The 143,106-nt window shown below is 46.4% G+C and overlaps 2 protein-coding genes and 1 long non-coding RNA gene across 3 annotated transcripts; 1 reads left to right on the top strand and 2 right to left on the bottom strand.

Annotated features, from left to right (window-relative positions):
• The first annotated feature begins 11,958 nt into the window (after window positions 1–11,958).
• Window positions 11,959–24,856, top strand: LOC137458186 (zinc finger protein 850-like). Its single transcript, XM_068169871.1, has 3 exons — window positions 11,959–12,088; window positions 12,176–13,094; window positions 23,646–24,856. The coding sequence occupies exons 1-3, from the start codon at window positions 11,959–11,961 to the stop codon at window positions 24,757–24,759; spliced, it is 2,163 nt and encodes a 720-aa protein (XP_068025972.1). The 3' UTR covers window positions 24,760–24,856.
• A 12,428-nt stretch (window positions 24,857–37,284) lies between these two features.
• On the bottom strand, window positions 37,285–77,317 carry LOC137458185 (spermatogenesis-associated protein 16-like). Its single transcript, XM_068169870.1, has 10 exons — window positions 77,244–77,317; window positions 68,083–68,172; window positions 64,123–64,161; window positions 60,460–60,544; window positions 58,116–58,263; window positions 54,746–54,892; window positions 54,147–54,259; window positions 45,346–45,510; window positions 40,590–40,670; window positions 37,285–38,141 (listed from the first exon to the last, which is right to left on the bottom strand). The coding sequence occupies exons 1-10, from the start codon at window positions 77,294–77,296 to the stop codon at window positions 38,019–38,021; spliced, it is 1,044 nt and encodes a 347-aa protein (XP_068025971.1). The 5' UTR covers window positions 77,297–77,317; the 3' UTR covers window positions 37,285–38,018.
• Window positions 77,318–103,348: 26,031 nt separating this feature from the next.
• LOC137458183 (uncharacterized) lies at window positions 103,349–108,214 on the bottom strand. The gene is made up of 3 exons (XR_010991596.1): window positions 108,025–108,214; window positions 107,704–107,774; window positions 103,349–103,458 (listed from the first exon to the last, which is right to left on the bottom strand). It is a non-coding gene; the product is annotated as an uncharacterized lncRNA (long non-coding RNA).
• Between the last annotated feature and the right edge of the window lie 34,892 nt (window positions 108,215–143,106).

Here is a 143,106-nt window from a genome sequence, read left to right on the forward strand (position 1 = left end):
GCTGGTGAGGAGCCCGTGGGGCTGTGTGGGTTTGGGGGGTAGGAGTTGTTGGTGGTGGGGGAGGCTGTGTGTGGGTGTGGTGTGGGTCGGGGTGGTGAGGCTTGGAGTGGGGAGTGGTGGGGTGGTGCGAGGGGGTGGGTGCGGTTGTGTGGAGCTGTGTGTGGGTCTGGGTCGGGGGTGTGTGGTGTTTGGGGGTTCTTTGTGGTGCTGCCTCCCCCTGGTGGGGCCAGCTGCAGGCCCCCTTTGGCTGCTGCTGTGTTGCAGGCGGAGCCATTGGTGGGCTGCAGGGGCTGTCCCTGGCCCTGTGTCCCTGTGCTGGGGGCTGGGCTGGCAGCAGAGCTGAGGTGGCAGCGGCGCTGTGGGGGCTGCTGTGTGCAGGAGAGGTGGTGGTGAGCGTGGGGTGTGGCTTGCAGCAGAGGCTGCTGTGGGGGTGTGTGGGGGAGCCCTGGGGGTTTGGAGGCTTTGTGGTGGCAGGTGCCGGGCGGCTGCTGCGCTGAAGGGCAGCGGCTGGGCTGAGGGCCAGGCGCGGGGGGGAGCTGTGGGCAGGCTGTGTGCTGGGTGCCGTGGGGGTGTCAGGCGTGGGTGCTGTGCTGAGCCTGAGCTTGGGAGCGCCTGGGGCTGGTGTCAGCTGTGGGGCGGTTTGGCTGTGCTGGGGGTGGTGGCATCCAAGGCCTCTGTGCCCCCCAGCCCCTTCCTGTGGGACTCTGCTGTGCCCTTGTGCCAGGGGTGCCTCTGCCTGCCCTCGGGCACAGGGCTGTGTCCATCTCTCTGCAGGCCTCTCTATGACCCCAGCTGGGCTCTGCCTTTTGTCCCTGCCCTCAGGAAGCTAAGCCTCTGTGCCCAGTGTGCCCAGCTTGCCCCTTTGGCTACTTGCAGCTGGCAGTGGTGCCCTGCCCCCAGCTAAGCCCGGTGGGTGCCCAGCAGCACCTTGGCAGCCTGGATGGGAGCCTGGGGTGGTGCTGAGCTCTCTGCTGGTCATTCTCTGCCCTCTCTTTGCCTTCTCCCCTCTCCCCTCAGCTGCTCTCATCCCTGCACAAGCTGCAGGACACCTCTTTGAGCGCTGCCCTTGCTGGGGGGGTCCAAGGAAGAGTCCAGGGGGGTCCAGCAGTGGCTTGGTGCTGGACTCAGCTTAGCTTGGCCATAGAGCACCTCAGAGCCTGGCCTGGCCTTGTCTGTGAGCCCAGGGCTTGGGGCTGGGGTGGCCTCCTGGGCAGGAGCCCCCATTTGGAGAGAGGCTACTGGTGAGAGGAGGCCAGGAGGTGGGGGGGGTACCCCCAGGGCAATGGGGTCCCCAACTTGGGTGGCACTGGAGGAGTGCCCAGCTGGAGTGGGGAGGGAAGAACAGGAGGGTCCCCAAATGTTGCTGCCCCCCAAGTCTTCTTGCCCCCAGGTCAGGCAGGGTCCCAAATGGCACTGCCATGGGCCCAGCCCCCCAGAATCCCTCTACAGTCCCCCCCAGTGCTGGGTCACTTGGGGGTGGGGGAGTCCTTTCCTGCTGCCTGGGTGTTGGGGACCATTGTTGGTTCCTTTGGGATAGCTTTGGGGTGCAGGGAGGTAACTGAGGGTGCCAGGGAGGCATTTTGAGCTCTCAGGCTGCTGTTGTGGTTTCCCTGGGGGCATTTTGGGCTCCTCCTGCTTGTGGCAGGGTGCAGCATGGGCTGCCTGGGGTGGCACAGGGAGCTGGGGGAGGCTGTTTGGGGGGTTCAGGGCTTTATCCCCCCCTAGACTGCCAGTGCCTGCAGCTGGCTGTGCTGGGTCAGCTGCCAGGGGTGTTCCTGCCTCAGCCCTTGGGCTGGCAGCAAAATGCCTGCCCCTGATGCTGGGCCTTCTGCAGAGCTGGGCAGAGAGGTTAAGGAGGTGTCAGAATCACCCCAAACCCACAGCCCCCCTGCCCAGAACACCCCTCCAAGGCCTCTGTGCTCTGCAATCTCCTGAGGCACAAAGATTCCCTGGGGGGTTGCAGAGTGATTCTCAGTTTCTCTGCAGGCCTCCTGAGCACAGAAAGGCTCAGGGCAGGAGGAGCTTTTGCTGTGTGGCTGCAGGCTGAGAGCTGTGCAGAGCTTTTGTCAGCTGTGCTGGCAGGAAGCATGGTCAGAACCAGATGGCTGTGTTTCAGCTGCTCTGCCCCTGGGGAAATGCTTGCTGGCAGGCAGCCAAATGAGGCTGAGCTGTTGAGTGTCTGCTTGTGGCTGAGGAAGTGCATTGACTTGGACTGAAAGGTTTGGCTTGGGCTGCGGGCAGCCTGTTGTTGATGGTTTTGGTGGTTAGAAGTCCTGCAGCTTCCTTGGAGGAGCTTCAGCAGCAGACAAAGCAATTCCCTTGCTGCTGTTTGCTGTGCAATGAGCTGGGGAGGGAAGGAAATGATTGCTGCAAGTGAGCAAAGCAGTTGCAGTGCTCTGCAAGTCTCAGCAGTGCTGTGTCCAGCAGGGCCAGGGCAGGGATTGTCCTCCTGTCCTGGGCCCTGGGGAGGCCACCCCTGGAATGCTGGGGTGAGTTTTGGGCCCCAGACTCCAAGAAGGACTTTGAGGGTCTGGAGCAGGTGCAGAGAAGGGCAAGAAAGGTGTGGAAGGGTCTGGAGAGCAGGGCTGGTGAGGACCAGGTGAGGGAGCTGTGAGTGTTTAGTGTGGAGGAGGCTGAGGGGAGACCTCTTGGCCTCTGGAGCTCCCTGCAAGGAGGCTGCAGTGAGGTGGGGGTTGGGCTCTTCTGCCTAGTCTCAGGTGGTAGGAGAGGAAGTGGCCTGAAATTGTGGCAGGGGAGGCTTAGGTTGAATAGAATATAAAAGAATTGAATAAACCAGGTTGGAAGAGACCTTCAGGATCATCATGTCCAACCTATCATCCAGCACCACCTAATCAACTAACCCATGTAACCAAACACCCCATCAAGTCTCCTCCTGAACACCTCCAATGACGGTGACTCCACCACCTCCCTAGGCAGCCCATCCCAATGGGCAATCACTCTCTCTGTATAGAACTTCCTCCTAACCTCCAGCCTAAACCTCCCCTGGTGCAGCCTGAGACTGTGTCCTCTTGCTCTGGTGCTGGCTGCCTGGGAGAAGAGACCAACCTCTGCCTGTCTACAACCTCCCTTCAGGTAGTTGTAGACAGCAATAAGGTCACCCCTGAGTCACCTCTTCTTCAGGCTAAGCAACCCCAGCTCCCTCAGCCTCTCCTCACAGGACTGTGTTCCAAACCCCTCACCAACTTCATTGCCCTTCTCTGGACACCTTCCAGCAAGTCAACCTCCTTCCTAAACTGAGGGGCCCAGAACTGGATACAGGACTCGAGGTGTGGCCTAACCAGTGCAGTGTACAGGGGCAGAATGACCTCCCTGCTTCTGCTGGCCACACTGTTCTTAATGCAGGCCAGGATGCCATTGGCCCTCTTGGCTGCCTGGGCACACTGCAGGCTCATGTTCAGCCTCCCATCGACCAGCACCCCCAGGTCTTTCTCTGCCTGGCTGCTCTCCAGCCACTCTGACCCCAGCCTGTAGCTCTGCCTGGGGTTGTTGTGGCCAATGTGCAGAACCCGGCGCTTGGATGTGTTCAATCTCCTGCCCTTGGATTCTGCCCATCTGTCCAGCCTGTCAAGGTCCCTCTGCAGAGCCTCTCTACCCTCCAGCAGATCAACTTCTGACCCCAGCTTGGTGTCGTCAGCAAATTTACTGATGATGGACTCAATGCCCTCATCCAGATCATCAATAAAGATGTTGGAGAGGAGGAGGAATGAGTTTGGTGCCAGAGTGGTCAGGGCCTGGCAGAGGCTGCCCAGAGAGGCAGTGGAGTGGCCATGGCTGCAGGTGTTGCAGCAAGGTGTGGCCATGGGGCCATGGTTTGGTGTCCCTGGTGGTGTTGGGGCTGGCAGTTGGCCTGAGTGCTGAGAGAGGTCTTTTGCAGGCCAGGCAATTGTGTGGCTGTGTGAGGAAGCTGCCCCAGAGCAAATGCCTCTTAGGTGCTGGAGGTGCTGGGAAGAATGGGAAATGGGAGAGAGTCCTGTGGAGAGGGGAAAGGTTTGGGTTTTGCCTCTGGGCTCATAGTCTGCCCTTGGAAGTGCCTGGGATTCTTGCAAGCAGTGCTGTCAGCTGGAGCCTTTTGGGGTTAGTTGGTGGTGTGCTGAGAGGGCCCAAGGGAGGTGAGGCTTGGGAAGAGAAGTGGTGAGCAGGAAGCTTGTTGGGTTGTGGGTGGCCAAGGGGTGTGGGTGTGGCTGAGAGGTGTGGAGTGCAGGAGAGCCTTCAAGGCCTTGTGGTGTTGCTGGAGCTGTGGGCTGAGGAAGTGGTGCTGCCAGGCAAGGGCTTGAAGGAGGTTGAAAGTCAAGTGGTGTGGATGGCTTGGTGTGGGGAAGTGTTTGGCTTCTTGTGGGCAAGTCAAGCTTTCCTTGTGCAGGAGGAGAGTGAGAGCCTGGGCTTTGCAATCCGTGGGGCCCTGGAGCCCTTCTGGAGTGGTTTTCTTCTGCAGAGCTTTGCAGCCCAGCTGCAGGTCTGCTGTTGCTGGAAGCTGTTGCTGGTTGTTTTGTGCAGCCTTGGATGTTGGATCAGTGTCTTGGCTGAGTTTGGTCCTTTCTCTTGTGGCCAAGTTGAGGTCCCTTTGGTTTTGGCAGCTGAGCACAGGTTGAGGCTTTTGCTGCAATGGTTTTTGTGCTGGCAGCATTGTGTGCTGCCAGCTGGAGTGCTGTGTGCAGCTGTGGTGCCCCCAGGAGGGGCAGGAGGTTGAGCTGTTGGAGGGGGTGTGCAGGAGGCCCTGGGGGTGGTGGGAGGGCTGTGGCATCTCCCCTGTGTGGGTTGGCTGTGAGAGTTGTGTCTGTGGAGGGTGGAGAGGAGAAGGCTGTGGGGAGAGGTTGGAGCAGCCTTGTGGTAGCTGCTGGGGGCCTGCAGGAGAGCGGTGGAGGGACTTTTGTGAGGGGCTGGGAGTGATGGGCTGAGGGGGAGTGGATTGAAGGTTGAGGAGGGCAGATTTGGAGTGGAGCTTGGGAGGAAATAGTTTGGAGTGGGGGTGGTGAGAGCCTGGAGCAGGTTGGCCAGGGAGGTGCTGGCTGCCCCCTCCCTGGAGGTGCTGAGGGTGAGGTTGGATGAGGGCTTGAGCAGCCTGGTGTGGTGGAAGGTGAGTGTGGGCATGGCAGGGGGTTGGAGCTGTCTGATCTTTGGGGTCCCTACCAGCCCAAAGCATTCTCTGAATGCTTGAATTTGGACACTTAGCAGAAGTGCAATGAAGGGAACTTGAAATAAGCAAAATTGTGAAACTGGCTCTGAGCCTGGGGGCTGGGTGTGAGCTTGGAAAGGGGTTCTGACCTTAGTTGCTGGCTCTGGGCTTGGGGTGTGGTTCTTGACCTCAGGGCCTGTCTCTGAGGTCAGGGGTTTGTTCTTGAGCTTGGGAAGTGGTGCTGACCTTGCTTGCTTGCTCTTGAGCTTGTGGGGGCTGGCTCTGGAGCTTGCTTCTGACCTTTGTTGTTGGTAATGGAGCTTGGGGGCTGGTTCCTGAGGTTGGAAAGTGGTTCTGACCTTAATTGCTGGCTTGGGAGCTGTTTCTTGAGCTTGCAGAGTCCCCTTTTGCAGAGGGACCTCGACAGACTGGACAGATGGGCAGAGTCCAATGGGATGGCATTCAACAAGTCCAAGTGCCGAGTGCTGCACTTTGGTTACGGCAATCCCATGCAGAGCTACAGGCTGGGGTTGGAGTGGCTGAGAGCTCCCAAAGAGAGAGGGACCTGGGTGTGCTGGTCGATAGCCACCTGAATATGAGCCAGCAGTGTGCCCAGGTGGCCAAGAGGGCCAATAGCATCCTGGCCTGCATTAGGAATAGTGTGGCCAGCAGGAGCAGGGAAGTCATTGTGCCCCTGTACTCTGCTTTGGTTAGGCCACACCTTGAGTCCTGTGTCCAGTTCTGGGCCCCTCAGTTTAAGAAGGACATTGAGACACTTGAACATGTCCAGAGAAGGGCAACAAGGCTGGGGAGAGGCCTTGAACACAAGCCCTATGAGGAGAGGCTGAGGGAGCTGGGAGTGTTTAGCCTGGAGAAGAGGAGGCTCAGGGGTGACCTCATTGCCCTCTACAACTACCTGAAAGGTGGTTGTGGCCGGGAAGGGGTTGGTCTCTTCTCCCAGGCAAGCAGCACCAGAACAAGGGGACACAGTCTCAAGCTGTGCCAGAGGAGGTTTAGACTCGAGGTGAGGAGGAAGTTCTTCACCGAGCGAGTCATTCATCATTGGAAAGTGCTGCCCAGGGAGGTGGTTGAGTCACCGTCCCTGGAGGCGTTCAAGGGGAGATTGGACGTGGCACTTGGTGCCGTGGTCTAGTCATGGGGTCTGTGTTGATAGGTTGGACTCGATGATCCTCGAGGTCCTTTCCAACCTAAGTTCTACTGTGATACTGTGATTGGGGTCTGGGTGTGAGCTTAGGAAGTGGTTCTGATGTTAGTTGCTGGTTCTGGAGCTTGGGGGTTGGTTCTTGAACCTGGGGGCTGGCTGTGAGCTTGGGAAGTGTTCTGACCTTAGTTGCTGGCTCTTGAGCTTGGGAAGTGGTGCTGATTTTATTTTCTGGCTCTTGAGCTTGGGGTCTGGTTGTGAGCTTGGAAAGGGGTTGTGAGCTTAGTTGTTGGCTCTGGGCTTGGGGTGTGGTTCTTGACCTCAGGGCCTGTCTCTGAGGTCAGGGACTGGTTCTTGAGCTTGGGGGCTGGTTGTGAGCTTAGGGGCTGGCTCTGAGCTTGGGAAGTGGTTCTGATCTTAGCTGCTGCTTCTTGAGCTTGGAAAGTGGTTCTGACCTTACTGGCTGACTCTTGAGCTTGTGGGGGCTGGCTCTGGAGCTTGGCTCTGACTTTTGTTGCTGGTACTGGAGCTTGGGGGCTAGTTCCTGAGGTTGGAAAGTGGTTCTGACCTTAATTGCTGGCTTGGGAGCTGTTTCTTGAGCTTGGGGTCTGGGTGTGAGCTTGGAAAGGGGTTCTGACCTTAGTTGCTGGCTCTGGGCTTGGGGTGTGGTTCCTGACCTCAGGGCCTGTCTCTGAGGTCAGGGACTGGTTCTTGAGCTTGGTAAGTGATTCTGACCTTAGTTGCTGGCTTGGGAGTCGAGTCTGCACTTTTGATCTAGGTTCTGGACCTTAGTGGCTGTCTCTTGAGCTTGGGGGCTGGCTCTTGAGCTTGGAATGTGGTTCTGTCCTTATTTGCTTATTATTGTGGTTATTATTGTGGTTCTGACCTTATTTGGAGACTTGATGAGGTACTTGGTGCCATGGGTTAGTTGTTTGGGTGGGTTGGATTGGTTGATGGGTTGGACGTGATGATCTTGAATGTCTCTTCCAACCTGGTTTGGTTTGGTTTGCTGGCTTGTGAGCTTGGGGCCTGGGTGTGAGCTCTGGAGGTGGCTCTCAGCTTGGGAAGTGGTTCTGATCTTAGCTGCTGGTTCTTGAGCTTGGGGCCTGGATGTGAACTTAGGAGCTGGCTCTGAGCCTGGGGGCTGGTTTTGCATTTCTGATCTGGATTGTTGTGCTTGGGAGCTGACTCTGACCTTAGTTGCTGGTTCTTGAGCTTAGGGGCTGGGTGTGAGCTTGGCCCCTGCCTTGAATTTAAAATGTGAGAGTTCAGCCAGTTGGAAGTTGAAGCTGAGCTGCTTTGCACTGCAGTGCTGCAGAGTTTGTGGTGCTCCAAAGGCAGATCTCAAAGAGCTGCTGCAAGAGTTGAGCTGAAGTGGCACAGTGCCCTGCAGAGGCAAAAGCTTTTCCCTGCCAGTCAGCCATTGGAATCCTCTCCCCAGGGCAGTGGTGGATTCCCCTGCAGGGCAGAGTTGGAAGGCTCAGCTTGGCAGGGGGCTGGGCCAGCTCCTTTCCAGTCCAGTGTCAGCTGGCAAGGTTGGAGCAGCTGAGCCTTGGGGTCCCTTGCAGCCTGGCATTGTGTGGCAGCAGAGCTGTGCTGCTGGTTTTGAGGGCACTTGGAAAGCTTCTGGAGCATTTGTGCAGAGTGTGCAAGACATCCCTGAGCCTAGCAACTCCCTCAGCTCTCTTCAGAATGAACTCTGCAGAGCTGGAAGAGCTTTCCAGGAATTTGGCAGAGGTTTGGAGGAGTTGGGAAGGGATTTTGGTTCTCCTCCTCCTTGTCCTCTTCCTTGTCCTCCTCTGCCTCATCTTTTTCCTCCTCTCCCTGGAGGCTGCCCTTAGCCTCCTAGAATCCTAGAGTGGTTTGGGTTGGCAGGGAGCAGCAAAGGTGCTGCAGTCCAAGCCCCTCTGCAGTCATCAGGGACATCCTGCACTAGCTCAGGTTGCCCAGAGCCCTGTCCAGCCTCACCTTGAACCTCTGCAGGGCTGGGACCTCAAGCCCCTCCCTGGGCAACCTGTTGCAGTGTTCCAGCAGGCTCCTGGTGCAGAACTTGTTCCTCACCTCCAATCTCAATCTGCTCTGCTCTAGTTTGCAAAGCCTGCAGGGACAGGACCAGAGGCAATGGCTTCAAAGAGTCCCTCTGCAGCCTTCTTGTAGTCCCCTTCAGGTACCCGAAGGTCACTCTTAGGTCTCCATAGAGTATTCTCCTCTCCAGGCTGATCACCCCCAGCTCCCTCAGCCTGTCCTGGTAGCAGAGCTGCTCCAAGCCCCTGATCATTTTTGTGTCCCTCCTCTGGACCCTCTCCATCAGGTCCATGTCCTTCCCGTGTTGAGGGCTCCAGAGCTGGCTGCAGTGCTGCAGGTGAAGTCTCAGCAGATGAGAGCCAAGTGCCAGGATGGCCTCTGTCCATCTGTGGCCCTGCTGCTTTTGGTGCAGCCCAGGCTGCCCTTGGCCTTGTGGGCTGCAGGCTCCCCCTGTCTGTTCCTGTCCAGCTTCTTGTCCAGCAGCACCCCCCAGTGGTTTTCTGCAGGGCTGCTTCCTATCCCCTCCTCCCCCAGCCTGTCCTGATTGTGAGGATTGTGCCAGGCCAGGGGCAGGACCCTGCCCTTGCTCTTGTTGAAGCTCAGGAGGTTGCCCTGGGCCCCCTCTGCAGCTTGTCCCCTTGAGCTCCTCCAACTTGTTCTGCAGGGTATTGCCTTAGGTTTCAGGAGCCAGAGAGACTCTCTCTGAGCCTTGTGAAAGGAGTTGATGCCAAGCTGTGGCCAGAGGGTTGGATAGAATTGGGCAGTTTCCATGGCTGTGCTGTTCAGAGCTGCATCCTACAGTGCAAAGCATCAAATCCCCAACAATCCATAGTGCGCCTGGGCCACGGGACCCAAGCAACCTCCCTAGGCCAAAGCTTCCTCCAGAGCTCCACCAAAGCAGGCCAGAACCCCAGGCCCCAAATGCCTTCCCCCTCCCCCATGCCTCTCTGCCCCTCCTCCCCCATACCCAAGTGCTGCAGTTACAGCTTCTGGTAGGCAGCTCCCAGGTGAGCCAGGCCTCTGCAGGCCGCAGTTGGCAGCATTGCCAAGGCCTCAAAGCTCCTCTGCAGAGAGAGATGCCAGAAGATGTTCCTGGGAGCAGAGAGGAAGGGCAAAGGAGGTTGGAGATCCTGTGCTCTTCCTTTGTAGAGAGTGGGTGCAGGCCTTGTGGGGATGAAATGAGATAGATGACACTTTGTGGTGTCCCTCTGGACTCTGCTGTCCCTTCTGGCGGTCTCTACTGTCTGGTGTAAGACATCCCAGTGCCTTCCACCCACCACAGGTATTCTCCTCCATGTTCTCATCCAGGGACTTCTGTTGGAACCTACTGGCTGTAAAGATCAGCCCTGGTGATGTTGTGGGACCCTTGGGACTCTGAGGGGGCACCAAGTGAGTGGAGCTGGAGCACTGGATGGAGAGATGGAGGGTGAAGGCTGCAGGGGGTGGGAGGGCTTAGTTCAGCAGCTGTGTGGCTCTGCCTGGCTCCTACCTCCAATGGTGCTGGCAGCAGCTGACCCCAGAAGCTGAAAGGCCCTAACCCTTCCTGGCTGAGGACAGTCCCCTGACCCCTCCTGACATCCAGCACAGCCCAAGCAGGCACTCAGGGCTCCTAGCCACACAGCCCAGCCATAGCCCATGGCAGGAGTCACCTGAGGTCTCACTCCCTCTCTGTCCCCCTTGCTCTCCTCACATCCTGCCTGAGGTGTCTGCAGGGTCCCTCCCCAGGCCTCATCTGTAACCCCCCCTTGGCTTGGTGCTGTTCTTTCAGCCCTCCAGCTGATCCCAGGCTTTAGTCTCAGGCCCCTTCCATTCTTGTGCTGCTGCTTCCAGCCCAGTTCCTTAGATTCTTCCTCAGCCACAGCATTTCCCACTCCACCCTTCCAGCTGCAGTGGCAGTGGAGGTGGGGGACACTGGGCCATGGGACAGCCAAGGCAGTAGGGACATGGATGGGCAGGGAATGAGGGAAGGGCCTGGGTGTGTTCAGGCAGGAATTAGGCCTTGTCCCCCCAAAAGGAGGAGAGGATCCAGGGCCCAGGTGGCAAATGTGTGTGCAGGAAATGGCAGAATCTGGCAGCATTTGAGGAGGTGAAAGGAGTGAATTGTGCTGCAGCTCTGCCTGTGTCAGCTGGGAGATGAACAGCAGCCCATGGGCACTGTGCCCTCCCATCAAACCTCATTTTCTCTTGGGGATGTGGAGTGGCAGCTCCAGGAGAACTGCAAAGAGCAAGCTGAGAGAAATGGTCAGGGAGAGAAGGAAGCCGAACCCTTTCCAGTGAGTCTCTTTGGGCTGCAGGTGTGTGAAGGGTGCTGGAGGTGTGAGGTTTGGGCAGGAGCCAGAGACTCTTCCAGCATCCCAGTGAGGGCTGAAGAGGTTTAGCAAGAAGCTGCCCAAGTCCCTTCCCCCTTTGATGCACCTCCAGAAAACATGAAGCTCCCTTTGTGTGTGTCCTGAGGGCTGCTGTGATCTTTTCTTGGGGAGTGACCAGCAGAGAGGCATGTGCAGGGCAGAGCTGGGCATAGAGTGAGTGTGGTGGGGGCAGAGCCAGGGAGGAGAGCTGGGTCCAGAGCAAGATCTGCTGTCAAAGGCAGCTGCAGGCAGCAGAGGTCTGGGCAGGCAGTGGGAGGAAGCTGCAGGGAAGGCCTGGGAGAGGCTGTGTGGAGGCAGCTGTGTTGTGGTGCTGGCCTGCAGCTGTGTGCTGGGCAAGGAGCTGAGTCTGCACTTGTTGAGGCCTCCCATCTTGAGCAGCCCTGGCTGTGTGCTGTGGCTGTGCTGCTGGTCTTGGGAGCTGCCCCCAGCAAGGCTGAGCTGTGCTGCCTGGTCCTGGGCAGTGCTGAGCCATCCATTGCAGGTCAGTCCTCTCTGAGACCTTTGCTTCTCTGTGGCAGGAGTTGTGTCCCTCTCTCTCCATCATCCCTGCCTCTGTGTGGTGTGGAAAAGCAGAGTTTGCAGATCTGCCCCTTGGAGCAGCCCTGCAGATAAGAAACCCAGAGTGGGGCAACAGCAGGACCCCAGCCCCCAGAATCCTAGAGTCCCGGGGCACCTCCCAGCCTCTTCCGCCTCCTCCTGTCCACCACATTTCACCCCTCCAGGGGTTCTGAGGCACATCAGGTGTTGGAATTTGGAAACTCCCCAGGCTTGTGGGGGTCAGTTGTGTGGCAGGAGGTGATGGGGGTTCGGATGTGGTGGGTGGTGGGAGAAGGTTGAAGGTGGTTTGGTCTTCATTGGTCAATGCTGCTGCCTCCATTGCCTGAGCCAGGAGAGATTGGGCCAGGATCCCCCCTGCCAATGCCACCAGGCTCGAGGAGAGTGGGACCACTTGTAAGCCCCAGGGAACCTCAGGGCACTGATCACAGGAACCTGGGGTCTCAGTACAGGTATTAAAGGTCTGAACCCACACTGTGGCAGAAACTGAAGGTTTGAGGTCCCCTCTGCATTCTCTTCTCCAGCTGGGTGTTGGGAGTCAGGGAGTGTCATGACCCAGGCAGGATCTGAGGGTTTGAGGTCCTGGGCTCAGGTGCTTCCATCTTCCCTATTGCAGAGCTGTGACCCCTTCCTGCCACAGCATGGCCTCACAGAAGGACCCAGACAAGAGCTGGGAGGAGAAGCAGCACCCAGAGATCAAGTTAGAGAAGCCAATGTGCAGTCCCAAGGTAGAGGAGGATGAGGAGGAAAAAGAGGACAAGATGGAGGATGATGCTGAGAATGACAGCTATAAAGAGGAGGATAATGAGGATGATGAAGGTGACCAGGATGAGGGGGAGGAATGTATGGAGGAGGATGAAGCCAGAGCAGGTCCCTCAGTGTCACCCAAAGAGCTGAATCAGTGCCCTGAGTGTGGGCAGAGCTTCCCAGGTGGCTCAGAGCTAGTGAAGCACCACTGCCCGCAGCCTGGCACCCGGCCCTTCATTTGTGGTGACTGTGGCAAGAGGTTCCGCTGGAACTCCGAGCTCATCCAGCACCGCCGCACCCACAGTGGAGAGAAACCTTTCACCTGTGCTGACTGCGGACAGAGCTTCACCCAGCGCGGCAATCTCACTCGGCACCGCCGCACCCACACTGGAGAGAAACCGTTCGTCTGTGTGGCCTGTGGTCAGAGCTTCACCCAGAGCAGTCATCTCACCCATCACCGCCACACCCACACTGGAGAGAAACCGTTCACCTGTGCTGACTGCGGTCAGCGCTTCACCCAGCGCTATAGTCTCACCCAGCACTGCCTCACCCACACTGGAGAGAAGCCCTTCTCTTGTGACGACTGTGGCAAGCGCTTCAGGCAGATCTCTCATCTTATGCAACACTACCTCACCCACAGCAGTGAGAAGGCCTTTACCTGCAGGGACTGTGGCAAGAACTTCAAACGCAGCTCCACTCTCACCATCCATCGCCGCATCCACACTGGAGAGCATCTCTTCCCCTGTGCTGAGTGCAGCAAGAGCTTTACCACGAGTACTGCATTAATCCAGCACCAACTCATCCATAATGGTGAGAAACCTTACAGCTGTACCGACTGCGGCAAGAGCTTCACCCAGAACGTACACCTCACAGAGCACCGTCGTGTGCACGCTGGCGAAAAGTCTTTCAGCTGTGCTGAGTGCGGCCAGGCCTTCAGCCGTAGGAGCTATCTCATTTACCACCACCGCACCCACACTGGTGAGAAACCTTTCACCTGTGCTGACTGTGGCAAAAGCTTCAGCGAGAAGCGATCCCTCAGCAAGCACCGCTGCACCCACACCAGAGAGCAGCCTGCACTGGAGGGGAGGCATAAATCCACCTAGAATCTGTTGGGTAATTGCGGCCCCTCTGAGAGGGCCTGTCGAGCACCAAAATCATCCCTTTTTCTTTTGCATTTCTCAGGGACTGGGGACACCAGCAGCAACAAACACCTCCTGCCCTTCGGAACACCAATTATTGCTAAAGAGAACAATTACAGTGCTGAGTCAGCACAGCTGGAGCTCCAGTGGAGGTGGGCAGGGCTTTGCCCGGGTCTGTCTGGTTCTTCCCCAATGCTTTGTGTCTCCCTGGGGTAAAAAATCCTATGTCCATTGACCAATTGTCTCAATAAAACCCCAAAGTTACCCAAATCCTGTCTGTTTGCTTTTATTTCAGATATCCCTGCCTCAATGCCTGAATATTGGGGGCATTTGCTCCCAAGGGATGGGGTGGAGCTGTGTGCCCAGTTCAGGGAGGGGACAATGAGGCTCTCAGAGGAGTCTTGAGGGGCATCTCAGAGACATTCTTCAGGGGTTTTCAGGTGATCTTAGGTGTTTGGGATTTGGATGGTCCTAGGAGTGACTTTTGGAATCTTTGGAAGGTGTGGGGGAAGCTGATGGAGATCTTTGGAAGAACTCAGAAAGCTTCTGTTGGCTTTCCACTCTGGGGCTGGAACAGGTTGAAGAGCTGAGAAGAGGTTAAGCTGTCTGTTCCCTCCCAAAACAGAAGTGAGGGAAAAATACACACATGAATCAAAAAACCCTCTGGGCTGGGATAAGGACTTGTGATAAGCTCAAAAGAGTTGAATCCAAATGAGATCCCATAATGCACACTGACCTGAGGCTGTTTGCAGAAAGAAGCACAGCAGTCAGCAGCAGTAGCCAGGAGTTAAACCCCTTCAGCCCTCCCCCTCAGCAAAGAGCCAGCACCTGAGAGCCAGAACCCAACAGCAGCAACCAGAACAGGAAGCCTCCCATGTTGCCATCTGAACTTCAAGCCCTGTAGTACTTTGCTCCAGCCAGCACTGTCCCTGTGAAGGTGGCATGAGGCAGGATGGTGTGGAGTAATGGCAGCAAATTTTCAACTTAACCTTTGACATTCCCAAGCCCTCATTCTGTGCCACCTGCACCATGCCCAGCAGCAATCAGCAGCACACCTCAGGCACTGTCCATTCTCACTCCACAGGAGGTCTCTTTGCAGTACCCAAAGGGCTGCTCACTGCAGGTGCTTTGCAGCTCCACTCTGTTCCAGCACAGTCTGGATCAGTCCATGCCCAGTCCAAAGGCTGCAAATGCTGGGGCTGTGTTTCCACCTCTGGGGCAATCGAGTCCAGTGACTCCTTCAATGCCTCCAAGTGAAAGCAAACTGTGGCTTGCATCCCAGTACTCAGCTTCCAACACATCCAGGTGTGGGGATCCTCCTGCCACACCAGAAACACAGGAGGGTTCCACCCCTTGTGGTTTGATGGTGTCAGAGCACTCTGGGCACCTGTATCTACTAAAGCTTTATCCTCTCATGGCTTCAACTTGCCAGGCCATTGGTTCTGTGTGATCCAACAAACCAATTTGTCTCTCCCCTCCATGTGGTTGGAGGCAGAGCCCCTATAAGTGCTGGGTGCTGCTCTTTGGCCACAACAACCCCATGCAGTGCTACAGGCTGTGGTCAGAGTGGCTGGAGATCAGCCAGACAGAAAGCTACCTTGATGGTACTGGTTGATAGTAGGCTGAACATGAGCCAGCAGTGTGCCCACGTGGCCAAGCAGGCAAATGGCATCTTGGCCTATATCAGGAACAGTGTGGCCAGCAGGAGCAGGGAGGTCATTCTGCTCCAGTACACATGTTAAAATATAGTTTTGTTATTTTGACCTCTTCTTTGCCTTAATGACAGGCATGCCAGTAGAGAATGACCAGTTGAGATGTGACACATGTGCCTGCTGATAGACTGGAGAACTTTACTGCACTTTGGCCACAGCAACCCCATGCAGAGCTACAGGCTGGGGTCAGAGTGGCTGGAGAGCTCCAAAACAGAGAGGGACCTGAGGGTGCTGATTGACAGCTGCCTGAACATGAGCCAGCAGTGTGCCCAGGTGGCCAGGAGGGCCAATGGCATCCTGGCCTGCATCGGGAATAGTGTGGCCAGCAGGAGCAGGGAAGTCATTGTGCCCTTGTACTCAGCACTGGTTAGGCCACACCGTGAGTCCTGTGTCCAGTTCTGGGCCCCTCAGTTTAAGAAAGATGTTGATATGCTGGAAGGTGTCCAGAGAAGGGCAACAAAGCTGGGGAGGGATTTGGAGTACAAGCCCTATGAGGAGAGGCTGAGGGAGCTGGGATTGCTTAGCCTGGAGAAGACGAGGCTCAGGGGAGACCTCATTGCTGTCTACAACTTCCAGAAGGGAGGTGGTAGATAGGTGGGGGCTGGTCTCTTCTCCCAGGCAACCAGAACCAGAACAAGAGGACACAGTCTCAAGCTGCACCAGGGGAGCTTTAGACTGGATGTTAGGAAGAAGTTCTTCATAGAGAGATGCAGAGTTATCCAAACAGTCCTACATGACTGCCTTGGTGGTCTGTTTTGGTTTGTTCTGTTTTGGAATGGCCTCCTTGGGGGATGTCTGTTCCTCACAGATGAAACTTGTATCCACCTGGGGGAAGAATTGGAATTATCTCTCTGTGCCAATTGGGATATGGAATCCTTCAGATCCTTCATGCAACTCTCAGTTTTTCCAGAGTCTCAATGGCTGAAACCAAAGAACCACGTGTCATGCTCTCCTCCAGTTGTCTCATTTGATCACTGAATTGGCCAACCGTAGGAGAAGCTCCACCATAACTTCTTGACACAATTCTGCTTGCCAGAATGTTTGCATAATTAGAAGGAGCAAGCTTGGTGAGCTTTTTAGCAAGACCAGTACCCACAGGAATGTCATCAGGATTCAGAGTTTCATGTTCACCATAGAGTAGCTCTCTAACAGCAAATTCTCTCAGACACTTAATTCCCTCATCTATAGTAGTCCAGGGTTTAGGATTCCATGGGAGATCATCTCGGGAAGGGTATCTCAGGGCAACTGCCATTAAAAGGTGTATCCACAGATTAACCTTACCAAGAGCCTTGCCCAGATGTCTATCTATGCCATTATCCCTCGAGAGAGTTCCTAGCTGAACTGCTGATTTTTTGGGGGTAAAAAGAGCCAATTTGGTGCCAAAATGGCCTCAAGTTGGTCTTTATTGTCCAAAAAAGGACAATTTGTGGCTAAAAAGGGACAATAAAGGCCAGCTTGCGGCCAGAAAAGACCAATTTTGGTCAAAAAAGGACGAATAAGGGCAAATTTGGGTCCCAAAGGGGCCAATTTATGGCCAAAAAGAGCCAACAGGGGGCTAAAAAGGGACAATAAAGGCCAATTTGGGACCAAAAAAGGGCAATAAAGGCCAACTTGGGGCCAAAAAGAGCCAATTTGGGGCCCAAAAGGGACAATAAAGGCCACAATAAAGGGACACTTTTGGGGGCCTAGGGGACACTCTGGGGCCTGTTAGAGGTGGATGAGAGCCACTGGAGGTGTTTGGGGCATGGGGAAGGCCAACTCGGGTGGTCGCCCTCTGGTGGCCACTCCTGGTGGTGGCCATGAAGGAGGGGTTGGGGATGGGGAGGCAGAAGTGAGGGGGGGCAGAGGTGGAGGGGAGGCGGGGGGCGGGGCAGCAGATGTGGGAGGGGCTGAAGTGCGGGGGGCATAGGTGAGGGGGGAGAGAGGTTAGGAGGGGGGGCAAAGGTGGGGGGGCAGAGGTGAGGAGGGGGAAAGGTGAAGGGGGAGGGCAGAGGTGACAGGAGAGATGGGGAAGGTAGGGGGTGGGGTGGGGGCTCGGGAGGGCTGAGGGCACACACCTGCAGGGGGTGTTGGGGTTGCTGGGGTCCCAGGCCCTGCTCTGGGCTGGGGTTCTGCTGCCGTTGTGCAGCAGAGTCTGGGAGTCTGGGAGCTGCAGTGCAGAGTATGGCTGCCTGTGAACACACACCATGGGCACCTCATGGGCACCTCAGGGGCAGCCAAGGGGCATCCAAGGGCTACCAACCCCCCCCCCGAGATCCACCAAAGCCCTGAGATGTCTCCAAGCCCCTTTAGAGACCTCCAGCCCCCCCTGAGATGCCACCAACCCCCCCAAGATGGCTCCAGCCCCCCCCCAACACTTGTCCAAGCCTCAAGAGAAGCCTCCAGAGGACCAAGTCTGGACTCCCAACCCCCCCAGCCCCGCAGGGCCGCACCGAGTGGGGGCTGTCGATGACCTTGTTGATGCTCTGGACATGGATGTTGTTCTGCACCAAGTCGAGGGCCATGGCAAAGCAGTTGTCCTTCTTCCTGCTCACAGCCTGGTGTCTCACTGCCACCACCTTCCCATACATGTTCAGCACCTGCAGGGGGCGCCACAGCCCCTGCTGAGTGCCAGGATCATGATCCTGGGGGGAGCAGGGAGGGGGAAGGGAGAGGGTTGGTGACAGCCAAAAGGGTTGGGGGGAGGAGGAGGAAGAGGTTGGGGGGAGGAGGAGAAAGAGGTTGGGGGGAGGAGGAGAAAGAGGTTGGGGGGAGGAGGAGGAAGAGGTTGGGGACATGGGGAAGGCCAACTCGGGTGGTAGGACCCCATGGAGACGTCGCCTTGAGGGGCTCTGGGGCCACCCCTGACTTGATCTGCAGGGCCTGGGGGGGCAGGAGGGGACCTTGGGGACCCTTGGAGACCTCCTGACCGTGTCAGTGAACTGGTAGCTGATGGACTTCCGCATCAGGGCAATGGCTGTGGCTCGCTCCTCCCCCACCTGGGGACACAGAGGGACAGGGTGGGGACAGGAAGGGGACAGGAAGGGACCTTGGGGGACAGAAATGGCAATTTATGGCCAAAAAGAGGCAATTTGGGGGTAGGAAGGGGCAAGGAAGGGACATTTGGGGAGAGAAATGGCAATTTAGAGTCCAAAACCGGTGATCTGGGGTCAAAAGGGACAAATTTGCTGCCAAAAAAGGCCAATTTGGGGCCAGAAAGGGCCAATAAAAAGCAAATTGGGGCCAAAAAGGGACAACAAAAGCCAATTTGGGGGCAGAAAAGACAAATTTGGGGCAAAAAAGGGACAATAAAGGCATATTTCAGGCCCAAAAGAGCCAATTTGGGGTAAAACAAGAGCCAATAAAGGCCAATGTGGGGCCAAAAAGAGCAAACTGGGGGCTCCAAAGGGAAAATAAAGGCCAGCTTGGGGCCAGAAAAGACCAATAAGGGCAAATTTGGGTCCCAAAGGGGCCAATTTAGGGCCAAAAGGAGCCAACAGGAGGCTAAAAAGGGACAATAAAGGCCAATTTGGGGCCAAAAAGGGACAATAAAGGCCAATTTGGGCCAGAAAAGGCCAATTTGGGGCCAAAAACGGACAATAAAGGCCAATTTGGGGCCAGAAAAGGCCAATTTATGGCCAAAAAGAGGCAATTTGGGGCCAAAAAGGGATTGTATTTTCGGGCTCTTGAGCTTGGGGTCTAGATGTGGGCTTGGAAAGGGGTTCTGACCTTAGTTGCTCACTCTGGGCTTGGGGTCTGGTTCTTGATCTCAGGGCCTGTCTGTGAGGTCAGGGGCTGGTTCTTGAGCTTGGGAAGTGATTCTGACTTAAGTTGCTGGCTTGGGAGCTGAGTCTGCACTTTTGATCTAGGTTCTGGACCTTAGTGGCTGGCTCTTGAGCTTGGAATGTGTTTCTGATCTTATTTACTGGCTTGTGAGCTTGGGGCCTGGGTGTGAGCTCTGGAGGTGGCTCTGAGCTTGGGAAGTGTTCTGACCTTAATTGATGGTTCTTGAGCTCGGGGGCTGGCTCTGAGCTTGGGAAGTGGTTCTGATCTTAGCTGCTGGTGCTGGGCTTGGGGCCTGGATGTGAACTTAGGAGCTGGCTCTGAGCCTGGGGGCTGGCTCTGCATTTCTGATCTGGATTCTTGTGCTTGGGAGCTGACTCTGACCTTAGTTGCTGGTTCTTGAGCTTGGGGGCTGGGTGTGAGCTTGGCCCCTGTCTTGAATTTAAAATGAGAGAGTTCAGGCAGTTGGAAGTTGAAGCTGAGCTGCTTTGCACTGCAGTGCTTCAGAGTTTGTGGTGCTCCAAAGGCAGATCTCAAAGAGCTGCTGCAAGAGTTGAGCTGAAGTGGCACAGTGCCCTGAAGAGGCAAAAGCTTTTCCCTGCCAGTCAGCCTTTGGAATCATCTCCCCAGGGCAGTGGTGGATTGCCCTGCAGGGCAGAGTTGGAAGGCTCAGCTTGGCAGGGGGCTGGGCCAGCTCCTTTCCAGTCCAGTGTCAGCTGGCAAGGTTGGAGCAGCTGAGCCTTGGGGTCCCTTGCAGCCTGGCATTGTGTGGCAGCAGAGCTGTGCTGCTGGTTTTGAGGGCACTTGGAAAGCTTCTGGAGCATTTGTGCAGAGTGTGCAAGACATCCCTGAGCCTAGCAACTCCCTCAGCTCTCTTCAGAATGAACTCTGCAGAGCTGGAAGAGCTTTCCAGGAATTTGGCAGAGGTTTGGAGGAATTTGGAAGGGATTTTGGTTCTCCTCCTCCTTGTCCTCTTCCTTGTCCTCCTCTGCCTCATCTTCTTCCTGCTCTCCCTGGATGCTGCACTTAGACTCCTAGAATCCTAGAGTGGTTTGGGTTGGGAGGGAGCTGCAAAGGTGCTGCAGTCCAAGCCCCTCTGCAGTCAGCAGGGACATCCTGCACTAGCTCAGGTTGCCCAGAGCCCTGTCCAGCCTGACCTCGAACCTCTGCAGGACTGGGACCTCAAGCCCCTCCCAGGGCAACCTGTTGCAGTGTTCCAGCAGGCTCCTGATGCAGAACTTGTTCCTCGCATCCAGTCTCAATCTGCTCTGCTCTAGTTTGAAGCCATTGCCTCTGGTGCTGTCCCTGCAGGCTTTGCAAAGAGTCCCTCTGCAGCCTTCTTGTAGTCCCCTTCAGGTACCAGAAGTTCACTCTTAGGTCTCCCCAGAGTCTTCTTTTCTCCTCTCCAGGCTGATCACCTCCAGCTCCCTCAGCCTGTCCTGGTAGCAGAGCTGCTCCAAGCCCCTGATCATTTTTGTGTCCCTCCTCTGGACCCTCTCCATCAGGTCCATGTCCTTCCTGTGTTGAGGGCTCCAGAGCTGGCTGCAGTACTACAGGTTAAGTCTCAGCAGATCAGAGCCAAGTGCCAGGATGGCCTCTGGCCATCTCTGGCCATGCTGCTTTTGGTGCAGCCCAGGCTGCCCTTGGCCTTGTGGGCTGCAGGCTCCCCCTATCTGTTCCTGTCCAGCTTCTTGTCCAGCAGCATCCCCCAGTGGTTTTCTGCAGGGCTGCTTCCTATCCCCTCCTCCCCCAGCCTGTCCTGATTGTGAGGATTGTGCCAGGCCAGGGGCAGGACCCTGCCCTTGCTCTTGTTGAAGCTCAGGAGGTTGCCCTGGGCCCCCTCTGCAGCTTGTCCCCTTGAGCTCCTCCAACTTGTTCTGCAGGGTATTGCCTTAGGTTTCAGGAGCCAGAGAGGCTCTCTTTGAGCCTTGTGAAAGGAGTTGATGCCAAGCTGTGGCCAGAGGGTTGGATAGAATTGGGCAGTTTCCATGGCTGTGCTGTTCAGAGCTGCATCCTACAGTGCAAAGCATCCAATCCACAACAATCCATAGTGCGCCTGGGCCACGGGACTCAAGCAACCTCCCTAGGCCAAAGCTTCCTCCAGAGCTCCACCAAAGCAGGCCAGAACCCCAGGCCCCAAATACCTTCCCCCTCCCCCATACCTCTCTGCCCCTCCTCCCCCATACGCAAGAGCTGCAGTTACAGATTCTGGTAGGCAGCTCCCAGGTGAGCCAGGCCGCTGCAGGCCGCAGTTGGCAGCACTGCCAAGGCCTCAAAGCTCCTCTGCAGAGAGAGATGCCAGAAGATGTTCCTGGGAGCAGAGAGGAAGGGCAAAGGAGGTTGGAGATCCTGTGCTGTTCCTTTGTAGAGAGTGGGTGCAGGCCTTGTGGGGATGAAATGAGATAGATGACACTTTGTGGTGTCCCTCTGGACTCTGCTGTCCCTGCTGGAGGTCTCTGATCTCTGGTGTAAGACATCCCAGTGCCTTCCACCCACCACAGGTATTCTCCTCCATGTTCTCATCCAGGGACTTCTGTTGGAACCTACTGGCTGTAAAGATCAGCCCTGGTGATGTTGTGGGACCCTTGGGACTCTGAGGGGGCACCAAGTGAGTGGAGCTGGAGCACTGGATGGAGAGATGGAGGGTGAAGGCTGCAGGGGGTGGGAGGGCTTAGTTCAGCAGCTGTGTGGCTCTGCCTGGCTCCTACCTCCAATGGTGCTGGCAGCAGCTGACCCCAGAAGCTCAAAGCCCCAAATCCTGCCTGGCTCAGGACAGTCCCCTGTCCCCTCCTGACATCCAGCACAGCCTAAGGAGGCACTCAGGGCTCCTAGCCACACAGCCCAGCCATCCCCCATGGCAGGAGTCACCTGAGGTCTCACTCCCTCTCTGTCCCCCTTGCTCTCATCAGCTGCTGCCTGAGGTGTCTGCAGGGTCCCTCCCCAGGCCTCATCTGTAACCCCCCCTTGGCTAGGTGCTGTTCTTTCAGCCCTCCAGCTGATCCCAGCCTTTAGTTTCAGGCCACTTCCATTATTGTGCTGCTGCATCCAGCCCAGTTCCTTAGATGCTTCCTCAGCCACAGCATTTCCCACTCCACCCTTCCAGCTGCAGTGGCAGTGGAGGTGGGGGATACAGGACCATGGTACAGCCAAGGCAGTAGGGCCATGGATGTGCTGGGAATGAGGGAAAGGTCTGAGAATGGTCAGGCAGGAATTAGGCCTTGTCCCCCCAAAAAGGGGAGAGGATCCAGGGCCCAGGTGGCAAATGTGTGTGCAGGAAATGGCAGAATCTGGCAGCATTTTAGGAGGTGAAAGGAGTGAATTGTGCTGCAGCTCTGCCTGTGTCATCTGGGAGATGAACAGCAGCCCATGGGCACTGTGCCCTCCCATCCAACCTCATTTTTCTCTTGGGGATGTGGAGTGGCAGCTCCAGGGAACTGCAAAGAGCAAGCTGAGAGAAATGGTCAGGGAGAGAAGGAAGCCAAACCCTTTCCAGTGAGTCTCTTTGGGCTGCAGGTGTGTGAAGGGTGCTGGAGGTGTGAGGTTTGGGCAGGAGCCAGAGACTCCTCCAGCATCCCAGTGAGGGCTGAAGATGTTTAGCAAGAAGCTGCCCAAGTCCCTTCCCCCTTTGCTGCATCTGCAGAGATCATGAAGCTCCCTTTGTGTGTGTCCTGAGGGCTGCTGTGATCTTCTGTTGGGGAGTGGGCAGCAGAGAGGTGTGTGCAGGTCAAGGGTAAGCACAGAGTGTGTGGGGTGGGGGCAGGGCCAGGGAGGAGTGCTGTGGCTAGAGCTCTCCCTGCTGGCAAAGGCAGGTGCAGGCAGCAGAGGCCTGGGCAGGCAGTGGGAGGAAACTTTAGGCAAGGGCTGGGAGAGGCTGTGTGGAGGCAGCTGTGTTATGGTGCTGGCCTGCAGCTGCGTGCTGGGGGCTGTGTGCCGGGCAAGGAGCTGAGTCCGCAGTTAGTCTCATAGTATCATAGTATCAGTCAGGGTTGGAAGGGTCAACAAGGATCATCTAGCTCCAACCCCCTGCCATGGGCAGGGACACCCCACACTAGATCAGCCTGGCCAGAGCCTCATCCAGCCTGGGCTTAAACACCTCCAGGAACGGGGCCTCAACCACCTCCCTGGACAACTCATTCCAGGGCTTCACCACTCTCATGGTGAAGAACTTCCTCCTCACATCCGGCCTCAACCTTGTTGAGGTCTCCCATCTTGATCAGCCCTGGGAGTGTGCTGTGGCTGTGCTGCTGGGCTTGGGAGCTGCCCCCAGTAAGGCTGAGCTGTGCTGCCTGGTCCTGGGCAGTGCTGAGTCATCCCTTGCAGATCAGCGCTCTTCTCTGAGCCCTTTAATTCTCTCTGCCAGGGGCTGAGTCCTCTCTCCATCATCCCTGCCCCTGTGTGCTGGGGAAGAGCAGAGTTTGCAGATCTGTCCCTTGGAGCAGCCCAACAGGTAAGAAACCCAGAGTGGGGAAACAGCAGGACCCCAGCCCCCAGGGCAGCTCCCAACCTCCTCCACCTCCTCCTGCCCAGCATATTTCACCTCTCCAGGAGCTTGAGGCACATCAGGTGTTGTGGGAGTTGAGGAATGCTCCAGGCTCCTGGGGTGAGTTGTGAGCAGGAGGTGATGTTTGGGGGTTGGGATTTGGAAGGTGGTGGGAGAAGGTTGGAGGTGGTTTGGTGTTCCTTGTTCAGTGCTGCTGCCTCCATTGTCTGAGCCAGGGGAGATCAAAGGACAGGGCTGGGCCAGGAACCACCCTGCCAATGCCACCAGGCTCGAGGAGAGTGGGACAAGACCACTTGTAAGCCCCAGGGTACCTCAGGGCACTGATCACAGGAACCTGGGGTCTCAGCAGAGGTATTGGAGGTCTGTGCCCATACTGTGGCAAAAACTGAAGGTTTGAGGTCCCCTCTGCCTTCTCTTCTCCAGCTGGGTGTTGGGAGTCAGGGAGTGTCATGACCCAGGCAGGATCTGAGGGTTTGAGGTCCTGGGCTCAGGTGCTTCCATCTTCCCTATTGCAGAGCTGTGACCCCTCCCTCCCGCAGTATGGCCTCACAGAAGGACCCAGGCAAGAAGCAACACCCAGAGATCAAGTTAGAGAAGCCAATGTGCAGTCCCAAGGTAGAGGAGGATGAGGAGGAAAAAGAGGACAAGATGGAGGATGATGCTGAGAATGACAACTATGATGAGGAGGATTATGATGATGATGAAGGTGACCAGGATGAGAGGGAGGAATGTATGGAGGAGGATGAATCCAGAGCAGGTCCCTCAGTGTCACCCAAAGAGCTGAATCAGTGCCCTGAGTGTGGGCAGAGCTTCCCAGATAGCTCAGAGCTTGTGAAGCACCTCTGCCTACAACCTGGCACTTGTCCCTTCATTTGTGGTGACTGTGGCAAGAGGTTCCGCTGGAACTCTCATCTCACCCAGCACCGCCGCACCCACACTGGAGAGAGGTCCTTCCCTTGTGACAGCTGTGGCAAACGGTTCAGGCAGATCTCTACTCTTAGGCGACACCACATCATCCACACCAGGGAGAAGGCCTTCACCTGCTGGGACTGTGGCAAGAACTTCAAACGCATCTCCACTCTTACCATCCATCGCCGCATCCACACCGGAGAGCATCTGTTCCCCTGTGCTGAGTGCGGCAAATGCTTTACCACGAGTACTAAATACATCCGGCACCAACTCATCCACAGCGGGGAGCAACCGTATAGCTGCGCCGACTGCGGTAAGGGCTTCACTAAGAAGGGAGACCTCACAGAGCACCGTGGTGTGCACACTGGCGAGAAGTCTTTCAGCTGTGCTCAGTGTGGCCAGGCCTTCAGACATAGGAGCACTCTCATTGCACACCACCGCACCCACACCGGTGAGGAACCTTACACTTGTGCTGACTGTGGCAAGAGCTTCGGCCACAGGAAGACTGTCATTGCTCACCGCCGCACCCACACTGGTGAGATGCCCTACACTTGTGCTGCCTGTGGGAAGAGCTTCAGCCAGAGGCAACATCTCAGTCGCCACCGCCGCACTCACACTGGTGAGAAGGCTTTCACCTGTGCTGATTGTGGTAAGAGCTTCACCCGGATGGAGTACTTCAACAAGCACCGCTACATCCACACCAGAGAGCAGCCTGTACTGGAGGGGAGGCATAAATCCACCTAGAATCTGTGGGGTAATCATGACCCTTCTGAGAGGGCCTTTCCAGCACCAAAATCATCCCTTTTTACTTTGCAGTTCTCAGGGACTGGGGACACCAGCATCAACAAACACCTCCTGCCCATCTGAACACCAATTATTGCTGATGAGAACAATTACAGTGCTGAGTTGGCACAGCTGGAGCTCCCAGTGGAGCTAGGCAGGGCTTTGCCAGGGTCTGTCTGGTTCTTCCCCAGTGCTTTGTGTCTCCCTGGGGTAAGAAATCCTCTGTCCATTGACCAATAAAACCCAAATAATAAAACCCCAAAGTTACCCAAATCCTGTCTGTTTGCTTTTATTTCAGATATCCCTGCCTCAATGCCCGAATTTTGGGGGCATTTGCTCCCAAGGGATGGGGTGGAGCTGTGTGCCCAGTTCAAGGAGGGGAAAATGAGGCTCTCAGAGGAGTCTTGAGGGGCATCTCAGAGGCATTCTTCAGGGGCTTTCAGGTGATCTTAGGTGTTTGGCATTTGGATGGTCCTAGGACTGACTTTTGGGATCTTTGGAGAGTGTAGGGGGAAGCTGATGGAGATCTTTGGAAGAACTCAGAAAGCTTCTGTTGGCTTTTCACTCTGGGGCTGGAACAGGTTGAAGAGCTGAGAAGAGGTTAAGCTGCCTGTCTCCCCAAAACAGAAGTGAGGGAAAAATAACACACAGAGGAACCAAAAAACCCTCTGGGTTGAGATAAGGACTTGAGATAAGAACAAAAGAGTTGAATCCAAAGGAGATCCCATAATGCACACTGACCTGAGGCTGTTTGCAGAAAGAAGCACAGCAGTCAGCAGCAGCAGCCAGGAGTTAAACCCCTGCAGCCCCCCCCCCCCTCAGCAAAGAGCCAGCACCTGAGAGCCAGAACCCAACAGCAGCAACCAGAACAGGAAGCCTCCCATGTTGCCATCTGAACTTCAAGCCCTGTAGTACTTTGCTCCAGCCAGCACTGTCCCTGTGAAGGTGGCATGAGGCAGGATGGTGTGGAGTAATGGCAGCAAACTTTGAACTTAACCTTTGACATTCCCAAGCCCTCATTCTGTGCCACCTGCACCATGCCCAGCAGCAATCAGCAGCACACCCCAGGCACTGTCCATTCTCACTCCACAGGAGGTTGCTTTGCAGTACCCAGAGGGCTGCTCACTGCAGGTGCTCTGCAGCTCCACTCTGTTCCAGCACAGTCTGGATCAGTCCATGCCCAGTCCAAATGCTGCAAATGCTGGGGCTGTGTTTCCACCCCTGGGGCAATCGAGTCCAGTGACTCCTTCAATGCCTCCAAGTGAAAGCAAACTGTGGCTTGCATCCCAATACTCAGCTTCCAACACATCCAGGTGTGGGGATCCTCCTGCCACACCAGAAACACAGGAGGGTTCCACCCCTTGTGGTTTGATGGTGTCAGAGCACTCTGGGCACCTGTATCTACTAAAGCTTTATCCTCTCATGGCTTCAACTTGCCAGGCCATTGGTTCTGTGTGGTCCAACAAACCAATTTGTCTCTCCCTTCCATCTGGTTGGAGGCAGAGCCCCTCTAATTCTGTCTTGGTTCCCTTGCATCTCGTGAAGATGCTTTGGGAGTCCCTTCAGGAGGACCAGAAGCAGTTTCAGCTTCCCTGCTCTTCTTCGGCCATTTCCCAGTGGACACTGAGGCAGCATCTCTGGGGGGACAATTCCCCTGTAAGTCACAGACTCCTGCAGCCAGGACTGGATTGGATTTTCCTTTCCACTTCCTCATGTCCTCCCCATGGTCACACAAGTAAAGCAGAGGGTGTGCTGTGCTGTGTGCCTCCCTAATTCTCTCCCTTGGACAGGGGAGCAGCTGCTTCTCATGGCTGAAACACAGGACTGTACAGGTGGGGAATAAAAGCTTCTTCTGGAGCTGATGGAACTCCTGGGACAGTTCCTTCACAGCTGAGACACAGGCCTGGACAGAGAAGCAGAGATTTCCTTTGCCTTGCTGGGGCCTGCTGCTTGTTTCATCCACTGTTTGTCCTTGGCCATCTTCCAAAGCCAGAGATAAGAACCAAGCCAGCAGCCCAGGCTCTTTCTCTTGTTCCCATGGGAACCCTGATCCCTCCTGGTCCTTTGCAGGATCAGCTGCTTTCCTTGTAGGCTTCTTTTTCCCTACAGGAGTGTTGTAGATGTGCACTTGGGAATGAGCAGCAAGGATATCAATTAATAGATATATTGGTAGTCTACTGATATGCAAACTATGCAGCAGGGGATTTAGTTTCTATTCACAGGCAGCAGTATTGGGTTGGTGGAACCACCTCTGCAGAACGTTTGTGCCTGGGCACTTCAGATGAACCAAATGAGTTATAGAATTTAGAGTTGAAACTGATTGGAAAAGCAGTGGGGGAGGGGTTTGTCAGTGACCAGCAAACCCTCAACCCAGGACAGTTTCAGCACTACCTGAACCCAAATTCTATAAAGCAAAGGTTTGGCTTCCTCACGAGCTGAGAACCTCATGAAATCTTTCCTTGGTGATGTGTTTAGAGTCCTGACAGCGCAGCACAGCTGTGCCCTCATGAGGAACTAGAGAACGGCGCCGACCGTGTGGCTGTGCCGCGGGGTTGCTGCTTCTCCCAGAGCACAAAGGTCCTGGAGCCTCCCAGGGGAAGCTTCAGAGGCTTTTGCCGCTGGCTCCACGAAGCGCAGCACCTGGCAAAGGTTCCCCGCTCTGGGGGCTGTAGCGCTTCAGGACCGGTGGTGCACAGGGGCTGCCATGGTTTCCTCCCGTGGTGATGGCTCATGCGGCAGTTGACCCCACGCTCCATGGCACTGCCCCCAGCTGGGCAACAGTGGCCATGTGCAGCGAGGCCTTCTGGAGATGCTTCAAGTCCCGGGTGAGGCAGACCGTAGCGGCACAGAGACGCACGCAGGCATAGGCACGGGCACCAGCGTGGGGGGCACTTGTTTACCAAACAACTCCTATTTACCATTTGCCCCAAAGAATACTGCTCCAGTCAGCATCCACTGCTAACACAATAATTAACCAATCAACCGATACTTTGCCAAATGAGCATAAGTACACGCTGTAAACAGGGCAAACAAACATGTAGCCTGGGCCTTGTTTGCCACAGAGGTGGAAACATGCCCAGGCAGATTGTTGACCTGGACTCAGTGGGGCCAAGGTCCACCCCCACTAACTCTAGAAGGGAGGGGGGACCAAGGGGGTCTGAGTCACACACACAGAAGCATGTTCTGGTAATATTTGGGGCACAATCCTGGTCATAAGCACCATTCACTACGAGGGGCAGCTGATCCTGTCACAGGCTGATTCTGACACAGCTGCCATGCCTGTGGCACTGTCTGTAGGTCCAGAGACCTTCTCTTGCCCCTGAGCCCTCTGCACAGAGATGAGAATGCATCGAGAAGCATGGGCCAGGCATTGAGAAGCATGGGCTAGGCCCAAGCACATTGCAGTGATTTCTGTCTCTCAGGAACTCCCAGGCTGACAACAGACTTTTCCCAAACCTTTCCCCAGCTGGGGAGGATTTTGCACTTGCTCAGGGGTGAAATTCCAAAGCACCAGAGGTGACCAGCAGCCTAAGAATTTGCCCCTTCTCTCCCCCCAACCCCTGCCACTCCTCAGTATCCAGCATCTGGGCAGATCTCACAGTGGTTTCCTTGGGAGTGTCCGGTATTGCACTGGATGAAATCAGAGTAAGCTGCCCGGCAGTGGGGAGCACATCTCTGAGTCATTGCCCTAAGCTAACACTGAGCACCATCAGCAGCACAAACAGGACTACAGCTCGTCAGACCCCGAAAGCCAATCCATCAACATAGTGAACACACTACAGGTAAGAAAACTTCTGTCAAACTCTGTTGACAAGCCTCAAGCCTTAACTGAATCATCTTCTTATCTCTTTTTGTTACCACAATCCTTTTGTCTCCTGCCAAAATCTGTCCTCATTAAGGCAGCTGCTTTCCTGCCACACATTGGGCTCCAGAAAAGGAATGTACTGGGTTCAGCTGAACCAGCAGCCTAACCTCTCTGCCTCCCCCAACACAGAACTGAGGGGAAAAGAACACCACACAAAACCTCTTTGTGTGGATACAGAAACAAATGAGAGAAGAGTTTCCTGAGCAAATCAGATCAGCAGAATACAAAAGTACAGTGACCTCAGCCTGTGTGCAGAAAAGGCACAGTGGAAAGCAGCAGCAAGCAGCAGCAAGCAAGGCAAAAGCCCAAACCAGGGAGCTGCTCCCCTACCCCTCCCTGTCCCACTGCCATCCCAGCAGAGCAGCCAACACCCAAAAAATCCCAGAACCCAGAAGCAGCAACTGGAACAGGGAGCTTCCCATGCTGCAACCTGAACTTCAAGCCCCACAATCCTTTGCTCCAGCCAGCACTTTCATTTCTGAGGCTGGCATGGCTGCAGCATGGTCTGGATAACAGCAGCAGAGTCAACTCAACCCATGACAATCAGGAGCCCCTCTAAGTGAAACGGAAAGAGCCTCTCAGCTTCTGTGAACAACTTACACTGCTTTGAAGGCAGCTGGACTTGCCCCATGGATGCATTAGCTGAGAACCCAGAAGAGCCCAAAGGGGCAGTGGAAGGTGACTTCAGAAGGATCCTTGAAGATGAAGCTCAAACAGACTTCATGATTTGTAGCTGGAACCTTGGTATTTCCTACTGGGATCTCGTTTGGATTCAGAGACCTGTGACAATTCACAGAGTCACAGGTGACAGGATGTTAGGGGTTGGGAGGGACCTCTGGAGATCTCTGAGTCCCTCTGCCAGAGCAGGACCATAGAATCCAGTGCAGGTCTCACAGGAACACATCCAGACAGGGCTGGCAAGTCTCCAGAGAAGGAGACACCACAGCCTCTGTGGGCAGCCTGTTCCTGGGCTCTGTCACCCTTACAGTCAAGAAGTTCTTCCTCCTGTTGAAGTGGAACTTCCTGTGCTGCAGTTTCCATTCATTGCCCCTTGTCCTATCCCAGGGCACAAGTGAGCAGAGGCTGTCCCTGCCTCTTGCTTCCTGACCCCCAGCCCTCAGATATTGATAGACATTGATCAGATGCCCTCTCAGCCTTTTCCTCTCCAGACCAAACAGCCCCAGGCCTCTCAGCCTCTCCTCATCAGGCAGTGCTGCAGTCCCTTCAGCATCCTCACAGCCTCTGTAGCAGAACCCTGTCCCTCTTGAACTGGGGAGCCCAGAGCTGGATGCAATATTCCAGGTGGGGCCTCCCCAGGGCAGAGTAGAGGGAGAGGAGAACCTCCTTGGATCTGCTGGCCACACTCTTCCAAATGCATCCCAGGATCCCATTGGCCTTCTTGGCCACCAGGGCACATTGCTGTCCCATGCAAAACTTGCTGTCCACCAGAACTCCCAGGTCCTCCATGGGGCTGCTCTCTAACTATTTGTTCCCTTGAGTGCTGTAGGGTTCACATTTCTCTGGACATTGCATGGTGCAGATCACCTCCAGTGAATCTGAGGCTCCCCAGAAATTGCCAGTGGGTTCCTCTTAATCACATGGATCCTGTCCCAGCAGGCACTAGTGCCGGAGCCGGAACAGCAGACTGAAGAGAAGGAGAAAGGGAACTGAAAATCTCATCACCTCAATCTAGAAAGAAAGCCCTTGGTAGCAAATGTCAATTCTGGATTGATACAGAACACAACACAGAGAGCTGATGACAGCAACGGCTGGGGGTGCCCTGAGAACCCTAAGGAAGGGCTGGAGGGGGGAGGGCATTCACTGGAATTCCAATACCTGACAATACCTCTGGACATACTGAGAATCACAGAATTGTCAGGGTTGGAAGGGACCTCAAGGATCATCCAGCTCCAAGCCCCCTGCCATGGGCAGGGACACCTCACACCAGAGCAGGTTGCTCACAGCAATATCCAGCCTGGCCTTCAAAGCCTCCAGGGATGAGACTTCCACCACCTCCCTGAGCAACCTGTTCCAGAGTCTCTCCACCCTCATGGGGAAGAATTTCTTCCTAACATCCAATCTGAATCTCCCCACTTCTAGTTTTGCTCCATTCTCCCCCAGTCCTATCCCTACCCAACACCCTAAAAAGTCCCTCCCCAGTTTTCTTGTAGCGTCCTTCAGATATTGGAAGGCCACAAGAAGGATTCCTTGGAGCTTTCTCTTCTCCAGACTGAACAACCCCAACTCTCTCAGTCTGTCCATTAGCAGAGCAGCTCCAGCCCTATGCTTATCCTCATGGCCCTTCTCTGAACACCTTCCAGCACTTCCAGATCCTTCTTGTAATAGATGTCCAGAACTGGACACAGAGCTCCAGGTGGGGAGTGGGAGAATCACCTCCCTGGCCCTGCTGGCCACATTTCTCTTGTTACAGCCCAGGATACAATTGGCTCTCTGGGCTGCAAGTGCACACTGGTGGCTCCTGTTGAGCTTGTGGATGAACACTTCCCTGAAGGATAATCCAGAATTAGAAACACAGGATGGGGATGGAAGAGACTCCTGATCCAAAGAAGAGATATTCCAAATGTGTCCAGAGATGCAACCTAACTGATTAGCAAACGTTGACTGCCTGAAGTCAAGGCACCTCTGTGGGAAAAACACTCAGGCTGTGCATCCATCCAGGCTGTCGCCATCCCGTAATAAGGAACAAACACACAGGGTGGGCAGCACCAGGAGGAAAGGGAAAGTATTGGAGATGTGGCAGTAAAGGCAGGAAAAGATTACCCCTCAGCTGGTCAGGAATCTGTGTCCCTGGGGCAGTGCTCCCAAATACAACTGTGACTGATCAGTGAGAGGCTCAAAGTTGGGTCCAAGGAGATGTGAAATCACAGTATCACAGTATCACAGTATCACTTAGGTTGGAAAGGACCTCGAGGATCATCGAGTCCAACCTGACACCGCAGACCCCATGACTAGACCATGGCACCAAGTGCCACGTCCAATCTCCCCTTGAACGCCTCCAGGGTCGATGACTCAACCACCTCCCTGGGCAACCCATTCCAATGCCGAATGACTCGCTCAGTGAAGAACTTCCTCCTCACCTCGAGTCTGAACCTCCCCTGGCGCAGCTTGAGACTGTGTCCCCTTGTTCTGGTGCTGGTTGCCTGGGAGAAGAGGCCAACTCCCTCCTGGCTACAACCACCCCTCAGGTAGTTGTAGAGGGCAATGAGGTCACCCCTGAGCCTCCTCTTCTCCAGGCTAAACAATCCCAGCTCCCTCAGCCTCTCCTCATAGGGCTTGTGTTCAAGGCCTCTCACCAGCCTTGTTGCCCTTCTCTGGACACGCTCAAGTGTCTCAATGTCCTTCTTAAACTGAGGAGCCCAGAACTGGACACAGTACTCAAGGTGCAGCCTAACCAGAGCAGAGTACAGGGGCACTATGACCTCCCTGCTCCTGCTGGCCACACTATTCCTAATGCAGGCCAGAATGCTATTGGCCCTCCTGGCCACCTGAGCACACTGCTGGCTCATATTCAGGTGGCTGTCGATCAGCACACCCAGGTCCCTCTCTGTCTGGGAGCTCTCCAGCCACTCCGACCCCAGCCTATAGCTCTGCATGGGATTGCCGTAGCCAAAGTGCAGCACTCGGCACTTGGACTTGTTGAATGCCATCCCATTGGACTCTGCCCATCTGACCAGTCGGTTGAGGTCCCTCTGCAGAGCCTTTCTACCCTCTAACTGACTAACATCTGCCCCTAACTTGGTGTCATCTGCAAACTTGCTGATGACTGACTCTACCCCTTCATCCAGATCATCGATGAATATGTTGAAGAGGACAGGGCCCAGCACTGATCCCTGGGGGACACCACTAGTGACTGGCTGCCAGCTGGATGTGGCACCGCTCACTACCACTCTCTGGGCCCGGCCCTCCAGCCAGTTCCTAACCCAGCACAGAGTGTAATGGTCCAATTCACGGGCTGACAGCTTGGCCAGCAGTTTGCTGTGGGGGACGGTGTCAAAGACCTTGCTGAAGTCCAGGTAGACCACATCCACAGGCCTCTCCACATCCACCAGACGGGTCACCTGATCATAGAAAGAGATCAGATTGGAGAGGCAGGATCTGCCCTTCCTGAATCCATGTTGGCTGGACCTGAGCCCTTGGCCATCCTTCAGGTGCGCAGTTATTGCCGCCAGGATAATCTGCTCCATCACTTTCCCTGGCACTGAGGTCAGGCTGACCGGCCTGGAGTTTCCAGGTTCCTCCATCTGACCCTTCTTGTGGATGGGGACCACGTTGGCCAGTTTCCAGTCATCTGGGACCTCACCTGTGAGCCAGGACTGGAGGAAAATGATGGAGAGTGGCCTAGCTAGCACATCCGCCAGCTCTCTCAGCACCCTAGGATGGATCTCATCCGGTCCCATGGACTTGTGAATATCCAAGTGGCTCAGCAGGTCCCAAACCAATTCCTCATGGATTTCCGGGGCATTACACTGCTCCCCGACCCCATCGCCCAGCTCCGGAGGCCACTCGTCCTGAACTCCTGCCTTGCTGTTAAACATTGAGGCAAAGAAGGTGTTCAGGACCTCAGCCTTCTCCTCGTCTTCAGTCACCGTGTTCCCCTCCAGGTCCACTAGGGAGTTCAGTTCTTCCTGCCCTTCTTCTTATTGTTAATATATTAATAAAAATGCTTTTTATTGTCTTTGACTGAGGTGGCCAGCTTCAGTTCCAGCTGGGCCTTTGCCTCCCTAATTTTATTCCTACATAATCTAACAGCTTCCTTGAACATACCTCGAGAAGCCTTCCCCTCCTTCCAAAGGTGATACAGCCTCTTCTTCCCCCTTAAATCCTCCAGGAGCTGCTTGCTCATCCAGGCCGGTCGCCTTCCCTGCCGCCTTGCCTTCCGGCACGTGGGAACCGCCAGTTCCTGTGCCTTCAAGAGCTGCTGTTTGAAGTAGGTCCAACCCTCCTGAACCCCTTGGGGGAATGTAATTTTTATAGGACAGTAATCAAAGTGATCACAATTTATTAGTTAGGAAGAAGGAAATATGGGGAGCCATGATCAGACCAGAAAGAAAGAACACATACCTTAAGGACTGATACCTATTGGGTCAGGATGGTATTGGATATGTGGTAAAAATGCTTATAAGGCATTACCCTTAGGCGGCTAAGGAAGATGTGCAATAGGACTGGCCTATCCTCATATCTTTATAGTAAATCAGCCACAGGAATTACTCAGGAGCTTTGCAAGAAGAACCAAGAGGGGAGCAAATCCACTACCAACCAGGCATAGCAAGTGTCATAGTTTTGCTAGGAGGTTTCTACCTTGGCTTGGGGTTAGTGAACTTGAAAAAGCGATGGTAAATTTTTCTGCTACAGCTGAAATTATGATGAATGCAAGCACAGATGCAACAAAAGCTCAACAGCTTGAAGTCAATAGCCTCTCAAAAGTATCTACTGAAAATAGGTTGGTTTTGGATTTCTTACATGATGTATGTGTAGTCATAAATGTAAGCTGTTGTAGTTATGTTAATCTGTAGTTCTGTTAAGCGATTGTAGATCACAATCAAATATTACATCCAGTTTCTTTGGATGATACTTCTTGTGGATTTAAAGAAACATGGGATAAGTTAACTTCTTGCTTATCGAATATGAGTTGCTTTAAACAATTGTTTGTAATACCTGCTGGAATAATTGTAATACTGATCTGTGTAATTCATTGTAATTGTTGCTTTAAAATGGTAAGACCTTTAGGTAAAATTGTTTATGCCAGTAAGTTACAAGCAGATGGTTATGATCTGAAGGTGATCAAAATAGAGGAACTTAATTATGATCCAATTAAGAAGGTTCTGAAATATCTGGAAATTTTAACACAAATCAATGGTGACAAAAAGAAAATGGGGGATTGTGATGAATATACTGGTGATTTGTGTTAAAATTATAAGACTTAGAGTGCACTGGCATTAAGGGTCAGGATCTTGTGAGGCCTGTTTAGAGGGTAAAGAGAAAGAAACCTATCTTGCAGACTTGCAAGGATGCTGTCTGGTTAATAGGAGACATCACGGCTGAGAAGGAGCTGTCTTAAAGATAAACATTCAGAACTAGGAATTTGTTTTCTTCAGATAAGAAGCCTGCACAGTTGGGCATGCGTGAAAGTGGATGCTCTGACCCTTACCACACTGAATGTAGGGAGAAGGGATTTGACCACATATTCTAAGACTCATTATCATATGCCTGCCTTCTATTTAGCATAAGTTTGCTTATGTAGATGATGGAACTATATAGGATGAAGAAAACTATTGTAAGGTTTCTTTCTGGGTGAAGTTTTGTACCCTCACATGCCCAACCGGTTGCTTTGCTTGCTTTTATTGCTTTTATTGCCTTTTCACGATCTTTTAGTGCCAATAAATCTGTTACCAAAAACTTTTACCTGGAGTCATCTATAACAACAGATGAATCATTTCTGTGACCAAAAACCCCTAACAAAATAAATCTTTGCTGGAGAGAAACAATCCCCCATCAGTCATTTGGAAACTAGTCTTTAAAAGAGAAATGACCTAGAAGTGGTACTCCTGGGGAGTGGGCTCAGATACGTCCTTGTGTGGGGGTCTAAAATAGACACAGCCACCAAGAGCCAGACTGGTTTTAATGTGCCCTTAACAAGTAAGAGGATGAGGAGTGAAGTACAACTTCTAGTAATGTTCCCTAAATAAGGGAGCCCGTGGTGTATGTCATCACCAAGAAAAAGGCTGGCTGAGGGGCCAGACATTTATTAGTCAGAAATTCCTTCCAAAGGCAGGTGGTGGGATAATTTCTGTAAAGCTTGTGGTTTAGAAACTGCTGCATGGAGGAAGCATCAGAAATCCCAATCCTCCTCCCATCTCTTCCATGTTTAGCCAGCCAAATTATTCAGGGATTAAAGCTGACTCTCAGAGAGACCTGAATGCAGGACTGAGTCTGCTCCATGGGCCTGGGAATCTATGCATTCCAGAAGGGTATGTTTGTAAAACAGCAACACCCCTTCCCGTGGCAGAGGCTCCTTTCATGTTTGCTTTGTGTTCTGCAGCTGGTTTCATCTCCTGACACCTGCTTTAGTCTGTGGCTTTCTGGAGGCTAAAGGACACTGTAGCCAGGTGCTGGCCTAGATGTTTCCAACACCTTCCAGATTGCTTTGGGCTCTGGCCTCTCTCTCTTTCAGTGATGTATTGATCTGCAGCATAAGGCAGGTTTCCTGCCCTCCCTGTTATCTGCAAAGTGAAATGTCACATCTTGTCTCAGATCTGGGGCTCTCGCCAAGCTCCACAACAAGAAGAGTTCATCTTCCTCGGTGGGCTTGGATCAGCTTGTTCATGTTACACAGCCAAGAGGTTTTCAATGGCAGTGCTGCTTTTCTGTTCACAGATTCATAGAATGGTTTGGATTGGAAGGGACCTTGAAGATTATCTAGTTCCATCCCCCCTGCCATGGGCATGGACACCTTCCACTAGAGCAGGTTGCTCAAGACCCTGTTCAACCTGGCCTTGAATGCTTCCAAGGAGGGGGCAGGTGATGTTCCTAAACATCACCTCTTCCCAGTGCACTTCATTCTTTTTTCATCATTCTAGGTAAAAAATACTTTGGTGTGCATTCAATGTTGCAGAATTGTAAGCCAGCTTGCATCAAATTCAGTGTATTTGCTTAAGAGCTTGATGATTTACCAAGCTGTGTGTTGACTGTGACTTGATGATCCGTGGGGAGCAGTCTGTCTGATTGAGTGTGTGTCTGCTCATCAAAGATGGATGATTGCCACTATGTGTCATAAAACTTCACCTGACAAAACCAACTCCCTAGCAAAATAATGCTGTCTCCAAAGGGCAATAATTCTTTGCTTTCCTGTCCCATATGTTTCAGGAGCTCAGAGCAGCTCAGATATTCTGGGAAAGATTTCTTTATACTTCTTCTGTTAACAATGAACAAAGGACCATCAAAGCTTTTGCCAGCTCTCTCTTAGTTGTCAAAAGTCTTTTGTGAGAGCCTAGGAAAATGGTCTCTAACTGCATAAAATCTGTAGGATTTAGACTCCTATCTATGATCACTAATGGGAATTAAGGGGCTAAATACCTTTGGGGTCTTGGATTTTTTGAATGAAATCTTAGGTCTGGGGGATGAATTTTTCCTTTCCCTTTTTGTTTTAAAGTCACCCTTGAGTGAGGAAAGGGAATGAACTAAATGCTGGTTTTATGGGGTGAAGTTATCTTCCTGCAAAGTAAACCCAGTGCAAAAAGGAAATGGCAGTCTTGGAAGAGACCATGGGTATCAGCTGGGGATGCCTGCCTCTGCTGAGGTGATCTCTGTTGAAAAGTTGGTGCTGCTTTGCTCATTGATGAAGGGTCTCAGGGGATCTGAGCACCTGTGCTTCCTGGAAGACCAAAGCAGTGTAAGATGTGCCTAGATGACAGGCTGCTGCTGTGGGAGTGGAAGATGAGTTGTTCATCCTTAACAGGTGGGTTTCCTGATGTGCTTTGTGGTGTGCTTCCTGGTGCTCTTCCTGGTGTGCTTTGTGGTGGGCTTCCAGATCTGCCCAGGAGAAGACAGGTGCAAATCCTTTCCTCCCTGCAGTGTTTGTGCATCTTTAGAAAAAAACAACCCATGACTAGCTAGTAGAGGGAAAAAATCATAGGGAGCAGATGAGAGTGGAGGACTTCAAAATCTTAACCATGGAGCAGCAGTTGGGCTCCTTTCTCCTTTCTCTCTCTTTTGTCATAGCATCATGTTTCTCAGACTTGTCGTTACCACAGCCATAAGGTGCAGGATGCCACTTTGTACCTCTAGGTTGCACCAGTAGCCGAAGTGTAAGGCATTAAGCTGGACAGAAGGCACTATGAGGCTGAATTCCTCCTTACAGAGGATGGATGGATCCCTGTTCTTGGGCAATAATCAAGCCAAGGGGATTTTGTAGAGTTTGGATGCAGAATATTCTCAGAGCAGAAAATAAAGACCCTTCCTGCCAGGGTGTTCCTAGTTAAAGAAACAAGACAAATAAACCTGACCAAAACATTTATTCCAACCAGTTCAAACTAATGACAAGCAAAGTAACTTCCTAAATATATCCTAAGGGGGGGAGGGGAGGGGAACCTAAAGTGGGAAGGGGTTTGTTCTTAACCTATCTCCCTAATACCTATGGTGGAAATCCTCTTAATAACTCTATACTAACTTCCTAACTATATCCTATGGGGAGGGGGGGGAACCTAAAGTGGGAAGGGGTTTCTTCTTAACCTATCTACCTAATACCTATGGTGGGAATCCTCTTAATAACTCTCTAATAACTTCCTAACTATATCCTATGGGGGGGCAGGGGAACCTAAAGTGGGAAGGGGGTTTTTCATAACATTTCCAGGTCTCTGAGTTTGTGTAAACTTTGAATCTTCTTTCTTCTTTCTGTCCTGGCTTTGTTCTTGATGTAATTTTCTTCCACTTCATGTAAGTAGCCTTCAAGGACTCCAATCTGCAGTTAGAAAGAAGTGGTGTCAGAAGCTCGTCCCTTCTCTCTAGTGAAGCTTCAAACATTTTGGCAATTAATTTCTTTCCAAACTAACTGTGACTAAAAATAAGCTGTCCTGGGTGGACAATTGCATTTCTATCTGGCTGCTCTTGTTTCCTTCACTCTCAGTTTGCCTGAATCAGGGCCACTAATACTATTTTCCTTTTGCACCTGCACTTTTCTGACTTCATTACACCTTAGATGTTACACATGAGACTTCCACCCCTGTTCCAGCAAATTCCTGTTCCTTTCCCATCCTTTGCTTTCCTTTTTCACAATGGCTCCAGGCATTCATGAAGCACGTATCTGCATCACAGCCCCAGAAAGAGAACAAATTAGGAACCAGTGGTTCTAGCACAAGTGACATGTGGTAATCCACACCACATCAGTTTTGAATCATCAGATTTCATCCTCTTTAGTACTGTGTTAGAGCTCTTGAACCCAGTGTGACATTCTTAATTACAGCTGATTAAAAACCACCAAACCCCACAATGCAAAGCAACAAGAAATCCAACAGAGAAACCCCAAAATTCCCTGAGTGTTTTCCTGTCTTCTCTATTTAAAAAGCCTTTGTTCCTAAGAACATGCTGACTGTGCTGAAATTAAATGTTGGGGAAAAAAAGTAAAGTACAACAGAAATATTGGATGATGGTTTTCATTCCTTTGTTCTAATACAATAATCATAAGACTACAATTCTATTGTGAAACAAATGGGAGTGCTGTTGGGAACAGGATGCCTCAGCTCAAACGGTTGTCTGAAAGGCAAAACTATGTTCAGAATGCCAACAAATTTTGAAGCCCCAAATTGTGCAACAGAAGAGTGTAGATTTCAATGCATTTCAGTAACTTTTAGTCCCAACTATTTAATTCTGCAGAGATTCTGTCCATTTTTAAATGCTGTTAGTCTTGATATCTATCAAGACTACACTGAAAGTATCTAGAGAAATTAATCCATGCAAATGCACCATAAGAAAATACTTTGTTCTACTGAATTTACAATGAAATATCAGCCACTGTTGAAACTGGGGGGAGCTTTTTGCATTCATCTGGTTATCAATGTTTGCTCTATCTGGCAGGAAATATTTAGGTAATTGTATAAATATCTATCATTCATATCATATGTAGTGTTTGTGTTGCAAAAGATTCTCATACGATCTGTAGGCAGGTGTGAGAGATTTAGAGACTGTCCTGGGCAATGTAAAAGAGGTGTGAATATTTATCCTGCCCTTCCCTCATGAGCATTTGAAAGAGCTGAAATGCTCTTTTGTCTATAATTTTGTGCACTTAGGTTTTGGTTACTTTCTGTCCATCCTGTACTTGGCAAACTTGATTAAGAGCCACTGATCTCACAGCTAGCTGAGGCAATACACCTGCTCAGACTTTCTCTCAGAGGAGATGCCTTCTGGAAGTTTACTTCAAATAACTTGGACACATGGACTCTGAAAGCACCTTGACCCTCAACCTCTGTGACTTCTTTCAGACATACCCATCCTAGTTACACTGACTTAGTGCAGCTGGGATTTGGGTTTTCAGTATCTCTCTGTCAAACCGAAATCCCAAAGAGGGACAATTTCAAGTCCCACCAGTGCAAGAACTCAAGCCCTTTCTATTCTCCAGCCTCCCACTGCAGCCACAACTCAGAGTGAGTGTGTGTCATTCTGGATCTGATGGAGCCATAAGACACAGGGTAAGGCCAATGCCTTGGACCATTAGTACCATTATCCCTTCCTGGGGATGCGTTGCTGCCCCTTTCCTCTCCAGTAGCTGAATGTCGGTGGTGTGAGTGCCCAGAGCTGTGATTCATTCTGGTTTGGAAGACTTTGTCCAAACCTAACACTGCTATTGCATCCCAGCCTGCCCCACTCTTCATTAGGTCGAGCCAGATTCACCAGCAGAGAGAACCAAAACAAGATGCCCTATGCTTCACAAATCCTTTAAGAAGTCAATTGCCCAGCTGCTGTGCAGAGACTCCAGAAAGGCATTTGCATGTCTTTTACCTCTCTCATCACCAAAGCCTCATCTGAGCTCTACTAAGAGACTTCACTTGTTGGATTGAATTTTATTCCCTAACAACTCCCCCTCTCCCTGCAATTAGCACACTACCCCCTATGATAAAGATGGAAGAGAAATATGATTATCAACCACAAATTCAGCCTTTGAGGTTGGGGATATTTTTTGTGTTAGATAACCACAGGAGACTATTAATATGAACAAAGATCAACCCCAGATGCTAAAGCAAATAGTAAGTATCTATCTGTGGCTAGTGCCTGAGCTCTAGCAGAGTTGGAGGCACACAGTCAGCTTTCAAATGGCACCTGCTTTCTTTTCTACCTTTTGAACAGATAGGACTCAGGGGGACATTTACTCCCCAAGGAACAATATACTCTTCTACCCTTTGCTGCAAGTTGTTACCTTCTGAATTTCCTTCCACACACGTTGGGTATCAGTGTTTCCTCTGAGGGTGTCCGTGGCCTCTGCCATCAGCAACTCCAGCTGCGGTACCAAGATAAAAGTGATCACTGTGGAATTCACACCCAAATAACTTCTCTAAATACACAGATTAAAACCTCATTAAAAAATCATTTGTACGCTGATGATTTTATTACTCATCTGTTACACAATGAGCACTGCCACCTCATCTTTGCTTCAGCCATGACTCTGTGTTATTGTGGATAGAAAATACTTAACAATGGGGGGAAGAAATCCTCTGGAAATTCTGTATTGAAGCCTATATGTTTTTAATGCAGTAAATGTTTATACTTTGGAAAGGAAGGCTTGGCTTGTAAAGAACAAAGGGTCCATATTTCATTCTTTAGCTGTCTGGGATATTCTGTGTTGTACAGGAATGCTTTTCAGTATTTTCTCCCAAGGCTAATGTATCATAATTTAAAGCAGCATGTAAAACCTCACAAGAGGACAACACTAAACCTGAGATGCTTTGGCTGTAGCTGGAAGTATCTAGCTCATTTTGCCTGCTTTTGCTATCCCTTTCCTTTGGCAAACCATCCCTTTTCCCCATAATGCAGCAAAGCAGAGCATAAAAACAAGGCTGCCTGTTTCTAGTGTATACTGCAAAAAGAAGCTGTAGGAAAATCCTTGCTAATCAGTCCTCAGTGTTAGAAGGAAGGCTAAAATTCAGGTCATCTGTACCATTTCCTCACTCCAGTACCCTTCCAGGTCAGTCATAGCATTGCCTCACCCTGCACCCTTCCCAAACACTTGAAAATGTTTCAGTTGCTCTTAATTCACTATCAGAAAGCCAAGGGTCAGGTCCAGCATATCCTCCTGCAAGCAGCCATCAGTCTCAGTGTTTTAAGAAGTAACTAGGAGAAACTTGTCTTTAATGCCTGTAGCTGTGCTCTAGAAGGTCTATTCCAAAACATTCAGCTGGTTAAAGGGAACCCAGATGATAGTTTTGGAATCTCTTCCCGAATTTGTTACTCATTACAAGTAATTGGACAGTATAAGCAAAAGCATTCATAGAGAAATTGTCTCTTCTTGCTGTCCCTAGATGGGCAGCAGTCTAAGATGAGTCCCTAAAGTGACAAATGCACTCATCTGTGCAAGATCCAAAACCACTGCCTTGAGCTTCACGGAGCAGATCTGTATTTCCTTGAGTTTACCTTTGCATTTAGGTTTTTGAAGCTCAAATTCTATGTGTCCCAGCACTAGATAAAGGATGCAGGAGTCTTCTTTGGAATCTCTAAATCAATCTGCTGTGGTTGGTGCCAGCCTGCTTTCTGTGCTTGTGCAGCCAGTAAACTGAATCTTATTGGCTGGATGTTAGGAAGAAATTCTTCATAGAAAGAGTGATTTGCCATTGGAATGGGCTGCCCAGGGAGGTGGTGGAGTCACCAGCACTGGAGGTGTTTAGGAAGAGACTGGATGGGGTGCTTGTTGCCATGGTTTAGTTGATTAGATAGCGTTGGATGATAGGTTGGACTTGATGGTCTCAAAGATCTATTCCAACCTGGTCTGCTCTATTCTATTCTATTCTATTCTATTCTATTCTATTCTATTCTATTCTATTCCTAATTGATAAAAACCTTTTTTTTTTCAAAGTCATGAATCAGTATTCATAAAAAACCAAACCTGCAGATTTCTGCCTCTGACTTTAGTGCAAAAGGAGTCAAGACAGATTTGTCAGAAATTTTCCATCACAACACTTTTCTGACAGATAATCTCCATCTATGAATCCAGAACAGACACAGCCCAGAGATTAAGGGTATTAAGGGCAGAACAGGCAAAGCACAGATTCTGTGTCAAACCAGGCAGAGGAGGAACTGGTCAGGGGAAGGAGAGGATTTCTCCATTGCTTTCCTTGGAGTGATTCTGTCTGAAGATCTGGTGGCACAACACCCACCGCAGCAGGGAGCAGGACATGAATATGTCACCCACAAAGGGGCTGCTCCCACAGCCCATTCAGGCTGGAGGTTTCACAGCTTTGGCCAAGGAGCTAAAGAAAAAAAAGACCTTTCCATTTGAAGTTTCACTGATATGGATACCTGCCAGTGAAAAGTGCCCAACCTGTGCTCTGGGTTTAATTTTATCACCCACATTTTTTCAGCAGCTCTGTTGGCAGCCAAAACGTGAACGCTACAAGAGCGGGCAGCTGGCAAAGCACAGTAATTCTCTCAAAGCTGACCTTTGTTGGAAAATCCCCTCCAAGGAGAAACACTGCCTTGAAAAAAAAAAAGATCTTGTCCTCATTTGATTTGAAATTGAGAAAGATTTCTGCTTTCTTAACAAGCTTTCCTCTGGATTTACCATGTACGAATATGTTGGCATCGAAAGCGTAAACCTGGGAAAGATTTTTCTGCAGGGTTTTCCCCCCACTTAAATCCAATTGTTCAAGCTAACTGAAATCTTTACTTTCCCAGGCTTTGTGAATAAATACTGATTTTAAAAGGCCTCAGTTTTCTGTGCCATAGATTAGGACTCTATCTAGTCAGAGAAAGACATTTACACCAGCAGAGTTTATAACTGCAATGCCTTTGGGATCCTTGCTGTATCAGTGAGGATTGCACCACTCTACATTCAGTGTGTTTTAAACTTTATACAACTTATGCTGTAGGTGATAATAAACATTTGGCTTCTTTAGCATTTTCTAGCTCACACAATTTAAGTGCCTTGCTTGGTCATAAAGTCTTAGCTCTATTTTAGTCAGAATCACCTCAGAGGAATTACTTTACATTTTTATTAGCACAAGTGAGATGAGAATTTGGCCACCTCCGTTTGCTTCATGGAAGGATTTATCTATCTCTTAGAAATGCTGCTCATGGAGTAAGCATGGGTGTTGTGATTCTGACCTTATGGAGATGGTGGGGCTGCCTCTGTGGCATCCTTTGAGATACAGTGAATCCCATCAGTGTAGCCCAGTGCTGCAAATGTTTCATCCTGCCTAGACCCCACTTAAATGAGGAGAGTAACAGGTAGGCTGAACAAGTGAGAATCTTTCACTTGCTCCCTGGATGGTTTGGGTGTGTAGATCCAACAAGCAGCAATGTTTTGTGCTTGCTGCAGTTGGAATGTGGTAGGGACAGAGTCCCTGCTGGCGTTAAGAGCAGCCTGTGCCGTGCAGGCTGGTGCCACTGGGAAAGGTAAAGCCCCTTAATCACTCCCTGGTGAAGTCCCTCTGCAAGTTCTTGGTTGCAGTCATGTGCCTTAACCCTCTGATTCCTGAAGTTCCTAACATATTCCAGCTACCAAAGAACCTGAGCCTCCATTGCACACAGAGACTATAGAGGTGTTTCAGAAGAGGATGACAGGACTAAGACAAAGAAATGCATGCTGAATTAATACATTTTGATGCTCTGGGTGGGGTAAGTGGTGGAGATTGTTTGCATTTATTCTTTTAAAAGCCATTTTCTATCTTGGGCTCAGTAAACAATACCTATGTGTTTTGTTGAAAGATTTACAATCTGTCACTCAAACCTCCCAGCACAGACCCTTGTTCTGCCCAGTCCTACCCTTAAGAGACTGAAGACCTTTGTCTTGGGTGGCCTAGAGCCTCCAAAAACTCTTTCCAGGGAGGTCAGGCTTATGATTACTACATGACAAGATACAGGCAGCGGTGTCATAGCCTTGTGCCTTATGTGTGATGTACCGAAAATATTGCACCCTGGAGAAAAACCTACCACTGAAATATGGACCAGTAACTCCAGACCCTTTAGCCAGCCTTGAAATGTAGACCTGCTGAAGTTTAATACTAGAAAATGTGCATCAAAAGGAGAATGTCTTTTAATAACACAGTTTCTCTGCAGTGTCGTTTCCCCTTATCTCGAGCCCAGACTTCAAAGTCTGGCAACCACCTCCTGCAGTTGCAGGCCGCTGCTCGCCTTCCCTAAAGCAAGCTGCTGTGAAGCTTTAGTTCTGCAGAGCTTAGGAGCTTTGCAGGACTGCAAACAAATGTCAAGGGACCAGCTTGAGGAAAACCAAGAGTCTTCGGTGAGCTGAAGTTGGATCACACCAATTGGACTGCATTTAAATGCAGGGACTGCCGAGGGACTTTTTTTTCTGTCTGGAATGCTTCCAATTTGCATGTACGTGAGCTTCCTCCCTCCCTCCCCCAGCTGAAAACCCAGCAGCCTGGTGGAAGAAGAGCCATACAGGACTTTCTGATTGCAGCTGATTGATATACTGGCAAGCTATTAATGACTTTAGTCTTGCAACAGCCCTGCTAGCATCATTGCCTTTGTTTTACAAAGGGAAAACAAAGGCATAGCAGGTAGATGGGTTTATTCAGAGACAGGGAGTATGTTGTAGACAGAGCCAGGAAAGAAAATCTCTCCTCTCCTTCCCCTCCTCTCCTCAGCTTTGTCTAGATTTGGCCTGTTTGCTGCAGGTGGCTTCTGATGTTAGCTATCCTAAAGTAGCATGATCTGAATAATTGCAATCATTCTTACAGACTGACTTGGGGACGTTTGGGGGGAAAGAAGAGGTTTTAAAAATGTGCCTACAGATGATTCATGCTGGTTCTATACAAATCACCCTTGCAGGTGATTAGCACCTCCTCTGACAAGGCACTGCAGCAGGATTTTAAAACTACTTCAGGTCTGCACATTGGAAAAATGACTTCCAGAGCAAACTGCAGCAGTGTTCTGCCCCATCCCTTCCCTGGCTCCCTGCCTCCGAAAGCCAAAACCAGTGTGAAGAAATCAATACTTACCAGTTGGGTATCCTCCTGACTGAGGTCCTGCAGGTAGGGGATGGTGGCTACCTCAGCCATCACTTGCTCAAGCAGCTGGGCCTGTTCCTCGAGGTGCTGCATGCGGCCAAAGAGGCTGGCCTGCTGCAGCTTCTCTACTGCTCGTGAGCATGGGCAGCGCTTGTCCTGTTTGGTCACAAACGCAAGTCAGTTAGAAGAGAGTCATGGAAAACACAATCATCCCTGGAGTCCCTAATGCCTTGAGGCTTATCATCATACATCTATTTGTGCTGGTAATACTACACACAATATGGCATTCAGCACCTTTAAGATAAAGCTGCTGACAATTTTTAGAGGGGGAAAACAAAAATACTTTCTCGCCACAATCTCTCTAGTGGCACCAGAAAAATAAATACATAGTCATAATAGATGTGAAGGGGAGACAGGAGAGAACAAACATGAATGCAATTGTTTCATTTGGAGATGACTTTTCCATAATCCCCTCTGTTCAATATTACCTGACTTTTATGGATTGCTTTGAAAGTTTCAGCCAAGAGGCTGAGGAGACAGTGCAGTGTGTCAGCTCATGGTTTGTTTGCAGACTAGGCAAATCCATAGTTTTCCAATACATAACCTCAGGGGACTAAAATCTGCAGAGGTGGTCTCTGATCCTCCAGGCAGCTAGGCACATGGAATCAACCAGGTCAGAAAAGGCCTCAGAGATCATCAAGTCCAACCTATTACCTAATACCTAACGCCTCATGACAGCTAAACCATGGCTTGAAGTGCCACATCCAATCCTATTTGAACACCTCCAGGGATGGTGACTCCACCACCTCCATGGGCAGCACATTCCAATGGCCAATTACTCTTTCTGTCAAGAACTTTCTCCTCACCTCGAGCTTAAACTTCCCCTGGCACAGCTTGAGACTGTGTCCTCTTATTCTGGTGCTGGTTGCCTGGGAGAAGAGACCAACCCCCTCCTGGCTACAACCTCCCTTCAGGTAGTTGTAGAGAGCAAGAAGGTCTCCCCTGAGCCTCCTCTTCTCCAGGCTAAACAACCCCAGCTCCCTCAGCCTCTCCTCACAGGGCTTGTGTTCAAGGCCTCTTCCCAGCCTCGTTGCCCTTCTCTGGACACCTTCAAGTGTCTCAGTGTCCTTCTTAAATTGAGGAGGCCAGAACTGGACACAGGACTCAAGGTGTGGCCTAACCCGTGCTGAGTACAGGGGCAGATTGACTTCCCTGCTCCTGCTGGCCACACTATTTCTGATGCAGGCCAGGATGCCACTGGCACTTGATTGTGCAGAAATTTGTACTAGGCAAGGATCAAGTGTTACCAAAATGACTATCAACATAGCTCTTGTATCAAGTCTAAGGATTCAATAACAATGCTGTTCCTCTTATATCTCTATATATATAATAGAAGAAAACTAAACTCTAGAGAAACTACAAATACTCATGGTACAGTTAATGAATATAATATCTATTAGAATTGTAAAATAGTGTGAAAGGAAAGACCATGCACTAGAGACTGATGGCAGAAATGAAGCTAGAATCTGGGAGTTCCAGACATGAAAATAACCAGAAAAGAAAGAGCTGAACTGGTGTTTCCATCAGCTAAAGGAGAGAATCAGGCACTGCACAGGAAAAAGACCTCTGGTCAGCAGTTCTCTGGAGTATTGCTGATAGCTCCAGTCAGCTGTGTTTGGAGAGGTTAATTTAAACCCAAGCACCATGGAGCAGAGAAGCCAGCACGGTAGGAGATACCTCTTTGGAGAGAAGCGTTGTTTGATTTGTCTATTAATGAAAATGCCAAGAGCATATTATTCCTCTCAATAAACATAATGCAGGGCTCAAGTCCAAAGAGAGCAAGCAACTGAAAAGGGAAAAAGAGATAAAAGACAATGATAACAGAAGGGCCATTGTGTACAAATAGGTACGAATAAGAGTAGGCTGGCAATTAAGCTTCTGACAATTCAGGCTGAAGGTCTACAGTGTGTTTCACCAAACTGAGAGCAGGCAGAAAGCCCAACTAGTTCTTAGATGGATTTTACTCCATTTATGACTAGGATATTGGGTGACACAAAGGTGGATAATAACATGTTACTTGACTTGAGGAGCCAGGAGAGGCCTGCCAAGCCTCCCTTCTCATGAATTACTGTTGAGCCACCTCTAAGAAGGGAGACTGGGACAACCTTCTTACAAACTAGTTTTATCACTTGAAGAGTCCTTTTCTGAGGAACTGACTTAGTATTAGTAGGAGACATCAGCAAGAAAAAAGGATTTCTGTGATCTCTGACACGTGAAATTGTATGTGTGACACAGTCTAGTTAGCATGGCACTAAAGCAAGGAACAAAATGGAGCCCCATCTCCACCTGATCATCAGTGTTTGAAAGCCAGAGAGCTGTGTCCCCAGGCAGAGCTGTGTGCATTAAAAGAAGAAGCAATCAGTTACTGAAAGAGAAAGAGAGCTCTGATCAACATGAAATAGGCTCACAACATTTTAGATGCAGCAAAAGGTTTTTCTTCGCTATTCTTGAAATCAGCCCCAAACCTTTCAGCGCAAGCACTAAGAAATGAGTATATTGAGTTATCAGCTAAGAAAGCAGGGAAAAATCCTCTCTCATCACCCTGTGTCTGTTGGGGGCTTCTCCAACCATTAAGAAAGTAAAGGCCAAAAGAAAACAATTGTTTCTCTGCTTGACTGTCCAGAAAAATATGAGGGCATGCTATGTAGCTATGGGAAGCAAATTGGGCATCTGTGCCAACGTGCACTCTGTGGACAGAGCAATGCTAGTTAAGTTTATAGTAGGGTGGAAGTCAATAAATCAATAACCCACAGCAGACTTTTTTGGAAGGGATTAGAGGAGGCTGAACATTGTCGGAGGTGGCGTTTCAGTGACAATGGAAAATGCAGAAAGAGAAAGTAAAGAACTGCTGCTGGCAGGAGAAAAAATTCTGCAGGGAGCTGAACCACATGGTGAGAATTACATGAACTGCAGCAGAATTCAAGAGGCTACTAAGCTGCAGTAAACAAACCAAACCATAATAAAGGGGCCAAGCAATCACATGAAGATGAAACAAACTCATGTAGGCAGAGTGAAGGTTAAGTAAAGAGCAAATTTAAATGGAGACTTCATTGTCAATGAGTTGGTATCAAAGGAATCAACAAATTCAGGATATGGAGGCATAGCTGCATCCTGGTTAGATATGTAGTAACATATTAACCATAGAATCATAGAATGGTTTGGGCTGGAAGAGACCCTAAAGATCACCTAGTTCCAACCCTATGCCATGAGCACAGATACCTCCTACTAGACTAGGTTGCTCAAGGCCCCTTCAACCTGGCTTTGACCCAGCTTGGAGCCTCCACAACTGCTCCAGACAACCTGTTCCAGTGCCTCGCCACTCTGCGCAGCTTTGCACCAGTCCAGGCAGATGATGTCAATTGCTCTTCCCTTATCTGTCAACACTGCTACTCCACCATAGAAGACCACCAAATTTGTCAGTCATCATTTGCCCATGGTGGAGCCACATTGGTTAACACAAATCACTTCCTCATTTTTCATATGACTAGCAGAGTATCCAGGAGGATTTGCTCCATGACCTGGCCAGGCACAGAGGTGAGACTGACTGGCCTGTGGCTCCCTGCCTGTTCTTTTCTTTTAACCTTTTTGAAAATGGGGGTTATGTTTTTTCCTTTTTCAGTCCCTGGGTACTTCACTGACTTTTCAAATATGATGGAAAGTGGCTTAGCAACTTCATCTGCCAGTTCCCTCAGGAACTGCATAGAGATCTTGTCAGGTCTTACACACCTTCAGATTCTTAGGGTGGTCCCAAACCTGATCTTCACTTACAGTGGGTGGTTTTGAATTTCCTCACTTCCTGCTTTTACCTTTTGTAACTGTGGTTAGAGCCTTTTTTGGTGAAAACTACAGCAAGAGTTGTTGAGTACCTCAGCATTCTCCTTACCCCAGGGGAACAGGTCCCCTGTTTCCTTCTGGAGTGGGCTCACATCTTCCCTAGTCTTTCTTTTATCATCGACATGCTTTTCTTGTTGCCATTGATGTTCATACCCAGATTTAAATCAAGCTGGGCTTTAGCTTTCTTGACCTGATCTCTGTCTACTTGTCTACTCTGGCTCTTCTGATTGCCTCTTAAGACAATAAATGATTACATTGTGATACTGTCACTTTCTGGACAGGCTTCACTCCTGTGGTCTGGTATTGCAAAGAGAATTTTTGTTAAAAAGTGAGTAATTGGGTGTTCTCTTGAGGCCTAGATACATACTGGGGAGTCTCACCTGAAGTGGAGGTCCTCCTAAGAAAGAGCTTTCACCAGAAAACTATTTGCTACATGAATTCTCTTTAAACTAAAAAATAAAGGGAATGCTTATCCTCAGGCATCTTTGAAGACCTTCCTTCTAGGAGAGAAATAAGGTCCTGATGTCCAAGGTTCAGCCCTGTGACCTTGTCCCTCCTCTGACCTTGGGATGAAAAAGCAGCTACAAAAAGCAGGTCAGCCTGTTGTGGATGAAGCTCACCTGCTACTGCTAAATACCTAGCACTAACAATCAGAGCAAAGATAGGATGGGCTTTCACTGCAAAAAGGAGCTGGAGAGCATGTGAGAGGAGTGAATCATGTGTCCTTTCCTCAAGAATTTTGGGGTGATACCCCCATTTTTTGCTTTTCTCTGTACTCAAGAAAGCAGTTATCCCTTATGCCACTCCTATTTATAAATGAAGTTTAACTGATGAGTACTTCTTATAGTTTAAACTTTACCCAGAGTAAAGATTTAGATTTCCTCCCCTTCCCCCTTTCTCCTGGTAGGGTAAAAGCAGGAGAAAGGTGAAGTAAAAATCACAAAAGAAATGGTCTGGAATTGGCTTGGAAGTAAAAAGGGAAGTTTAAACAAAATATATTTAGCATTTGAGTGAGAGGGAAAGTTACAAGGGTGTAAGGAAAAGGGTAGATACAAAAATAAATCAACCCAGGCTCAGCTGGCACTGGATTCCCTGGATGCAAATGGATTGTTTGGATGCAGTCCTTAGAAGTGGTCTGGAAGCAACATGGGGATAGCCCTCACCACAGGGTGGCTGCAGGAAGGCAGCAAAGATAGCCTGTCCAGCAGGCAACGTGCAGGAAAAGCAGGGGGAAGTAAGGCAATGGCCCCCTTTAAATAGGCTTGCTGGACACGAAGGAGGAGTGGAATAGACCTTTGACTCAGGGGACCCCTCCTCCTGGGAGGGGGAAAACTAAATCTCTCTCTCTCTCTGCCCACCTGGCTCAGGTTCTTCTGTCTGCCTGGGGGCTGGGATTTTTGTCAACCCCCTCCAGGGATGGGTGTAACCTGGCACAGTACTAAAGAAAAAGTTAAGCCAAGTGGCTGGTCAGCCTGAATTCAAAGCAGAGTCTGCCATACCCAATGTGTGTGGTAAGTTTAACTCTCAGCTTTAAGAGCACCACTTTGCATGTCTGGAATGCCCCCCAGTAGTTCTGCTTTTCTGTTGTCGAGGCTTTACGACTATGTTTTAGCTCTAAGTCTGAATGAAGTTCTGCCTTGCAAGCAGCACTGTGATGTACTGCAATAACAAGCAGAAAAAAATCCATCATAATGTTTCTTTAATGCCCTTGGTGTCCTTCAGAAAGCCTGTATGCTGAAATCTCTGTGCAGTAAACACTTTCCCTCTACTTAAAAAACAGACAGCAAACCATTGAGGTCTGTAAATGTGCACATCATGCTGTGAATCATATGGTGGGGCTTGTTCACCTTTACCATCTGAGCAGTCTAATACAGCCTTCTGGCCACTGTTTCTCCTGTTATGTAGCATCATGTGCCCTTGATATGGGACTGCAGCAGGAGAACAGCAAGCTTGGTGTGTACAAAGCAGTAGAAATGACCCCAGGGAAATGTCTTGATAGAATAATCACTTATTAGTGTGGGTAAGCCTCACTGGAATATGAGCAGCTGAAGGTTTGCCTGAGATTATATAGATGTATAATATTTATGTATATAGATAAGGCAAATAATCTTTGTGTCATGTATATCTGTATTTCTGGTTAGTGTTTCTGGGTAGATGAGGTCTATGGCATTTCCCCACCCGCAGCAGATGATACTCTGCAGGGACCAGACTGTGACATTCTCCCTCAAATGCTTCCTGTGTCCCAATACACAAGTGTCCCCTTGATTTAAATGGGACTGGCTGTTCTTCACAAAGAAGGGGGTGGGGGGCAACAGAAAATGCTTTTTTAAGCTGCTTTTTTAATCTTTCACTTCACATCTTACCAAGGGGTGGGGGGCAACAGAAAATGCTTTTTTCATCTGCCTTTTTAATCTCTAGCTTCACATCTTACCCACAGTGGTATAAATCATATTATTAACACTAGGCTGTGTAGCTGCAAACCTGAGGTGGCAGAATTGACTACTACCAAGAGTTGCTATGGCTTAACAAACTCTGCTTTAGCACTGAGATTTTTTGGTGTTGGTTTGTAAAGGAATAAAAATCTGCTTAGGAGAAGCACTTTTGATTGTGTGTTTGCATCTGCAAATGAAGAAAAGGGCAGAAAGGAATGTTTGTCCTGTTAAATCCCAAACATAGTCTATTATCATCTTCAAGCTGTAAAGCTAGAGTTTGTGTCTGAGGTTTGTCTCAGCAGAAGTTTTTCATTCAGTGTGTGTCTGAGGGCAATATGGTGGAATATTTCTAGCCTGAGGAAAATTTGGGAATACTTTCAAGGAGGCACAAGTGGCCAAATCTCTGCTAGGTCCATAAAGAGCTTTTAATCACCAGTAGCAGTGCAGTTCTGGCTCTGTGCCTATCTGTATTATCAGGTAGAATTGGCTTTGTCATTTGCTCTTTGGGTCAGAGGTTCTGTCTTGCCCAGATCATTCGATGCTATGAAAACTGTCAGGAAAGTGAAAATGTTTCCCCACATAATGGATGTGGAATTAGCAGCTGTTTGATCTAACCCAGTGATCATTTCTTCTGTCTTGAGGCTTTCCTCCTCTTCATTAAAGCTCCCATACTGACCCTCTGGTGACTGCTTTTACATCTACAGGACTGTGGTTAAGACCTGTTTACCCATTCTTGCTGCTGCCGGAGGTGGCACTGGGGTAAACCTTGCCTGAAGCATGAGTCGAGTTTGCTGCTGTCTTCAGGGTGCTGGGATTTCACCCTGTATCTTTGAGAGCTCTCTTCTGTTTCAGCAAGAATATTTAAATGTATGAGGTGAGGTCTAGAGCTGGTAGCAAATATGACTGTGTAGGAGCAGGGCAAATTCATACAACTAGTGGGGACTGGCTTGAGTGGTCCTAGCACACTACTCTGCTCTCATCTCTTCTATGGTGAGTTTGTTTGCTCTTCTCTCTTTGGGGATGACAGATACACTATGTATCAGATTGAATCCTGTGGTCCTATCCCTCTATATCCATTTACACAACAGGGTAGTTATGGGGAATCCAAAAGATACCTGATCTCAAAGCTTTTTCTCTTCTTGATCCTCTCTGTTACAGCCAAAGAGAGTAAGGTCCAAAATTTTTGTTGTTTGTTTTTGTTTTGTTTTTTCCAGAAATGAGTTTTGCCAGAGCTTTTAGAAAGACCAGGGTTTTATTCTGTACCCAACCCATGGTCAGGTCATACTTCTAGCTTCTTAAATGTTCAAAGTGCACACAGCAATACCAGATACTTCACCTTCCCAAAGATGCCACTGCTATTAGCCTGAACATCAAGAACGGGCTTTTGGTCATCCAAAGCCAACAGCACATGTTTTAAGGAAAGAACTGGAAAGAAGGAGCTGCATGTTCCCTCGGGGTTGTCTGCCCTCAGCCAGCTTCACCTGCCTCACTTTGATGCAGATGCTTGAGGAGAGTCCACTGTAGTGACACTCCAAGCACCTTTACCTCCCACTAAGGATGTGAGTACAAGCACTTCCTGTTGTTTCAGCAGCTGCTCTCTGAGAGGAAAGGAGACAGAGCTTCCCCAAATATCTAGCTAATGTTTCTCCCTTGCTAGGGGTTGCTAAGTAGCAGTTTTTGTCAACCTCCTGTCTGCTATCAAAGCCTAAGAATATAAATCCTGTGATTTGCTAAGACACCTCTGAGGAGGAAATGGCTGATTCCTTCAACACACAGAAAACCAAAGAACTGTTATTGCTAGGGAAAAAATGTTAGCATTAGCATTCACAATCTGGGGAGGAGAGGCTTCTTCCACTTATTTTCAGGAGACTAATTCAAGAATTGCATTATAACAGTCTAGTCTACATGCAAATTTGAGCTTTGACCTTTTGTGCTAATCAAAAGCCACGGTGCTAAAAAGCTGTGTACATTATTGCAGAAAGTATGGAGCAGAATTAACTAATATACCTTAAGTATGGTATGGAAGTATGGAAGTATGGAAGGTTATTTCACATACTTCACTACACAGGGATCAGAATCTAAATAATTAGAAATGCTTCAAACAGCAATTATTAACTCTTGAAGGAGATTCTGGTGGTGTGTGTAGTGTACTTCAGGTATTGTATCTAGTGAGTAGCTTTGGTGGTTACGTGAAGTAGGGATTTAATATCAGAGGCCATAAAGACTTGAGAACATTGCTTGCAAAGTGATCTCAAACACACTGGGTACACGGTTAAATAATTAGAGCTACTTTAAAAAGTATCTAAAATCCATTGGATCTCTACCTAATGAATTCACTGAGCACTTCTGGACAGAGAAGGAACACGTGCAGAATGAATTACCCACCCAAAAGTACACATCGCTCACACATGCACTGGCTTCTGCCACCGCACACACTGCACCCCCGAAACTGAGGTTTATACTCACAATTAACTTGGTGCTTCTTATGAAATCCATTGATGACATGACCTTTTGCCCAATGATTTTCCAGTATCTCTCTGCTTCTTTGCCCTTGAGAGTATTGAAAAGTGCTTTCTGGTCTAGGAAATGAAATCACAGAATCACATCATTAACTAGGTTGGAAAAGACCTTTGAAATCATCAAGTCCAATCTATTACCTAACACCATCTACTCAGCTAAGCCATGGCATCAAGTGTCCCATCCAGTCTTTTTTAAAACCACTTCCAGGGATGGTGACTCCACCACCTCCCTGGGCAGCTCATAATGTCAGGCATTAGTGCCAGCTATTATTTCCTACACTTGAAAGAGCTTTTCAGAAAGTTTCTTCAGGATGGCAAGAATCACAAGCCCATAAACTGTGTTCATTCAGATATGTTTGCCATGATGGATCTAGCAAGGTGATGGGTAAACTGGAGGGGGAGAGAGGATGGTGGGGAGAGCTGTCTGGACAGTCAAGGCTGCTGGCACAGAGACATGGGACACAAGGACCCCCCTAGCCCCCTCATTTAGCAAGGCTCATGGAGGACACCTCTGAGCTATGCCAGCTCTTAAGCAAGTTGGAGTACCTGAGAGCAGGGACAGTCTTCTACGTGTCCACTTTTCCACCCATCTGCCAATGCCTTTGCTTTTGAAACCCAGTGTCAGCAAGTGCAGCCCAGGAGGTTCAGATGGCCACTTAGATGACTGTGGCAAGATGTGAAATGCCTCAGGATCTGGAAGAGGGAAATGACAATAATTTCCACTGTTCTATTTCTTTTCAGTTGTAAGAGAAGTTACTTAATTTGAAGGGAAAAAGGAACTCTAAGGAGGAGTGAGATGTAATCCAGAAAGCTTGCCACAACAAAGATGCCTAAACCAACCCATCCAGCTAGAACTGGGGTTTGAAATTCCAGACTTTGCAACCTTTTAGATCAATGCCTTAAATTTCACAGATCCATAAGAAAAAATGAGTTTCTTCTCTTTATGAATTTTTCAATGCTGATCATCCAAAGCATTAAAACCACTTCAGTAATACAACATTCTGGTCTTTTAACTGCTGGTTCATTGTCCCCTGAATTTGTGAAGTTTGACTTCCTACAGATTTGTGCTTTTACCATCACCACCACAGCCCCCTAGGCTTCCTGGGTGTCTTTTCTGACCCACTCAGCTGGCATCTGACAGCCTGTGTTGTGCCTTGTCCAGAGTCTGTGACTGCTGTTGCCAAAAACCCTGTGGATCAGCTGAGTTGGACCACCCTGACCTCAGTGAGGACAGATGCTCAGAACAATTGTCTACTTCACCTTTGCTTAGGGAACCAGACCAGTCCTTTCCTCCCTCCCACACACAAAAAATAAACCTAGATTGAATGTCAGTGTCACTTCTCACAAAGGAGTGCTCTGTTTTCAGTGTGCTCTGCTTTTAAGATGCCAGGCTGTGTGATCCCAGTGACAAATAGAGAACCCTGCTCAGAGCTCTCTGGACTTACCCCTATATAAATCAAAGAGAGTGGACCTGATATTTCCCTTGCAGCATATTCTGCCTCTGATGGATTCTCAATTTTGCAACAAACTGCATTGTACACTTGGATTTAAATGTGTATCTGCTCCTTTTCCTCGGCAATAAGGGAAACTGAAATGGATTCAGTCCTTACACTCTAGCAGAGCTTGGGCTAGAATTGGGCAGACGATTGTTACAGAACAGGAAGGTTATTTCAAACCACATGGTTGTGAGATGCCTGGTGTCTCACAGCCACTGCTAAAATGGGGCTTATCTTACATTTTTCATTTCACCTCCGTGAGATGCAGACCTGCAGGTTGAAAGTTCAGCGGTACCCCACCAACCATGTGCTAAACTCCTGACGTGGGATTGCTTTGTCAGGGGCAGTGTGATTTGAAGGTCATATCTGAATAGATCAGTAACCCCTACTGCTTTGGTTGACTTCACCTAACACTGACAACAGTTATCTCAGCATCAAGTCTAAGAAAAAGAGCCACATCTGCTCTGAGAGTTTCCAGGACAGAAAGGAGGTCATCTGGAAGCAGTCCCAACTGCATAAGGCTCTCCACAGCACTGTACTCTCAACCCCCTGATAGACAGAGTGTTTTTTCTTGGCTTTCTATCCCATTTCATTCCTAGAAAATTCAGTGATCCCTCAACCTGCTCTATTTAGTCTGTTTTATAATTGAGTAATGGAATATAGGACTGGGTTGTTTTATCTCTCACTCCTTCTCCCCCTTCTTCCTTTCCCTTATTGGGAGGAGTAAGAAAGTGACTGGCGATGCTTTCAGAGTCATTCAGTAATTTATGAAGACCAACTGGGTTTCAGTGCACACCATGCCCCTTTTGCTGCTTATGTGCTCCTGAAAGTCTCACCCTTGTTGTAAATTCAGAGTTGTATGTGAAATATGGATTTATCTTTCTAAAATTCAGGTTTGGGGAGCTTTATTTTATGCTCCTTTTAATGCCAATACTTTTGTCCCAGGAAATTCTCCACAGTCACCTAAGCAAGTAAATGGGAGAGTGGGATTTTACAACCTCTGTGTCAAACAAGCCCCCATTTTCCCTCTTCAAACAACCCCAAAGCTACTGCCAGAAACTAAATACATGGGTGATCTGCAACTTGAAAATCATGACAGTTTCCTACAGCAAAATGAACCAAACAAGTTCACTTGTGTTAAGTGTTTGTTTATAATGCTTGCTTCCCTAATGCCTATTTGTGGTTTTCAAACAGTTTTTCTTCTCCTTCCCAAGGATGCAATGTGTGTACTTTTGGAAGTCTTATGGATCTGTAGAACGAGCTCAGTAGAGGGGCAACAACTAAGCCACCATCTCTGACCTGAGTATGTAACTCTTGGCAAGAAGTGGGTGGCACCTCAACCCTTTAGACCACCCTGCTGGCAGGGTGAGATGCACATCTAGTTTATGTGATGAAGACAGAGGCTTGCCAGACTTTGACCTGAGAAATGCATTTTTCCCTTTATGTTTCTCAATCACCAACTCAAAGCCAGGTGTTTCCAGGGTCAACTATGTTCCAAGTTAACGGTAGTAAGCAATGCCTTTTATCCCCCTGCCTCTCCTTTGCCAAAATACCATTTCCATTTCTCTTTAAACATGGCTGTAGTCACCAGAATTTCAGTGTCTGCTCCAGGAGATGCTGTTTGAGTTCATGCTACCAGATGACAACAGGCTCTGCAACACCCTTGTTTGCTCTGGATCCCAGGATCCTACTTGTCTTTAATGGGCTAAAGGGAACCTGGCTATCTATTTCCATCCTTGCAGCTGAGATGCTCTCAAAGCTGGTGGTCAGTCCCTTATGTTTGTAGAAAAGAGGATAGTTTTGTGAAGTAAGGCTGTGATGCAGGGATGACCATTGGTAACTGACGGAAGTCTACAGAGATTGGCATCAACTTGGATCTCACTGTCACCACAATACGATGCCAATCTACCTTTGAACAAAAGATTAGTTGCAACAATGAAATCCCACAATGGGAACATGAGGCTCCCTGGATCAAAAATCATCTTTATAGTGTGAAGTCTGTACTTCTCCTAAGGACTGAATTGATTACCTAAACCATGTACGCTTAGAGAGCAAATCCCAGAAGTTAACTACCCGTCCTCCAGAAGTTTAGAAATGCCTGGATTTCAAGCTCCAGACTCTCTCCAACTCTTTGTAAGTCAGCCACAGACACACAGGGCATACAGAATAGAAGAGAATTAACCAGGTTGGAAAAGACCTTTGAGATCATCGAGTCCAACCTATCATCCAACACTATCTAATCAACTAAACCATGGCAACAAGCACCCCATCCAGTCTCTTCCTAAACACCTCCAGAGATGGTGACTCCACCACTGCCCTGGGCAGCCCATTCCAATGGCCAATCACCCTTTCTATGAGGAACTTCTTCCTAACATCCAGCCTAAACCTCCCCAGTGCTTCTGAACAGGTGAACCTGTTACCTGTATACTGGTGCTGCAAGTACTCAGGGTTCCTTTTAGCAAAGGCGCGCTGGATCTTGTTTATGTCTTGATGCTTTTCTTCTGTCTCCAGTGGTGTGTACATGACTGTATAAGAGGTCTCGGCAGTGATGGCTTCTTCAATCATAGCCTAAGGGAAAGGCAAAGGGATCATACATTTCAGGTCACTTACTGGCCAGGGTGTTTTTAAGAAAAGAATACTTACTTTCACAGATGATATTTTCCCTTTTATAATTGCACAGTCATGTAGAGATAACATATTTTGGTCTTGAATATTAATTAGAGGGGAATTTAAATTACTCCCAGAAAACACTGCCTCTCTATAGTCAGAAAATTCATTTAATGGAGAAAGCACATTTGTAAACAGTCTTCAGTGCAGCAAGCCTATGTCTTCAATGAGGAGCAAAGGATTAGATACATTATCTTTTAGATGAAAAGAACAAAGTGATTCCACGTTCTCTGAAGGTCACATCTTTCATAGGAGGGTTTTATTCGGTCCTTGGGAGCTTGTTAAACAATGCTAAGCATTCCTACTACCCCTTGGGTTGGCATGAATCAGACACTATGCCTATACGGAATATTAGTCTTAAAATATTGCATTTAAACCCTATTTGCATTAAGAGTAAAGTTCACTCTTGTGCAGAGGGCAACACGAAGCTTATGAACCTTCTCATCCCTTAAACATGACTCAAATGATGCATTGCGCTGCTTTTGTGTGGAGAGGTGGAGTTCACACTGAGTGGACCCCAATGAACCAGTGCTGGAACTGCCAGGATGAGCTACCAGCCTGGAAACAGTCTTGCTAGGTACTGTTATCAGTCAGAGTAAGTGAGGTGGAGCTCATTTTCTCCTGTGTTGGGCTCTGGGTAAGACTACGTTCAGCACTGCTTTAGCTACAGCTGTTGCTAACAAAGCCTTGTCTCCTTGACAAGGGCTGTCCTTTTGGGGGAACTCTAAGGCTTCATTGCTGTATGTTGGCAAATGTGTAGACGTGGTTAATAGTGGCAATGCCAACACAAAGTTACCAGAGATGGTCAGAAAAGCATGGGAGGAAAAGATACTAGTTTTTACCAGGGTGTATCAACCTTCCAGATGGCCTTATACACTGAAGTGATTCACAGAAGGTATCATTATGGGACTAGCTTGGTGTTTTATTGACAAGTCCTCACTTTGGTTCTCCAGTCTAGCCTCCACTTATGCAAAATTATCCAAGACACACTGTGCCTCTGTGGGTTGCTTGTTGAGCTGACATCTGCTCCCACCAACCTGGAATGGAGGGTTGAGTGTGCCAATTTGTTATGTATCTGTGTCCTTCTCTTTCATGGCTTTAGACAACAGGTCCTCTGACAGGGTCTTACAGCAGTTTATTTCCATCCTGATTATTGGTATGGGGTGTGCAGAAATAGCATCGAAACACTGTAATTGTTTTGAGCAGATACTGGGATAGACTGCCATGCATGCACCCTGAGAAATTTTATCACAAGGGACATAGACTGTTCCTAGTATCATTAATTCCTCATCTGGACAAGGAGCACCTGGTAGCAAGGTCCATGCTGGAAGGCAGAAGGGTCTTCCATTGGGCCTGTGGCCCAAATGTTGCACTCTCTCTGAAATGGACTTTGCTCTCATTGAAACTGGGGGGTTAAGGCTGGGACACCACTGGCAGCCATAAGTTCCTGCAGCAATAAGCATCTCCCAGCAAAGGATCGAGCATCTATTCACCTCCAAGTTTCTAAGAGCTCTCCTCAGCAGAAGGGGGTACCCTTAAACTTACATTTGTGCTGATGTGGCTGAACAGCCATCTCACGTAAGTATCACTCAAGAGACCTGTCTCATTGAAGTCAATGGTCTAGTCCCCTCATAAGTAGTCTTTGTACAATGTGGTCTTGCCTAGCCATCCTTCACAGAACACTTTAGGCTCCTCTGAGACCATTTGTTACAGTCATTTTTGTCCTCCCCTTCCAGCTGAAGAGCTTGGAAAGGTGTCAGAGGATTAGTACCATGAAAATTGCAAAAGGAAGGTGTCACTGAGGTAGGAAGACTTCACAAAAAAATAGCTTAGGGGACTCTACAGTATCCAGAATTAAATTTTATAGCAGTCCATAAAATTGAAGTATGAGCCAAGGGTTAACAACCTTGAATTTTGCCCTTAAAATTAGTCCAAGACAATCTCCTTCATGATAAATACGGTAGTACTGTCTGGTGTCCTGTTGATTGACATGCCCAAGAGCTACCTTTGTCGGCACTCTTTTAAGCAGTAATCCTTCATTTTGGTCTTAATAATGAGATAGGCACCTCCTTCCTCATTGAGCTAGCAATTTTTTACCTGCCAATAGTATCTGATGTACTTGCTTGTGCGCTTCCTGGTGCCTCCCATCAGCCAGTACATGTAGTCGGCAATCATGGCGCTCCTGGTGACAAAAGCAGAATGAATGAGTGTGTGGGGAGAGAAGAATGGATACAGCAAAATGCAAAGCAGGTAACAGTAAAAGAGTGTAACAGGAGGTTTGTGTCAAAAGATTACACATAACTCTCAGTCTTTGTCCAACTTTAAGGCAAGCATTAGTAAACATTTTTTAGTTAGCAAAACTATCTGTGAACACACAGCCCTATATTTTCTTTCAACAGCTTTATCACCTTTCACTCTCAGCAAATATTTAATGACTGTAACAGAATACTTTAGTTTTTCTTTTGTTTTTATGCTTTACAGTATTTGTGAGTGAAGTGTCTTATATACATTTCTGCTATCACAGCAGCAACATGTAAACACCCTGTAGCGTGCAGTCTGAGAACATCACTTGTCTGTGGCAAACTCAGACACAGTTCACCTTTGATTAAACCATATCTCATAAAAAAAAAGTCCCCAAACTGAAAGCAATCAGCTGTCTTGCTACATAATGGAGTATGCTTTAGCACTCCCACTGTCTGTGACAATCATTGCATTCCTCTTTCTAGACTGAGGGATACTAAAAAACTGTTGTGCAATGGACATTAATGCAGAGTTTTAACAGACTTTAGAACATCAGTTTGCTTTTATGGCTGCCTCTCCACACTGCTCTCCGTTTCCTTTCCTCTAGAGATTCCAAATCCAATTAAATGTGACTAGATGTAATTCCAAATTGTCACTTTAGTCAATTAAACATATAATAATCTTGTGTACCTAATTACTAGCAGCAAAAGTTTATTTGTTGATGTAGTGCTATCACTGTGTACTTCTGCATGTTCCCCTGATCATTGCCTATATATTAATTGTGCTTTGACATTACTGTAAATTGAATTTGAAATTTCCCCCTAGTTAAAAGTGTCTCACAAACAGTAATCCCAATCCTGTTGTGATACCCTTTCAGAATGTACTTTCCAAGGCTGTACTATTCTCTTAATGAGATATAACCAAAAATACATGGATTTAACAATAAACATTTCAAAGCAGGCCCAGTATCAGGGGGGTAACATGTTGTTACAAACAGGAACTAAATCTTCCCTTAGATATGTGCAGTCTGTTCCTACTCTGACACAACCACTTCACTGATATTCAAACCTACTGGCCTCACATTTACAGAGCTATCCACCAGTTCTGAGTTATTACTTCAAAATACTTAAAACATGCCCAAGTTGCAGGTGTGCAGCCCATCAAAGAGCTCTATCAGACAGGAGAGATGAAGTACTTCTGATAACCTTCGGACACACCTTTAGCAGATGCCAGAGAACATACGACTTCCTTCTTTCAAAACATGAGGCTTAATATTCAAAGACTATTTTTCCTAGTTGCTAGTCAGGGCCAGTACAAACTTCCACAAGATAGCCAAACCCATCTGGGATAACGTAGTCAGCCTGGATCCAAAGATGTCTTGCTGTACCTGCTCCATCTGGCCACTTGGTGGTGCAGAATAGTAAGACAGATTTCTACACGTGGAGGCCAGGAGCACACCACCGTCTCTCTCAGCCTATCTCCAGGCATGCTTAGGACTTGTAAGAAATGAGTCCAAGGCAGCTTTTGCTGCCTGACAGCTGCTGACACTAACAGCCTGGGTACAACGAAATCATTCGCTGCAGCCACACAAGCCTGTGATAAGAAAACCCAGGAGGTGTGGGAGGCCCCAGTGCCTGTGTTAGCTTCCCAGCTGAGCTGACTGGCAAGAGATGGGATGCTGGAATGACCTGCTCACAACAGTGGTGCCATGCAGCTTCCAGAGGTATGTGCTCTGTGCTTCATCTGGGCTCTAGCTGGTGCCTGTTGTGCTCTTTGGACCTCACGCTCCCAAGTCTGGGAGATAACCTTCTGGTGTCGATGTTTGGGTTTAATTCTGGTAGGGGCTGTGGAAGAAAACATTCCTGAAGGCTTTCTTTTGCCTCTGCCATGGCCCTGTCTGAGCCAGCTCCTGTTTGACACTGGGGCAGTCTTGACTCTAAAGACTAATGTGTGTGGCACAGCACTAAGGGCCGGTCATTGTAGCTATGGACTAACATCATGTGTTGATGTCAAATTAAGTAACAGGCCACGTGGACCCTCTTTTGGACTTTGGTTGATCCCAGCACTTGTCAGAGCTCGTTTCCTAGATCCAATGTGTGAAACACTCCTTTCAGAGTTGTACACTGGAGAGAGAGAGAGAGGGTCACAAGACCAGCAAAGGTTCTCAGCCCCTTTGCATGTGTGAGGGCCCGCAATGGATCCCGTTCCTTCCCTTGCCCTGGGCAGCGCGCCGGCCCCCGTCAATGCGTCTGCCGTCGGAGGCGGGGCCCTGCCCCGTGCCCGCGCGGGCCTGGCCGCCACGGAGGAGCCGCGCGGGGCCGGGCAGGGCTTGGCGCGGGCCGCAGCGCGGGGCAGCCGCGAGGCTCTCAGCTTGGCGGTTCCCGACGGAACGGCACAAAATAGCCGTCCCGAGGAACCGCAGCGCTCCAGAGGCGTTCTCGGTGTCCATGGGGGTGGGAGGGCAGTTGCTGCGGCAACAGAGCTGAACGTGTTGATATAGAAATTGATCTTTTTTGTTTAGTTCAGTTTTGGAAAACGGAAACAAATAGAATAGAGAATTGATATAAACATCTCTCTCTCTCTCTCTCTCTCTCTCTCTCTCTCTCTGTTTCCCCCCCTAGAGAAGATCTCGCAGGTGCCAAGGCAGGTGGCAGACATGACGATGGGTGCAAGAGGCAGGCTCCCTGAGCTTGTATTTCCCACCCCAGTTCTGCATAACTCTTACCTTGGTACAGCTGTGTGCTTTGTAGAACAAAACTGGACACACGTGCTAACACAAATTAATAGCCTAGCTCTCCCTACATTTTCAAGTGTGACTTGAAGGGAACACAGAGCTGACCTCTCAGAATCACAGACTCACTGAGATTGGGAAGAACCTCTAAGATCATTGAGCCCAACCATCAGCCCAACACTCACATGCCTGATAAACCGTGTCCTGAAAAGCCGTGGCTACATGTGCTGTGGAATATTGCCAGGCATGGGGATTCAGCCACCTCCCTCGACAGCCTGTTCCAATGCCTGACCACTCTTTCAGTCAAGAAGTTTTTTCTTCTGTCTGGTCTAAACCTCTGCTGGCACAACCTGAGGCCATTTCTTCTCTTTCTGTTGCTACTTAACTTGGGAGAAGAGACCAACCCCTACCTCACTGCAATCTCCTTTCATGTAGTTCTAGAGAGTAGGTGGTCTCCCCTCAGCCTCCTCCAGCCTGAACAGCCCCAGTTCCCTCAGCTGCTCCTCATAAGCCTTGTTCTCTGAACCCTTCACCATCTCTGAACATGATCCAGCACCTCAGTGTCCTTACTGCAGTGAAGGGCCCCAAACTGAACCTAATGTTCAAGATGTGGTCTGATCCGTGCCAAGTACAGGGCTAAGGTTTACTGGCAGATTTAGTTTGCCTCTCAGCTGATGGGAATATTTAGATTATTTTATATCTATATAAATAAGAATGTAAAAAAGCTGAGTCAGCTGTACTACAGCTATTAAGATTCTTAAACTTCTTTCTCTGTGAGGATTGCTTACCCTTCCTCTGTGCAGTCAGATGAGTAGGAGTTGTTTGTTCTGGCAGAGGGACAGACAGTCTGTTTTCCCTTACATGTATACAACTAATTTCAAGTCACTAGTGTTCTAAGTGGTGATAAAAGAGCTATCTTAAGCTTTTCACAGAACACAGTGACACTGTTAAATCAGCACAGCATTTTGATTAGCAGGAAGATGAGAGCTATACAGCTTAATGAGTAAAAGAAGCCAAATCCCCTCTGTACTTAAAACTCTAGTTTTCAAACAAATGGGTAGCCAGCCTTATTTTTTTGTAAGTTACATAAAATTGTCACCTTCTTACTGACTCAGGGCTGTTCAGTGTCCACAAGAGCCTGCACTACATGAGGAAAGAAGAAAAATTGCTTTCATGCCTTATTGCTCATCTAGTTAGACCTTCTCCTGCAGACGTGTAACAGGCAGCTGTGGGGTCACAGCCCATGGGCTTGGTGACTTCAAGGACACATTGGCTCTGCTAACTCTTCTGTTAGGAACCTTGAGGCTCACTCTTGGGTGCATGTTCCCTTCATAGCACTTGTGTCCTTGAAAGTAAGAGCTGGTGGGTTTTCTGCTCTGTCCTAGAGTTAGTATGGTCCTCTGAGCTGCTTCTGCAGCTTGTGGTTACCCTTGCACATCCATATCTCTTCTTTCATCTTTCCCTAAGGTAGCAGTCCTTATATTGCCAGGAAGATTGAGGTTTTTCTTGGCCTTCTCCAAAGGCATTTTCTTGGTTTTGGGACAGATGGGAGCTGAAGGCCCCTACCTCAATTTTCCATTCTGATTATTAAATGATCTTTTAATCATCTGTGCCCATGTGTCCTTTGGAGGGTATTTCCAGTACCTGCTATTGGAGGCTGATCCTAAGCCTAAATACCTTCTAATACTTAAAACATCCTGATAACTTCCTGACTAAATTTACATATAATGCATTTATGTCCATTTGTTGAAGGGGCAAGATGGTCTCTCAACTGAAATAGGTTTTCTCCCTTCTGAGGTTTAAATATTCATTTGTCAAGAGCAATCTTCTGACATCAGAGATACCAGCTGGAGAGAAAAATATTTACTAGCTGACATTGTAGTGACAGTGGTTGCAGCACTTTGGAATTCCCCATTTGCAGATGCTGTGACCCCCACAGTGGTGTTTCTGGGATTGCTTTACAATGCCAGATGGCCTTAGGCTGCACTCTGCATAGTGGCATCCTATCACAGTGCTATCCCAAAGGAATCACTATGCAGCTGACAAAATTCAGAAGTCATGTAGATATGGGCATGTCAGACTCCTTCAATTAATTCAGATGTCCTTGTAGTCAGACTGCTTCATATGCTGCTTCTCCTGAAACTGGGCTGTACTAGTGAAAATTACACAGAGGGGAACCTAAATGACAACTGCCCCTACTCTAACCTGTGACTTTCTCTGAATCAAGACTTCAGTCTGGTGTGCCCTCAGAGACAAAATCTGAGGGGAATCTCAGCTTGATAAGTAGGCTGAGTGAAATGTGATTATCCATGCTGCTCATGCCCCTCCTGTTCATGTATCCAGTACAGGGTTCTGGATGTATTGAATGGACTAGGGAGTGGAAAGGCACAGGATACTTGAAAGCAGAAAAAGAGAGTTGAGTGACCTTGTTCTTGGGCAAAAAGCAAGCAGAAATAAATGATGGCTTGAAGTCATTTTAACAAAATGTAAAAAAATGACAAGTTTGTATTTCCATAAACTGCAGCTGAACATCTGTGTGCCATGGTCTGTCTGCACTGAGCAGAGTACATTCTGCACCATCAGTGGGCTTTGACTAAGAGCAGTGACTCCAGTGAGCTGACAGAAGTAGCGCTAAGCTTAGTTTAACACACTCTGCAGAAGCAGCTCTGCACAGTTGCTATAACACTATGTTAAACTAGGCTGAACTCTGAATACTGCTAGAGTCACTGCTTTTGGAACCACTCTGGATTCAGTCTGTCAGAATGTTCCTCTGCTCTGCAAAATACATAATCTCATTTAAAATCATCTAGTTTCCTGAAAGCTACTCAGTGTGGGGAAAAAAAGGCTGAGGCAGTTCCCTCTTGCCTGCTGATGGAGTAAATGCACTGATTGCTGATCTGCAGTAACACCAACCACTGGTGTTTTGGTTTGTTTGGGGGGGATTCATATTTATGAACATCCCCTTGCTCCATACTGTCTTCTCAAGTATAGGCATTTATATGTATTGCTGCTTAGGAAATATCAATGTATTGTAAAAAAACAAACCCTCTATTATTGAGATTATTTAAAAAAATATCTTCAGCCTGGCTTCAAGAAGAAAGTCTTCCTTACCCATCCTCCCCACCCCAGCACCCAAACCAATTCATAGAATCAACAAGGTTGGAAAAGACCTCAAAGGTCACCAACTCCAACCTGTCACCCACGACTTCATGACTACTAGACCATGGCACCAAGTCCCACATCCAGTCCCCTCCTTGACCACCTCCAGGGACAGTGACTCCATGCCACTCAGATCACTTCAGCTGTTGGGGAAAGTGGTGGGTTTTGGGGTTTGAAATCCTAGGCAGAATTCCCTCCCTGTCACACATTCTCCTAGCACAGCTCTAAACTGTCTGTCTGACCAGTGCACCTCAACTGTTGATGATTATTCAGCAGGTGACAATTTCTATTTCAATCAACACACCAGCAGGATAAATGAGAGACTGTTATCAGTGAGATGTAAAAGGATATCTGGGAAATACCACACCACTTCCCTGTTCTTCAATAAAATGTTTCATTTTCTTAATTCAGACCAGTTGTTCTTTTGGAAAGTGGGTGGGGTTATGGTCAAGTGGAGTATTTCAGGTTTATCTGAAATCATATTTCTGAAGAAATACAGAAAAACTGTTTCTGTGCCTCGAGGAACCGATTTCTTCTCCCTGACCTGATGTCTGTAAACTAGTGGGGATTCCTTTGACATAATCTCAATGTATGTCCTGCAGAAGAAGAGCTTGTCCTGAAGTTTTTGGCTGAAGTCCAGCACAGAAAATTGAAGTTCATCTTCCCAAATCCTCTCTGCAACTCTGCTTGGATACAGTCGTCTTCCTCTCCCTGTGCAAACTGTTTTGCTGCTATTTTAATAGCTCCAGAGCTCTACCACTAGCATCCATCTTAAATGATGAGCAAAGTGACCCTCTCAGTCTCTTGCCTAATTCACACTGACTGTTCTGCCATTGGTTAGCTAATGATTTGTGAACTGTTTTGCGATGTACCTTGTGGTCTTCAGCTAAGAGTCCTTTGTGAGTGTCTAATGTTAGTGTAGTAGTGGTGGTGATAAGTCACCGTTGCATTTCCTCCTGCATTTCTTTCATTTAAGCATTTTAAGTAGTTACAAACTTCTGCTGCATGATGAACCTTAAAGATTGTGGCAGCATTAATGCAGGCATACAAGCAGAGCTTGCAGACTTTCTTCTGCCAGCAGTTCCCGCTCACACCAGCAATCTCATCAGCTGCACACAGGCTATATTTTGCAGCATACCACAGTGTACCCTGAGATTGTGGGGCTTGGTGGGGCTTGCTTTGGTTGTTTTAAACTGTTATTCCTCCCTCTCCCCCCAACCTTGGAACACGCCTGAGCTTCTGCCCAGGGTTATGGGGAAATCAGGGAGTGGCAGATGCTTGTGTGCATGTAGCTTTTAACCCCAGAGCACCCCTGGAATCTGATCAGGGCTCTGTCCTATGCCCAAGAACAAGTAAATGCTCCTACAGGCATTAGCCTAAACTGCAGCTAGGGACATCATTGGAATGATTCCTGTTACAGCAACTGGGAGGATTGGAGCTCTGCTGCATGTGAGATTGTATACACAAAGCCAACGCAGAGCTCCCACTGATTTTGGACAAGCCTGGATATAAGATGCTGTCTTTACTACTGAGAGCTGGAATGAAAGGGATGTAGAGAAACCATTAGAAATCCACAAGCACCACCATACCTTGCAGCTTCGGAGTATCTCCCTAAGCGCCAAAATGCAGCAGCTTGGCGCATGTGGCTCCGGAAGTGAGTCGGGTTCTTGCTAATGCTCCTTTAAAAGAGAAGAGAGATGGAGAAGTTGAGATTTCTCTCTCTTGCATTGTTAAAAGCTGCTAATAATCAAGCTGTGGTTTGGTGCATGCTGTGTGCACTACTCCTGTACAACTCAGCACTCTATGTCTCAAATGTAATATGAACTCTCTCTCTTTTGACAGCTGTGATATGTGAACAAGCATTAGTAAATTGTTTTATTGAGGTTATGTCATAAATGCAGTTTCATTAGGGATTTGTGTGTTGTTCTAGAAAATAGTTCCTGTGGTAATATTCTATGTTGTAGATAACCTAAGGAAGAATGCTGCAGTACAACTTCTTCTTAACCCCTAGCTCCACACACGTGAGTGAGAGTTGTCCAACTCATCTCCCTGGACAAACTGTGCATCTAGAATGTGTTCTAACATTAACTTGGAAGACTTTGAAATGCTTTCTGTAGAAATGATAGGTTCTACTTGGGTGGACCTTGGCATGTTTCTTAGCCCCTTAACTTCAGCAGATGCAATTCCAGCTGTAACAAATTACAGGCTTCAAGTCAATATCAGAAAAAGATGGAAGGCTAAAACTAGCATAAGCTAAGTAGTTAGAGTGCCAGTCAGGGTAGGGCAGCCTTCTGATGAGAGCAGAGGGAGGGGAAGAGTGAGAGCTCCTTCTGCATCTAGTTAGTTCCACTTGTGAGATCTGCAGCCAGTGACAGGCATCTCTGGTCAGCACTTCTTCCATTGTCTGGAGAAAAGTTACACCTAGTGTCTCCTAGGATGCAGAGTTTAATGTTTATCATTTTATGCTATATAAACATTTATCATGGCATGTTTCATAGAGTATTTAAAGCTAGTTCCAACCGTAGCAGAGAGGTTAACACTACATTCTGTTACAGAGGAAACTTGCAAACTGGCTTGTGTTTCCACATTGAAAGTTTTGAATATCATGTTCACTTTAAAACTCCTGCCCTTGTGATTTCAGTCCACTAATCACCACGAAACTGATTTCATAACCAAATCATTAGCTTATTGATAACCCTGAGTCTATGACATATTTATAGAGACATTCAGCTCTAAATGCACATTTGTGGAACCCCCCAGTGTATTTCAGAAGCCCAGTGACTCCCTTTGCTGTATGCATCAGCACCCAGTGACTGTCTGTCTGTGGCCTTCAGAAGGAGCTTTCAGAATAAGTGTAAAGCTCAAAGTCTCTCTGAGATGCTGCAGACTTGTGAATTAAATTAACTCTGCAGGCACTCTCTCCAAGGCTCACAAAGGAGGCCTAAAGCTCTAAATGGTTACATCTGCATTTGCAAGTGATTAGCAGTGCTTCCGCTGTGGCGTGTGCCTCAGGCACGTAGGAAGTGTTGCTCGGGCTGGGAGACCGTGGCGGAGACTGGTAGCCTCGGGGGGCTCCTCGGGGACAGCCGCCCCGTGGGGCACAGCCACCCCGTGGGGCACAGCGGCTCGGGCCGCCCTTGCCCGGTCTCCGCCGCGCACAGAGCTCCGGGCTGTACATGACGCTGGCGGCGGCGGCGGGCGCGGCCTAGGCGGGGGCTGTAGCGGGGAGCCCCCCGCGGCAGGCCGCTCTTCCCCACCCGTCCCTTGCTCTGGCTGAGGCGAGGCCGTGCTGCTGCCGCACGCGCCTCAGCGTGGCTGCCAGAGGCGATGGCGCTCTCGTCGTGCTGCCCACAGGGCGCTGGGAGCGTGGGCTCGTAGCCCTGCGTGTGGCGAGAGGGAAGGGGCTGGTCGTGTGGGACAGACAGACTTTGACCCCCTGAGGCATGAGAAGTGTAGCTGTGGAGTGTGGTGGCGTGTCGCAAACTCAGGTTTTGCGTTTTGGCAGTGACAAAAAGGCTGCGAAGTAAGACAGGACCCTTAAAAGCAAGGCTTGCCACCAGTTCCCAGTGTGGGTAGCAGCAGGGGTGTAAACTCTGAAACAGTATTTGTGTCAACGACTGTAGACAGACAAACCTTACTTCATACCAGAGGATGTAAGAGGTGGACAAGGATTGTTATCTTAGATGAAACTTTCATGACTGCCCTAGGTCCTATTAGCTCAAACTGTGGTTGCTTTCTTTGCATTCTGTCTGTTCATACAAAAATCTCAACTTTTCTCTTACTGACTCAGTAGCCTGAATATTTGGTAACACTCTTCACGTGGTAGTGCAACTGAAAGAGAAATCCTGCAGACAAAGTTCAGCTGAGGTTTCAGTACATGGACTGCAATGTAGAGTGAGTGTTGTAACAGTAAATATGTGAATGATGCTGTGAGGAGAGTAAACTTGTTTCATTTATGTGTTCTTGTGGTTTTGCTCTACCATAGTATTGTGTATAGAAAACAACTATTGAGATTTGCATATTGGTGTTTTGTGTTCTTACTGTTTGTTAGAAACACTTAAAAGGGAATGAACTTGTGGCATTCAGAATCAGCAACCAGCTAAACTGTCTTCCAGTAAGAAAAATCCTTTCCTGTGGAGATGCCTTTATTTGCACATATTTGATGTCATTAGCTGCCTAAATTTAACATGGAAGACTTTTAATTTATCTTTTCTAATCTCTGCAGCAACTACCAAGCTTTCTTAATAGTCTGTGGTTTTCTATTGCATTAGTCAAAACCCGATACAGTCACACTCAAACTTCATACAAACCCCTATTAGCTGCTTTTCCTTGAGCTTTTTAGAGCAATACCCTCAGCAGAAAGTTAAGATCTTCTTCACAGATCAGTGAACCATAACTAGCAGTCTGCTTTTGCAAAAGTGTGAGCAGGAATTTGAAGCTCATTTTAAAATGTCACCCCAGCTGTGTGTTCACTACCTGATATTTTTCTGGTTTTGTAGCTCTTAAACTTCAGTTTTGTAGGCAAGCTCTTGAGAATACTTTCTCTGTTTGTTTCAGCACTGCTGTGTTTTCTCTTTGTGCTTAATGTTTTTCTCATTTCATTCATCAACATTTCATATACCTGTTCAGTGCATGATAAAAGGAATGACCAAGCCCTGCTTCTTCTCACTTCAAGATATTTTCTGCCCCCCCCCCCCCCCTTTTTTCCTTTTCTTTTGCAGAATTGTTAGTACCTGTGACATGGTACAGCAAACTCAACTGTGCATGCCCAAGGCACAGTTTCATAGGGCAATCGCTTCTGTGCTGAAGCATTAAATTACTCTGAAGCCACTCTTGCTGGTACTGGATCTGCACATGGTCACTATTCATGCAGCGAGTGAATTAGTAAACAAGAAGCCTGGTGGAAGTAATTCCTAACCACAGGAAAGCAGGAATCTGTGGCAGAACTGCCCTCTGTTGAAAATTGTGGAAAGGTGTCTGGGTAAGTGATGGTGAACAACTAGTGATGGTTTAACCATTCTTGAATTGTACTCATTTTGGTACACATGCTGGTTTAAGTCTTGGTCAGCCATGGTTCAAGAACTTCTTTTTCTTGTTCATCCTTGCAGCACTTTTATTCAGTGCACTTTTATCAAGACATGGGGCCAATGAAATATAAGTCAAGCATGTCCTCGGTGTCCTGTGGTCTGCAGTATCACCATTCCTTGATAAAGTGGAGTCCAAAAATGAATGTATACATAGCGCAGACTTACTGCCCCTCAGCACCTAAGAGGCCTGAAGCCAAGTCTGCAGTAGAAGTGGCCACAGCTCTTTTTCATCATCTGACAGAAGCTGGGACTGTTCTGGGAAAAAACTCCCTTCAGAAAATGTCTGCAACATGCAAGAGCTGGTGGGACAGGTACGAAGAGTTTGTTGGAATCAATGAAGTTCGAGAGGCTCAGGGAAAAGTGGCAGAGGTAAACAGAGAGGGACCTGGGGGTACTGACCGACAGCTGCCTGAATATGAGCCAGCAGTGTGCCCAGGTGGCCAAGAGGGCCAATGGCATCCTGGCCTGCATTAGGAATAGTGTGGCCAGCAGGAGCAGGGAAGTCATTCTGCCCCTGTACTCTGCTTTGGTTAGTACCTTGAGTACTGTGTCCAGTTCTGGGCTCCTCAATTTAAGAAGGACATTGAAACACTTGAACGTGTCCAGAGAAGGGCAACAAGGCTGGGGAGAGGCCTTGAGCACAAGCCCTATGAGGAGAGGCTGAGGGAGCTGGGATTGTTTAGCCTGGAGAAGAGGAGGCTCAGGGGTGACCTCATTGCTCTCTACAACTACCTGAAAGGTGATTGTAGCCAGGAAGGGGTTGGTCTCTTCTCCCACGCAACCAGCACCAGAACAAGGGGACACAGTCTCAAGCTGCGCCAGGGGAGATTTAGGCTGGAGGTGAGGAGGAAGTTCTTCACCGAGCGAGTCATTCGTCATTGGATGTGCTGCCCAGGGAGGTGGTGGAGTCACTGTCCCTGGAGGTGTTCAAGAGGGGATTGGACGTGGCACTTGGTGCCATGGTCTAGTCATGGGGTCTGTGTTGATAGGTTGGACTTGATGATCCTCGAGGTCATTTCCAACCTTAGTTATACTGTGATACTGTGATACTGTGATAGAAGCAGAGCATCAGTAGACCAGAAAAGCTAATGCTGAGGCCCCTACATCTGTGTTGTAGGTGGTTGGAGCTTTTATTTCAGACTGGATTTCATTTCTTTCCTCAAACAAAATGTCCCTGTACATCTTGCTCAAAGCTCTCTTGAAGGTCGACCACAGTGCCTTCATTAGGTGCTACTTGTGTTTTGTGCAGAGATCAAGCAGAAGATGCAGGTAGTTTTCTCTGAAATGTGTCTAGTTTGTAAGTGCTGAAATAGGTTTGTTAGTAATCTAGTGTGCAGGAAGCACAGAAAATGGGTAAAGTATATCACAATCCTACTCTTGTGCCAGACCAAAATGCTGAGGTAGATGTAAGAAGTGACATTTCTGTTCTGGCACAGTGAAGCTTTACTCTGTGTGAGCAGAACTGCTCTGTGCTCTGAAAAATGCAGTTCTGCTGCAAATCATCTTGAGGTGGTATAGAAACTAGGAAACCTATCAGAACCATGCTTTCACAGTCCAACACTTTAAAACAATGCTCAGAAAACTGTACTGAGAGAAAGCATTACCCAGCAGGAATCCCCTCTTGGGGAAGAAGGTGTGGGAGAAAATCCAGTGATACATTATGTATCTTAAGGCATTACTGGAGTAAGTGCAGGCCTTAGTGACTAGGGGCACATCCAAGTGCTGGATTAAATCACAATGTACAAAAGAGCACAGGAGGTTAAAAATGAGTTGTACTTAATGAGGATGAATTACTTTTATCAGTAATGAAAAGACAATGCCAACGGCAAACACTGCAGTTCTCAGCCAAGTGTGGTTCATAGCTGAAGCTTAGACAATACTGGTGGCTACCAAAACTTATTTTAACCAAAATAACACTCATCAAAACATCAAATGCTGTCAGCATTTAATGATTGGACTGAAAGAGCAATACCTTAGATAGATGACAACTGGTACTTGTGCAAGCTGTTTTAGAGGAGACAATTGCTGCTGGAAACTGCAGTCAAAAGTCATAGTGATTCTGTTTGTTAATGCTTGCTTGCTTGTTGACCCCCTCCAGGTTGTCAGTTCTACCACAGCCAAGCAATAGCACTATTATTAAGTGAAAAAAATTAACAAAATCAGTAATTCCCTGATAGTTGGCAACACATTTTCTGTAAGCCTTTGAGCAGGATGTGCTGTGGTAGGCTTATAATGAATATAGAACTGTGGCAGATTTTCATAGAATTGGATCTCAGCTCTCCATTTTCCATCTTGGTTCCTTTCTTTCTGGTCTCAAAATGATAGACTGCCTCTCTCCATCTATAAATTCTGTACTGAAAAGTATTACAGCACACCCTAATAGCTTGAGCAAACATCAGAAAGCTGCCTTTGACTCTTGGCAGTTTGGTTTGATGTTGCTGGGCTCTTTGTAGCCTATACACTAGAAATCACTTCTGCTGTGTTCCTACTCTACCCCAAAGTAGCCCTTTACTGTCCTGATGCAGCTCCAGGTTAGTAGCCTTTATGGAGAGTGCTAATCTAGTGCCAGGAGTGCCCTGAAACTGCAAAACTATCTCTTCATCTTTTAATGCTGACTTTGTGTTTCAGGTGATTTTTGGTGAAAAGGGGAAAAAAATACATACTGAATACTCCAATTTCAAACAAAATAAAACTTAACAGTTGGTGAGCTGAGTGTGTGATGCACTGGGGGTTGCTTTTCCACATGCAGCTGCAGCAGCTTTATGGATTTCTCTGTTGGGCCTGGCCCTCTGAATAACAGGCATAATTGAGGGGCTGCTTTGCTGAAATTCTATGCTCTGAATGAAGATTGTTTTCATTTGGGGCAAAAATTCAACTCCTGACAATATTAGGCTGAGCAACATCAGGCCTGAGTACTAATCTGAGGTTTCTTAGTCAGTTCTTGACTTCTCAGACCTTCACTGTTTTGCCATCTGCTAGAATTGAAAATTGCCTTCTGCAACCAAAGGGAAAAATCTAATTGCTCAGCAAGCCATATGGGGTTATTAAGATCCTTAAACCCTGGTATGCCATAATGCCTGGGCCAAAAAGACCCCAGGGCATGTAAATATTGTGTGATTCATTTTATAGCTTCAGACTGCAAGCTAGGAATTATTTTGCTGGCTATCTTATGATGAAAAGTGGTGGTCAAGTAGGTTACTGCAGGTGTTGCTTGGTGAGGCCAATCCATGGCACGTTTGTTCAGAGCTGTGACAGATGAGAAGTGGTTTTAATGGTGTTTGATTGCAAAGGGTAAATGTTTTGTATTGGTCTGACAAATGATCAGAACCCAGCCAGTGTCCTCAATTGTACCAGGGATGCTAAAGGCAGCCTTAAATGTTGATATTAGGAAGCCAGAGAATACAATTACTCCTCTTCAGAACGACCCAGACTTGGCTTCTCGTCCACGATCTGAAGTTGATGATCTCAATTGTACTCCCTTTTCTTTCTTAAGGATGGAACAGCTATTCCTCTAAAAATGCCTGCTCTTTAAAATGAGCTGCTGGCCTTGTTCTCTGTTTTCTCTCTTTCTCTAGTTGTGACGTCTTGGAAAGATTCCTTTCTAGCAAACCCCACTTCCATAGATTTGATACAACTGTGGGTGAGAATGTTAAAGCTGATTTTTGGCTGATAAAGTTTCAGAAATGAATGCAGGAGCTGTGAACTTTACATGAAATTAAAGAAAGAATAGTTCAGTAAATGCAAATAAATGCAGAAATGGATATTTTAATTTGGATTCATGATTCATGCCAAAGGATTACCAGCAAACCATTCAAATGTGGTGATGACATAAAAACTCAATGAGAATAAAAGTTCCATAGGCACTAGCTAACTGCTGCCAGTGAGCTAATTTCAGTAGGGGAGGTCAGCATAATGTCTTTGTTCTTTTTGATCAATGCCTATTTCAAGGTTTGTCTTTCTTAATTATGCCTCAGAAAGTTGTTTTTCTTGTAACTGGTGTGCTGTTGTATCAGTTCTTGCATCTTACAACGTGACAACCGTGGTCAGTAGATGTATTCCCATTCTGCAAGTCATGGAATGAATTGTATTGAAAATTGGCATTACTGATTGCCATTTTGCTTTGTGCTAGGAAAGAGGAGTGAAGATTTTCTTTTTCTCTACATCAGTTTTCCAGTGATTTCAGTCTAACTCCATTTATTTCTCTGTAGGTCATTGTTCCTGTTTGAAGACAATTGAATCCAAAGCATGTCTGAATAAGCTTTCGTTTCTGTAGCCCTGGAGTCAACACATCTTCCTATTTTGAAAGTGAGATAATGTAAAGGAGATAAAGAAATGTATTTCCTGTTCTAGTTATATTTATACTGTCCAAACAGCCTCCTTATTTTAGTGTTCTTGGAAATCCCAGTTAGAAAGAGAGTGATCATTACCATCTCTCTGACAGTTGAGAGTACAGTCAAACTTGACATAGTTCTTTTTTGTTTCTTACATTAACAGGTTCTTTGAGAAGCCCTGAACAAATGTGGTTGGGTTAGGGTTTGGATGAGATGTGCAGGTTTTTTGGTGGTGGTGACTTATTTTTTTATATAAGCATCTCATGGTCTTCCCTACTTCGTTTGCTTAGGCTCAGCTAACAGAATCCTCAAGCTGAAAGGAGTGTGTGCCTACTGGATGTGCTCTGGGAAAGCAGATGCTGTTCTCTAAGCACTCATGGGCATTCAGACCCCCAACCCAGATGGTGCTTGGAACTCATCTGAAGGATGGACCCCCCCACGACGTGGACTCAAGGTAGGCATAGCTCTGCAAACAAGGGGTGTGGGAAAACAAAGGAAAGGGGTGTGGAGGAATGGGGACAGGAGCTGAAGAGCTTGTCATTAAGTCAGACTTCTCATGACTTTGCATGTAGGTGAATGAACCTGCTGCCATGATGGCATCACATTTCTTTACCCACATGTTATTCTTCACCACTCTCTGCTGTGCGTTAGGCAGAAGCGTGTGCCGCCTCCTTTTGTTGTAACTCTTCTTTTGTAGTTCTATTTGAGATGATGGTATGAAAAACTTCTTACCCTGTGCTAATTGCAATGTCCATCCTAATGTATCTCATACAAGGGAAAAAAGTTAACAGAGCCCTCAGTTCATGAAGTGTTGCTGGCAGGGCATGCATGCCCTTAACAAACTATCGTTATGCCTGAGTGGTAATTAAAGGCAGCACAAACCCAGCAAAATCCTAACTCATCTGAAACTAATGGGAATTTCATCTCCACCATGCCCAAGTTTTGTGTCTGGCTTCTTTATGCATTGCTGGTGGTGCTGGTCTTTGATGTGGATCTGAAGTGAGCCCATGAGGAATTATATAATGAAAATCATTTGAAGCCATCCCTGACCTAATCTGGCTTGAAAAAGATCAAGAGCTTCTAATATCATTACTATTGTATAAGGCTGAGCATGTTTATATTTGTCTGGCTTCAATCTTAAGGGTGCTCTGAACTATGCCTGTGACTTAGCTGCACATCCTTACCTACGGAGTTATGCAAGCAGTAAATGCATAGGTGGCTATTGTAACTCAGTGTTAGACTGATCCTTCCTGCACAAGACTTTTCATAGTTTTTTGTTTAATTTTTGCTATCTCAGTCTTAGAAGGGTATCTAATCAATATTTATTCTTACCTGTGTGCATGAGTCAGAGCATCACTAGGCCTCTTCATTTTTAAGCAGCACATGGCGAGCTTTGTCTCAATAAAACTGGCAATGCTGGAAATACCATCTGCAGATGTCTCCAAGGGATTTTCTACAGAAGCACCATTACTGCAAAGCTGTACAAGAAACAAAAATCTGATTTACTACTGTTACATTACACCTTTTGTTAGATAGAAATGTGTTTTGTAACTGATGAATGGAGAAAACTGACTTCTAAGTAAAATATTCCCTGCCTTTAACTAGCACCACAGATGCATGTGATCATGAGATAAAGTGCAGTGTCGTCTCCCCAGAAGGGGTAGCCAAGAGAGCAGATAATAAGCTACAATGTAAAAACCACTGTTAGGAATGGAACTCTTTTTCCCCATTTTCAAATGTAAAGGCTCAACTTCAGGCTCCCCAAATCTGTGGCTGGCTGAGACCATGGTTGAAGGAGGAGTCTCAGACAGCTATTTACTTATTTTAGTGAGCCAGTGGTGAATTCTGCTGCAGGCTCTGCTGCCCTTGTCCCACAGGTAGGACAGCAGAGAGTGACACAAAGCAAGGAAACCAGGAACTCTTCTCCTCATTTAATGGGACTTGTCCTTCCAGAAGACTGGTAGAGGAAATCAAAAGGATAAGATCACCAAGCTTTCCCATTTCCTTGAGCTGTATAGAATTTAACATAGAGAAACATCATGTTTTCTATCTAAAAAAAAAAATACTTTCTTCCTGATAGATAAATTGCCTGCTGATCTTCACAGCCAGTGACTTTCTCATTAAATAACATTCTCTCTCCTAATGTGCATCATTAGAATTAGATAACCCACAACTCCTTGAAGTTTTGGAGAGTCCTTGGTATTGACAGAGCTCCAGTACTGGGCAGGACCACCTTCAATCCTCAAATCTTTTGATTCATCTGCAGGCAACCTGATCTTGTACCACCAAAGTGTAGTGAAAAAGAGCTTCCAGTTCTTAGGAAAACTCAACTGTAAGCAATTAGATACAACTATAAACAAATAGATTAAGTCTAAGAGCCTTGTCTTTAAGGACAATAACCATATACTGCTACTAATGAAAATGCAATTGAATGTCTTTTCCTGTGCAGTGATTTCCTCTGACTCAGTGACTTCACTGTGAATCAGCTAGAAAGGCAGATTTCTAATGAAGATTAATAAATTAATATTTATCTAGGCTGTGTGCTTAAGCTCCTGATTCACACTGAGATCAGTGCTGAGGGCTGTTACAGCACTTTTTTCCCCTGGCATCAGAAAAATCTCAGGTTATAGATGTGTGTATGATTTCACAGACTGTGCATGATTTCACATGCCTGACTGCTTCAGTGCCCTCCCACCAGCTATCAGATTCTTTATTAGCCTCCATAACCCAAGCAGAAGAATTTCAATACTGTTTTTAAGGGTCACTTCAGCAGAAACTTCAAGACAAGTTGTTGGCATCACAGAAATTCTGTAGCTAACTTGGCAAAAGAGAACTCAGCTTTGTTTCCTGAGGTATAGAGGTATATTGTTTGTGTGGTTTTCTTTGCAAAGATTAATTTCTGATCATAGGAACCTGTTTGTAGTCAAAAGCTTAGAAGAGAATCATTGAATGATGAAGGTTGGAAAATACCTAAGATCAACAGTGATCAGTTTCCACCTTTGAAGACTTGCTAAAATCTTGGGGACAGTGTAAATTTGTATCAGTGGAAGATCTGGACTAGGCCTTCAAGATTCCTCATTACTCATTTAGCTGTGGTCTCCACAGACCCCTGCTGCAAGAGCATCCCTATGACAAGAAGAGTGGGAGGTATTTGCCAGAAGCCGCTCTCTGCTCACTTGTTCTCTGCTCACTTGTTCCCTGCATTGTACTCTACCATTTCTACACTTCTTCTGCCATTTAGTGCTCTTACATTGGAAATCAGATACACCAATCAGAAAGAACAGCAACACCAAAGAAATAAAAGCCACAACAATAAAAGCCAAGAAAAAAGGACAGTTAATGGCATCTGTCTAGGGTGCTTTCCCCTACAGGGAAGCAGAGCAATATGGAAGGACATTCTGAAGGAAGAGAGCCCCTTAGTCCACTACAATTCACTTTGCAGCTTGATATGATGGCCTCTTAAAACCTTTTCTTATCTCAGAGCCCTACTTGCTGACTTCTTTTTCTTCTTTCCATTCTCATGCCTTCCTTTTCTTGCTGTTACTGCTTTTGGTTGACTTTGATTTGTTTTCTCTGTTGTTACCAGAGCAAAGAATTAGTTAAAGGAAGAAAGATGTTAGATTTTTTTTATCAATTAAAATTAGTGACTTAGAAAGCTTGAGAACTGATTGGCCACATTTATGTACCACACACCTTCATTCTAGTTACACAGCTAGTGTAAATGAAAGGAAGGATTGCTACCAACGTTGTATTTGTTCAGCTGGAGTGGTCCTAATTAGGAGCTTGGATGTGGCAGCCAATATTTTACTATAAAATTTTTACTGTTTACTATTGAATATATAAAACATCACAAGAGGTAGCAGTGGAATATTGCACAAGGGAAGCAGAAACATCAACAGCTACAATGGTAGCTCTCATCTAACACATCTCTTCTCGACTAACCTCAGCTAATGAGCAGAGCTTCAGGGACAGTAAGGTGACACCCACCACAGGTGGTGACCAGCAACTAGGGCTGGGTTAGATTGTGCTAACTGGTTTGTCTGATATAGCTAGAGCAAGAAGAGCATCTGTATCTTCAGACACATCTTCTTAGGTGTTTCATCTACGTGCTGTGCAAGGTGTCAGGCACCTGCTTTGCTGTGGATCTGATGGCTGATACATTTTGTGTACTGCATAAGAGGTAACAGAAGTCAGCACAGATCTGCTGATGCCTCCTTTAGGTTTGGGCTTTCCTACATTCTGGTCCCATAGGAGTGTGATTACTTTGTGAAGCCAAAGAGTGCTCTCTTCTGTACTGCAAGTTCTCCTTCAATTCCTGCCTCATCCTGGAAGCAGGACTGCCCAGAGCTGTTCTGAGATGCAGACCTCTTCATAGCACATTGGCAGATCTAATCAAGCCCACAGCAGTCTGAGGCAACCCTCCTAAACCAAACTTTGCCCCTCTGCACTCCTCCTTCACAAGTACTTAGCTCCTACCATTTCAAAGCAATCTTTTCAGAAAATCAAGAGTTCTTCATAACCTACTCTCCTTTTAAAGCTCTAATGTGTTGGGGTTTTTTTCCCAAAGAACTTGTTAGTAAGATCCTTGTGCATCTCTACAGCAATAAATATCTACCTGAGGTGCTTCATTTGGTGTTAAATTGCTTGCAGGTAACTATATTATTATCATCATAGCAAAAAAAGGTTTTAAATAATACTTTAAAGAACACATGGAGGGGAAGAACCTCCAAAGAAATGGGGGGTTAGCTCTCTTGTGAGATTGGCTCAGCTGTTTCAGTGAGTACTAAAACCTTTTAAGATGCTGCCTTAAAGCTTCAAACAACTGCCTTCATGCTGGTTAGAGATTGGCAGCCATGTGCCAAAGCCCAGTCTTGACTAAATCAATGTCTATGATGGGATTTCTCCAGAGAAGTCAGAAAGAGCAAAATTTTCCATGTTCTGCCCATCTTTGTCTCCTTTCCTGTGCCTGACATATTGTGTACTCCTGGCTCATGGTACCTATTTCCAGACCTCTTCAGTGCCTAATGAAATGGATTAGCTCAGACCCCAGGTATTTCTGGGAAACTGCTTACCCTAAGCTGGTTTAGTCCACAGAGAAATGTAGTAGGAGCTGGAGAAGTAGAGGAGAAGGGTGGCATGGAGCAGCTGGGGGAAGCAGCCTCTTAAATCACTCAAGCTAGATCTAGAGGTCCAGGGCTGTCTATATCCTTACTTCAAGAAAGGCAAGCAAGAAGAGTAAGACAGACAAAACATGGAGTGAAGAACGGGAAAAGATTCAGCAAAGCAAGGAAGCAGAGCTCATTACTGTTCAAGACTACCCAAAATTGGCAGATACAGGCATTTATCTATTTCCTTCCCCCCTCTCCCCCAAATCAATGCCCAACTATTTCATGGAAGACTTCCTGGAGAGAGCAGTGATCTTCATGCTGGTCTTTCTTTCCTGCATGTAAGCAGTGCTCAAGAAGGAAATAACGACCACTTCATTAATGTCTTGTGAAAACTTCTCTTGATTATTTTAATTGCATTTCCTATTTCTTTTTGCACATTATCCCTACAGACATTGTGTCTTTCAACCAAGATTTGTTTCTTACATTGTGTTTCTGTCATATTTGTCCTTCATTCCACTTAACTTCCATAAGCTATAGAATAATAGAAAAAAAAATATGAGAGTTGTGTTACTCTGCACAACAGCAAGCCAAAGCTTACTGCCTCTGTGTAAGTGCCCAGGGAACTGCTTATCTGAGAGCTGTGAACAGTAATTAATAATACAGTTTAAGATTTCTCTTATGTCTATAGCCTAATGAGATTAGTGCTCTGTTGTACTCAGCACCACATAAACAATTAAAATGTTGAGTTTCAGCCTCCAAGAGCAATTAGGACTAGATGGTTAAATCCCTGCAAAGTGCTATGAATAAACTGCAATTACCCTTGCCAAATGTCAGCCCAGAGCCCAATTGATTATGATTGTTTTTATAAACAAGTTACATATAGTGAGGGGAAAGTAGTGTTTAGAGAGGAAGTGCTGACAAAACCTTTACTGCAGCAATGTGGACAAAGCAGCTGTAATAATGGCAAGTGTGCCCTTATCACAGCAAGAGAAATGAAAGGAGTTCAGATCTTGCACTGAATGAGCCATGACTGATGTCTATCACAAAGAAATAAGAAGACTGAACCAGAAAAAAAGATACATTAAGGTTGATGTGGATTCTTTTCTGGTTTTTTCCCCTCAAAAGAAAACTAAAACTAAAAAAGATCAGATGTGACTCAGGCTTTCAAACAATACAAACAGCAAGATGAAAGAACTAGGTTGCTTCATTGCCTAAAGAAATGGCTAGAATCTCAAAAAGTCTGACAGCTGATTGTGAGAGACTCACCTTATGGGCTGCTAAGAAGGTGCTGACCTGCCTCATCAATAGATTGTCTGAGCCTTTGTGGTATTGGGCAGGAAAGGAAGTGCTTAAAAAGTCATCCCGCTGAAAGATGGCCTGGAAAAATCTCCCGTTCAGATCTCAGCATAGCTGTTGGCACTGGAGCACGCTCATTCAGAAAGTCTGGCTGTAAATCTAATACAGAGAAATCTTGCTTCATTTTTAAGTGATAAAACCGGAGCATCCTCACCTTAGAGATGGATCAAGATAGCTGGAATTCAATAGGAGTGAAATTATTACAGAGGAGGGCAGCTAATGACCTAGCTGTTGTGGTGCTTTGGCTGTGTTTTGTTACAGTACTATAGTTCTCTGTCTGGACTAGAGGACATTGAAGGAGTGGGCTAACACTTGTACAAGTACCAGTGGTATAGTTTTCTTAGAGCTGCTCCATAGTTTTGGATGCAGTTTTGCCTGTTCCAACATTTGCACTGAAATGAACTGTAGCAGATGACTGCCCTGGGATTTCAAATGGCCTCCTGGGAGAAAAAGACTATTACAAATGAGAGAGTTTGGTTCCTATCACTGTCTAGAAAAGTCCCATCACTGTCTAAGGAGCATATTAATATAGCAGTTGCCATTACATGGATCTTCGAGCAGGGTAAGTTAGCCTGGGTGGAGTACAGGCCAACACAATTCTGCGGTTGCCAGCAGAGCTCACTGAAAGACAGATGGACTATCTGTGCACAAAATGCATGGATGATGCAGATAGTCATGCTCTGGCTGAAAAATGTTGTGATGTTAACCTCTGAAAACCATGCATCCTGGACATTCACAGCAGAGAGCACAAACTACAGATTCTGGGACAGCAGATGAGATACAGCCAGACCATCCTCATTGAGGCAGCTTGGACCTTATGCTGCAGAGGAAGTGAAAGCAAAACAAAACAGTCACAACAGAAGTCTCTGCCAGCTCTGATTGGGGTTGGGGGCAGGGAGGGAGAATTATTGCCATCTCTAGATCTGATGCCTAATTTGGCCCCGAGCTTTAGGAAGATGTTCACAGGGTACATTCAGTATCAGCATATGGGTCCTCTTGGACTGCTGTTGAAGAGTCAGGGTAAGGAACCTGCTTCTGAGTAAGAAATGTTGTCATCATGTCCTCTCCCTGCTTCCCAGCTGCTGTGGTCCCTCTAGACCTTCAAACCATGGAGAGTTTGATTCAACAGGCCAGCACTGGGCAATCTCTCCTTGAATTCTTTCTCCATAGCCTCTGACAGAAAGGGCAACTGTGATGCTCAGGAACAGTGACTTCTGCAGGACTGTACAGAAACTGGGAAACAGACTTTTGTCCCCTGAACTGCAGCCCCACAGAATTCCTGTCCCAAAGAACTGGTAATGGCAATGTAATGGTCCAGTTTCAATGCAGCTTAATCCCCTCTGAGAAGTACTAGAAGAAATTCCTTTCCTGTCACTCCACTGAAATGAATGCTGAATGTAGCCCAGGGGTTCTGCCTTGCTATATGCAGATTCAGGAAGATAGCACTGCAGCCTTTGCTGTTTAGAAAGGTTTACTTCACAACTGGAAAGGCAAAAGCTTTCTTGGTTGAAACCAAAGGTTAGATTTTGAAGGGAAAAGGGCTCATCAAAGAACTGGCAAAGAATTTAACAACTAGGTGCCAGCTGAAGTGCCACTGTGATTTATCAGCAGGTTCTTCTCTAATCTGATGTGAGGTAATAGGAGAAGGTGTTGAAAGCAGAATCAAACTAGATACAGAACAAAAAGTGTAAGTACTAGGGTTCCTAAGATCATTCACATAAGAAAGTTCACCTTATCTAGTAGGCAGGCCACTCTCCCCAAGAAGGTTGTCTTAGACATCTAAGGAAATCACCAGACAAAGGCAGATTTCAAGAGATAAATGACTGATCTTACGTCCCTTTGGCATCTATATTCGCTGTCAGGCAAGCCTCTCCATTGGAAGAGATGTGGTTTCCTTACTGACAGCCCCAACAAAATACTGAGCTAGAGTAGCTGCCAGTGCCGTGGACAGACATCTCTTAGCAAAGATTAACCCTCAAATATGCAGAAAGCTGAATCTGCTTAGGACTGATCAGGAAGATCATTCCTGAGAGCTCACAAATTCAGAGCCCCTGACCATAGTGCTGAATTGCCTACCTAGATCCTCCAGCACAGCCATTCATTAGAAGCATTTCACAGTAAATGCTTCCAAAAGAAAACCTAGACATTTTAACCAAAGCCTCAGGAAAATACTTAACTGACAAAGAGAATGATTTTCTAAAAGCTTTTCCCTGCAAGTTTTTTTATTGAGGCAGTGATCAGAGCGAGCCTGCCTGAGTTATAACAGTGCTTCCCTTGCACAGCCCAAAGTCACCTTAATCAGTTTGAATACCCAAAAATACAATAGCAGCAGTAAGAATCTAGTTGATAGAGCAAAGTTCATTTCAGGTGTTGGTCCACCAGAGAGAGTCCATAAGTGATTAAAGAATTATTGGTCTGTATTTTACAGTTGGTTCTCTGATACTTTTTACTCCATGGTGGATTATTTTAAAGTTCTTCAGACAGCCTCACAGCAAAACTCTTTGGTCCAGAAAATTTCCCATTCACACTGATATCAAACACACACACATCACGCATAGGCCTTTGCCTTTGTCAGCCTTCTGGTAAGGAGAAGAGACCACTTCTCTCCTTCAGGGCTCCTCAGTACTATACCACTGCTCAGAGGAAAACTCCTGCAACTTCTACCTGATGTAGACACACAAATCTCATTGTTCTATAGGGCATTCAGTCAACAGCCCATCCAAGGGGCTGTGAAAATCTCCTGTTCCTCCTCCAGAACACAGTCTAGCTATATACTGCAGGACCACATGGAGGGCCATCACAGATCCCCTATGTGACAGCTATGCTGGCATGACATGGCACCAAAATCATCATGCTCACTCCCTCAGCTGGTGCTGGGGCTAGCTGGACTATGTCTGTTGCACTGCACAGTGAAGAGAAATCATCATTTCCTCAATTACCTAGTGCTGAAGCCAGCACTGAAAAATGCAGCTTCCAATCTTTAGGCTATGCTATGGTTTGTTTTAACAAGGGATTGAATGGCTTACAAACAGGTAAAATTGCTGCCAGGTGCAAGGACATTAGCCTTTCCCAGCTGCTTTAGTGCTGCCATTCAAAAGAGTTTGCTATCAATAGGATTCCTTTGAGCTCTATTCTGACAAGTGCTGAGCACTATCTGGGAAGGGCCAGTGGTTTTCCATCCCCATTGAACTCAGTAGGAGTTTTGATTGCTCAGCACATTGCTGGAAACATTCTGCTGAAATTCCCTTCAATCACACAATTATCCCCTCACCTCTTGCTCCTTCTTTTACAGTTGTAGAAGGAGGAATAAGTTACTGTAGCAGAACTGCCTGTGGAGAAAAGTTTTCAGCCTGAGGATTGTGAACAAACATCAAAATCAACAAGTTCCCTGAGTCAGGGCTGGAGACAGTCCTGGCTTAGCCAGGTAAGGGGACAAAGCATGACAAAGATTTGAAAGATTTACACTAAAATTCAGTAGTGATGTGGCCTAAAATGCCTTTGCCTCCTCCCTTTACCCCTTTGTATACATTTCTGCCCACTGCCTAATGTCCGTTGCTGTAACCAGTAAAGGTTCACTGCAAGAAACATTCCATCAGCATCTAGGACACCTTCTGGCAGCTTTTACCAGCACAGTAACACATACTGTAGGCTCCTCAATAAAACTCAACAAGTTGCTTATCGTTTCAAACCTGTTTCTGGCTGAACAGAAATGCATTCCTCATGTATCTTTCCTTTGTACAGTCTGTACCTGTAGCCAAGGACATTAAACTGGTGCCAAATGGAGGTCTACTGAACAATACCACAAGGTTAAAGGCCGAGCACTTATGCTTAACAAACCATTCTGAAAGATGACCATCGTTAAACTCCTTACAATTAAACTTTTTAGAAGTGATGGAAACACTGAGAATTACCTGTGCCTTCCACCTTTTCACTCTGGAGTCAGCAGAGGCAGATGAAAGTCAACATTTGCTTTGACTCTCAGCACAATGATGAGTTTAAAATGCAGGTCATGTCACCTTCCCTATTGTACTGGAACGGATGTTGAGAAGAGGTTTGTGGACCTAATTCTGCACCTTGTTATGCCAGTCTGGATCTGCTACAGGTTCCCCAAACTGAAAACTAGGCTGTTCATTACTAGGGGAGGGGTGGCTTGCTTCTGAGTAGCAGCACTTCAGTATACTTTGCAGACAGTTTAGGAAGAAATGGCTTTGAACCCAAATTCCCAGCTGAAGCTGGGACTCCACTTGCAGCTCTTGCTACTCTGTAAGAAAAATCTGCCTGTTTTTTTAATACCCACCCCGCCTCGTCCACCCCTGATGGCAGTTCCTGTGCTTACCAGCTCTCAAACATCAGGCCATGATGTTTTTCCTACACCCTGCAACAACACACAATGCAAGTCAAAGAGTCACAGAGGTGTGGTTGGGTTTTTCCTTTTTTATTAAAAGCCAGCTTTTTCCTCTCTTGTTGCAGGTGTAAGAGACTGGTACACTGGCACTGCTTAACACAAACAAACAGCCATTACCAAGAACTACCAAAAATATTTAAGGGGCTTTAACATTTACACAGTAAAGAGTAATGACAGCAAGTCTGATAATTACTAACTATTGAAGAGCTTTCTCTCAGCACTGTGTCCACAATCTGCATGCTTATTCTGGGCATTGCACAGTAGGAGTATTCTTAATTTTCTGTTTTCTCCTAGGGCACTTTCTTTCTTCAAGTGATGGCAGCAATAAGGAAATATAAACTCATAGGTGGTATAGTATACATAGATGAAAAAAACACTTGAGTATAGAGAAAACACAGCATCAGAGACGGGCAATGAGTCTATCCCAACACATCTGCCTCATACTTCCATACTGCACCCACAGATTGGAGCAGCAGAAAATAAGGAGGTAGGAGAGAAAATGAGCCCCAGTGAAAGTGATGAGGATGCACTCTTAATAAGTCTTACATGGAAATTACAAAACTATGTGAAAACAGATAAGGAAAAAGAAAACACTACAGCAGAGAGCGATAATGAGTCCATCCCAACACCTCTGTCTCATAATATCACATTCCCCCTTGGGGGTGGAGCACCAGTACCTAAGGAGAGTAGACAAATGGCAGAGAAAAAGAGAACAAATCAGAGTAACGATGTAGTCAAAACACATCCTAAAACAAAATCAGAAAACACTGAAACACCAACTAAGAAAAAAGAAAAACTGTTGGAGACTGTCCAAGAGTTCATTCCAACACCTCTCTCTCAGACTCCCACACTCCACCCCGGGGGTGGAGCGGCAGAAAATAAGGAAAGCTTAAAAATGGCAGAGAAAAAGAGGACAAATGAGAGTAATGATGTGCACAAAGCAAGTCGGAAACGGAAATCAGAAAACAATGAAACACAACCTAAGAAAAAAATGGTGGAGAGTGTCATAGAGTTCTTTCCACCACCTGTCTCTCATGCTTCCATACGCCACCCCAGGGGTGCAGCAAAAAGTAAGGAAAGCTTAAAAATGGCAGAGAAAAAGAGGTCAAATCACAGTGGTGATGTGGAGAAAGCAAGTCGTAAACGGAAATTGGAAAACAATGCAACACCAACTAAGAAAAGACAAAAAACATTAGAGACTGTCCAAGAGTTCTTTCCACCACCTGTCTCTCATACTCCCACACTCCACCCCCGGGGTGGAAAAGCAGAAAATAAGGAAAGCTTAAAAATGGCAGAGAAAAAGAGGACAAATCAGAGTAATGATGTGCACAAAGCAAGTGGTAAATGGAAATCAGAAAACAATGAAACACCAACTAAGAAAAAATTGGTGGAGAGTGTCATAGAGCTCTTTCCACCACCTGTCTCTCATGCTTCCATACGCCGCCCCAGGGGTGCAGCAGAAAGTAAGGAAAGCTTAAAATTGGCAGAGAAAAAGAGGACAAATCAGAGTAATGATGTGCACAAAGCAAGTGATAAATGGAAATCAGAAAACAATGCAACACCAACTAAGAAAAGAGAAAAAACATTAGAGACTGTCCAAGAGTTCTTTCCACCACCTCTCCCTCATACTTCCATACGCCGCCCCAGTGGTGCAGCAGAAAGTAAGGAAAGCTTAAAAATGGCAGAGAAAAAGAGGACAAATCAAAGTAATGATGTGCACAAAGCAAGTCATAAACAGAAATTGGAAAACAATGAAACACCAACTAAGAAAAAATTGGTGGAGAGTGTCCTAGAGTTCTTTCCACCACCTGTCTCTCATACTTCCATATGCCACCCTAGGGGTGCAGCAGAAAATAAGGAAAGCTTAAAAATGGCAGAGAAAAAGAGGACAAATCACAGTGGTGATGTGGACAAAGCAAGTCATAAACGGAAATCAGAAAACAATGAAACACCAACTAAGAAAAAAGAAGAAACCTCAGAGACTGTCAAGGGATCCTACCCAACACCTCCATCTCATACTCCCTTACTTAGCTCTAGAGGTGACGCAGCAGAAAACAAGGCACAGAGAAAGAGATCAAATCAGAGCAACGATGTAGTCAAAGCAAGTTGTAAAGAGACATTGGAAAACAATGAAAAACCAGCTGAGAAAAGTGATTCCAACTTAGCACAGCTGTCTCATAAGCTAAGGTGCATCGAAAAGAGGTTGGTCTACACCGATGAGGAGGACATTTCCCTCGAGTTCGCTGAGGCTAGGCTGTCTACCAGCACACAATCAGCAGGTTGTGATTCTGGCAAAGCCGGTCCTTCACCGGCACCGCATGGCCGCACTTTGCCCCGCATTAGTAGACACTTTAAGTTAGCCATCGACCAAGCCCGTGCTTGCTACGGACACAGAAACTATGCAGGAGCCATGGAGCACCTTTCAACAGCTCTGAAGGTATGAGATGAACAAAGTACAATCACCATGGCAAAGTAAATGCAAGGCTGTCGTTGTACTGACTAGATATAATAATACCAAAGGGAGCAAGAAGCACAAACCTGGGATGGGGATGGTTTCAGGACATGTCATTTCGCACCAAATCTGAAAATTGAGAACCATAAATAAATCATAGCAGGAAGGGGGTACCAGACTGAACAAAAAAAGAGAAAAAAAGAATCCCAGGTGATTCTGTAGTTTTCTCCAGATCTTCACCCCATTTATGTATGGGGGGAATTCAAGTCCCAGACAGTGAAAACAAACTAACAAAACCCCCACAAACAGAAAAGCAAAACCTCCCCCCAAACCCAACCAAACAAAAAAAATCCCACAACTCTGGTTGGTTTGTTCATTTAATCCCAGCTCTACCAGAGACAAATGATATCTCAACTATCAGGGGAGGTTCCCACTCTACCCCAACTGTCCATGCACTACTGGACGAAGTGTTTAATCCTTTGATTAAACAAAAGGTCTGGTTCAGTGTCCTTTTTTTTTTCCCCACAGCATTTCCAACATGCACTCTGTTTCCCTTCTTTTCTCTAAAGTCAAAAGACAGCCACTGGATTTGTGTAGAAACCCTTTCATTTCTGGGTGAGAAAGCACAGGTTCAGTAGTGGGTAACTGCCTCCTGGACACAGATGTCTTTCTCTCCAGTAGCTGAGAGTCCAAAAGCTGTGTTTTTGTGGAAGGAAAGAATTCCTGCCTGCCTCAGATACTACAGAAATAACATGACCTTGGCTATGATCTTTGAAACTAATCTGTGATTTTCATTACTTCCTGCCTTCAAGTGCTCAAACTTGAGCTGTCTTAAACAGACCTTTTCTTCAATAAGCAGATATTTCTATGTTTTCACAAGCAGAGGCCTTTCCAGATTCAGGCTGAGCACCCCCCCAAAAGAGTTACCTAAAGACCTTTGACATTTTAGAAAGCTTTGAGTTTTATCAGTATACTGCAAGAAAAGAGTAAAAGAGGGAGTTCCTAGCACTTTGGCAAGGTTGCAATTAATTTCATAGGAGCAGAGAAGAAAAAGGAGGTGTAGGAAACCCCAGCAGGTAGGTCACAGTTATATCCACCAGCCTCCTGTTTCCTGGAAGCCAGAGCTAGCAGCATTTACAGTAAAACTGATTGTTCAAAGTTGTATCATTATTCCCAGATTTCTCTAGTGCTGCTAATCTCAGTTCATTATATTGGAAATCCCTTGTATTATGGCCATGTAATTCATCATGTGCCAGTAGAAGTCATGGTTCATCATAATCACACAATGGGCAAGGACTTAGACGTAATCAGATTTTAGTTCCCCTGTCGTGTTTCCATAATGCTGCTGTAAAACCAGCATAAGCACAAACAAGCACCACTTGTTTAAACATTTTAGCAGATGGATCTACAGTGTCTTTCTCCCTCCTGATTTAAACAACGCAAGATAACAAAAAATTGGATTACAATTGCTGGGAACTGACTCTGATAAACTGTTTGCTTGTGTGCAGAATGAAATTGAATAATGGCATCAGGCTCTCTCTTTCTAGTAATGTTAAATCTGTTAAATAGTTAAATTCTACAGACAAAGGCTGCTTTCAAAGAGGTAGCATTAGGGCATTTTGAAAACAGTGTCCCCAAGAGTACAGCTGTCTTACAGACCTTGAAAGATGCCCTGTATCCCCACAACTAACCCCAACACTAACATTTGCTGTGCAGATGAGAGATTGACTTGTTCCGTGATACAGGATGCTAAAAAGATGCTTGCTGCAAAGATTTTAAAAGCCAGCATCTGCTGCTCAAATCAAGTTTCAAAAAGAGAGACACTTGCCACTTCACAGGAATATGGCCTGTGATTAGAATAGAGGACTTGCAAGCTGGGCTCTCTGGGCTCTCCCTGTCTACTCTGACGTCAATCACTTCAACTATGCTCTTGACATCCTGAAAAAGGGTCCAGCTATACTTGGTTTCGGGGCTGTAATGCCAAACTTAATTCAAAAACATTTGTAAAGCACTAGAGCTTTGCAGCTGACAAGGAGATAACCTCTTCCTACTCCTTTTTCCCTCTACAATATTGAAGGGATTTTATGTTAAAACAATAAATATTCTAGCACTGAGTGAGTAAGATTAGAAAGTGCCATTCTCTTTCGGCTTTGTTTCTCCCCCTACACTCAGGAACGAGGCTTGATGGGGACAAAAACACTTGTCACCTGAAAGGAAAAGAGTACTTGTCTCCTAACAGGAAATGGAAAAGCTAGCTAATAGGCATCCTAGTGAAAGAATAAATAGATATTAAATAACTCCTTTTCGGGTTTGTGGGCAGAGTGCTTGGGAAATCACAGAATTGTAGAGCTGGGGCTCCTCAGCAGAAGCAAAGACCAGAATATCCCTGAAAGACACTTCTGTACTCCATGACTAAAAATCTGCAGGAAGTAGGACTTCTCACCCATATTAGCAAGCTGACACAAAGTTTTTCCACATCTTCTATGCTGCAAAATAGCCCATACATTTGTTTTGGTATCCTTATTTGACACAAAGAGCCACTAACCACCCTATGCTCTCTGTACTTGCAACCTCTTAGCTTGCCTCTTTTCAGTCTCCTCTAAATGAAATTAATCCAAGCCTCTCAGTATTTTCTCCTGGGTCATGTTTTCTAAACCTCTCTATTCTTTTTGTTGCTTTTCTTTGGATCATTTCCAATTTGTCTCTGCTCAGATATAGGCAAATTTGAGATGGTGCAGAGGAAAGCAGAAAACTTAAGCTGCTGAGATTGGAACCCTGGCTGCTTTGCCCACAGCTTTTTGAAAGCTCAAAGATCAGGAAACTCAAAGTCATGGTTTCTAGTGTAAAATGTTTACAGATATTTTTTCCAGATGTAAGGAAATCAAACCTTTAGTCTGATATTGCACCACTTTGAGTTAGACACTCTGATCCAGAAAAGTGTGTGCATAGCACTGGATGTGAACAGTACCACTAAAGTTAGTGCTACCTTACCCGTTGTAAATATCATACACTGCTTGGCTCTACTCTAAGCAAAAAATGTCTGTTCTAGATCCATCCACATATTCAGGTTGTATTCTTTAGATGTTTTTCAGATATGCAAATAACAGGCAATTATGAAAGCCTAGCACCAAAGTGATTGAACTTGATAACAACCATGAAAAAAGGGAGCTAATGCAGGCAAGTGGTGGTCAGAGAAGGTGTGCTGCTAAAGTATTTTCTATCTGAAATGTCTTTAAATCATGCTGCTGCATACCAACATAGACTGCAGAGGAAAGAGAGGGAGAAGCAGGCTGAAGTGGGCACCAAATTGGAAACTGTTCATGGACTGATTTGAAAGTAACTTTATCCATGAGGACAGCTTAGAGAAAATGTGTTATTGAAGTACTTTATTTCCATTGAGAGATTCACACAGGCATACACAGACAGTAGGTGGTGACAGCTGCTACCAGAACCATTTGTTATCTTACTCCTATTCAGCTTTTGACAGTGTAAAATGAATAGAAATGCTGAAAAGCTTTACAGAGGTGAACCAAACAATAACAAGTAGGGGAGAATGAATTGTGGTTAGGTTACTTTAGGGAAGAGCTCTACTTCTGTTTATTCCTGAGGCATAGATATAGGCTGTGTTTCTAATGCTGACAATAGTGTTGAGAGGATTCTTGGTTGAGTTTGTCACCTCCACACCATCCTGAGGTGGGGAGAGAGGGGAGAGCTGGCCTTGCAGCTAACTTTAATGCCATCTATAGAAATGGCATGTAAATAAGGCTTCAGCAAATTATTGCTTTTCCCTAATAATCCTGTCCATCAAAATGGGAGTGAACCTTTCCCACAGTTTGCCTTAATAAAAGTGCTGGTGAGATAGCTCGTATTTGGACTTAGCAGTAGCCAATCTCTTGGCATCAAAAGGATTATATTAGTTGGCCTGAAATTAAATTGCTTTTCCCAAGCAATCATGACAGCTCTCAAAATCTTGCTCCAATATAGTCACATCACACCAGCTGACAGTTGCCTCCAAAAACCCATTCATTTTGGCCAGCTCCTCCTGCAAACACTATCAACATACTGAGGCTCCTGCTTCAAAGTGCAATAGGCATTTCAAACTACAATCCTATGAGGAGGAGGTACTGGTATCAGTTTGGGCTTTTGTCTGATTGTTTGGTTATCACATGGAATATTTACACCATTCTCAGTTTGCTTTGATTTTGGAGGGACTCAAGAGTGGAGGACTGACAAATTTTGTATTACAAAGGCAATCTAGAAAGGAGATTTCAGTACACTGTCCAGAATATAGAGTTCCTGGCAAACTATTGCAGTATATTGATTCCACAATAGATGTTTCATTAGAAAGCTTTGGGGCTGGCTGGCTGGGGTTTTTTTTTGGCTGCTGTGACAACTCCTCTCACCCTGGCAGTACTGATAATGGGGACACTCCATAAAACAGGGTTGGTAATGAGAGGCACAGATTTCTAGTGCAGCACACAGATGTAGCTGAAGTCAGACAGCTGATACTTTCCAAAAACCTTTCTTCCCCATTTAATGTTTTCTAAGCAAATTATTTACAAGGAGAAAGACCCCTAAGTTTGCACTGGAGGGAGGTAAAGCCTTTATCTGAAGTTGGGCCAATAAACAGGAACGACCTAGGTTTAGGAGTGCTGCAGGAAACATCGTTAGCTTCCGTGGGAGGGAAAGAGTCACATCAAGTTTGTTTTTATAAAGCAGCATCCACCTAGAAATCAGCACAAACTAAAATGCTATCTCCTCTGAATTTGGTGGGCCACTTGTAATCTCACTTTTGCAGAGAGCTCCAATCTCCAAAAAAGGCCAGAACAGTGATAGATGTAAAACCTGCCAGCCTCCAGGGAGCATAAAACTTGGGTTTGAACCTCTCTAATCTTCTGCCCTACCAGGAACCAAATCCTTTCCACATACCTATGGTTCCTGCAAAAGGCTCATTGTAGGCAAAGAAGGAATTTCAGCCTAGACATAGACAGATTTGAAGATAAACTCACTGAGAAATGTGGGGAGAGCAAGTTCAATCCTACCCCACGGTAAGGGCATGCAGCCTGGTAAGTTCATCTGGTAACAAGTCAATGCTCCCCAGATTCAATGTTTTCTGGCTAGCACTGGCTTTCAGAATAGTCTTGTAAGTTAGCATATCCTGCAGTATTTTTGACAGTGCCTAATAGCTGCAAGGACTGGATTACAGTGCAATATACAAAGAGCAGTTTGCTTTCAGCCCTGTGTGAGGCTTGCTACCAAGTCTGAAAGTTATTTTCAGTAGTAGCCTTCCTTAGCAGACATTTTCTGGGATGCAGTTAGTATGCAACTTGTCAGGTACCTGATGTGCAATGCAGTGACACTATGAGGCTGATCACTTGGATGGCTTGGTTAGGACTGTTGACTAGTTATATGAAAAGGTGCTCCTAAATCTCTCTTGCCTTTTCAGGTCTGTCCCTCTGATTAGCCACTTTGAAATAACTAAATAAATAACTCCAGCTTAAAACCACAAAGTTGTCTTTAAACCAGAGAGGTAGGATTCAGTATCGCTCTGCTGACAAACACCACAACAAATAATAAGAGAAGAAACAAAGCAATCATCTCCAGCAAGGCCAGCAGGTGCTCTAGTCAAACTAACTCTTTAACCCCTTCAGCCAGGCTGAGAATAGCATGTGTGATCTTGTGGAACTTGCCAAAGAATCTCATTGCCACACACTATCTGACCAAATTTACTTATTTTGCCCAAGAGAAATTTGCTATCTATGTCCACACATGTAGAGAGATACCTCTTGAGCATCTTCGAGGCAAACCATCTTCCTGAATTTAATGCACACCAAACCTCTGCCAGTGCTTAGCAAACCCTTACCATGGCCAGTTTCTCACACCTGAACCTTGTTTACAGTGAAAACAGTGACAACATACAGATCACCAGAGCTCAGATTTGATTCTTCCAGCTTACACACATACTAACCAGGAGCTACCTTAAGGATCAGCATTTCCACTGGTCTTTTACCAAAGGCAGGAAGGGTTTGGGAAGCATCTTTCCTTCCCTTTTATATTAGCTACTGCCTAGGAGGTCTTTACTGCCAAAATTTAAGCCCTAGTACTGCAACAAGATCTATGCTGAGTTCACAGTGTCACAGACTTGTTCTGTGACCTTTGACAGAGTACTTTATCACAAGCATTTATACAACTGGGGTTTCAGCAGCATATTTATAAGGTCCTATATGTTTAATTCCTGAGATTTCATTTCTATACATGCTAACTCTTTGACTGGGATAACTCAGCAGTCCACAAAAGGATGCATGTGTACATCCTGCATGATGGCCTCCAGTTCTAACAAAAGCCCCTGGGAAAAAAGAAATATCCTTTGGCAAGGTTTTTTTTTCAAATGAAATATTGCTTCTGGGAAAATCCTCCTTTCTGCTGACAGGAGTATTCCCAGCTAGACTAGCTCTGACAGTAAAACAAGAAAATAAACAAACACATTAGATTTGCTAGCTATGGTAAAGGACATAAAATGGTACACTGCAGGTTTTTAAGCTCAGATTGGCTGTAAACTTCAGATGTTTAAGTTGTTTGCTTCAATCTTGTCTCTAACACATTGGCAAGATTTCAGCAGACCAAAAGCTCAGCCTTAAGACATACCCCCAGATATCCCAGTTTGGAATTCAAATGAAATTCTGTAAGATAGCTCTGGGAAAAGAAACCCTCAGTGGTACAAAATGCAACTGTCTCTCCAAGCCCACATTTCTATTTGAATGTCCTTGTGACAGGACCTTAAGGTACTGAGAGAAGTCAGATGGAGGTGCTTTTACCTTTTACTTCAAGCACTCCAAAACCACCAACAGCCTTTTGATCTTCAAAGGTTGTGTTATCGGACTGCAGAAAGCTTGGTTCTCCTATGGGAAACATGAAAATTGCAAACAATTCTCCTCCCTGCTCGTTATGCCTGTGCATGGCACAGCCTTTCTTCCTTCCCTTACTCTCAGGCCAGCAGGGTTTCCCAAACTTACTACGATCTGTAGCTACAGAGGCTTCTTTGGATCCCTAGGAAATGTTCCTTTTTCTCATCACCTTTGAAACTCAGACGTGAGACTTTCTACAACTCTTCTCCACATCCTCACCTGTGATGCAAAATCTCAGCTCACTGTCTCCTTCCTGCCTAATTCCTCCCCTAGGATCTTCCCCAAATCAGCTTGCTCAGGTGCTTTCTGGCACTGTCTTTGCCTCACCCTCGAAAGCCACTGTCAGACTCAATATTCAGTGGCAGATAGGACAACACAAGGAAACAGTCCTTTTCCCGCCGCACGGCCAAGTTCTTTGAGAAGAAAGGCCAGCAAAATACAGTTAAGGGTGATGAAATGGACACAGAAGGGATCAAATCCATCAGAGCTGCCAAGGCAGTTCGCCCAACAGAGATTTGTTTGTGGTAGTGACCACACTGCTGCCAGAAAAATCCCTTTGACCAGTGACTACAACTAACTCCACACCTCACTAATGCCAGACACCAGGGCTATTTGGAACGGTCCTAACTTCTTTGCTCTGTACAGAGGAGTTGTTTCTGTACAATTCAATTGACTCTTGCTTTTGGTGCACCATGCTGTTGTTTGTACAGAGTTAGTGGAGAAGTGTTTAGTCTCAAACAAACAAAATCTTAATCCACTGCAGAAATGCTACACAAAAATCAGGAGAGAGGTTGGGATGCACTAAACACAGAACCTAGATGGCACAGGCACATCCTTTTACACTACTGCTCTGGTTTTGCCAGATTAAAGATCGAGTTATTTTTCATTGCTTTGAACTCTTATGCTGAGATATCTAAGACCTGGCAGAATCCAATCTTCACTGTACTTAAACATCTTTGCTGAATCCTTATCTGGTCAGGTGTGGTTTACAGAGGCTCACATCTTGGTTTTTGTCAGAGATAACAGCGGGGTTACGCAGGTCCAAACATAACTCTTCGTATCAGTAGTAAGACTCAAGGAAACTCTGACTTGCAGCACTTTATAGTGAAGGGATCCCTAAAGGATTCTTCTCTTCTCACAATCATTCAGGAACTTGAAAGGCCAAGGAGTAGCCTCAAATCTCTCATTCCCATAAATTTAACAGAGGTCACAGCATGGCCAATTCAGCTGAAAAGTGTTATTACAGAAAAACTTGATGCTACATTTATGTTCACTGATGTCAACATCATTCTCTGGGTCTTTTAGCCACACAGAGCATGCCTTATCCACAGAGACACTTCAGCAGACATATACAGTACCATGAGCAAAGTTAGAAGTGATGAATTCTCTCATTTATAACTTCTACTGAGAACAAGATGATAGAACATCTTAAATGTATGGGTGTTATTATATACACTGTGTAACTTTACTCAGCAGAGAAGGGTTGGGAAAGGGAAAAAAAGTATTTCTCATGCCTGAACTGGGGGGACACTTCTTTGAATGACCCTTGTTGCCTGTAAAGAATTGAGCTGACCTCTAACCAGTGCACAAAAACATTGAAGATAGGGCTAGCTTTGGAGGTGCTAAGTGTGGATCTTGCTTTTAAGGATCACACATGGAAAGAAAGATAGAGAGAGAGAGAGAGAGAGAGGGAAGAGCTTTTTTTCTTGACAGATTTAATCTTCCAAAGGCATCTCAAAATGCTGAGTTGACAGTGCACCTCCTAGAGAAAAAACACTTAGGTAGGCACAAGAAACTGCTATAACTAAACTCATTAGTGATGAGGAGCTAGACAAACAAGCCAGATCCTTCTCCTTCCATTTTCTTTGGTGGCCAGCAACACTGGACACAGTAAGAGTCACTTGGTTATAACCCATTTAAAACAGAGGCTGCATTAATCCACAACAGGCTGCAGGTGTGTGTCAGTGCTGTAACAGCCCTCAGCACTGATCTCAATGTGCATCAGGAGCTTAAGCACACAGCCTAGATAAATATTAATTTATTAATCTTCATTAGAAATCTGCCTTTCTAGCTGATTCACAGTGAAGTCACTGAGTCAGAGGAAATCACTGCACACTAAACATCCTGTTAGGGATGTTTAGCCAAGGAAAAGACATTCAATTGCATTGTCATTAGTAGCAGTATATGGTTATTGTCCTTAAAGACAAGGCTCTTAGACTTAATCTATTTGTTTACAGTTGTATCTAATTGCTTACAGTTGAGTTTTCCTAAGAACTGGAAGCTCTTTTTCACTACACTTTGGTAGCACAAGATCAGGTTGCCTGCAGATGAATCAAAAGATTTGAGGATTGAAGGTGGTCCTGCCCAGTACTGGAGCTCTGTCAATACCAAGGACTCTCCAAAACTTCAGGGAGTTGTGGGTTATCTAATTCTAATGATGCACATTAGGAGAGAGAATGTTATTTAATGAGAAAGTCACTGGCTGTGAAGATCAGCAGGCAATTTATCTATCAGGAAGAAAGTATTTTTTTTTTTTAAGATAGAAAACATGATGTTTCTCTATGTTAAATTCTATACAGCTCAAGGACATGGGAAAGTTTATTGATCTTATCCTTTTGATTTCCTATACCAGTTTTCTGGAAGGACAAGTCCCATTAAAAGAGGAGAAGAGTTTCTGGTTTCCTTGCCTTGTGTCACTCTCTGCTGTCCTACCTGTGGGACAAGGGCAGCAGAGCCTGCAGCAGAATTCACCACTGGCTCACTAAAATAAGTAAATAGCTGTCTGAGACTCCTCCTTCAACCATGCTCTCAGCCAGCCACAGATTTGGGGAGCCTGAAGTTGAGCCTTTACCTTTGAAAATGGGGAAAAACAGTTCCATTCCTAACAGTGGTTTTTACATTTTAGCTTATTATCTGCTCTCTTGGCTACCCCTTCTGGGGAGACGACACTGCCCTTTATCTCATGATCACATGCATCTGTGGTGCTAGTTAAAGGCAGGGAATATTTTACTTAGAAGTCAGTTTTCTCCATTCATCAGTTACAAAACACATTTCTATCTAACAAAAGGTGTAATGTAACAGTAGTAAATCAGATTTTTGTTTCTTGTACAGCTTTGCAGAGATGGTACTTCTGTAGAAAATCCCTTGGAGACATCTGCAGATATTTCCAGCATTGCCAGTTTTATTGAGACAAAGCTCGCCATGTGCTGCTTAAAAATGAAGAGGCCTAGTGATGCTCTGACTCATGCACACAGGTAAGAATAAATATTGATTAGATACCCTTCTGAGACTGAGATAACAAAAATTAAACAAAACTATGAAAAATCTTGTGCAGGAAGGATCAGTCTAACATTGAGTTACAATAGCCACCTATGCATTTACTGCTTGCATAACTCAGTAGGTAAGGATATGCAGCTAAGTCACAGGCATAGTTCAGAGCACCCTTAAGATTGAAGCCAGACAAATACAAACATGCTCAGCCTTATACAACAGTAATGATATTAGAAGCTCTTGATCTTTTTCAAGCCAGATTAGGTCAGGGATGGCTTCAAATGATTTTCATTATATAATTCCTCATGGGCTCACTTCAGATCCACATCAAAGACCAGCACCACCAGCAATGTATAAAGAAGCCAGAATCAAAACTTGGGCATGGTGGAGATGAAATTCCCATTAGTTTCAGATGAGTTAGGATTTTGCTGGGTTTGTGCTGCCTTTAATTACCACTCAGGCATAACGATAGTTTGTTAAGGGCATGCATGCCCTGCCAGCAACACTTCATGAACTGAGGGCTCCGTTAACTTTTGTCCCTTGTATGAGATGCATTAGGATGGACATTGCAATTAGCACAGGGTAAGAAGTTTTTCATACCATCATCTCAAATAGAACTACAAAAGAAGAGTTACAACAAAAGGAGGCGGCACACGCTTCTGCCTAACGCACAGCAGAGAGTGGTGAAGAATAACATGTGGGTAAAGAAATGGGATGCCATCATGGCAGCAGGTTCATTCACCTACATGCAAAGTCATGAGAAGTCTGACTTAATGACAAGCTCTTCAGCTCCTGTCCCCATTCCTCCACACCCCTTTCCCTTGTTTTCCCACACCCCTTGTTTGCAGAGCTATGCCTACCTTGAGTCCACGTCGTGGGGGGGGGGTCCATCCTTCAGATGAGTTCCAAGCACCATCTGGGTTGGGGGTCTGAATGCCCATGAGTGGTTAGAGAACAGCATCTGCTTTCCCAGAGCATATCTAGTAGGCACACCCTCCTTTCAGCTTGAGGATTCTGTTAGCTGAGCCTAAGCAAACGAAGTAGGGAAGACCATGAGATGCTTATACAAAAAAATAAATCACCACCACCAATAAACCTGCACATCTCATCCAAACCCTAACCCAACCACATTTGTTCAGGGCTTCTCAAAGAACCTGTTAATGTAAGAAACAAAAAAGAACTATGTCAAGTTTGACTGTACTCTCAACTGTCAGAGAGATGGTAATGATCACTCTCTTTCTAACGGGGATTTCCAAGAACACTAAAATAAGGAAGCTGTTTGGACAGTATAAATATAACTAGAACAGGAAAGACTTTTCTTTACCTCCTTTAAATTATCTCACTTTCAAAATAGCAAGATGTGTTGACTCCAGGGCTACAGAAACGAAAGCTTATTCAGACATGCTTTGGATCCAATTGTCTTAAAATAGGAACAATGACCTACAGAGAAATAAATGGAGTTAGACTGAAATCACTGAAGTCCAAGTGCCAAGTGCTGCACTTTGGCTACGGCAATCCCATGCAGAGCTACAGGCTGGGGTCAGAGTGGCTGGGAGCTGCCAAACAGAGAGGGACCTGGGCGTGCTGATTGACAGCCACCTGAATATGAGCCAGCAGTGTGCCCAGGTGGCCAGGAGGGCCAATGGCATCCTGGCCTGCATTAGGAATAGTGTGGCCAGCAGGAGCAGGGAGGTCATTGTGCCCCTGTACTCAGCACGGGTTAGGCCACACCTTGAGTCCTGTGTCCAGTTCTGGGCCCCTCAGTTTAAGAAGGACATTGAAACACTTGAACGTGTCCAGAGAAAGGCAACAAGGCTGGGGAGAGGCCTTGAGCACAAGCCCTATGAGGAGAGGCTGAGGGAGCTGGGGTTGTTTAGCCTGGAGAAGAGGAGGCTCAGGGGTGACCTCATTGCCCTCTACAACTACCTGAAAGGTGGTTGTAGCCAGGAAGGGGTTGGCCTTTTCTCCCAGGCAACCAGCACCAGAACAAGGGGACACAGTCTCAAGCTGTGCCAGGGGAGGTTTAGACTCGAGGTGAGGAGGAAGTTCTTCACCCAGCGAGTCATTTGGCATTGGAACGGGTTGCCCAGGGAGGTGGAGGAGTCATCGACCCTGGAGGCGTTCAAGGGGAGATTGGACGTGGCACTTGGTGCCATGGTCTAGGCATGGGGTCTGTGTTGATAGGTTGGACTTGATGATCCTCAAGGTCCTTTCCAACCTAAGTGATACTGTGATACTGTGAAAATCTTCACTCCTCTTTCCTAGCACAAAGCAAAATGGCAATCAGTAATGTCAGTTTTCAATACAATTCATTCCATGACTTGCAGAATGGGAATACATCTACTGACCATGGTTGTCACGTTGTAAGATGCAAGAACTGATACAACAGCACACCAGTTACAAGAAAAACAACTTTCTGAGGCATAATTAAGAAAGACAAACCTTGAAATAGGCATTTTTCAAAAAGAACAAAGACATTATGCTGACCTCCCCTACTACAATTAGCTCACTGGCAGCAGTGAATTTTTATTCTCATTGAGTTTTTATGTCATCACCACATTTTAATGGTTTGCTGGTAATCCTTTGGCATGAATCATGAATCCAAATTAAAATATCCACTTCTGCATTTATTTGCATTTACTGAACTATTCTTTCTTTAATGTCATGTACATTTCACAGCTCCTGCATTCATTTCTGAAACTTTATCAGCCAAAAATCAGCTTTCATATTCTCACCCACAGTTGTATCAAATCTATGGAAGTGGGGTTTGCTAGAAAGGAATCTTTCCAAGACGTCACAACTAGAGAAAGAGAGAAAACAGAGAACAAGGCCAGCAGCTCATTTTAAAGAACAGGCATCTTTAGAGGAATAGCTGTGCCATCCTTAAGAAAGAAAAGGGAGTACAATTGAGATCATCAACTTTAGATCGTGGACGAGAAGCCAAGTCTGGGTCGTTCTGAAGAGGAGTAATTGTATTCTCTGGCTTCCTAATATCAACATTTGAGGCTGCCTTTAGCATCCCTGGCACAATTGAGGACACTGGCTGGGTTCTGATCATTTGTCAGACCAATACAAAACATTTCCCCTTTGCAATCAAACACCATTAAAACCACTTCTCATCTGTCACAGCTCTGAACAAACTTGCCATGGATTGGCCTCACCAAGCAACATCTGCAGTAACCTACTTGACCACCACTTTTCATCATAAGATAGCCAGCAAAATAATCCCTAGCTTGCAGTCTGAAGCTATAAAATGAATCACACAATATTTACATGCCCTGGGGTCCTTTGGGCCCAGGCATTATGGCATACCAGGGTTTAAGGATCTTAATAACCCCATATGGCTTGCTGAGCAATTAGATTTTTCCCTTTGGTTGCAGAAGGCAATTTTCAATCATAGCAGATGGCAAAACAGTGAAGGTCTGAGAAGTCAAGAACTGACTAAGAAACCTCAGATTAGTAGTTAGGCCTTATGTTGCTCAGCCTAATATTGTCAGGAGTTGAATGTTTGCCCCAAATGAAAACAATCTTCATTCAGAGCATAGAATTTCAGCAAAGCAGCCCCTCAATTATGCCTGTTATTCAGAGGGCCAGGCCCAACAGAGAAATCCATAAAGCTGCTGCAGCTGCATGTGGAAAAGCAACCCCCAGTGCATCACACACTCAGCTCACCAACTGTTAAGTTTCATTTGGTTTGAAATTGGAGGGAGCAATGCTGAACTCCATGACAACTGAAAATGGAGGATCCTTCAAAGCATGATATACACAACTTTCTCAATGAGACACTATATCCCCTTACAGTCTCTTTATTTTCCTTTTTCCCCCTCCAAGCAAGCTAAAATGAATCTGTATTGACACCATGTGCCTTGCTGGTTGCCCATGGGAAAATAACACAGAACCTTTCTGTTAGAAATGTGTTTTTTGGTGCTGCACTTACACTTCCTCAGCTGTTTTGCTCCTTGTGGCACACAAGGTCTGATCCAGGGATATGGCTTGATCCAGTTGCCTGAAGAGACTGCTGTTCATGCAGATCCTGTCCATGGGTCAAGCACTAGAAAGTGTGATATGAGGTTAACACCACCTACCTGGCAGCAAGTGACAACAAAGTATCTTGTTTTTTGTTTCTGACTGCTTTTGATCATTCCTGCCCAGCTGTCATTTGGCTGCTGGTGCCATGGGAATCCTCTGCCAATAACTTTCTAAGCATGGGAACAGAGCTGCCCATCATAGGTGGAAAGTGACACCTCTTCCCAATGGGATTACCATCATGATACAGGAAGTCCACAGCTGGTCCTAGGATGTGCACTCTTAGCCTAGGAGGGGCTCAGGGGAGACCTCATTGCTCTCTACAACTACCTGAAGGGAGGTTGTAGACAGGTGGGGGTTGGTCTCTTCTCCCAGGCAACCACCAACAGAACAAGAGGACACAATCTCAAGCTGTGCCAGTGGAGGTTTAGGCTGCATGTTAGGAAGAAGTTCTTCACAGCCAGAGAGATTGCCCATTGGAATGGGCTGCCCAGGGAGGGGGTGCAGTCACCATCACTGGAGGTGCTTACAAAGAGACTGGATGAGGCAGTTAGTGCCATGGGTTAGTTGATTAGATGGTGTTGGCTGATAGGTTGGACTTGATGATCTCTAAGATCTTTTCCAACATGGTTAATTCTGTACAAGTACCATCTTGAGGATGCCTGTGACCTGCCTCCTTCTCCCTGCTCTTCTTCCCTAGATCTGGAAATGGTGGTGTAAGGGCCAGGACAAAGAGAAAGTGGATATTGTGGCATGTTTCTTTAACTTCCTATCCCTATGTGATGCCTGAAAAATACTCATGATAATGAGCACTGCTGTATGGAGCTATTCAAAATCTTTGAGGGTTAGCAAAAGGTTTTTCTGTGTCCTTGCAGACTCTGCTCTGCAACATGACCTGACACCAGTTCCCTCTCTCCCTCCCTCCCAGAAAGGCAATGCATAGAGAATGGAATAAATCTGTAAAGCTTTCTCTGCTATGCCTCTTTATGTGTTTGGTGGAAGGCAGGGCTCTCAAATGCCTCTTGCAGAATTCCTAGGCAGACACATGCAGTAGAAAATAGCACCTCTGTTAAGTAGTGTACGATTGCTTTAGTGATGACTTAACAGAGAGAATCTCGTAGGGAGGCACAGGGGGGAAAACATCTAAACCAGCTGAAATCTTAGAGGTTTAATTCTAAATCCTCTGCATCTTTTCCAGCAACTTTTCAAATACTTACAAAAGGTTTAAAATAATTGTTAATGACCAAGCTTTATGCAGTATCTGTCAGGAAAGGGCAGATCAAAACTTGATCAGTGTTTTATAGTCAGGATAAGTCAGGATTCTTTACCTCGAGATCAATTCAGAGCTTTCCAAACAAAAATTCAATATTCAGCTATTTCTTCACTCCCCAGCTTCCTTATTTTGCACCTTTAAAACAGGACTATATTAAAGCAAGCTGATGAATGGAATTGCAGTGAAGTATTAAATAATCAGGAATAAAGAATGCAATGATGCTATGATACTGTGCAGCCAGTCAGCATTACAATGGAGACAGTCTAGAAGAAGAGCTTAAGAAAAGCACAGAAAAAAAATGAGAAACATAATGGCTGATGCTGCTAATCTGTGGGAAGCCTGTAGTGCAATGCATACTTTGCTCTAAACTCCTCTCCTCATCTCTTTACCTCCTCAGAAAAAGGAAGAAAAAGAGAAAGAATTAGCAGCACCTAATTACTTTAGCAATTGTGCTAGGCATATTGCAATCTACATAACAGAGGAGATATTATTAATACAAAGCTATTCCCTTGAGATTCTCTGGATAATAGAAACCAGAAGTACTCTTACAAAATAATTCCTTCTCATGCAGCATTTCAAACACTTCTACATACTTCAACTTTTTATTACTTTGTAAATGAGAAGCATTTTCTTTGGACTCTTGATTCTCAGTTTGGAATCATATGTTATTTCCAAGTTGGGGTATCAGTGACAGTTCCTATTTTGTGGTCCAAGACTTCCTCCACTGAGGGCAAAGACCATATTCCCCTTGACTTTGATCATGCAATATTGCAAAAACATTTATCTACAGAACATGCAGTGGGATTCAATAAATGAAAGGCATATTTGGAAAGAAGAAAAACCCACCCTGGAAGAAATGCAGTTCTTCCTAGAAGGAAATGTCTAGCAACATTCAACTCTTTTATCAAAGCTGAGATACACAAAAGCAGTCCCAATGGCATCAGAAAATGTGGTGCTCAAGAAGGTGGTTCTTGTGTAACTAGAAAGTGAGTGGGCAGTGTGTTATACAAGACAGAACGCAGAGTATCTCCACTTGTGCCAGAATGTTTTGGGAGCTTTGGAACAAGGTCTTCCTAAATATCTTTTGGTTCTGGACCGGAGAACATTCTCCTTTTCACCACCTTCACAGCTGCAGAACCGAGGCTTGTATAGCACATTTGTCTTATGCTTGCAGTTCAAAGCAAATTGCTGCTGCAAAACCTTTTAGCATGGCAGTTATATTTCACTTTACTGACAGAGAAAAGGCGTTGTGTGAAATCTGTTTGGGAGCCCACACTTCCTCCCTTCCTGTCTGCTTTAGACAGGGAAACTTCACGAGATGGTTTCTTCTTCTGTCTTCACCCAGAGATGCCATAACTGCATTTAGTTCTGATTGGTTGCACCCAAAAAAACATATTAGTAATCTAACTGCACCAAAACAAGTCAAGAGTTGTCTTTCAGTGTAAGAGGATTGGGTCCTGTTCCTTGATACATTCCAGTTTGGTAGAAGCTTTTCTGTCTCTTTGGAGCTATTTGGTTGGTTCAGCGATGATGGTTTTATCAAAGGGATTCTTAATGATTTATCAGACTACCAGATTTGGCTTGATAAGCAGTATTTGGTAGGGCTACGTTTCCAGCTGCACCTATCAAGGGGTATTAACCTCTTCACCTTCCAGCTTTTTTTCTATAGAACACAGATGTAATCTAATATTGCATGTCACTTCCTTAGAAAGAGTGGCCAGGGCAAGGAGGGAAGGCTGCTCCCTCCTTCACAGACCAAAACATTCATACAGGGGAAAGGTCCCCGAGAGTGGGGCAGGGTGGGCATAGTCACAGCCAGGCAGTTGGTGGTAACAAAGAAAACTGCCTATGGACTGATGGGTCTGAACCTCTTCAGCCAACAGCAAACTGAAACCAAGCTCAGGAGAAAGGCTTCCTCACATCTCTCTTCAGCAGATTCTCCTCACCCCAGACACTCTCTTCCTCCCTTATGCCTATTAACATCAAAACCACTGTGCCTTTGGCTTCTGAGAGGAAGAGTACCCATATGCCTGCTTCTAAAAGCCTACCAAATATTTCCACCAGCTTGTTGCAACAGGGAGGCTTTTTATCCTCTTCAGGATGTCAGCTTTAGTAAACTCTCATGAAGACCTGGGAAGCCCACAAGCTGTTGTGTACCAAGACACATCCCTCTTAGCTCTCTACGACAGCACCAGAAGCAGTTTAGAACACAAAGCTGGCTGCAGACAAACATACCACTGTGAGGGCCTCACAAGTGCAAACAAATGATAACATATCTGCACATGTAAATTGCAGGAAAATATGATGAGGTTGATTCCTGGCTACCACAAGGGTCAGGAATTTGAGTTTCAGGAACACGACTGCCTCTAGTAGAACTGAACTCTTAAACCAGCCCTTGGGATCAGAGACTGGAGCATGGCAGCCTCAAATAGATGTAAGACTAGCACTACAGTACAGACAAGAAGCTACCTGCCCTACAGATGAAACAAAGAAGAAAAGAAGAAAGTGGAGGTTCAATGTAATTGTACAGGATTTGTCAGGTTCATCTACAAGTATATTGGGGCTGGATCATCAGCTGAGCTGATTGACACTATTCACTAGAGATAAAAGCATTGTATTAGTCTACAGGAACTGAATACATGGTTCTGCCGAACACTATTTGACACATTCCTTGTACTGACATTGTGTTTAATGTGGTGAAGAACACCTGAGGGACTACCAGTGACACTGGACATGCCACCCTGCCGTACAGCCCACTACAAGAGACACAGATTGCTTTAGTGCTGAATTTGTACTTCTGAGGAATCCTCAAATTCCTCTCTAACAGTCAGTTAGAAATCAAAATGCATCTGTACAGAGAACCACACCATCGTGGGAAAGGACAGACAAGTAAGACAAAGCAAAAGTTTCTGCTATTCTCATGAAGGAAATAACTGCACACACCTCTATAAACAAGTTTGCTTTTGCTCCCAGGACCAGCAAGAAAAATGGGCTTACCTGCTTCAGTGGTGAAGTGTACTTTTTCACTTGGCTCATCTATAGAATCATCTCATTGACTTTTTCTCGGCCTAGAAAAGCCAAACACAAATGATGTGGTGGGTAGTAGCAGAGGCACTTGGTCATGTCAGTCAGATTACAGTTAAATCCTCATTGCACTTGGGAAGGAAGTTGATAAAGGATGTGCACCTTAGAGAAAAGGCAACATGATTTCTAGCAGCCAGTTCTGATGGAGCAGTGCTGGGTTCTTGCCATACCTCTTTTCTTAACACGGGACAGTAAGACTGAAAGAAAACCGTGGAGACAAAACCCCAGACAAACCTGTGCATCTTTGGCTTCCTGTGCTCCACCTGCCACGATGGGGATTGACCTGATGCCTCCTCCCCCTCTCCCCACAGCCTGAAAAAGGATAATAGGACAAACAGTGCATTATTTCTAAGAGAAGATGTCCAGATGAAAAAATGAAACCGTCATAAAAGAGGCTGATCTACAGCATTGCTTAAGGACTGCTTTGTCGAGAGAAACTGACCAAAGGGTTTACGAAAGGCTTTGAACAGGGCAGTCTTGGGATTCCAGTGAAGATGAAAAATCAATGAAAATCTATTTCAAGTTTACTTTAGCCTAGTCATTTGACAGATGAGGGCAAACCCTGGCAAGAACACAAGTTTTAATCTTCAGAGGTAGTGAGTTTATTTGCAGCTTTGCGGATTAGAACTTTTCTCAGTGCAAAATGAGAGCTGTCCATTTGCAGTTTCCTGTTGAAACTTTTCCACCTGAAGCTCCCCTGAGTGAGACACAAGTAAAATGACCAAAGGGCTGATGTTTCTCCTCAGGCCACTAATCACCACATAAAGAGATTCTCCCAACTATGCTGCAGCCAGTGGGTCCACCACCTTCTTCTCTTCCTAGCTTTTCTTTCAAGCCTCCTTCAGGAAACACATCCCTCCTAATGAATGACTGGATTAGCCAGACCAGTATCAAGACCGTTCATGGCTGGAGGTGGATTTTGGAGCATGGACTTGCTCTCAGTATGCACAGCCTGGCATGTACCTGCCGGGCCAGATGGGTCCCCCATCTGCTCCTATTTGAAGGAGAACTTCCTGGAATTAGGGTTTTCCTCCTAACCTTTGTTTGCCTCATTCCTTTGCTTCCTCTTTTCATTCAGTATATATTTTTTATCCCTTTTCACCAAAAATCACCTGAAACACAAAGTCAGAATTAAAAGATGAAGAGAGAGTTTTGCAGTTTCAGGGCACTCCTGGCACTAGATTAGCACTCTCCATAAAGGCTACTAACCTGGAGCTGCATCAGGACAGTAAAGGGCTACTTTGGGGTAGAGTAGGAACACAGCAGAAGTGATTTCTAGTGTATAGGCTACAAAGAGCCCAGCAACATCAAACCAAACTGCCAAGAGTCAAAGGCAGCTTTCTGATGTTTGCTCAAGCTATTAGGGTGTGCTGTAATACTTTTCAGTACAGAATTTATAGATGGAGAGAGGCAGTCTATCATTTTGAGACCAGAAAGAAAGGAACCAAGATGGAAAATGGAGAGCTGAGATCCAATTCTATGAAAATCTGCCACAGTTCTATATTCATTATAAGCCTACCACAGCACATCCTGCTCAAAGGCTTACAGAAAATGTGTTGCCAACTATCAGGGAATTACTGATTTTGTTAATTTTTTTCACTTAATAATAGTGCTATTGCTTGGCTGTGGTAGAACTGACAACCTGGAGGGGGTCAACAAGCAAGCAAGCATTAGCAAACAGAATCACTATGACTTCTGACTGCAGTTTCCAGCAGCAATTGTCTCCTCTAAAACAGCTTGCACAAGTACCAGTTGTCATCTATCTAAGGTATTGCTGTTTCAGTCCAATCATTAAATGCTGACAGCATTTGATGTTTTGGTGAGTGTTATTTTGGTTAAAATAAGTTTTGGTAGCCACCAGTATTGTCTAAGCTTCAGCTATGAACCACACTTGGCTGAGAACTGCAGTGTTTGCCGTTGGCATTGTCTTTTCATTACTGATAAAAGTAATTCATCCTCATTAAGCACAACTCATTTTTAACCTCTTGTGCTCTTTTGTACATTGTGATTTAATCCAGCACTTGGATGTGCCCCTAGTCACTAAGGCCTGCACTTACTCCAGTAATGATACATAATGTATCACTGGATTTTCTCCCACACCTTCTTCCCCAAGAGGGGATTCCTGCTGGGTAATACTTTCTCTCAGTACAGTTTTCTGAGCATTGTTTTAAAGTGTTGGACTGTGAAAGCATGGTTCTGATAGGTTTCCTAGTTTCTATACCACCTCTAGATGATTTGCAGCAGAACTGCATTTTTCAGAGCACAGAGCAGTTCTGCTCACACAGAGTAAAGCTTTACTGTGCCAGAACAGAAATGTCACTTCTCACATCTACCTCAGCACTTTGGTTTGGCACAAGAGTAGGATTGTGATATCCTTTACCCATTTTCTGTGCTTTCTGCACACTAGATTACTCACAAACCTATTTTAGCACTTACACACTAGACACATTTCAGAGAAAACTACCTGCATCTTCTGCTTGATCTCTGCACAAAACACAAGTAGCACCTAATGAAGGCACTGTGGTCGACCTTCAAGAGAGCTTTGAGCAAGATGTACAGGGACATTTTGTTTGAGGAAAGAAATGAAATCCAGTCTGAAATAAAAGCTCCAACCACCTACAACACAGGTATAGGGGCCTCAGCATTAGCTTTTCTGGTCTACTGATGCTCTGCTTCTATCACAGTATCACAGTATAACTAAGGTTGGAAATGACCTCGACGATCATCAAGTCCAACCTATCAACACAGACCCCATGACTAGACCATGGCACCAAGTGCCACGTCCAATCCCCTCTTGAACACCTCCAGGGACAGTGACTCCACCACCTCCCTGGGCAACCCGTTCCAATGACGAACGACTCGCTCGGTGAAGAACTTCCTCCTCACCTCCAGCCTAAACCTCCCCTGGCGCAGCTTGAGACTGTGTCCCCTTGTTCTGGTGCTGGTTGCGTGGGAGAAGAGACCAACCCCTTCCTGGCTACAATCACCTTTCAGGTAGTTGTAGAGGGCAATGAGGTCACCCCTGAGCCTCCTCTTCTCCAGGCTAAACAATCCCAGCTCCCTCAGCCTCTCCTCATAGGGCTTGTGTTCAAGGCCTCTCCCCAGCCTTGTTGCCCTTCTCTGGACACGTTCAAGTGTTTCGATGTCCTTCTTAAATTGAGGAGCCCAGAACTGGACACAGTACTCAAGGTGTGGCCTAACCAAAGCAGAGTACATGGGCACAATGACTTCCCTGCTCCTGCTGGCCACACTATTCCTAATGCAGGCCAGGATGCCATTGGCCCTCTTGGCCACCTGGGCACACTGCTGGCTCATATTCAGGCGGCTGTCGGTCAGTACCCCCAGGTCCCTCTCTGTTTACCTCTGTCACTTTTCTCTGAGCCTCTCGAACTTCATTGATTCCAAGAAACTCTTCGTATCTGTCCCACCAGCTCTTGCATGTTGCAGACATTTTCTGAAGGGAGTTTTTTCTCAGAACAGTCCCAGCTTCTGTCAGATGATGAAAAAGAGCTGTGGCCACTTCTGCTGCAGACTTGGCTTCAGGCCTCTTAGGTGCTGAGGGGCAGTAAGTCTGCGCTATGTATACATTCATTTTTGGACTCCACTTTATCAAGGAATGGTGATACTGCAGACCACAGGACACTGAGGACATGCTTGACTTATATTTCATTGGCCCCATGTCTTGATAAAAGTGCACTGAATAAAAGTGCTGCAAGGATGAACAAGAAAAAGAAGTTCTTGAACCATGGCTGACCAAGACTTAAACCAGCATGTGTACCAAAATGAGTACAATTCAAGAATGGTTAAACCATCACTAGTTTTTCACCATCACTTACCCAGACACCTTTCCACAATTTTCAACAGAGGGCAGTTCTGCCACAGATTCCTGCTTTCCTGTGGTTAGGAATTACTTCCACCAGGCTTCTTGTTTACTAATTCACTCGCTGCATGAATAGTGACCATGTGCAGATCCAGTACCAGCAAGAGTAGCTTCAGAGTAATTTAATGCTTCAGCACAGAAGCGATTGCCCTATGAAACTGTGCCTTGGGCATGCACAGTTGAGTTTGCTGTACCATGTCACAGGTACTAACAATTCTGCAAAAGAAAAGGAAAAAAGGCGGGGGGGGGCAGAAAATATCTTGAAGTGAGAAGAAGCAGGGCTTGGTCATTCCTTTTATCATGCACTGAACAGGTATATGAAATGTTGATGAATGAAATGAGAAAAACATTAAGCACAAAGAGAAAACACAGCAGTGCTGAAACAAACAGAGAAAGTATTCTCAAGAGCTTGCCTACAAAACTGAAGTTTAAGAGCTACAAAACCAGAAAAATACCAGGTAGTGAACACACAGCTGGGGTGACATTTTAAAATGAGCTTCAAATTCCTGCTCACACTTTTGCAAAAGCAGACTGCTAGTTATGGTTCACTGATCTGTGAAGAAGATCTTAACTTTCTGCTGAGGGTATTGCTCTAAAAAACTCAAGGAAAAGCAGCTAATAGGGGTTTGTATGAAGTTTGAGTGTGACTGTATCGGGTTTTGACTAATGCAATAGAAAACCACAGACTATTAAGAAAGCTTGGTAGTTGCTGCAGAGATTAGAAAAGATAAATTAAAAGTCTTCCATGTTAAATTTAGGCAGCTAATGACATCAAATATGTGCAAATAAAGGCATCTCCACAGGAAAGGATTTTTCTTACTGGAAGACAGTTTAGCTGGTTGCTGATTCTGAATGCCACAAGTTCATTCCCTTTTAAGTGTTTCTAACAAACAGTAAGAACACAAAACACCAATATGCAAATCTCAATAGTTGTTTTCTATACACAATACTATGGTAGAGCAAAACCACAAGAACACATAAATGAAACAAGTTTACTCTCCTCACAGCATCATTCACATATTTACTGTTACAACACTCACTCTACACTGCAGTCCATGTACTGAAACCTCAGCTGAACTTTGTCTGCAGGATTTCTCTTTCAGTTGCACTACCACGTGAAGAGTGTTACCAAATATTCAGGCTACTGAGTCAGTAAGAGAAAAGTTGAGATTTTTGTATGAACAGACAGAATGCAAAGAAAGCAACCACAGTTTGAGCTAATAGGACCTAGGGCAGTTATGAAAGTTTCATCTAAGATAACAATCCTTGTCCACCTCTTACATCCTCTGGTATGAAGTAAGGTTTGTCTGTCTACAGTCGTTGACACAAATATTGTTTCAGAGTTTACACCCCTGTTGCTACCCACACTGGGAACTGGTGGCAAGCCTTGCTTTTAAGGGTCCTGTCTTACTTCGCAGCCTTTTTGTCACTGCCAAAACGTAACACCTGAGTTTGCGACACGCCACCACACTCCACAGCTACACTTCTCATGCCTCAGGGGGTCTAAGTCTGTCTGTCCCACACGACCAGCCCCTTCCCTCTCGCCACACGCAGGGCTACGAGCCCACGCTGCCAGCACCCTGTGGGCAGCACGACGAGAGCGCCATCGCCTCTGGCAGCCACGCTAAGGCGCGTGCGGCAGCACCACGGTCTCGCCTCAGCCAGAGCAAGGGACGGGTGGGGAAGAGCGGCCTGCCGCGGGGGGCCCCCCGCTACAGCCCCCGCCTAGGCCGCGCCCGCCGCCGCCGCCAGCGTCATGTACAGCCCGGAGCTCTGTGCGCGGCGGAGACCGGGCAAGGGCGGCCCGAGCCGCTGTGCCCCACGGGGCGGCTGTGCCCCACGGGGCGGCTGTGCCCCACGGGGCGGCTGTGCCCCACGGGGCGGCTGTGCCCCACGGGGCGGCTGTGCCCCACGGGGCGGCTGTGCCCCACGGGGCGGCTGTGCCCCACGGGGCGGCTGTGCCCCACGGGGCGGCTGTGCCCCACGGGGCGGCTGTGCCCCACGGGGCGGCTGTGCCCCACGGGGCGGCTGTGCCCCACGGGGCGGCTGTCCCCGAGGAGCCCCCCGAGGCTACCAGTCTCCGCCACGGTCTCCCAGCCCGAGCAACACTTCCTACGTGCCCGGGGCCCGGCCCGGCGCCTGAGGCACACGCCACAGCGGAAGCGCTGCTAATCACTTGCAAATGGAGATGTAACCATTTAGAGCTTTAGGCCTCCTCTGTGAGCCTCGGAGAGAGTGCCTGCAGAGTTAATTTAATTCACAAGTCTACAGCGTCTCAGAGAGACTTTGAGCTTTACACTTATTCTGAAAGCTCCTTCTGAAGGCCACAGACAGACAGTCACTGGGTGCTGATGCATACAGCAAAGGGAGTCACTGGGCTGCTGAAATACACTGGGGGGTTCCACAAATGTGCATTTAGAGCTGAATGTCTCTATAAATATGTCATAGACTCAGGGTTATCAATAAGCTAATGATTTGGTTATGAAATCAGTTTCGTGGTGATTAGTGGACTGAAATCACAAGGGCAGGAGTTTTAAAGTGAACATGAGATTCAAAACTTTCAATGAGGAAACACAAGCCAGTTTGCAAGTTTCCTCTGTAACAGAATGTAGTGTTAACCTCTCTGCTACGGTTGGAACTAGCTTTAAATACTCTATGAAACATGCCACGATAAATGTTTATATAGCATAAAATGATAAACATTAAACTCTGCATCCTAGAAGACACTAGGTGTAACTTTTCTCCAGACAATGGAAGAAGTGCTGACCAGAGATGCCTGTCACTGGCTGCAGATCTCACAAGTGGAACTAACTAGATGCAGAAGGAGCTCTCACTCTTCCCCTCCCTCCGCTCTCATCAGAAGGCTACCCTACCCTGACTGGCACTCTAACTACTTAGCTTATGCTAGTTTTAGCCTTCCATCTTTTTCTGATATTGACTTGAAGCCTGTAATTTGTTACAGCTGGAATTGCATCTGCTGAAGTTAAGGGGCTAAGAAACATGCCAAGGTCCACCCAAGTAGAACCTATCATTTCTACAGAAAGCATTTCAAAGTCTTCCAAGTTAATGTTAGAACACATTCTAGATGCACAGTTTGTCCAGGGAGATGAGTCGGACAACTCTCACTCACGTGTGTGGAGCTAGGGGTTAAGAAGAAGTTGTACTGCAGCATTCTTCCTTAGGTTATCTACAACATAGAATATTACCACAGGAACTATTTTCTAGAACAACACACAAATCCCTAATGAAACTGCATTTATGACATAACCTCAATAAAACAATTTACTAATGCTTGTTCACATATCACAGCTGTCAAAAGAGAGTTCATATTACATTTGAGACATGCAGTGCTGAGTTGTACAGAAGTAGTGTACACAGCATGCGCCAAACCACAGCTTGATTATTAGCAGCTTTTAACAATGCAAGAGAGAGAAATCTCAACTTCTCCATCTCTCTTCTCTTTTAAAGGAGCATTAGCAAGAACCCGACTCACTTCCGGAACCACATGCGCCAAGCTGCTGCATTTTGGCGCTTAGGGAGATACTCCGAAGCTGCAAGGTATGGTGGTGCTTGTGGATTTCCAATGGTTTCTCTACATCCCTTTCATTCCAGCTCTCAGTAGTAAAGACAGCATCTTATATCCAGGCTTGTCCAAAATCAGTGGGAGCTCTGCGTTGGCTTTGTGTATACGATCTCACATGCAGCAGAGCTCCAATCCTCCCAGTTGGTGTAACAGGAATCATTCCAATTATGTCCCTAGTTGCAGTTTAGGCTAATGCCTGTAGGAGCATTTACTTGTTCTTGGGCACAGGGCTGAGCCCTGATCACGTTCCAGGGTCTCAATAATACAGGGTTTGTTTTTTTACAATACATTGATATTTCCTAAGCAGCAATACATATAAATGCCTATACTTGAGAAGACAGTATGGAGCAAGGGGATGTTCATAAATATGAATCCCCCCCAAACAAACCAAAACACCAGTGGTTGGTGTTACTGCAGATAAGCAATCAGTGCATTTACTCCAGCAGCAGGCAAGAGGGAACTGCCTCAGCCTTCTTTTCCCCACACTGAGTAGCTCTCAGGAAACCAGATGATTTTAAATGAGATTATGTATTTTGCAGAGCAGAGGAACATTCTGACAGACTGAATCCAGAGTGGTTCCAAAAGCAGTGACTCTAGCAGCATGCAGAGTTTAGCCTAGTTTAACATAGTGTTATAGCAACTGTGCAGAGCTGCTTCTGCAGAGTGTGTTAAACTGAGCTTAGCGCTACTTCTGTCAGCTCACTGGAGTCACTGCTCTTAGTCAAAGCCCACTGATGGTGCAGAATGTACTCTGCTCACTGCAGACAGACCATGGCATACAGATGTTCAGCTGCAGTTTAGAGAAATACAAACTTGTCATTTTTTTACATTTTGTTAAAATGACTTCAAGCCATCATTTATTTCTGCTTGCTTTTTGCCCAAGAACAAGGTCACTCAACTCTCTTTTTCTGCTTTCAAGTATCCTGTGCCTTTCCACTCCCTAGTCCATTCAATACATCCAGAACCCTGTACTGGATACATGAACAGGAGGGGCATGAGCAGCATGGATAATCACCTTTAACTCAACCTACTTATCAAGCTGAGATTCCCCTCAGATTTTGTCTCTGAGGGCACACCAGACTGAAGTCTTGATTCAGAGAAAGTTACAGGTTAGAGTAGGGGCAGTTGTCATTTAGGTTCCCCTCTGTGTAATTTTCACTAGTACAGCCCAGTTTCAGGAGAAGCAGCATATGAAGCAGTCTGACTACAAGGACATCTGAATTAATTGAAGGAGTCTGACATGCCCATATCTACATGACTTCTGAATTTTGTCAGCTGCATAGTGATTCCTTTGGGATAGCACTGTGATAGGATGCCACTATGCAGAGTGCAGCCTAAGGCCATCTGGCATTGTAAAGCAATCCCAGAAACACCACTGTGGGGGTCACAGCATCTGCAAATGGGGAATTCCAAAGTGCTGCAACCACTGTCACTACAATGTCAGCTAGTAAATATTTTTCTCTCCAGCTGGTATCTCTGATGTCAGAAGATTGCTCTTGACAAATGAATATTTAAACCTCAGAAGGGAGAAAACCTATTTCAGTTGAGAGACCATCTTGCCCCTTCAACAAATGGACATAAATGCATTATATGTAAATTCAGTCAGGAAGTTATCAGGATGTATTAGAAAGTATTTAGGCTTAGGATCAGCCTCCAATAGCAGGTACTGGAAATACCCTCCAAGGGACACATGGTCACTGATGATTAAAAGATCATTTAATAATCAGAATGGAAAATTGAGGTAGGGGCCTTCAGCTCCCATCTGTCCCAAAACCAAGAAAATGCCTTTGGAGAAGGCCAAGAAAAACCTCAATCTTCCTGGCAATATAAGGACTGCTACCTTAGGGAAAGATGAAAGAAGAGATATGGATGTGCAAGGGTAACCACAAGCTGCAGAAGCAGCTCAGAGGACCATACTAACTCTAGGACAGAGCAGAAAACCCACCAGCTCTTACTTTCAAGGACACAAGTGCTATGAAGGGAACATGCACCCAAGAGTGAGCCTCAAGGTTCCTAACAGAAGAGTTAGCAGAGCCAATGTGTCCTTGAAGTCACCAAGCCCATGGGCTGTGCCCCCACAGCTGCCTGTTACACGTCTGCAGAAGGTCTAACCAGATGAGCAATAAGGCATGAAAGCAATTTTTCTTCTTTCCTCATGTAGTGCAGGCTTTTGTGGACACTGAACAGCCCTGAGTCAGTAAGAAGGTGACAATTTTATGTAACTTACAAAAAAATAAGGCTGGCTACCCATTTGTTTGAAAACTAGAGTTTTAAGTACAGAGGGGATTTGGCTTCTTTTACTCATTAAGCTGTATAGCTCTCATCTTCCTGCTAATCAAAATGCTGTGCTGATTTAACAGCGTCACTGTGTTCTGTGAAAAGCTTAAGATAGCTCTTTTATCACCACTTAGAACACTAGTGACTTGAAATTAGTTGTATACATGTAAGGGAAAACAGACTGTCTGTCCCTCTGCCAGAACAAACAACTCCTACTCATCTGACTGCACAGAGGAAGGGTAAGCAATCCTCGCAGAGAAAGAAGTTTAAGAATCTTAATAGCTGTGGTACAGCTGAGTCAGCTTTTTTACATTCTTATTTATATATATATATAAAATACTCTAAATATTCCCATCAGCTGAAAGGCAAACTAAATCTGCCAGTAAACCTTAGCCCTGTACTTGGCACGGATCAGGCCACGTCTTGAACATTAGGTTCAGTTTGGGGCCCTTCACTGCAGTAAGGACATTGAGGTGCTGGATCATGTTCAGAGATGGTGAAGGGTTCAGAGAACAAGGCTTATGAGGAGCAGCTGAGGGAACTGGGGTTGTTCAGGCTGGAGGAGGCTGAGGGGAGACCACCTACTCTCTAGAACTACATGAAAGGAGATTGCAGTGAGGTAGGGGTTGGTCTCTTCTCCCAAGTTAAGTAGCAACAGAAAGAGAAGAAATGGCCTCAGGTTGTGCCAGCAGAGGTTTAGACCAGACAGAAGAAAAAACTTCTTGACTGAAAGAGTGGCCAGGCATTGGAACAGGCTGTCCAGGGAGGTGGCTGAATCCCCATGCCTGGCAATATTCCACAGCACATGTAGCCATGGCTTTTCAGGACACGGTTTATCAGGCATGTGAGTGTTGGGCTGATGGTTGGGCTCAATGATCTTAGAGGTTCTTCCCAATCTCAGTGAGTCTGTGATTCTGAGAGGTCAGCTCTGTGTTCCCTTCAAGTCACACTTGAAAATGTAGGGAGAGCTAGGCTATTGATTTGTGTTAGCACGTGTGTCCAGTTTTGTTCTACAAAGCACACAGCTGTACCAAGGTAAGAGTTATGCAGAACTGGGGTGGGAAATACAAGCTCAGGGAGCCTGCCTCTTGCACCCATCCTCATGTCTGCCACCTGCCCTGGCACCTGCGAGATCTTCTCTAGGGGGGGAAACAGAGAGAGAGAGAGAGAGAGAGAGAGAGAGAGCGAGAGAGAGAGAGAGAGAGAGAGAGAGAGAGAGAGAGAGAGAGAGAGATGTTTATATCAATTCTCTATTCTATTTGTTTCAGTTATCCAAAACTGAACTAAACAAAAAAGATCAATTTCTATATCAACACGTTCAGCTCTGGTGCCGCAGCAACTGCCCTCCCACCCCCATGGACACCGAGAACGCCTCTGGAGCGCTGCGGTTCCTCGGGACGGCTATTTTGTGCCGTTCCGTCGGGAACCGCCAAGCTGAGAGCCTCGCGGCTGCCCCGCGCCGCGGCCCGCGCCAAGCCCTGCCCGGCCCCGCGCGGCTCCTCCGTGGCGGCCAGGCCCGCGCGGGCACGGGGCAGGGCCCCGCCTCCGACGGCAGACGCATTGACGGGGGCCGGCGCGCTGCCCAGGGCAAGGGAAGGAACGGGATCCATTGCGGGCCCTCACACATGCAAAGGGGCTGAGAACCTCTGCTGGTCTTGTGACCCTCTCTCCCTCTCTCTCTCCAGTGTACCACTCTGAAAGGAGTGTTTCACACATTGGATCTAGGAAACGAGCTCTGAGAAGTGCTGGGATCAGCCAAAGTCCCAAAGAGGGTCCACGTGGCCTGTTACTTAATTTGACATCCACATATGATGTTAGTCCATAGCTACAATGACCGGCCCTTAGTTCTGTGCCACACACATTAGTCTTTAGAGTCAAGACTGCCCCAGTGTCAAACAGGAGCTGGCTCAGACAGGGCCATGGCAGAGGCAAAAGAAAGCCTTCAGGAATGTTTTCTTCCACAGCCCCTACCAGAATTAAATCCAAACATCGACACTAGGAGGTTATCTCCCAGACTTGGGAGCATGAGGTCCAAAGAGCACAACAGGCACCAGCTAGAGCCCAGATGAAGCACAGAGCACATACCTCTGGAAGCTGCATGGCACCACTGTTGTGAGCAGTTCATTCCAGCATCCCATCTCTTGCCAGTCAGCTCAGCTGGGAAGCTAACACAGGCACTGGGGCCTCCCACACCTCCTGGGTTTTCTTATCACAGGCTTGTGTGGCTGCAGCGAATGATTTCGTTGTCCCCAGGCTGTTAGTGTCAGCAGCTGTCAGGCAGCAAAAGCTGCCTTGGACTCATTTCTTACAAGTCCTAAGCATGCCTGGAGATAGGCTGAGAGAGACGGTGGTGTGCTCCTGGCCTCCACGTATAGAAATCTGTCTTACTGTTCTGCACCACCAAGTGGCCAGATGGAGCAGGTACAGCAAGACATCTTTGGATCCAGGCTGACTACGTTACCCCAGATGGGTTTGGCTATCTTGTGGAAGTTTGTACTGGCCCTGACTAGCAACTAGGAAAAATAGTCTTTGAATATTAAGCCTCATGTTTTGAAAGAAGGAAGTCGTATGTTCTCTGGCATCTGCTAAAGGTGTGTCCGAAGGTTATCAGAAGTACTTCATCTCTCCTGTCTGATAGAGCTCTTTGATGGGCTGCACACCTGAAACCTGGGCATGTTTTAAGTACTTTGAATTAATAACTCAGAACTGGTGGATAGCTCTGTAAATATGAGGCCAGTAGGTTTGAATATCAGTGAAGTGGTTGTGTCAGAGTAGGAACAGACTGCACATATCTAAGGGAAGATTTAGTTCCTGTTTGTAACAATATGTTACCCCCTGATACTGGGCCTGCTTTGGAATGTTTATTGTTAAATCCATGTATTTTTGGTTATATCTCATTAAGAGAATAATACAGCCTTGGAAAGTACATTCTGAAAGGGTATCACAACAGGATTGGGATTACTGTTTGTGAGACACTTTTAACTAGGGGGAAATTTCAAATTCAATTTACAGTAATGTCAAAGCACAATTAATATATAGGCAATGATAAGGGGAGCATGCAGAAGTACACAGTGATAGCACTACATCAACAAATAAACTTTTGGTGCTAGTAATTAGGTACACAAGATTATTATATGTTTAATTGACTAAAGCGACAATTTGGAATTACATCTAGTCACATTTAATTGGATTTGGAATCTCTAGAGGAAAGGAAACAGAGAGCAGTGTGGAGAGGCAGCCATAAAAGCAAACTGATGTTCTAAAGTCTGTTAAAACTCTGCATTAATGTCCATTGCACAACGGTTCTTTAATATCCCTCAGTCTAGAAAGAGTAATGCAATGATTGTCACAGACAGTGGGAGTGCTAAAGCATACTCCATTATGTAGCAAGACAGCTGATTGCTCTCATCTCTTCTAGGGTGAGTTTGTTTGCTCTTCTCTCTTTGGGGATGACAGATACACTATGTATCAGATTGAATCCTGTGGTCCTATTCCTCTATATCCATTTACACAATAGGGTAGTTATGGGGAATCCAAAAGATACCTGATCTCAAAGCTTTTTCTCTTCTTGATCCTCTCTGTTACATCCAAAGAGAGTAAGGTCCAAATTTTGTTGTTGTTTGGTTTTGTTTTGTTTTTTCCAGAAATGAGTTTTGCCAGAGCTTTTAGAAAGACCAGGGTTTTATTCTGTACCCAACCCATGGTCAGGTCATACTTCTAGCTTCTTAAATGTTCAAAGTGCACACAGCAATACCAGATACTTCACCTTCCCAAAGATGCCACTGCTATTAGCCTGAACATCAGAATGGGCTTTTGGTCATCCAAAGCCAACAGCACATGTTTTAAGGAAAGAGCTGGAAAGAAGGAGCTGCTGTTCCCTCGGGGTTGTCTGCCCTCAGCCAGCTTCACCTGCCTCACTTTGATGCAGATGCTTGATGAGAGTCCATTGTAGTGACACTCTAAGCACCTTTACCTCCCACTAAGGATGTGAGTTCAAGCACTTCCTGTTGTTTCAGCAGCTGCTCTCTGAGAGGAAAGGAGACAGAGCTTCCCCAAATATCTAGCTAATGTTTCTCCCTTGCTAGGGGTTGCTAAGTAGCAGTTTTTGTCAACCTCCTATCTGCTATCAAAACCTAAGAATATAAATCCTGTGATTTGCTAAGACACCTCTGAGGAGGAAATGGCTGATTCCTTCAACACACAGAAAACCAAAGAGCTGTTATTGCTAGGGAAAAAATGTTAGCATTAGCATTCACAATCTGGGGAGGAGAGGCTTCTTCCACTTATTTTCAAGAGAATCATTCAAGAATTGCATTCAAACAGTCTAGTCTACATGCAAATTTGAGCTTTGACCTTTTGTGCTAATCAAAAGCCACGGTGCTAAAAAGCTGTGTACATTATTGCAGAAAGTATGGAGCAGAATTAACTAATATACCTTAAGTATGGTATGGAAGTATGGAAGTATGGAAGGGTATTTCACATACTTCACTACACAGGGATCAGAATCTAAATAACTAGAAATGCTTCAAACAGCAATTATTAACTCTTGCAGGAGACTCTGGTGGTGTGTGTAGTGTACTTCAGGTATTGTATCTAGTGAGTAGCTTTGGTGGTTACGTGAAGTAGGGATTTAATATCAGAGGCCATAAAGACTTGAGAAAATTGCTTGCAAAGTGATCTCAAACACACTGGGTACACGGTTAAATAATTAGAGCTACTTTAAAAAGTATCTAAAATCCATTAGAACTCTACCTAATGAATTCACTGAGCACTTCTGGACAGAGAAGGAACACGTGCAGAATGAATTACCCACCCAAAAGTACACATCGCTCACACACGCACTGGCTTCTGCCACCACACGCACTGCACCCCAGACACTGAGGTTTATACTCACAATTAACTTGGTGCTTCTTATAAAATCCATTGCTGACATGATCTTTTTCCCAACGATTTTCCAGTATCTCTCTGCCTCTTGGCCCTTGAGAGTATTGAAAAGTGCTTTCTGGTCTAGGAAATGAAATCACAGAATCACATCATTAACTAGGTTGGAAAAGACCTTTGAGATCATCAAGTCCAATCTATTACCTAACACCATCTACTCAGCTAAGCCATGGCATCAAGTGTCTCATCCAGTCTTTTTTAAAACCACTTCCAGGGATGGTGACTCCACCACCTCCCTGGGCAGCTCATAATGTCAGGCATTAGTGCCAGCTATTATTTCCTACACTTGAAATAGCTTTTCCAGAAGTTTCTTCAGGATGGCAAGAATCACAAGCCCATAAACTGTGTTCATTCAGATATGTTTGCCATGATGGATCTAGCAAGGTGATGGGTAAACTGGAGGGGGAGAGAGGATGATGGGGAGAGCTGTCTGGATAGTCAAGGCTGCTGGCACAGAGACATGGGACACGAGGACCCCCCTAGCCCCCTCATTTAGCAAGGCTCATGGAGGACACCTCTGAGCTATGCCAGCTCTTAAGCAAGTTGGAGTACCTGAGAGCAGGGACAGTCTTCTACGTGTCCACTTTTCCACACGTCTCCCAATGCCTTTGCTTTTGAAACCCAGTGTCAGCAAGTGCAGCCCAGGAGGTTCAGATGGCCACTTAGCTGACTGTGGCAAGATGTGAAATGCCTCAGGATCTGGAAGAGGGAAATGACAATAAGGGATATGCTACATAACAGGAGAAACAGTGGCCAGAAGGCTGTATTAGACTGCTCAGATGGTAAAGGTGAACAAACCCCACCATATGATTCACAGCATGATGTGCACATTTACAGACCTCAGTGGTTTGCTGTCTGTTTTTTAAGTAGAGGGAAAGTGTTTACTGCACACAGATTTCAGCATACAGGCTTTCTGAAGGACACCAAGGGCATTAAAGAAACATTATGATGGATTTTTTTCTGCTTGTTATTGCAATACATCACAGTGCTGCTTGCAAGGCAGAACTTCATTCAGATTGAGAGCTAAACAATAGTCGTAAAGCCTCGACAACAGAAAAGCAGAACTACTGGGGGGCATTCCAGACATGCAAAGTGGTGCTCTTAAAGCTGAGAGTTAAACTTACCACACATATTGGGTATGGCAGACTCTGCTTTGCATTCAGGCTGACCAGCCGCTTTGCTTTACTTTTTCTTTAGTACTGTGCCAGGTTACACCCATCCCTGGAGGGGGTTGAAAAAAATCCCAGCCCCTAGGCAGACAAAAGAACCTGAGCCAGGTGGGCAGAGAGAGAGATTTAGTTTTCCCCCTCCCAGGAGGAGGGGTCCCCTGAGTCTAAGGTCTATTCCACTCCTCCTTCGTGTCCAGCAAGCCTATTTAAAGGGGGCCATTGCCTTACTTCCCCCTGTTTTTCCTGCACGTTGCCTGCTGGACAGGCTATCTTTGCTGCCTTCCTGCAGCCACCCCGTGGCGAGGGCGATCCCCATGTTGCTTCCAGACCACTTCTAAGGACTGCATCCAAACAATCCATTTGCATTCAGGGAATCCAGTGCCAGCTAAAGCCCAGCTTGATTTGAATCTGGGTATGAACATCAATGGCAACAAGAAAAGTATGTTGATGATAAAAGAAAGACTAGGGAAGATGTGAGCCCACTCCAGAAGGAAACAGGGGACCTATTCCCCTGGGGTAAGGAGAATGCTGAGGTACTCAACAACTCTTGCTGTAGTTTTCACCAAAAAAGGCTCTAACCACAGTTATAAAAGGTAAAAGCAGGAAGTGAGGAAATTAAAAACCACCCACTGAAAGTGAAGATCAGGTTGGAGACCACTCTAAGAATCTGAAGGTGTGTAAGACCTGACAAGATCTCTATGCAGTTCCTGAGGGAACTGGCAGATGAAGTTGCTGAGCCACTTTCCATCATATTTGAAAAGTCAGTGAAGTACCCAGGGACTGCAAAAGGAAAAAACATAACCCCCATTTTCAAAAAGGTTAAAAGAAAAGAACAGGCAGGGAGCCACAGGCCAGTCAGTCTCACCTCTGTGCCTGGCCAGGTCATGGAGCAAATCCTCCTGGATACTCTGCTAGTCATATGAAAAATGAGGAGGTGATTTGTGTTAACCTGCACAAATATGTGTATGATGATAAGCCTCAAGGCATTAGGGACTCCAAGGATGATTGTGTTTTCCATGACTCTCTTCTAACTGACTTGCGTTTGTGACCAAACAGGACAAGTGCTGCCCATGCTCACGAGCAGTAGAGAAGCTGCAGCAGGCCAGCCTCTTTGGCCGCATGCAGCACCTCGAGGAACAGGCCCAGCTGCTTGAGCAAGTGATGGCTGAGACAGCCACCATCCCCTACCTGCAGGACCTCAGTCAGGAGGATACCCAACTGGTAAGTATTGATTTCTTCACACTGGTTTTGGCTTTCGGAGGCAGGGAGCCAGGGAAGGGATGGGGCAGAACACTCTGCTGCAGTTTGCTCTGGAAGTCATTTTCCCAATGTGCAGACCTGAAGTAGTTTTAAAGTCCTCCTGCAGTGCCTTGTCAGAGGAGGTGCTAATCACCTGCAAGGGTGATTTGTATAGAACCAGCATGACTCATCTGTAGGCACATTTTTAAAACCTCTTCTTTTCCCCCAAACGTCCCCAAGTCAGTCTGTAAGAATGATTGCAATTATTCAGATCATGCTACTTTAGGATAGCTAACATCAGAAGCCACCTGCAGCAAACAGGCCAAATCTAGACAAAGCTGAGGAGAGGAGGGGAAGGAGAGGAGAGATTTTCTTTCCTGGCTCTGTCTACAACATACTCCCTGTCTCTGAATAAACCCATCTACCTGCTATGCCTTTGTTTTCCCTTTGTAAAGCAAAGGCAATGATGCTAGCAGGGCTGTTGCAAGACTAAAGTCATTAATAGCTTGCCAGTATATCAATAAGCTGCCATCAGAAAGTCCTGTATGGCTCTTCTTCCACCAGGCTGCTGGGTTTTCAGCTGGGGCAGGGAGGGAGGAAGCTCACGTACATGCAAATTCGAAGCATTCCAGACAGAAAAAAAAGTCCCTCGGCAGTCCCTGCATTTAAATGCAGTCCAATTGGTGTGATCCAACTTCAGCTCACTGAAGACTCTTGGTTTTCCTCAAGCTGGTCCCTTGACATTTGTTTGCAGTCCTGCAAAGCTCCTAAGCTCTGCAGAACTAAAGCTTCACAGCAGCTTGCTTTAGGGAAGGCGAGCAGCGGCCTGCAACTGCAGGAGGTGGTTGCCAGACTTTGAAGTCTGGGCTCGAGATAAGGGGAAACAACACTGCAGAGAAACTGTGTTATTAAAAGACATTCTCCTTTTGATGCACATTTTCTAGTGTTAAACTTCAGCAGGTCTACATTTCAAGGCTGGCTAAAGGGTCTGGAGTTACTGGTCCATATTTCAGTGGTAGGTTTTTCTCCAGGGTACAATAGTTTCAGTACATCACACATAAGGCACAAGGCTATGACACCGCTGCCTGTATCTTGTCAGGTAGTAATCATAAGCCTGACCTCCCTGGAAAGAGTTTTTGGAGGCTCCAGGCCACGCAAGACAAAGGTCTTCAGTCTCTTAAGGGTAGGACTGGGCAGAACAAGGATCTGTGCTGGGAGGTTTGAGTGACAGATTGTAAATCTTTCAACAAAACACATAAGTATTGTTTACTGAGCCCAAGATAGAAAATGGCTTTTAAAAGAATAAATGCAAACAATCTCCACCAGTTACCCCACCCAGAGCATCAAAATGTATTAATTCAGCATGTATTTCTTTGTCTTAGTCCTGTCATCCTCTTCTGAAACACCTCTTTAGTCTCTGTGTGCAATGGAGGCTCAGGTTCTTTGGTAGCTGGAATATTTTAAGAACTTCAGGAATCAGAGGGTTAAGGCACATGACTGCAATCAAGAACTTGCAGAGGGACTTCACCAGGGAGGGATTAAGGGGCTTTACCTTTCCCAGTGGCACCAGCCTGCACGGCACAGGCTGCTCTTAACGCCAGCAGGGACTCTGTCCCTACCACATTCCAACTGCAGCGAGCACAAAACATTGCTGCTTGTTGGATCTACACACCCAAACCATCCAGGGAGCAAGTGAAAGATTCTCACTTGTTCAGCCTACCTGTTACTCTCCTCATTTAAGTGGGGTCTAGGCAGGATGAAACATGTGCAGCACTGGGATACACTGATGGGATTCCCTGTGTCTCAAAGGATGCCACAGAGGCAGCCCCACCGTCTCCATAAGGTCAGAATCACAACACCCATGCTTACTCCAGGAGAAAATACTAAAAAGCATTCCTGTACAACACAGAATATCCCAGACAGCTAAAGAATGAAATATGGACCCTTTGTTCTTTACAAGCCAAGCCTTCCTTTCCAAAGTATAAACATTTACTGCATTAAAACCATTTAGGCTTAAATACAGAATTTCCAGAGGATTTTTCCCCCCATTGTTAAGTATTTTCTATCCACAATAATACAGACTCATGGCTGAAGCAAAGATGAGGTGGCAGTGCTCATTGTGTAACAGATGAGTAATAAAATCATCAGTGTACAAATGATTTTTTAATGAGGTTTTAATCTGTGTATTTAGAGAAGTTATTTGGGTGTGAATTCCACAGTGATCATTTTTATCTTGGTACCGCAGCTGGAGTTGCTAATGGCAGAGGCCACGGACACCCTCAGAGGAAACACTGATACCCAACATGTGTGGAAGGAAATTCAGAAGGTAACAACTTGCAGCAAAGGGTAGAAGAGTATATTGTTCCTTGGGGAGTAAATGTCCCCCTGAGTCACATCTATTCAAAAGGTAGAAAAGAAAGCAGGTGCCATTTGGAAGCTGACTGTGTGCCTTCAACTCTGTTAGAGCTCAGGCACTAGCCACAGATAGATACTTACTATTTGCTTTAGCATCTAGGGTTGATCTTTGTTCATATTGATAGTCTCCTGTGGTTATCTAATACAACAAATATCCCCAGCCTCAAAGGCTGAATTTGTGGTTGATAATCATATTTCTCTTCCATCTTTATCATAGGGACTATTGTGCTAAGTGCAGGGAGAGGGGGAGTTGTTAGGGAATAAAATTCAATCCAACAAGTGAAGTCTCTTAGTAGAGCTCAGATGAGGCTTTGGTGCTGAGAGAGGTAAAAGACATGCAAATGCCTTTCTGGAGTCTCTGCACAGCAGCTGGGCAATTGACTTCTTAAAGGATTTGTGAAGCATAGGGCATCTTGTTTTGGTTCTCTCTGCTGATGAATCTGGCTCGACCTAATGAAGAGTGGGGCAGGCTGGGATGCAATAGCAGTGTTAGGTTTGGACAAAGTCTTCCAAACCAGAATGAATCACAGCTCTGGGCATTGACACCACCAACATTCAGCTACTGGAGAGGAAAGGGGTAGCAACGCATCCCCAGGAAGGGATAATGGTACTAATGGTCCAAGGCATTGGCCTTACCCTGTGTCTTATGGCTCCATCAGATCCAGAATGACACACACTCACTCTGAGTTGTGGCTGCAGTGGGAGGCTGGAGAATAGAAAGGGCTTGAGTTCTTGCACTGGTGGGACTTGAAATTGTCCCTCTTTGGGATTTCGGTTTGACAGAGAGATACTGAAAACCCAAATCCCAGCTGCACTAAGTCAGTGTAACTAGGATGGGTATGTCTGAAAGAAGTCACAGAGGTTGAGGGGCAAGGTGCTTTCAGAGTCCCTGTTTCCAAGTTATTTGAAGTAAACTTCCAGAAGGCATCTCCTCTGAGAGAAAGTCTGAGCAGGTGTATTGCCTCAGCTAGCTGTGAGATCAGTGGCTCTTAATAAAGTTTGCCAAGTACAGGATGGACAGAAAGTAACCAAAACCTAAGTGCACAAAATTATAGACAAAAGAGCATTTCAGCTCTTTCAAATGCTCATGAGGGAAGGGCAGGATAAATATTCACACCTCTTTTACATTGCCCAGGATAGTCTCTAAATCTCTCACACCTGCCTACAGATCGTATGAGAATCTTTTGCAACACAAACACTACATATGATATGAATGATAGATATTTATACAATTACCTAAATATTTCCTGCCAGAGAGAGCAAACATTGATAACCAGATACATGCAAAAAGCTCCCCCCAGTTTCAACAGTGGCTAATATTTCATTGTAAATTCAGTAGAACAAAGTATTTTCTTTTGGTGTATTTGCATGGATTAATTTCTCTAGATGCTTTCAATGTAGTCTTGATAGATATCAAGACTAATAGCATTTAAAAATGGACAGAATCTCTGCAGAATTAAACAGTTGGGACTAAAAGTTACTGAAATGCATTGAAATCTACACTCTTCTGTTGCACAATTTGGGGCTTCAAAATTTGTTGGCATTCTGAACATAGTTTTGCCTTTCAGACAACCATTTGAGCTGAGGCATCCTGTTCCCAACAGCACTCCCATTTGTTTCACAATAGAATTGTAGTCTTATTATTATTGTATTAGAACAAAGAAATGAAAACCATCATCCAATATTTCTGTTGTACTTTACTTTTTTCCCCCAACATTTAATTTCAACACAGTCAGCATGTTCTCAGGAACAAAGGCTTTTTAAACAGAGAAGACAGGAAAACACTCAGGGAGTTCTGGGGTTTCTCTGTTGGATTTCTTGTTGGTTTGCATTGTGGGGTTTGGTGGTTTTTAATCAGCTGTAATTAAGCATGTCACACTGGGTTCAAGAGCTCTAACACAGTACTAAAGAGGACTAAATCTGATGATTCAAAACTGATGTGGTGTGGATTACCACATGTCACTTGTGCTAGAACCATGTGGGTAAGTTCAGGATTTCACAGTTCGCTCGGCACAGAATGCTGATTGTAGGAGCCCTCAAAGAACCATCACCCAGGCCTAGCTACAAGGTGGTTCTTTGTAATTTTGCTATTGAATTAATGTACATATATTGGAAAGCAAAAAACAAAAGACCATAAAGGAGTTTATACAAGCAGCTGTAAATGAAGAACTCCGGAAAGCTGACAGCTACACTACCACCAATGGAGTCTGGCTTTTGCAATCGAAACAGCTGTTGCACCGCATGAAAGCACTCAAGTTTGAACTGGAATGCAGTGGAATTACAGCAGTGCCTGTTCTCCACGTGGTTAAAGGGTCTGTCAGAATTGGCAGTGCAAGCCACTGTTGGCAGAGTTGTATTTTCTGGAGACAGCCAGAAAAAAATTCATTCAGGCTGAGCTCTGCCACAGAAAGGCACAAGGCCTGACACACAAACACTTCCTTGTGTTGCAGTGGATGGCTTATCAAATTAGTTTTAAATGAATCTGGGCCGTTGTGCATTTCCAGCAGTGACAAAGCAGTAATATGTGTGTAGTTTCAATGGGTTTGGGTGCTGTGCTGCTCATCCAATTCACTGACAAATGTATGTTTTGAAGCAAAGTAGTTCATCAGAGGGGCTAATTATTTCTGGAAGCTTTAAATACAAAGAGATGAAAAATGACCTTGTAATTAGCTGGAGCAATGAGAACATCAGTGCACAGGAGATGTCTTTCTCAATATTACCTGACCAAGGAGAGCCTAGATTACCTTGGGAGATTAAGAAATACCCTTCTATAGAGGTTGTACCCAAAGGAGATCCAGGGTACTAGAAATCCTTGAAGAAGACCTCAGAGGCAGGAAAAAAGTACCAGGTAAGTCTCTCAAAATCCTTCTTCTGCAGGATTTTACTGACACTTTTGCTTGCAGTACCCTGGATAAAATGTGAGCTTGGCATTAGCAAGTTGAGGAAACATGTCTGGGTACAAGACCTATGAAGCAGGTAACAGAGGGACTGAGTCCCAGTCTGCTTAAGAAACATGGACATTCCTACAAACAGGCTTGTAATTGTCCCTAATTCCCAAGCTGAACTTGCTGGTGGCCAGGCTGCTTGGCTCACAGAGGATTCAAGGCACCATACTAGGGCTTAGGAACAGTATTTTTAGCTACTGGCTCTGTCCAAGTTGTGTTACTTGTTGAGCCACAAGGGTACTTAAATATCACACAGGCAGCATTAAATGAGAATGGACTTTTCTGAACCTACCCTTATGAATGGGAAACCCTCCTGAATTAGTCAGGAGATAATGTTACGGGAAAGTACATCAGAGCCTTTCTTTTAGAAAGGCTTAAGTCTTCACACCAGTGAATTACTTAGCGAGACTGATTTAGCCCAGTGGTTTGAGCAGTGACCTCTGGTGCACAGAACTCAGCAGCAATGAACAGGAAACTTGCAAGAGAGGTTCAGAAGAGCTCATCTGGTGACTCTTCTTGACCCCACAAAACTCAGTCCAGCCCCTGGGTCTTAAGCAGATGGGGACACTACCATAACAGCTAGCCCTGGCCATATTGACTAGCTGGTTTATTGATAGAGTTGTAGGTGATGGTGATGACATCTGGCATGAACATGACTGCTGGGACTAGCAATAAAGCTTGACCCTGAATAACTCATGGAGCCAGGTCTCTGCATGGCCACTGCAGGACTGTATAGCAGCTGCAGAGAGGCAAAGGGGTTTAGAGTACCTCAGACACATAACAGGGCAGGAAAGCTTCCCTTCTGCTCCACAGGGCCTTTACTTCTCTACAAGCTTGTAAGAGAAGAAAATAAAACAGTAAAAAAAAACAAAGACACTACTTTGCTATCTCCTAAGAATCAATTCATTAATAAAGCTTCACAATGTTATAGTGAGAGGCATTTCATTAACTAAATAGTCTAGAGCCTATCAACCAGAAATGTTTGACATCCATAGAGAGAGCTCTGTAAGTGCAAGTGCCAGTATGGCTCTGCTGCCCCTATGCAGACAATAATGTGGTTCTACTTCTGTCCTCCGCTTAGCCCCTAAGGCTTCCATGGCAGTTTCACAGGATCCTCTTAACATCATCTGAACAGCCAAAGGAAAGACAGGAGCTGGCAAATAAACACTTCCCTACACTTCCACATGTGAAACACTTCATAAAGCCTTCACATTGGAGTTTACCTCAAGGGCATCACATACTTTGCCATGTAGATAAGTTATTATGCCCATCCTTTGCTGAGCTCAGTGGAATGCCTGTTTCATCAATCTGAAAGCAGAGCAAACATGGATGAGTGAATCAAAGAACAGATGTAACTTACATAAGGATAAGGATGTAACAAAAGCTGCAGTAATATATGTGAATATGAAATGAAGTAAAATTAGCCTGACCTATTACATAATCTTTTAGCCAGGCACATAGATTTCCAGCAGTTCACCTCTGCTTACTACATCTCTGCCTTCTGCAGTGACAGGGGAACACTCTCTGATGAACTGTGCTCTTCCACTGACATTATCTCTTCATTGAAAACCAAGCCATGGAAAAGGGCCAGAGACTTGCTAGGCTTTGGGTCAGCCAGAGGAGCAAGGAGGGAGATTCATAGGATGTCGCTGGAAAGCGGATGTGTTGCTGAGTAGTATTGTGCTGGCTGCTACAACAGTTACTTGATGTAAATGACTTTGTAATGTCTTGTAAAGTCATCCAAGCCCATGCCACAGCCACTGAGAACTGCTCTTGTTCTCAGAGCATGCAGGCTTCAAAAGTTGCTGTGTTTTGGTGTGCTCTCTTGTATCAATCTTGGCTATTCCTGAATTATTAGAAGGACACTGGTTCCTAATTTGTTCTCTTTCTGGGGCTGTGATGCAGATACGTGCTTCATGAATGCCTGGAGCCGTTGTGAAAAAGGAAAGCAAAGGATGGGAAAGGAAGAGGAATTTTCTGGAACAGGGATGGAAGTCTCATGTGTAACATCTAACATGTAATGAAGTCAGAAAAGTGCAGGTGCAAAAGGAAAATAGTATTAGTGGCTCTGATTCAGGCAGACTGAGAGTGAAGGAAACAAGAGCAACCAGATGGAAATGCAATTGTCCACCCAGGACAGCTTATTTTTAGTCACAGTTAGTTTGGAAAGAAATTAATTGCCAAAATGTTTGAAGCTTCACTAGAGAGAAGGGACGAGCTTCTGACACCACTTCTTTCTAACTGCAGATTGGAGTCACTGAAGGCTACTGACATGAAGTGGAAGACAACAACATCAAGAACAAAGCCAGAAGAAAGAAGAAAGAAGGTTCAACGTTTACAGCAAACTGAGAGACCGGGAAATGTTATGAAAACCCCCTTTCCCCCTTTAGGTTCTCCCCCCCCCCCCCCCGCCAGTAGGATATAGTTAGGAAATTGGTATAGAGTTATGAAGAGGATTCCAACCATAGGTATTAGGTAGATAGGTTAAGAAAAACCCCTTCCCACTTTAGGTTCCCCCTCCCCCCCTTAGGATATATTTAGGAAGTTACTTTTCTTGTCATTAGTTTGAACTGGTTGGAATAAATGTTTTGGTAAGGTTTATTTGTCTTGTTTCTTTAACTAGGAACACCCTGGCAGGAAGGGTCTTTATTTTCTGCTCTGAGAATATTCTGCATCCAAACTCTACAAAATCCCCTTGGCTTGATTATTGCCCAAGAACAGGGATCCATCCATCCTCTGTAAGGAGGAATTCAGCCTCATAGTGCCTTCTGTCCAGCTTAATGCCTTACACTTCGGCTACTGGTGCAACCTAGAGGTACAAAGTGGCATCCTGCATCTTATGGCTGTGGTAACGACAAGTCTGAGAAACATGATGCTATGACAAAAGAGAGAGAAAGGAGAAAGGAGCCCAACTGTTGCTCCATGGTTAAGATTTTGAAGCCCTTCACTCTCATCTGCTCCCTATGATTGTTTCCCTCTACTAGCTAGTCATGGGTTGTTTTTTTCTAAAGATGCACAAACACTGCAGGGAGGAAAGGATTTGCACCTGCCTTCTCCTGGGCAGATCTGGAAGCCCACCACAAAGCACACCAGGAAGAGCACCAGGAAGCACACCACAAAGCACATCAGGAAACCCACCTGTTAAGGATGAACAACTCATCTTCCACTCCCACAGCAGCAGTCTGTCATCTAGGCACATCTTACACTGCTTTGGTCTTCCAGGAAGCACAGGTGCTCAGATCCCCTGAGACCCTTCATCAATGAGCAAAGCAGCACCAACTTTTCAACAGAGATCACCTCAGCAGAGGTAGGCATCCCCAGCTGATACCCATGGTCTCTTCTAAGACTGCCATTGCCTTTTTGCACTGGGTTTACTTTGCAGGAAGATAACTTCACCCCATAAAACCAGCATTTAGTTCATTCCCTTTCCTCACTCAAGGGTGACTTTAAAACAAAAAAGGGAAAGGAAAAATTCATCCCCCAGACCTAAGATTTCATTCAAAAAATCCAAGACCCCAAAGGTATTTAGCCCCTTAATTCCCATTATTTACCATAGATAGGAGTCTAAATCCTACAGATTTTATGCAGTTAGAGACCATTTTCCTAGGCTCTCACAAAAGACTTTTGACAACTAAGAGAGAGCTGGCAAAAGCTTTGATGGTCCTTTGTTCATTGTTAACAGAAGAAGTATAAAGAAATCTTCCCCAGAATATCTGAGCTGCTCTGAGCTCCTGAAACATATGGGACAGGAAAGCAAAGAATTATTGCCCTTTGGAGACAGCATTATTTTGCTAGGGAGTTGGTTTTGTCAGATGAAGTTTCATGACACATAGTGGCAATCATCCATCTTTGATGAGCAGACACACACTAAATCAGACAGACTGCTCCCCACGGATCATCAAGTCACAGTCAGCACACAGCTTGGTAAATCACCAAGCTCTTAAGCAAATACGCTGAATTTGATGCAAGCTGGCTTACAATTCTGCAACATTGAATGCAAACCAAAGTATTTTTGACCTAGAATGATGAAAAAAGAATGAAGTGCACTGGGAAGAGGTGATGTTTAGGAACATCACCTGCCCCCTCCCTGGAAGCATTCAAGGCCAGGTTGAACAGGGTCTTGAGCAACCTGCTCTAGTGGAAGGTGTCCATGCCCATGGCAGGGGGGATGGAACTAGATAATCTTCAAGGTCCCTTCCAATCCAAACCATTCTATGAATCTGTGAACAGAAAAGCAGCACTGCCATTGAAAACCTCTTGGCTGTGTAACATGAACAAGCTGATCCAAGCACACCAAGGAAGATGAACTGTTCTTGTTGTGGAGCTTGGCGAGAACCCCAGATCTGAGACAAGATGTGACATTTCACTTTGCAGATAACAGGGAGGGCAGGAAACCTGCCTTATGCTGCAGATCAATACAGCACTGAAAGAGAGAGAGGCCAGAGCCCAAATCCATCTGCAAGGTGTTGGAAACATCTAGGCCAGCACCTGGCTACAGTGTCCTTTAGCCTCCAGAAAGCCACCGACTAAAGCAGGTGTCAGGAGATGAAACCAGCTGCAGAACACAAAGCAAACATGAAAGGAGCCTCTGCCATGGGAAGGGGTGTTGCTGTTTTACAAACATACCCTTCTGGAATGCATAGATTCCCAGGCCCATGGAGCAGACTCAGTCCTGCATTCAGGTCTCTCTGAGAGTCAGCTTTAATCCATGAATAATTTGGCTGGCTAAACATGGAAGAGATGGGAGGAGGATTGGGATTTCTGATGCTTCCTCCATGCAGCAGTTTCTAAACCACAAGCTTTACAGAAATTATCCCACCACCTGCCTTTGGAAGGAATTTCTGACTAATGAATGTCTGGCCCCTCAGCCAGCCTTTTTCTTGGTGATGACATACACCACGGGCTCCCTTATTTAGGGAACATTACTAGAAGTTGTACTTCACTCCTCATCCTCTTACTTGTTAAGGGCACATTAAAAACAGTCTGGCTCTTGGGGGCTGTGTCTGTTTTAGACCCACACACAAGGACGTATCTGAGCCCACTCCCCAGGAGTACCACTTCTAGGTCATTTCTCTTTTAAAGACTGGTTTCCAAATGACTGATGGGGGATTGTTTCTCTCCAGCAAAGATTTATTTCTTTAGGGGTTTTTGGTCACAGAAATGATTTATCTGTTGTTATAGATGACTCCAGGTAAAAGTTTTTGGTAACAGATTTATTGGCACTAAAAGATCGTAAAAAGGCAATAAAAGCAATAAAAGCAAGCAAAGCAACCGGTTGGGCATGTGAGGGTACAAAACTTCACCCAAAAAGCAACCTTACAATAGTTTTCTTCATCTTATATAGTTACATCATCTACATAAGCAAACTTATGCTAAATAGAAGGTAGGCATATGATAATGAGTCTTAGAATAGGTGGTCAAATCCCTTCTCCCTACATTCAGTGTGGTAAGGGTCAGAGCATCCACTTTCACGCATGCCCAATTGTGCAGGCTTCTTATCTGAAGAAAACAAATTCCTAGTTCTGAATGTTTATCTTTAAGACAGCTCCTTCTCAGCCGTGATGTCTCCAATTAACCAGACAGCATCCTTGCAAGTCTGCAAGATAGGTTTCTTTCCCTTTACCCTCTAAACAGGCCTCACAAGATCCTGACCCTTAATGCCAGTGCACTCTAAGTCTTATAATTTTAACACAAATCACCAGTGTATTCATCACAATCCCCCATTTTCTTTTTGCCACCATTGATTTGTGTGAAAATTTCCAGATATTTCAGAACCTTCTTAATTGGATCATAATTAAGTTCCTCTATTTTGACCACCTTCAGATCATAACCATCTGCTTGTAACTTATTGGCATAAACAATTTTACCTAAAGGTCTTACCATTTTAAAACAACAATTACAATGAATTACACAGATCAGTATTACAATTATTCCAGCAGGTATTACAAACAATTGTTTAAAGCAACTCATATTCGATAAGCAAGAAGTTAACTTATCCCATGTTTCTTTAAATCCACAAGAAGTATCATCCAAAGAAACTTGATGTAATATTTGATTGTGATCTACAATCACTTAACAGAACTACAGATTAACATAACTACAACAGCTTACATTTATGACTACACATACAACATGTAAGAAATCCAAAACCAGCCTATTTTCAGTAGATACTTTTGAGAGACTATTGACTTCAAGCTGTTGAGCTTTTGTTGCGTCTCTGCTTGCATTCATCACAATTTCAGCTGTAGCAGAAAAATTTACCATCGCTTCTTCAAGTTCACTAACCCCAAGCCAAGGTAGAAACCTCCTAGCAAAACTATGACACTTGCTATGCCTGGTTGGTAGTGGATTTGCTCCCCTCTTGGTTCTTCTTGCAAAGCTCCTGAGTAATTCCTGTGGCTGATTTACTATAAAGATATGAGGACAGGCCAGTCCTATAGCACATCTTCCTTAGCCGCCTAAGGGTAATACCTTATAAGCATTTTTATCACATATCCAATACCATCCTGACCCAATAGGTATCAGCCATCCTTTAGGTATGTGTTCTTTCTTTCTGGTCTGATCATGGCTCCCCATATTTCCTTCTTCCTAACTAATAAATTGTGATCACTTTGATTGCTGTCCTATAAAAATTACATTCCCACATCCAGGGTCAGTCCTATTTCCCCTTTATTCCTGCCTACAGTTGTCTCCCAACATCGCTGGGTACAAGGTACAGGCATATCTACAGCCAAGGGTTCTTCAAACTGTAATCTCCCCCTTAACTGAGATTGTGGAATCTTGGTACAATCCTCAAGTTGCTGGGCTTTTGGAATGCTTTTTGTATTTCTGTTACATCAGGAAAGACTGTCCCTATCAAAGGAAACCTGTGTGCTGGATTCTCAGGTAGCTGGGAACATATCCAACAGTAAAAGGACACTACTCCCTGTCTGCTGCAGGCTAGAACCCACGACCCTGAGATTAAGAGTCTCATGCTCCACTGACTGAGCTGACTGTGCTCCCTTTCAACAACTGCAGATCAGTGCTCTGTTCTCATACCTTTACTTCAGATGATGTTATAATCTTAGCTCCATAATGGCCTTTCAACCAACCTATCATTACTAATATTAGAAGAGAATTTATCCACACATGGGAACATGGTCTTTGATTTTGATTGGACTCCTTATACAAAAACAGGGTTAGGATCAAGATTAGGCTCCACCAGTATATGTTAACTCTGCCTCCTTAGCCTACTGGGTGCAACCAGCAGCCAGGTGTCATGTCTTCTTGGCAGCAGTTGCATTCTTCAGGAGCCCCACAGATTCCTTAACCCACTTTAAGATTTCATTGGGAGTCTCTTCTCTACTTCCTCAGTTGGCTTGTGTACCATTTCCCATTGTGCTTTTGTTATTTCAATTCCTCTTCCCTCAAAATCCTCTACAATCATTTTTCTTATGTCTTCCTTACTTTTTTCCTTCTACTAACCCTTTCAATTTCAAAAACCTGATCTCCTTCTATGATCAGGTGACTGCCTGGTGGATGTGGGGAAGCCTGTGGATGTAGTCTACCTGGACCTCAGCAAGGCTTTTGACACTGTCCCCCACAGCAAACTCCTGGCCAAGCTGTCAGCCCCTGGCTTGGACAGCAGCACTCTGAGCTGGGTTAGGAACTGGCTGGAGGCAGAGCCCAGAGAGTGGTGGTGAATGGTGTCACATCCAGCTGGCAGCCAGGCACCATTGGTGTGCCCCAGGGATCAGTGCTGGGCCCCATGCTCTTTAACATCTTTATTGATGATCTGGATGAGGACATTGAGTCCATCAGCAGTAAATTTGCGAACACCACCAAGCTAGGGCAGGAGTTGATCTGCTGGAGGGTAGAGAGGCTCTGCAGAGGGACCTGGACAGATGGGCAGAATCCAACGGCATGAGATTGAACACATCCAAGTGCTGGGTTCTGCACATTGGTCACAGTAACCCCATGCAGTGCTACAGGCTGGGGTCAGAGTGGCTGAGAGCAGCCAGGCAGAGAGGGACCTGGGGGTGCTGGTTGATGGTAGGCTGAACATGAGCCTGTAGTGTGCCCAGGCAGCCAAGAGGGCCAATGGCATCCTGGCCTGCATCAGGAAGAGTGTGGCCAGCAGGAGCAGGGAGGTCATTCTGCCCCTGTACACTGCACTGGTTGGGCCATACCTTGAGTCCTGTGTCCAGTTCTGGGCCCCTCAGTTTAGGAAGGAGGTTGACTTGCTGGAGCGTGTCCAAAGAAGGGCAATGAAGTTGGTAAGGGGTTTGGAACACAGCCCTCTGAGGAGAGGCTGAGGGAGCTGGGGTTGCTTAGCCTGGAGAGGAGGAGACTCAGGGAAGACCTCCTTGCTCTCTACAACTACCTGAAGGGAGGTTGTAGACAGGCAGTAGTTGGTCTCTTCTCCCTGGCACCCAGCACCAGAACAAGAGGACACATTCCCAGGCTGCACCAGGGCAGGTTCAGGCTGGATGCCAGGAAGAAGTTCTACACAGAGAGAGTGACTGCCCACTGGAATGGGCTGCCTGGGGAGGTGGTGGAGTCACCACCACTGGAGGTGCCCAGGAGGAGACCTGATAGGGTGCTTGGTGCCATGGCCCAGTTGATCAGGTGGGCTGGATTGGTCAATAGCCCGGACGCGACGATCCCGAAGGTCTCCTCCAACCTGGCCTACTCCATTCCGTTCTATTCTATTCTAATTGTTCTTGGTATCCCTAACTAAAAATTTCTCTAGCCTTTATTTCCCACTCATGCCAATCCCTTTCAAGAATTTTCCATGGGGATTTAAATCCTTTCTCGTTACCACACAATAAGATCTCTATATTTATCAATCCAAACTGCCTATTTTTGGGCCTACTTTTACAGTTTTACAGTTACAGCATCCAGGATGAAATACTCCTCAATGATAAGAGATACAAGACCATTTCTTACAACATTTAAAACATTTACAAGTTGCCCATCCCCCATGAGTTCTATGCTGCTTTATACACAGAATGGAATGGGGATATTCCTCGATGTTCTCTTGCAACACAGATTCAATACCACACGCTATTGCACATATTTCAGGAGGTGAGTCTGTCTTGTAAGCTCCGGAGCTTTCAGACGGAGATGTTACAGCATTGCATCGAGTACTTATCTGTCAGCACTAACTGCAGTCTCGGAGATGCTCCCAGTCATCTGTATAAGTGGCGTGGGATTCACGCTGATGTCAGTTTTGCTTTCTCTGTAGAGTCACTCTCATCTCTCCAGGCTCAGAGGTTGCTGTCCTTTCACTCGCGACACATGCGGCCACCCTTCTTCTGCAGTCCGGACAGCTGCAATCTGTTGTTGACAAAACAAAAAGAGATCTCTCCCAAGAGAGTATATTCAGTCTCTGAAACAACTAACAAATCATTTAAACAAATCCTTTTCCAGATTCTAGTTCTACAGTTTCAAGCAGGGGCACCTTAAAAGGTTCCCCTTTAGCTTCAATTACTGTTGCTGGGGTTTTTCCTACTCAACCCTCTTAGGAGTCTTTTGTATAATCGATTTTCTGCTCCCACATCTACCAAAAAAATTACCTCCTCCTTCTGGGGACTCATTTGATATTCTTGTCCCCAGAATATACAGCCCCTGACACCTTTAACCATGATCGATAGTACCCCAAAGGTCCGAGCAGCTGCCTGACTTCTGACTTTCCCTTACAGCAGTTACAAACAGTTTAGCCTCTGCTTTTTGTTTCTCTTCATCCCTCCTTACATATACTTTCTGAGCTTCCCATAGTAACTCCTCTAATCCCCTGTCTTGCCAGTCCTCGATCTTTTCCAGTTTCTTTCTAATATCTCCCCATGATTTCACCACAAACTGTGTCCTGAGAAGTATCACTCCAACTGCAGGATTGGGGTCTATTCCAGAGTACATCTGCAGAGCTTTCTTTAATTTTCCCATCCACTCCGTGGGAGATTCATCCTTCCTCTGTTGGTCACTAAAAGCTTTATCAAAATTCTGTCCTCTAGGAACAGCTTCCCTAATTCCTTGTATTATTATATGTTGTCGGGCAAGAGGGGACATGGGTCCCAGGAACACCTGTGCAATTCAGGCCTTGAAGAATTCTCTGTTGATAATATACTGGCGGAGAGGAGATGTGAGAAAGTGCTGATTGCTTGGTATGCTGAAGTCCAGCTGCCCCTGAGATGGGAGGCAAGCAAGATAAGGAGGAGGCGAGATCTGGGAAAGAGAGCAATTAGGCCGGATAGAAGAATTCCACAGAGTTGTGAAAACAATGATGTAACCTGTTAGAGAGCAACCAATAGTATGTTGCCAAGTGGGCATAATTATAGCAAACTGTATATAAGATGTGTCTGATGCTCAATAAAGTTGGAATCCGCTGATCACATTGGTCGAATAAGCGGCCCCCTTCTTGCAGTAAGTGGCGCTCGAACACGGGACCCTAATGAAGACAAACGTTAGGGTTTAAGAAGTTCTTCGGGTCGTTGGGAGATTCACAGTAAGCTGGGAGGCAAGAAGAAGGCCGACCCGGGATAGCAGTACCGGAGGCTGCAAGAAAAGGGAAGACAGCCTTGAAGCCGAAGACGCTGTAGAGCCGGGAACTGCTTAAACGAGGACTGTGCGCACAGGTATTAACGTTTAAATACGGACATGGATAGGCAGGCAGCGTATGATTTATTTATATGCTTTTTAGAAAAGCGACAGTGTAAGTTAAATTTTACAAAGGAGTTGGTGCCGCTGTTAAGCTATGCAGGAGAGTTAGGATATTTTAAGGACCCAAATGAGGTGTTTGAAAGATTGCAGTGGAAAAAGTCTGGACAAGACTTGTGGCTGCATGGCTTAGATGATGAAAAACGAGCAAAGGAGTGTGGAAAATGGTGGAAGATGGTTATGACAGCACTGGATCAGCATCGTGCTGAGCAAATGGCAGCTTATCAAGCCAGGGTACGATTAGATTAAACGGACCCAAATGGAGCAAGTGTTACACATGCTGGGTTGCCTTTGTCAGAAGAGGTTCAGGATTATTTAAGAAAGGAGAAGGCTGCGTGTGTAAAAGGGTTAGGTGGCAGAGTCGAATTACAATCTGTAACACAGGACTCTGCTGAGGAGCCTTCCCCGTCTCTCTTAGCTGAGCAAATTGTACAAGAGAAGAAAGTAGGTGAGGGAGAGGAGACAAACAGGGCGGTAGATCCTGGAGGTGGTGTTAAAGATCATGCAAGAAAGCACGCAGAGTATTGGCGAAAGGTTGCAGAACACTTAAACGCCGAAGGAGATCAGGAAGGGCTTAGCCGGCTGGCTGCTTCACATCAAGCTTTTCCAGTGATGTACACACAGGTCCCTGGGGAGCAGAATGTTGTTCAGGCTGATGTAACCCAATTGCCATGGAAATTGTTATCTCAATTACGACAGACTGCGAGTCAGTTTGGGGTTCAATCTGAACCAGCTAGACAGATGATTGATTTTATTTACATGAACTATAATATGTTACCTAGAGATTCTTATAATGTTATGAAGCTGATCCTAACAGCATCTCAATTTATGACATTTTTGAATGAGTGGGAACACCTAGCTAGACAATCAGCTGGACTACAAAGACAGCAAAACGACCCACTATTTGATGTAACAGTAGATCAGTTGTGTGGAACGGGACAGTATGAGAGACCAGAGTTACAGGCACTTTTACAGCCGCCTGTTTTGCAAGCATCAGCCCAGATAGTAAGGAGGGCTTTTGACAAGCAGAAGGATGGAAATGCAAATCCTCACTATATGGGAATTAAGCAAGGTAGACAGGAACCTCTTGGTGAATTTGTGGATAAGTTGCTTGCCGCACTTAGAGCAGCAAGCGTAGGAGAAGGTATCCGAGAGGCAATTTTAAGGCAGTGTTTAATGCAGAATGGGAACCAGCAGACGCAGCAGCTTATTACATCAGCAGATCCTAGATGGACGGTAGCCGAATTGTTGCAGAGGGCTCAGGACTTGTCAAGCAATCCGATGGCCATGTTGACGGAGGTGATTGATAAGGGATTACAAAAACAGGCTGAGGTGTTGTCAATGACAATGACAAAACAGCTTGAGCATAGTCAACAGGTTATGGCAGCCTTAGTACCTTTGCGCACAAACTCGAAAGGGCAAGGCCGACCCTATAAGCAGTCATCAGACGAAATACAGTGTCATCGAAAAGCGTAAGGCGGAGATATCGTCTGATGTAATGCCTGGACTTTTGGCCCATAGATCCGCTTTAGGGCATTTCCCTAGCGGAGATAGTTATTTTGATGAAGCTTGTTGGAGAGAATACAGGAACAAGTTGTGGGACTTGGTTATAGATGGTGATAAAACTGCTATAAAGCTGCAAAAGTCGTGGCGAGAATGCATGAACTGTGTTAAAACCTATGAACTGAAACAGCGAATGGCTGCTGCAGTTAGAGCAACTTTGTCAGGACGAGATGCAGCGCCAGGTGTATCTGAGTTGCAGCTGAAAGATGTGTCTGAGAACTGTCGACCGATCGACCGGGGCCGCCCCCGATACATCTTGCGGCGACCACACCGCGTTTACCAGCCGTCACCACTGCCGTTTGCACACAGCGGGGAACCTTCCTCTGACATCGCCAGCGACGGCTCGGATTCGGAAGACAACACCGGCAGCGAGGAATTCAAACAGCGCCGACTTTGCTTTACGGCCCCTCTTAGAAAAAATGGAGCACTTGGAGGCTCGCGGTTACAGCGTTCCTGCCACAGCACTCCTCCCGCGAGCCCTGCCGGCCCCCGCGGATACCGACGGCTCCGACCAAGGCGGTACCGGCTGACGCACCACCGACACCGACAGCACCGACACTAGCAGCGGAGCAGCTGCCACGGCAGCAGCCCCCACCCCTTTCCCCCGCA

This window comes from Melanerpes formicivorus, unplaced genomic scaffold (genome assembly GCF_026170545.1).
Source record: "Melanerpes formicivorus ecotype bairdi unplaced genomic scaffold, bMelFor1.0.p_v2 SCAF_231, whole genome shotgun sequence".
NCBI lineage: Eukaryota > Metazoa > Chordata > Aves > Piciformes > Picidae > Melanerpes > Melanerpes formicivorus.

Coding starts and splice junctions, on each gene's coding strand:
- LOC137458185 (XM_068169870.1), bottom strand. CDS start 77,296: ATGTGCTGCTTAAAAATGAAGAGGCCTAGTGATGCTCTGACTCATGCA. Junction 64,162..68,082: donor AGATACTCCGAAGCTGCAAG/GTATGGTGGTGC, acceptor TCCCTCTGCCAG/AACAAACAACTCCTACTCAT. Junction 60,545..64,122: donor TCTGACTGCACAGAGGAAGG/GTAAGCAATCCT, acceptor TTTTGTCACCAG/GAGCGCCATGATTGCCGACT.
- LOC137458186 (XM_068169871.1), top strand. CDS start 11,959: ATGTGCAGTCCCAAGGTAGAGGAGGATGAGGAGGAAAAAGAGGACAAG. Junction 12,089..12,175: donor CCAGGATGAGGGGGAGGAAT/GTATGGAGGAGG, acceptor AGAGCTTCCCAG/GTGGCTCAGAGCTAGTGAAG. Junction 13,095..23,645: donor GGGAGGCATAAATCCACCTA/GAATCTGTTGGG, acceptor TCCCTCCCGCAG/TATGGCCTCACAGAAGGACC.